Source organism: Macrotis lagotis, chromosome 2, assembly GCF_037893015.1.
Source record: "Macrotis lagotis isolate mMagLag1 chromosome 2, bilby.v1.9.chrom.fasta, whole genome shotgun sequence".
In the NCBI taxonomy this organism is placed as follows: Eukaryota; Metazoa; Chordata; class Mammalia; order Peramelemorphia; family Peramelidae; genus Macrotis; species Macrotis lagotis.
The window spans coordinates 262,022,706-262,166,884 of NC_133659.1; the positions used below are offsets into that span (position 1 = coordinate 262,022,706).

A 144,179-nucleotide genomic window follows, 5' to 3' on the forward strand; every position below is an offset into this window, starting at 1 on the left:
TTTCCATGAGAATTTCCAAGTCCTTGTCCTAAACTTCAAAGGAAAACTAGATCCATTTTAAGAGAGAGGTTGGTTTCCCTAGTTTAATTAGGACCTACCAACAACTGAGTCTCCAGGACTCAGGACCTGGTCTAGCTGGGATCCCTGCTTCTATTCCCAGTCTCATCACTTCCACTGCCCAGTCAATCCAGGTAGATGCTTGGGACACACCAACTTGCACAGCATGGTCCAAGTTCTAGTCTCAGTTGTCCCAAATTCAGACTCTGTCACTTGAGATAAAGACACAAATCACAGTAGCTGGAGACACATGACTCAGATGCCCTAGTCCATAGTGCTCCCCTCCATGAATTCACCTCTATATCCAGCACCCCAAGTGGCAAACTAGACGTCTTTTGAGGGTTAAAAGAATGAAAGGGAGAAATAGTAATTCTAGGTGCCAATATCCAGATCTCTTTCCCTTCCTCCCAAATGTATTCTTTTGTTCCAGAAAATATACAACACTTCACTGCTTCTCTGTTCTCTTTCATGATTTTATACCTACTACTCTAAAAATTTAATTTGAATGGGGACTTTTTTGGGTAGGTATGGGTAGAGTATTGGGTTGTTCTGAAAAAGTCCTTGAAAATTCTCCCCTGTCCTCATCTAAAGTAAATAAGAATAGACATTACAATCTGTAGAATCAATGTATGATTTTAGTAAGTGAGCCAGAATTAATGAATGAATGAATGAATGCAGTAGGGCCTTCTACAGGAGAGAGAGTAATTACTATTTTCTCACCTACATCCCCCCAGATATAGACATACCTTGCTGTGCTTTATTGCACTGTGGAGATATTGCAATTTTTTTTGCTGCTGTTGTTTTTACATATTGAAATTTTGTGACAAATCTCCATTGATCAAGTCTACTGGGACTACTCATTTCCAGCACTATGTATATGCTCACATGATTTCTCTTTGTCAAATTTTAGCAAGTTTCAAAATATTTCAAAATTTTATTATTATTATTATTATTATTATTATTATTATTATTATTATTACATCTGTTAGGGTGATCTGTGATGAATGATCATTGATATTACTCTTTTGATTCCTTTGGGGGAGCTAGAAACTGTACCATGTAAGAAGAAGATCATAATCAATAAATGTTGTGTGTCTCTAACTGCTCTATCAACTGGATGTTCTGTATCTCTCTTCTTTTCCTGAGGCATCCCTATTTTCTGAAACAAAACAATATTAAAATTACACCAGTTAGAAACTCTACAACGATCTCTAAATGTTCAAGGGAAAGAAAAAGTCTATCTCTGTGACAAACTTCATTCTAAAAGTTTTCAGAAACCACTACTCTGATTAGTTAGCAGCCATCAATATGGAGCCAAGTTTCTCCAAAAGAAAAAAAGAATACAATTTGCTGATGATTTAGATCACAGGCAACATTTTTACCAAAAAAGAATTTCTGAGAGACAACTAGGTGGATAAGTAGATAAGAGTGCCAAACATGGAGTCAGGAAGACTCATCCTAGGTATGGAACCAAAATGTAAAGTACTTGATCTTGTTTACCTCAGTTTCTTCATCTGTAAAATGCAATAGTGAAGAAAAAGGCAAACCATTCAAGTATCTTCCTCATGAAAATCCCAAATGGGAAGTCACTGAACAAGAAAACTGATAATTAAGGCATATACATTGATTTTCTTTATACTTAATACTATTGCAATGTAATATATAATGTAGTATATTTGTATAATAGATACATCATAATGTAAACAATAATTTTACATGCTCTGGGAAACAAAATAGTTCATGTGAGTCAATTTATTGTGATACTCAGAATATTTGGGGTTGTCTGCTACTAAGCCCACAATATGCCTCTGAACATCCCTTTCATTGAGGGGGGGTTGAAAGGCAATGAGGTTAAGTGACTTGCCCAGGGTCACACAGCTAGGTAAATATTAAGTGTCTGAGGTCAAATTTGAACCCCAGTCCTCCTGACTCCAGGGTGGGTGCTTTATTCACTGTGCCTCCTAGCTGCCCCTGAACACCCTTTTCCTACAAAAAAAATCAAACCTTTCCTGCTGCTTGGAACTCAGGTCCCAGAATGAGGCTTTTTATTAGAAGATATTAATTATACCAAAGTTTTAAACTTGACTTCATAATTGGACAAGATTCTACTACACTAGGTCCAGAAACAAAAGCCTCAGATGTACCTGCCTCACAAGTCCATGCAGAAACAGCCTCATAGACAGCAAAGGTCTCCCCAAAGACAACTTCAACTGCCCAACGGTCAACAAAAATGACCTTTGTAGGTGACATCCATGTTTGTCTCAAGCCAGGGTCCTTCATATATGGTTGGGGCCTATACACATTCACACATGGTCTCAGTGATAGGGGAGGAGAACAATAACATATCAGTTACCCTTTAATCTCTATTAACTTGTGTCTGGGGCTTGAGATGGAGAAAGAAGCATCATGTTCATTATAGGAAATCAATTTCTAAAGTCCATACATAATAATTGAGAGATAATGGGGAAGTCATCTAATTTCTCTGCAGCACAGTTTCCTTATATAAATAAAAGATTTGGGAGATCTACAATGATCTTTTTCATAAAGGGGTTCACACACTTTAAAGAGATTATGCTTCAGTGAACCTTCATTGAGGCATGGCATTGGGGAGAAATGTTTGGGCACTTCTCTCATGAATGAATGGGCAACTCTACTAAGAGCAGAAATTAATTCTCAGATCTAATAAATGTTGGTAATATTTGCCCAATATTTTTCCAAAATTGAAGAGATCGCATAAAAATTTTTTTCAATATGGGAATAAGTTTATACAATATTAGGTACAAGAATAAACCTTTGTATGATTCTCTTCCCAGGTTTGAAACCTCATTTCCATCCCCTAATATGAATCGTCCATTCTCCACACCTAAGCAAATGGTGCGAACCTATTTTGGAAAGTGAGGAGAGTGTAGCCTTTACTTTTTTGGACAGTGCATATCATTGAGTTTTCAGACATCCCCAGGGTGACCCTTAATTACCCACCATTAATTACAATGGGTCTTATATGTCAGGCACGGGACATACAATGAAAGAAGAAAGCAATCACCCAAACCACAATCCCTGTCCTTAGGAGTTTATATTCTAATGGAAAAAAACAACATATGAATAATATCTAGGATAATACAAAATATAGAAAAAGGCTCTATAAGAATCATCGGCAAAGGATAAGGACCTGGGGTGTTTAGGAAATCCCTCTGGTGGAGGAAGGATTTGAAATGAGTACAGTAGGAAGGCAAACAAGAGGGCAATACATTCTCTGCTTGGAAGGGCCAGTGCTGAGGCAGAGAGATGGGAGGTGGAAGAACATGGGGAGGAACTGTAGGCAGAGCAGGTCCCTTCCAGTTCTACAGTGATTCTGGAAATCTATTTCATTTCTTCAATTTAAGCTGCAAAACAGGAGGACATATCTCCTATCCCCGAGTATGACCAATCTCAGTCATGCTGGCAGCAGATCTAAGTCTCTGCACAATCTCCCTGTCACAGTGTGGTTGAGAAGGGGGTGGACCAAGAAAAAGGGAAGGTCTGGGTAGACCTGGGTGGCCCTATAGCTACTTCAGGTTCACATCAAAACCATGATCTGATTCGAGGTATCTTTTTTCAAGGTTTTTCTTCTTTTGTTTGGGCAGTAGATACAGCATTAGGTTTTCTTGACTAAGAGACAAGATGATATGAAACTGTAAGAACCAATCCTTAAAAGGATTCTTTAAGGGGAATCAACAAATTTATATCTGCATTTAACTAAGGCAAAAAAAATTTCTGTTTCTTCTGAAGGAACCACTGGGAGAGAGGACATGAACAGAAGATGAAGTTTGTATTTCTGGTATCCAGGGAGGGTAATTTCTAGCAAAATCCCTGTCCTTCCCCAATCTATTCAAATGCTGTCTAGAACCTCAGTTATCCAGCTCCTTCATAACCACACAAAGCACATCTATAATAGAACTCAAAACAAATGGAAAGAAATACATCTATGTGCTTAGAGAAGTTTTCAGGTAAACAAGAAAGCATCTAATATTAATATTTTTAAAAAAATATTCATTTAAGTCAATGGGGTTAAGTGACTTGCCCAAGATCACACATCTAGGAAATTATTAAGTGTCTGAGGCTGGATTTGAACTCAGGTTCTCCTGATTCCATTGTTGGTGCTCTATCTACTGTGCCACCTAGCTGCCTGGTTAGTTCGTCTAGAAAGCTTTCGCCCAAATTTCAAATCAAAAGTTTGCTTTTGTGGGAAGGAACCAAGGAATTTTCAGTGAGGAAAGAGAGAGAAAGAGAGAGAGAGAGAAAGAGAGAGAGAGAGAGAGAGAGAGAGAGAGAGAGAGAGAGAAATGGAAGGAAAGAGAGGGAGTGAAAGAGGAAAGGAAGGATGGAGAGGGAATGAGGGAGGAGAGAGATTAAGAACAAGAACAAGAAGAACAAGAAGAAGAAAAAGAACAAGAACAAGAACAAGAACAAGAACAAGAACAAGAACAAGAACAAGGACAAGGACAAGGACAAGGACAAGGACAAGGACAAGGACAAGGACAAGGACAAGGACAAGGACAAGGACAAGGACAAGAAAAAGAAGAGTGTGGAGAATGGTTGTGAGAAAGTCCTACAACTGTAGGTAGAACCTGTTACATCATTTAGATATAACAGTACATGATTGTCTAAAGATCAGGAATGTTACATTTTACCTTTTCCCCAGCAGGGTTGGCTCCAGTACCATTAGGAAGGTTAGGAATAGTTAAACTCTTTGAAAATGGCTCATATCATCTGAGATTTGGTATAACCCCCAAGTATATGGAGGGACTCTTTTGGGTCTCAGTTCCATTTAGTCACTAATAGTTAAATTAGTTTCTATAAAGGAATATTTACATCAAGAGCCATAATCACAAAAATTCAGACAGTCACAACAACATGAGGAAATGATACACACACACACACACACACACATGCAAATACACATACCCTTCCACTTTGTACCACTCCAGAGTTAGGGAAGGAAAGGGGATTAGATACACAGCCTTAAGTACATTCCTATAGAGACCCTGACCCAAATTCAAATCCCATACCCTCTCTGGAGTCATTCTCAGCATTTTAATTTTTCCTGGATTCCCTGCTGAACTGACTGGCTGCAACATCCCATCTAGAATATTGCTCTTAAGATCACCATGGCTTAAACCCCCAAGTCTGGTACAGATCACCTCTAGCATCTAAAACGCAGAAGGACAAATGCATTCATTCCCATTCCATTTTTTTCAAAGCTAGGATAAAAGAGGAACAACAGACAATGAAAGTCCTTTCTTACAGTTCAATTTATGGTTTCCATGCTCTAAGTAAATGGTGATCTTCATTCTAAGAACACGATAAGAATGAATAGATAGGACACAGCACGCAGGAAAAAGAAAGACTGTTTCAGTTTGGTCAATTTTAAAGTCAGACCTTTTTCTGACTTCCCAGTCAATCAAAGGAAGCTATGTCTATGCACAGTATACATGACAAAGGGTACCTCAATGTTAGAGGACCTGGGCATTCCCATACAACTCTCAATACACAATTCTCTCTGTTTGAAATGTGTCCTTCCTGCAAAAAGCTGGAAGTGTATATTTTTAATTATTCTTGTTACAGATTCAGAACAGCTCTCTGAGGTCTCTAGGGCAGGTTTCGCTAGCTTCTTGCAACATGAATTTTATACTGGTTTGAGTAGTTAAGGATAATAATCAAGTTAAAAATGTAGAAACAGGTTTGATTATCTGTAGAGTATTACACACCTCAAAATAATTGATAGGAATGTATGTCACAATTCAACTAGTAGTATTTATACATCATATAAAACAAAGAAAAAATGACTTTATGATATAATTATCTTTCCACATCACCACTTTCCTGTTATTTCATTGTATCACAGCTTGGCATAAGACATAAAATGAGAATAATTGATGAGTTTTGAAAAAGTTGCAGATAACACACAAAGGGCAATAGATAACATAAAGTCTATGATTAAATATTTTTTTAAAGCTTCACAAATATAATTTTATTGAATCCTCACAGCAACCCTGGGAGGTAGGGGCTATTACTATATCCATTTCCAGATGAGGAAATTGAGACAGTCTGGAGTTAACCGACTCATGCTGGGCTACAGTTAATAAGAATCTGAAGCTAGATACAAACTGGGATCTTCCTGACTTCAAGCTAGAAAGATCCCAATCATTTTTTGTTTTTTTTATTAAAGATTTTATTTATTTTGAGTTTTACAATTTTCCCCCAATCTTACTTCCCTCCCCCCATCCCTCCCACAGAAAGCAATTTGTCAGACTTTACATTGTTTCCATGTTGTACATTGATCTAAATTAAGTGTGATGAGAGAGAAATCATATCCTTAAAGGAAGAAACATAAAGTATAAGAGATAACAAGACCAGACAATAAGATATCAGTTTTTTCCTAAATTAGAGGGAATTGTCCTTGAACTTTGCTCAGACTCCACAGTTCTTTATCTGGATACAGATGGTATTCTCCATTGCAGTCAGCCCAAAATTGTCCCTGATTGTTGCACTGATGGAATGAGTAAGTCCATCAAGGTTGATCTTCACTCCCATGTTGCTGTTAGGGTGTACAGTATTTTTCTGGTTCTGTTCATAAGATTAAATATTTAAACCAAATTTTACAATTAAACCAAATTTTATAATAAGGTCTCTCATAAAAAGAAAAGAAATAAAATCAGAATTCTTCTCTGGTATGAATGGAGGGTCAAAAAATTTACATGGACTTTTCCGAGTCCAGGGTACACTTTACTTAGAAATCTCATGATGTAAAATGAATAACTGTGGTTCAATTGCTTATACAAAGAAAAAAGAAGTGGGCTGTTAAAGAGGATGTATATCACTAGGATTATATAGCAATGTTTCTTTCTCAATAGATCTGTTTTCAATATATCAAAATATATCTCTCCTTTTAGCAATTTATTATTTTTGTACCATTTAAAGAAACAAAGACACTAAAGGAAATCAGCTGCTGCAACTGGCTCATAGGAGAATCCTACAAAGTTAGATAGTTGTCCTTCACATTCAAAGTGGGACATGCCAATGGCATTACTTGTACTTTACATTTATTACAGTGAGGAGAATGTTGTGAAAAGATATTATTCACAAGAGCCTTTTCCAGAACTCATTCACTTCTAGTGAAGGTCTGGATGCTACAAATGTCCTTGGTCTTAAGGCTTTTGTTTTCCTTCAGGGCAAGAAATCAGTATGGTGATTTTTGGTGATAAAAACAAAATGTGTAGCTATTCCCAACCTATAAATAGTCAAAGGATATGAAAAGGAAGCTCTCCACTGAAGACATTAAAATTCTATAATTATATGAATAATGCTCTAAATCCTTATTGATTAGAGAAATGCAAATAAAACAAGTCTGAGATTTCACCTCACACCTATCAGATTGGCCACTATGACAAAAAAGGAAAATGATCAATACTGAAGGAGATTTCTTTGCATTGGCGAAGTTGTGAAGTGATCTAATCATTCCACGCACCAATTGAAACTATATTCAAAGGGCAATACAACTGTACATACTCTTTGTGCAATAACATTAATAGGTTTGTATTCCAAAGAGATCATAATAAAGGGGAAAGAAGACCTACATGTAAAAAAATATTTATAGCAACCCTTTTTGTAATAACAAATAACTTTGTAATAAAAAAGAACTGGAAATACTTGGGAATTACAGACCCTCCCACAGGAATGTCAGGTGCTTGCATTTCAAGCTATCTAGACTAGCTGTCTGACTGATGAAATGGGTGTCCTGGACAGTTGTGTTGGGGATCTACCACTTTGCCTACCACATTCAATGCAAAGGCTTCTACTTCTACCACTGAGGTTCTCAAGTTAGTCCACTCCCTCACTCTGCTGCCCATATCCTGGTCTCTACTCCTTGATCTGGGCAAGTCCACATCCCCTTGGTGATAGTCTTTACTGGAAGATGTTCCACTCAGTTTTTCTGTTGCTCCAAAATCTGTTAAGAGGCTTGATTCCTATCAGTTCTGAGGGAAAGCCAAGAGGGCTTAAAACAATGCCTGGCTTCTCTTCACTATCTTGATTGGAAGTCCAGTTACTAAGCCCTTCAAAGTTGATTATCTTTATTACATTATTGTTACTGTATAAATTATGTGGGGTAGGGGGAGTCAAGATGGTGGGGTAAAGGCAGTGACTCACCAAACTCTCCCCCCAAATCACTCCAAATATCTTTAAATAATGATTCTAAATAGATTCTCAATTATCAGTAATGCAGAAGAAAGATTAAGAAAATTGCAAATGTAAAAATTAGGTGGAGATGTAAATTGACTACCACCTACTTTTGAGATGTATATTGACTAGAAGTAGAGAATTATGATTATAAAGAAGGAATTTGTAATCTTAGAGGCTGCTTGGGTGGAGAGCTCCCTATTCTTGATTACCATTGAGTGTTTAATGTAAAATTGATTTTCACCCTCTACCTAATTACTGGCAGTAAGAAAAAGGGAGTTCACTTTTTGCCTTCTGGATAAGTGGAAGACATAAAAACCTGGTTTGGACTCCAGCTCTCTCTCTCTCTAGCTCTCTCTCTCTCTCTCTCTCTCTCTACCTTCTTATATCTTGTAACCTTTTGTAATATTTTTATTTTGTTTTATTTCCACACTTGCTTTCCCAAGTCTGAATAATGATTCCTCATAGGCAGAACCGAACTCAAGTAGCCAGTGGCTACAACAGAACTGACAAAAAGACTGAGTAAAACAATTTTCTAGCTCAAGACTGAAGAATTTAAAAGTATGTGGTAATGCTCCAAATCATTATTGATTAGAGAAATGCAAATTAAAACAACTCTGAGATATCACATCACACCTATCAGATTGGCTAAAATAACAGAAATAAAAGGGGAAAACATCAGTGCAGAGGAGGATGTGGAAAAATTGATCTAATCATTCTGGAGAGCAATTTGGAATCAATCAAAAAAGAGTAATAAACTTTTGTGTACCTTTTGATCTAGGAATGCCACTACTAGGTCTCTCTCTCTCTCTCAAAGAGATTATAAAAATGAGCACAGTCTCACCTGTTCAGATATATTTCTAGCAATTCTTTTTGCAATGACAAAGAACTGGAATTGAGGGGATGCCCTTCTATTGGGAATGATTAAACTAGTTATGGTATATGAATGCTTTGGTATCCTATTGTTCTATAAGATATCATGAGTGACCAGACTTTAGAGAAGCATGGAAAGACTTATATGAACTGATACCGACTGAAGTTAGCAGATCCCAGAGAATGTTGTTCACATTAACAACACTGAGAGATGATTCTCAGTAGTTCAGTTTCAAGGACAAACCTGGGAGACCATTATAGAAAATGCTATCCATATCCACTATGGAGTCTGAATTCAGAGTAAAGCACATTATGTTCAATTTTTAAAATTTTTTTGTTTTTTTCTTTCCTACTCATGTTTCTTCCCCTTAGTTCTAATTCATCTTTCACAATATGACTAATATAGAAATATATTCAACATGATTGTTCATATACATTTCTTACCAGATTGTCGCCAAGGGGAGGGTGGTAGAAAAATGTAGAAATCATAAACTTGCAAATGGAAGCATGTTGAAAACTGCATTTACATGTAATTGGAAAAATTAAATTAATTGTTAAAAATTCTATCAAGAAAACACTCAGAGGACCTGATACATAGCACCCCAAATTTCCTTTCACTTTTTTTTCTGTCAGCTCCCTGCTGCAATTCACAAGAGACTGTTGGTCCGATGAAGATTGTAGTTGGCCAGTGAGCAGAGAGGAAAGGAGAACTTTCTGTTAACATTCAAATCCAAATTCAAAATAATTTTAAATCTATAAGGATCACATTACAAATTTCTCAAAGAAAATCAGCGATTATTCTCACATCATCAATCTGTAATCAACAAGTATTTATTGAGGCTTGTTATAGACTGATCACTCTGTTAGGCATTAAATATACAAATATAATGAAACAGCTCTTATTCAGAAAGAGCTCTTATTAAATGGAATACATAATAAATATATATATATATATATGTGTGTATGGAATTTTAGAATAAATGGAAATAGATACAAAGTAGTAATTTGTAAGATAACTGACACTGAGTTGTAGGAAACAGGAAAAGCATCACCCACCATCAGCAGCAAGGTTTGACTTGGAGGAAGGGATATAAACATTCTAACCAAAAACTCCTCTCAAAATATCTCTTCCCAGTTCTGATGATCTTTCTAAACTCATTTCTCCAGTCAGAAGCACAGTCCCATTCCACCATTATCTCATTCCAATGATTTGAAATGGCCAGTTGTAAGTGACAACTCCTTAATACCTATCATCTTTGATGCAAATTTATTAATGTCTCATTCTAAAGTCAGTCATCTCTTTCACTGGACTCTCTAGACTGCTTGTTCTATAAGTAATAAATTTGATTTCATCTTAAACTTTTCCCCCTTTTTTATTATCTCCAACTTCTGGCCCTCCTTAAGATTGTTTTCTTCTTAAAAATATTTTATCACTGGCCTCCCTCTCTCTGGTTACATTTATTCTTGGCACTGGTTCATTGATCATGTGATCACAGAAAGAGGATTTGGAAGAGTAGGATATAGAACCTAAATTCTTCCAACTGTAGTGGGTTAGGCTTAAGTCAGACTAATGTCCAGTGAGTTTAAGTTCTTTACTGAAACAAAATGAGATCCATAGATATTTCTACAGGTAACAAAATGAGTTTTACTTAGCCACAGCGAGACAGGTATTCAATATACAAGCACAGGTTTTCAGAACACTTTGAGTTGATTTAACTCCATGAAGCTCCCATCTCAAGTTGATAACAGAGATTTGAGGACTTTCTTTAATTCCAGGTCATCTGAGTTTCTTTAAATTCAAGCTATGAGGAAGTGATGTTAATTTTCTAAGTCCTTTGCAAAAACAAGTCCAAAGGAAGTTCTCAATATTTTTAAAGTGCTCTAAAATGGTAAAAAAAAAAAATTAGCCTAATCTACATGGGAGGAAGAGTAAAGAAATTGTTATTTATGATTATATTAGGTTTTATTTTTATTTTTCTTAAACATTCAAACAAGCTGTGGGTTGCAAATATGATAGAATATTCTCGTACTATAAGAAATAACAGGTTGGGATGCTTTCAGAAAAAGTTGCAGATTTACATAAACTGATGCACAGTGAACTGAGCAGAACAAGGAGAATATTGTACAGAGAAATAGCAATATTGTATGATGAAGAAGTGTGATTAATCTGTTGCTGTTTGTCCTTGCTTCTCCAAGACCATGATATTAAGAAGGTGATGACATGACTTGCCAGTATATTGGATTTAAGTGAGTCAAATATGTGCAGTCACCAGCTTCCCAGCTTCAATCATTCCTGCAGCACCACCTGTGTCAAGATATAGATCAAGTGAACTGAGGAATTATGTACCAGACAATGTACTTTAATCCAGAGAATACTACAGGGAATATCATATGCTAGGAATGATGTCTAGGGCATGATTGTAAGCAGTTAAAGACATAGAGACTTCTCAGAGAGAACTACTCATAGCAAGAGAAGTGACAATGAATATAGAATGCTAGATCTGGAATCAGGAAGACCTGTGTTCAAATTCAGCCTCAAATACTTATCAGCTATTTGACTGGTCAAATTTCTTCAGCTCTGACAGTGTTACTTACCTCGACTCTTAGCTTGTCGAGGGCTGTAACGAGGCCCTGGTACCCTGCTTCTGCCACTGCAGTCACTGCTTGACCCACTGCCCATCATGCGTGAATGCATCTCTATCCATGTCGGCCAAACTGGTGTCCAGATTGGCAATGCCTGCTGGGAGTTGTACTGCCTGAAGCATGCTATCCAGCCTGATGGGCAGATGCCAAGTGACAAGACCATCGGAGGAGGAGATGACTCCTTCAACACCTTCTTCAGTGAAACTGGGGCTGGCAAACATGTCCCCAGAGCAGTGTTTGTAGATTTGGAACCAACTGTCATTGATGAAGTTCGGACTGGAACCTACTGCCAGCTTTTCCACCCTGAGCAGATCACCGGGAAGGAAGATGCTGCCAATAACTATGCCCGAGGACACTACACCATTGGCAAGGAAATCATCGACTTGGTTCTAGACAGGATTTGGAAGCTGGCTGATCAGTGCACAGGACTTCAAGGCTTCTTGGTTTTCCACAGCTTTGGTGGTGGAACTGGCTCTGGTTTCACCTCTCTGCTGATAGAACGGCTTTCCATGGATTATGGCAAGAAGTCCAAGCTGGAGTTCTCCATTTACCCAGCCCCTCAGGTTTCCACAGCTGTAGTTGAGCCCTACAATTCCATTCTGACCACTCACACCACCCTGGAGCAATCTGATTGTGCCTTCATGGTAGACAATGAGGCCATCTATGATATCTGTCACAGAAACCTTGATATCGAACGCCCCACCTACACTAATCTGAATCGCCTTATTAGCCAAATTGTGTCCTCCATTACTGCCTCTCTCCGATTTGATGGTGCCCTGAATGTTGATCTGACAGAATTCCAGACCAACCTGGTGCCCTATCCCCGTATCCACTTCCCTCTGGCCACATATGCTCCAGTCATCTCTTAATACTGCACAGTCTAGCCACCATCATTCTTCTTAAACTACCTTCTTCAAATTTCCCAGTGATTTCTTGCTTGTATATCCAAATGATCTCTTCTTCTTTCTTGATCTCCTAAACCCACTCTGAAACCTTTTTCCTAGTCAAATAATTTTTCATGAAAACTTTTTAATTCTCTGTGCTTTTGTGACACAGTTTTCTCTTGTTTCTTTTCCTACCTACAGGACACATCCTTCTTAGTTTCCTTTCCTGGTTCTTCATTCATGTCATGCCCACTACCTGTGACTATTCCCAAAGATTTTTGTGTTAACCTCTTCTCTTTTCCCCTAAACAATCTTACATGGTGATCATATCAACTCCTATGTGTTCAATGATCATCCATATAAAAATGATTTCCAGATCTATATAAAATTCTAACATTTCTCTTGAACATTAGTATTGTTTCATCAACTTCCTCAACTAACCACATCCAAAACAGAAATCAATATCATTCCTACCAATCTTATACTCTTTGCCACTTCTCAATTACCACCAAGGGTTCCCACTCTCCTCCCTGTCACCCAGTCTCACAAATTCATTGTCATTCTCAATTCTTCCTTTTCACTTACCCCACATGGCTAATCTCATCATTTGTTCTTGTTTCTATCTTCACCTTCTTCAGGGCAATTTCTCAGAATATGTACCATGGACTACTCCACCATAGTTTAAATAAGACCTTTCCAAACCATTTTTTTCCCCAAGACTGCTCCTAGACAGAGATAGAATATCATAAGTTTCTTTAGAGCTAAAACAAGAAGGGAGTCTCAACAGTCATTTAGTCAGGACCCTTCATTTTATAAGTGAACAGAGAATGTGTAAAATAAAGTGATTTGATCAGGTTATGCCCTTCAGAATGTGGATTTAAATTCAAGTCCTCTGACTCAAGAGTCAAAGATCTTCAGAATCAGAATTTTATACAGAGTAAGTACAACATTGTGAGATGATCAACTATGATTTCCTTAGCTATCCTCAGGAATATATTGACCCAAGACAACTCCACAAGATTCAAGTTGGAAAATGCCATCCATATTCAGAGAAAAAAAGTGGACAACACTTAATTTAAGTAAGACACATAGGGCATCTTCTTTTAAAAAAAATCACCACGGAAATAGACACTATCTCAACTCTTCACTATTCTGTGTCACCCTTCCTTATAAATTCCTATCAATCTATTTCCTTCGGGGAAAGTGGACTGTAAGCTTCATTGAATGATAGGAATCCTTATAACATCAACAGGGTCATATACAATTAAGATCGATAACACACATCTATACAGAAGATTAAGGTTTACAATGAAAAGAGTTGGAAAGTTGATATCCTACTGAAAATATTCCAAAACACTAACATTAAGGGAAATTGAAATCAAAATAACCCTGAGGTTTCTCTTTAAAATCTGAAACCTGGTAACAATGATTAAAAATGGTATTATTTGAAGTTTCTAGATAATCATGGAGAGGGTATTATGACTACAATAATAGAAAATGAGGAGGAGCTCTCTCTTTCCTCCATTTCCTTGGGCCTAGCTTCTCTGATCAACTCTTTCATGTCTGCTAGTTTTGAATGAAACAATAACTGAATATTAGGTGAAAAGAATGACATTTGTTAGCACTTATGATCATGAACTCCATGACAAAAGATTAGTGACCAAGCTTTATAGATTTAGCAAATGTCTCTACGCAGAAGTAAACAGGGGATTAGATCCCCTGCAGAGGAAGCAAGGTGCACTACATGTTCAACTTCCATTGGTCTTTGGTATCTTTATAAGGCCCTTGAAGAAACATGATTCCATCAGCACTTTGACCTTCTCAAGAAACCTCTCCATATTTTCTTATCAAAATGAAGTTTCCCCATACTTCTCCTTATGATCAGAACCCCTCAAACTGGAGTTTTGATGACAGGCAATGAATATGATCCCATTTCCAAGTTCCACTTTCAGCAATGGTCTAGGAACCCCAAGTGTGTCTGAGTCCTATTTTCCCCCACTCCCTCTCACAGAATAGAATAGTTAACATTCCTTGGCTCATGTTATCTTTCACAAAAACAAATATCTTTTCCATTGAATGTAAGATCTATATATTTTCAATCTTTTCCATTCACAGCTGTCTCTTCATGACTTAATCTGAGATGTTCTTTGCATAGATATTGAAGTGGTATGGCATTTTCTTTGTCAGATTATTTTACAGATGAGGAAACTGAGGCAAAAAGTGTTGAGTGACTTGTTTAATGTCACTAGTAAGTATCTGAGGCCAGTTTTTCACTCCAGGAGATGAATCTTCCTGACTTCAAAACTACCACTTTATCTATTGTGCCACTTTGTTGTCTAAAGAGCTCAGAGGGACCTTAATAAACCTGTTAGATTAGGTGGCAAGAACTAATGAAAGGCAAAGATCCATTTTGCATTGAAGTCTTAAAATATAAATTTTTTAGAACTGCTTTGCATTTCACAATGAAATATTTCACATAATTCATTAAAACCTAATTATATAATTACAAATAACTACTCTACCAAGCTGGAAAGAATAGTAACAAAATTTATCTGGAACAACAAAAGGGCAAGAATAGCAAGGCAACTAATAAAAAATGTAGGGGCAGCTAGGTGATATAGTGGATAGAACACCAGTCCTGGAGTTGGGAAGACTTGAGTTCCAATCTGGCCTCAGACACTTAGCTGTATGACCTTAGGCAAGTCACTTAACACCACTGTCTTGCAAAAAACAAACCAAAAAAATTGTAAAGGAAGGTGGCCTAACTCTACCATATCTAAAATTATACTATAAAGCAACAGTCATCAAAACTCCCTAGTACTGGTTAAGAAATAAGGAATAGATCAGTGGATTAAGACAGGTTCAAAAGAAGCTGCAGTGACTACAGCAATCTACTATTTGACAAACTCAAAGACATCAGCCTCAGGAATAAGAACTCACTATTTGACAAAAATTATTGGGAAAAGTGGGAAATAGTATGAAAAACTAGGCACTGATTCACATCTCACACCCTATAACAAAATAAGGCCAAAATGGGTACAATTAGACATGAAGAGCAATACCATAGATAAATTAATAGACAGAAAAAATACTCATCTATATGATCTATATAAAAGGGTTAAATTTATGACCAAATAAGAATTTGAGCACATTATAAACTGAAAAATTAATGACTTTGACTATATTAAATTATAAAGGTTTTGCTCTAATAAAAATCAGTCATGCCAAAATTAGAAGGAAAGCAGAAAGCTGGGAAGCAATCATCACAATCAGGAGTTCTGATAAAGGCCTCAATTCTAAAATCTGGGCTAATCTAATAGGTGTGACATTAGATTAGCTCAGATAAGAAATAGGGAAGGTGATCAATGTTGGAGAAGTTGTGGGGGGGGATTGGGATATGGATTCATGACTGGTGGAGTTGTCAATGGATTCAACCTTTCTGGAGAGCAATATGGAACTATGTCCAAAGAGTAATAAAACTGTTCATACTCTTTCAACCAGCAATTCCAATTCTAGAACTATATCCAGAAGAAATTGTAAAAAATGGGAAAAGTCCCACATGTTCCAAATATTCATAGCAGCTCTTTTTGTAGTGGTAAAGAATTGGGAACTGAGGGGATGTCCATCAACTGGGGAATAGCGAAACAAGTTATGGTACATGAATACTATGGAATATTATTTTTCTATAAGAAAACATAAATGGGTCTCTCTAGAGAAGCATGGAATGACTTACGGGATCCAGTGCTGAGTGAAGGGTGTAGGGTCAAGAGAACAATGTACATATCAACAACATTATGTGATGAACAACCAACTCCTCTCTACAGTCCAGATTGTTAAGACAACTGTATTAGACTCGTAATGGTCTATATAATCTCCAACCCGGGGAAAAAAACAAAATAAAACAAACCACACAGAAAAAAAAACCAAACACCCCTACCAAATCTGATGAACACTTTTAAAAAATCATCTCTTTTCCATATCTTTCCCTTAATCCTAATTCTTCATGATAAAAATGATTAATTTTCAAATATGTTTAAGGAAATATATATATGTAAAATGCTAACCTGACTATTCCCTACTGAGAGGAGGGGAGTGGGTAGGAAAGGTGGAGGGAAACCTATAACTTGGAAATATGCATGTATAAATAAATGAACATAAAAAATAAAAAAATCTAATTATATTTGATACTATAATATTCTGTAATATACATTTTAATTGATGCCAGAGAAATTTTATAACAACCTCCTTTCCACTGAATTATGTATGTCATGAGTTTATAGATTTACACAGTACTAATATAAAAAATGTTATTCCTTGTCTCCAGAAGGATGTCACATTCTATATCTAGTTCCTTCCATTATATTAGAAAAGGAATTTTTAGAGGAGTTGTAGTCCTGTTGAAAAACGATACCAAGTCTGGTCTTGAAAGAAAGAAATATTTGTAAAGAAGGGCACAAAGAGGAGAGAAGTAAGTAGGTAGAGATGTTGAAAGAATGAGCAAATAAATGAGAAGAGAACTACCAATTTCAGAATAGTGCTCACTTTGGCAGAGAAGAAGACAGAAGTCTATGAGACTATGACAGCTCCATCAAACCAGAGTAATCCCCTGCAAATCACTTAACCTCGCAATGCTCTACACAACACTAAGACTTTTTGATTTTCCTCCCCCAAAAGAAAGTGATGACTTACATTGAGAAAGAGAAAGCAATAAAGAGATAGAGATAGATAGATAGAGAGAGAGAGAGAGAGAGAGAGACAGACAGACAGACAGACAGACAGACAGACAGGCAGAAAAGGGGGAGAGGGAGATGGAGGGAGAGGAAAAGGAGAAAAAAGAGGACAGTAAGAAAGGAAGAGAGAAAGAATGGGAAAGAGAAGAAAGAAAGGGGAAGGAAGGGAAGTAAAAGAAAGATAAATTCAAAAAGAGGAGGAAAGAGGAAAAAAGAAAGAAAATAGAGAAGGGGAGAAAGACATAGAGAGAAAGAGAAAGAAAGAGACAGTTTTATCAATATGCATTTTTCTACATGAAGAGACACAAATCTAGAGATGGATCTCTATCCTCTAGCTTAACTAGAAAACACGAAATAAAACAATTTATCATACTTGTATGTGCTATTCCTTACTCTCTTAAAATTTGATGGCTTCTAAAACAACACAACTAAGAATATAATAGTATATGTTCTGATGCTTTTTTTCTCATGTATCCTCAGTGTTAACAGGAAAAATGTAATTCTCCAATATATGGGAAAGAGGACCATTTGTAACTTCCCTAATATTACCTTGAAAAGATATTTCCTTAAAAGAAAACCAATGGGATGTGGAAATGTCCTTTACTTTTGGGGATGTTTAATGTCTTGTTAGAAATTTAGTCTCTTTTTAAACTGGATAAGGTAATATTGACCAAGGTGGTGTTTATTTATTTTTAACTGCAGATTAAATTTATTTATTTTTTGGTTATTTATTCATTTATTTTAAATTTTACAATTTTCCCCCAATCTTGCTTTCCTCCTTCCACTCCCCACAGAAGGCAGTCTTTACATTGTTTCCATGGTAAACATCAATCTATTGTGATGAATGTGATTGAATGTGATGAGAAAGAAATCACATCCTTAAGGAAGAAAAATAAAGTATAACAGATAGCAAAATTAAATAAGGAAAAGTTTTTTTTTTTTTATTAAAAAACTTCAAACTCTACAATATGAAGAGCTGTTACTGTGTTTGTTCTGGGAAGAGGGTTCAACTGAAGAGAAGGTATGGAGTCTGAGGTCCTCCAGACTAGAGGAGCCCAGGAGATCAATGTCTGCAGCCCTCTGGCCCCGCCAGAGCACCCCAGACCATCAGTCCCACAGCCAATGCCTCTGTGCCCAGTTGGCTTCTGGACCATGGCTCCCACAGTCAATACCATCATGACTGATCTTAGGCTAGTTCATCTCTCACTCCTCCCAGCAGGCTATCTGCTCTCTGCTCTCCTTCCCAGATCGCCCATGATCCCCAAAGCCAGACCTTGAGGTAGATGTTCTTCTCCTAGCTTCTTTTTCTGGGTTTTGTTGATCAGATTTCTTTTAAGAGGTTTGTTTCATATTATTTCTGAGGGGGAAACCAGGAGACCTTAGCATACTGCCTATCTTGGCAGGAAGTCTGAAATTTAGTCTTAAAGAGCTTCCCAAAGCCATCAAGATCATTGGTGACACTGAGGATAGAATCTGGTGGATGGAGTCACCAAGACCTGAGTTTAAATCCAACCTCAGACACTCATTAATTATGTGAGTTTAGGCAAGTCACTTAATGTAATTTGCTTCAATTTCCTCATATGTGCAAAGAGTTGGAAAAGTAAATGGCAAACCTCTCCATTACCTTTGCCAAGAAACTCCAAATAGGCTCATCGAAGTATATGCAATTAAAATGACTGAACAACAATGTCCTCAAAAGTAAAGTAACTTTCCAACATCACACAGTTAGTATGTATCAGAGACAGGATTTGAATTTCCTTCTTTCCAACAATTAAGTTATCTCCCAAACATTTATGTGATGAAATCAAACCAGTTTTATTTGGGAATACTGAGAGACAGAAAATGGAGAATGCAACTTTGTATAGGCCCATTTCTAACTAATTATATCTTGAATCAACTGCAAGACTTGTTTACCTTCTGATCAAGATGACAAAGAGAAATAGACCCTGTAATTAAAGTCCCCTGGATTTCCCTCAAAACTGACATGAATGAAGCTTCTTAACATATTTGGCTCAACAGAAGTCAAAGTAGAACAGAGGAGAACATCTTCCAGCAAGGGGAAATGATGGGCACTTAATGAATAGATGACTTTCAATACTTCCTGATGAAAAGACCAGAGCTTAATAGACAATGTAATCTTCAAACAAGAGACTCAAGAAATACATGAAAAGGTAAATAAGATAAAAGAAAAAAACTGTTATCCAACTGGTTACATCCCAACCTGGGAGAAAGATTTTCATAATTCTTTAGAATTGTAACTCTGTTAGAGGGAATATACCTAGACTGAAGATATGGACATGTGTGGTATGTCCATGTCTTGGATGGAATGATTCAAAAAAAATATTTCATCAAAACTGGAGGTAGAGAAACAGTAAAGAGATGGAGGAAGGAGGAGGTTGAATGGAGTAAATTACATCTCATGAAGAAGTGCAAAGTACATATTGCAATAGAGGGGAACAAAGGAGGAGGTGAGATGTGCCTATTACTCTCATCAGATTTGGCTCAAAGAGGGATTAACACACAAACTCAGTTGAGTTTATAAATTTATCTTACCCTTCAAGCATTAGGAGGGGAAAAGGAAAAGGGGATTGATAGGAGAGAGTGAAAGGAAGAATGAAAAAAGGAAGCAGGAAAAAAAAAGGTTGGTGAATAGAAAAGGGGCAAACACTTTGAGGGAGGCAGAAGTAAAATAAAGGGGATGAGAGATAATATAAAAGAAGAGAAAAAATACAAATAAAGGAGAAATAGCATGGGAGGCAATAAAGAATTAGTAATTATAACTAATGAATGTGAATGAGATGAACTCCCTCATAAAATGAAAGTGGATAGCAGAGTGGATGAAAAACCAGAATCCCACAGATATATCTATATCTATATCATCTATATCTATAAGTAATCTATATCTATATCTATATCTATATCTATATCTATATCTATATCTATATCTATATCTATATCTAACTATAACTATAACTATATCTATATCTAATCTATCTCTATCTCTATCTACATCTATATCTATCTATTGATATAGATATACACACATATATATAGAAAGATAGACAGACAGACAGATAGATAGATAGATAGATAGATAGATAGATAGATAGATAGATACCCAGAGCAAAGAGATACACACAGAGGAAAAGCAAAAAGCTGGATCAGAATATATTATGCTTCATTTGAAGTGAAAAAAGCAGGGATAGCAATCCCTAAATTAGACAACACAATTGCAAAAAAAGAGATAATTGCATTAAAAGAGATAATGAAGGAAAATATATCCATCTGAAAGTACCATAGACAGTGAAATAATTTCAATACTAAATATGTATGCACCAATTTGTATAGCATCCAAATTCTTAGAGGAGATGGCAAAGGAGTTAACAAAAAGGCATAGGACCTCAACCTCCCTCACTCAGAATTGGATAAATCTAACCATAAAAGGAAGTTAGGGAGATGAAAAGAATGTTAGAAAATGTAGATATGATAGAACTGTGGAGAAAATTGAATGGAGATAGAAAAGAACATATATGTTTTCTCCCCCAGTGGTACATGGTACTTACAAAAAAAAACCTGAAAATGTATAAGGTCATAAAAACCTTACAATCAAATACAGAAAGACAGAAATATTGAATATATCCTTTTCTGATAATGATGCAATAAAAATCACATGAAATTAAGGACTATGGAGAGATAGATCTAAAACAAATTGGAAACTAAATACACTAATTTTAAAGAATGAGTGGATCAAGCAACAAATCATAGAAAGAATTAATGATTTTATCCAAGGCAATGGCAATGATGAGACTTCATACCAAAACTTATGGAATACTGTCAAAGCAATTATTAGGGGATATAGTACATATCTAAATGATTACATGAATAGAAAGAGGTGATTAATAAACTGAGTATGCAACTAAAAATGTTAGACAAAGAACAAATTAAAAATTTCCAATTAAATAGAAATTCTGAAAATTAAAGGAGAAATTAATAAAATTGAAAGTAATAAAACTATTAAAATAATAAATAAAACCAAGAGTTGTTTTTTTTCTGGGGGAAATCAATAAAATGGTTACATCTTTGCTTAATTTGATTTAAAAAAACCAAATTACTAGTATCAAAAGAGAAAAAGGGTGAATGCATTCCCAATGAGGAGGAAATTTAAGTAATAATTCAGAGCCATTTTGACAAACCACATGCCAATAAATTTGATCATCCAAGTGGAATGAATAATTATTTACAAAAAATATAAATTCCCAACAAAAAAGAAGAGGTAATTAAACGTTTAAATAACCCTATCTCAGAAAAAGAAATTCAATAAACTTTCAGTGAAGTCCCTAAGAAAAAATCTCCAGGACTGGTTGAATTCACAATTGAATTCTAGCAAACAATAAAGAACCAATTGTTTCCAGTTCTACAGAAACTATTTGAAAAAATAGATGAAAAAGCTCTGCAAAGCTTTATGAAAATAACTATAAAACACTTTTCACACAAATAAAATCAGATCAAAATACCTAGGAAAAGGTGTATAGCTCATGGACAGATCAAGCTAATATAATAAAATTGAAAATTCTACCAAAATTAAATTACTTATTTAATGCTGTGCCAATCAAACTTTCAACAATTAAAATGTACATTCCCTTTGATCTAGCAATGCCGCTACTGGGTCTGTAACCTGAAGAAGTCATGAAAAAATATAAAAATCATACATATACAAGAATAGTCATAGCAGTTGTTTTTGTAGTGACAAAGAATTGGGAATTGAGGGGATGCCCATCAATGGGGTATAACTGAACAAAGTGTGGTATATTTATGTGATGGAACACTATAGTTCTATAAGAAAACATGAGGGATGGGATTTCAGAAAAGTCTAGAAAGACTTTCATACATATACATATATAAAGAGTTCCTAATGTTTTTAGAGGCCTGGACCTCTTTGATAGTCTAGAAAAGACTCCAAGACCTTTTCTCTAAATGTGGCTTTGAAATTTTTTAAATGAAATATGTAAGACTATGAATATATTCAAGACTAAAAAAAGATGAAATTTAGCAATAAAAGTAAAAAATATAAATTTTTTTCCCCATTCAAATAATCAAATCACATGAAATCCATCCATGGATCACATTGGGGTCTCTAGGTTCCAGATAAATAACTTCTGATTTAGAGAAAACACTTCTCAATAGGTAAGGAAGGATTGCAACAAATCATCAGAAAGAATTTCATGGCAGGAAGATGCATGTGAAAGAAAGAATCCCAAGTGCTCTCTTTGTATTCATATAACTGGGTCTGAGACTTTTCCTTCCTTAATATAGAACTGCAGTCCATGTTGTGTCTGGGAAAATACTTTGCGAATTTATTTTGAGTATTCTAGGAATAATGATACTTACATTTCAATTCTTACAAAGTTGTTCCGAGACATGAGAGCTTGTGTTACTAATTTTCTCACCCAGTTCATCATGACTTTGATTTCAGCCATTTAAGTTCAAGTCTTTTCATTCTGTTTCATTTTACTGAGGACAGAAATGAGTGTGATTTTTTTTATATTTGAGAAAACTTTTATTTTCTCCCAGTAGAAATAAAATAGTAGATTTTTCATAAATATTTGCTTTACTACATGAATAGCCTGACTCTGTAGCTATCCTAGGTGATACAAGAGGCATTTTAGTAATGCAATGTGTCATTTTAATCATTCATCTATTATCAGGGATTTCTTATGGTCCTTCTTTGGGTGAGACAGTGACCCAGGAAGAGGAATTGACAAATAATAAAAATAAATTATCTCCTACAGATTCAGCCAGAGCTCATAGGAGGAATGCAATACCATTGCTGACACCAGGGGGCTCTGTACTCAAGCCACCAAGCAAGTGGGCTCCCTGAAGTCTACCTGGTAAGAGGGAGTTCCAGTGCTCTACCTGCTCAAGTTGTCAGGGATCTGTGTTTAGCTTAAGGGTGATAGATATATTAGTTAAAATTTTTATTTAATGTGCGTGTGTGTGTGTGTGTGTGTGTGTGTGTGTGTGTGTGAGAGAGAGAGAGAGAGAGAGAGAGAGAGAGAGAGAGAGAGAATTTCTACCTGTTCCTAGTCCCTAACCCTATTTTTAGGAGAGAGGTTAGTTTCCCTAGTTTACCAGACCAGTGGACCTTCCAGTAGCTGAAAGTTTCCAGCACTCAGGGCCTGGTCTTGCTGGATTCCTACTCCTGCTCCAAATTTCATCACATCAACTGCCCACTCACTTCAAGAAGATGCTCAATGCACACTGGCTTGCACAGTAAGGCCGCTGCTCTGACCCCAGCTTTCCCACAATTAGGTGCTGGCTGTAAGAGACTGTTGAGAGTAACAGAGAGGTCATTGCATGACTAGGAATGGCCTAGAGGTCCATTTGCCCAGGTTACCTTTGACCTAATTTTCTGGGTAGTCTCTCTGTATCTTCTTTTCTTCAGACACTTCCCAGAGCACTGTGTTAAACACTAAGCTAGTGATAGCATCATTGTGTGAAAAGTACTAGCCTGAGGAAGTAAAATTTACACCTGCTGTCCACCAATAAGGAGGCATTTGCTTGATTTGCTGATTTGGAGAACTCCACCTGAATTGGGAGTAAACCAGGGACTAGGAGGATATTTAAGCTCTGGCATTTCGTAAAATAAGCAGAGAACTTGTCATCTTTGTCTGCTGCCTCTTCAACATTCGAGTATTAATTATGAGGAACAGATAAGTTAACCAGCAAGGTATGCAACAGTTGTCACTAGAGGTAAAGACTCAGGTTATTATAGCTAGGAACATAGGACTCCAGACTCTGAGGGGTGTTGCTCCCCTCCATGGTAGACAGAGAACATCCTTATGAATGAAATGGTCCCTATATTCAGCACCCCAAGAGGCAGACTGGAAATCTCTCAATGATAAATAATAGTAAGGTTAAATAAATAATAGTAATTCTAGGTACTTGCATCCAGATCACCTTCCCCTACTCCTAAAGGCATTTTCTTTATCCTCCCTTCCTCTTTAATGATTTCTTTGCCTATACTTTAAAAACTTTTCAACTAGGAGAAAAATTTTGGGGTGTTGGGGTGGAGTACTTGGCAGTTACTAACAATTTATTGAAAGTTCTCCACTGTAAAGAAATTTCCACTCCAGAAATGGCAAAAAGAACAGAAAGCAGACTCTCCATCCAAACTTCTCCCATTTAGGGGAGTGGAGAAAAAAAAAGAATAGCTGCAACATAGAGATCACCAGCAACAGCTTGAAGGGGCAGGGAGAGAACTCTGCTGCACCTAGGTGATTGTGGAGTGAGGAGCACTGGTGGCAGAATCTGAAGCAAGAATCAGGAGAAAGCACCCCCAGAGAAGGTAAGGGAAGTCTGCAGAGCTTTCTCTGCTCTCCCTCAAGATAGGACTCTACTGTTTGCCTGTACTCAGATATTGCAGTTTGGGCATCCATACTAAGAAGGAAGGATCCCTCCCTATAGCCCTAGGGCAGAGGGAAGTATGGGGGCCATCTACATATCAAAGCACAGGCAAGAGAGCATAAGAACTTGGAGGAATAAAGTTCCCAGTGGAGTGTCCCCTCCAAAAACACCCAAAGCCTTGGAAGTGCTGTAAATTAGTCTTGGGCTAAGGAAAAGAGTAAACAGAAAAAGAAGAATCTGACCATAGAGAATTACTCTAGTCTCATGGAAGATCAAAACACATACTCACATGATGACAAAATAGAAGCTTCCCTATCCAAAACCTCCAAGAGAAATAGAAAATGGGCTCAGAATATGGATGAGCTCAAAAAGACTTTGAAAAACAATTAAGGGAGAATGAAGAAAAATTGGGAAGAGAAATGAGAGCGATGCAGAAAAATCATGAAAATAAAATCAAAAGCTTGGTGAAAGATATATAAAAAATACTGAAGAAAATAATATGTTAAAAACCAGTTTAGGCCTAATGGAAAAAGCAAAACAAAAGGCAAATGAGAAGAAGAATGTCTTAAAAAGCAGAATTGACCAACTGGAAAAGGAGATGAAAAAAAAGCTCTCTGAAGAAAATAACTCCTTCAAATGAAGAATGGAACAAAAGGAAGCTGATGACTTTACAAGAAATTCGGAAGAAATAAAACTCTTCCAAAAAAGTCAAAAATTAAAAGAAAATGTGAAATATCTCACTGGAAAAACAACCAACCTTAAAAACAGAACCAGAAGAAATAATTTAAAAATTATTGGGCTATCTGAAAGGTATGACCAGGAGAAGAGCCTAGACTTCATTTTTCAAGAAATAATACAGCAAAATTGCCCTGAGATCCTCAAAACAGAGGTTAAAATAGAAACGAAGAGACTTCACTGGTCACCTCTTGAAAGAGATCACAAAAGAAAAACTTCCAGGAATATTATAGCAAAATTCCAAAACTCCCAAATCAAAGAGAAAATTCTAAAATCTGCCAGAAACAAGCAGTTCAGCTACCAAAGCTCCATAGTCAGGATTACACAGTATCTGGCAGCATCTACATTAAGGGCTCATATGGATTGGAATATGATATTCTGGAAGGCAAAAGATCTTGGTTTACAACCAAGTATCAACTATTCAGCAAAATTGAACATCATCTTTCAGGGGAAAAGATGGACTTTCAATGAAACAGGGGACTTTCAAACTTTCTTATTGAAACAACCAGAGCTGAACAGAAAGGTTGATCTCCAAGTACAGGACTCTCTTGGACCATAGAGGAAGTGGAAGAGAATGACTAACTTTGAGGAACTTAATGATACTGAACTCTTTGTATTCCTGCACAGGAAGAAAATATTGATAACTTATATGAACTTTCTCATTTATAAGGGCTGTTAGAAGGAACATATATAGACAGAACATAGGAAGGAGTAGAATATAATGGTATAATATAGTAAAAAGATGGAGTCAATGGGTGATAAAGGAAAGGACTGGGAGGAAGGAAAAGGAGATCAAGACAAAGCTAAGAAATTTCACATAAGAGTCGAGAAAAAGCTTTTTCAATGAAGTGGACGGGGGAGGCAAGGGGGAATGAGTAAGCCTTCATTCTCATCAGAAATGACTCGGAGAGGAAATAATATACACACTTAATAGGGTGAGGAAATCTATCTTTTCCTAGAGAAAAATAAGAAGCAAGGAACAGGATAAGAGGGAATGGGGAAAGGGAAGGGGGAATAGGTGATAGAAGAGAGGGAAGATCGGGGGAGAGGGTACTCAGATTAAACACACTTTTGACAGGGCCAGGACAAAAGGAGAGAGAGAGAGAGAGAGAAGAGAGAGAGAGAGAGAGAGAGAGAGAGAGAGAGAGAGAGAGAGAGAGTAGAGAGAGAATAGAATAAATGAGAGTGGGGAGAAATAGAGTGGAGTTACAGCTAGTAATAGCAGCTGTGGGGAAAATATTGAAGCAACTTCTCTAGTGGACTTATGATAAAAAAAAAACCTCACCCTAGAGGCAGAGCCATTGAAATCTGAACATAGACTGAAGTACAATTTTTTTCCTCTCGTCTTGAGGTTTCTCATCTTCTTGGGGGCGATAAGGGGTTTATGTTTACTCTTATAATACCTTCAGTTTACATCAATGTATGGCATGAAAACAATGTAGGGAATATCAGACAGCTTTCTTGGGGGGGAGGGAAGGGGAGTAAAAATTGAAGAACTCAGAGCTTTGCAAAAAATGATGAATACATATTACTATTGTATATTATTGGGAAACAAATAAAATATTAAAATGTTAAAAAAAAGCAGTTCTCCACTGTTCTCAAAGTACAATTTCCCCAGGGTTTAAAGGAATTAAAAATAGAATAGAAAATGGTAGGGCTTACAATTTAAAGAAGCAATGTATAAATTCACTAAATTATTCAATAAATTAAGAATTGATTACAATGGGGCCTTCTAGGGAGGAGAGATAAATTCACTAGTATTTCTTCAAGATCCCCCTACAAACAGGCATAGCTAACTCACTTTATTTCACTTTGCAGGGAACAGTTGTATCAGTGACATGTTTTCTAACATTATCCACTTGCATCATGCCATGGTGCCACTTTTTGGTAAGTCACACGATATTTGCAATTTTTTCCTTATTTTTATCTCTCATGCTGATCTATGATTGCCATTATTTTAGAGAACAAAAATCTATACCTATAGAAGACAAGGAACTTATTCCACAATCATCATTGGGTATTTTGTATGCTCCACTAATTGACTCTTCCCCTTCTCTTTCCCTCTCTCTGGACCCTCCTATTCCTTGATGTACACGAATATTGAGAGTAGACCAATTAAAAACTCTGCAATTGCATCTTCATGGTTCTTGTCCATTATCGAAAAAGAACAAAAATGGCATCACTATGTTTCAGACAGATTGTATTGTGTCTTACTGTGGTTGATCAGACAAATTCAAGCTTGGAATGCTCTACCACACGTTGGGCACAAATAGTCCATGTGAACTCCTGGGGTGGGATCTTTAAACTTACAGATGTCACAGTTCCTTTGAACTGCTCTAAATCTGCCATCCTCCAAGAGTGTAGCACACTCACTGATGAGGGCATGATGCATTGGGTGGTTCTGTGACAGTGTCTCCCATTCTGTTGAATCAGTTCTAAAATTCTTCAGCATGACCTTCAAGGTGTCTCTGTTCTCATTTCTTCTTACCCCTGTGTAAGCACTTGCCCTGTGTGAGTTCTCCATAAAATAGTTGTTGGGGTTTATTTTAGGATTTTGCAAGGCAAATTGGGTTAAGTGGCTTGCCCAAGGCCACACAGCTAGGTAATTATTAAATGTCTGAGGCCAGATTTTTAACTCAGGTACTCCTGACTTCAGGGCTGGTGCTCTATCCACTGCACCACCTAGCCGCCCCAGTTGCTGTTTTTTGGCAAGGCAATGGGGTTAGGTGACTAGCCCAAGGCCACACCTAGGCAATTATTAAATGTCTGAGGCTGTATTTGAACTCAGGTCCGCCTGGCTCCAGGGCTGCTGCTCTATCCACTGCACCACCTAACTGCCCCCCCCCAAAATAGTTTTTTTTTGTCAATTTTACATCTGGAATTTTAATAACATGTTCAGTCCTTTGTAGTTGCACTCTGTATAGTAATGTTGGAATATTAGACAGTTTAGTTTGAGAAAGGAACTCAGTGTCTGGTATCTTCTCCTGTCAGGTGTTCTTCAGAATCTTCCTAAGACAAATTAAATGGAAATGATTCAGCTTCCAGACATAGTGCTGGTAGACTGTCCAGGTTTAACATTGCATGAAACAATGAGGCCAGCACAATGGCTTTGTAGACCTTCAGTTTGATAGTCTTATAGACTGTCAGGTCTCTTAGTGTTTAAGTGAAAGGAAGTTTCATTCCAAATAGCAAACTTCATAATTGTCTTTTTTTAAAATGATTTCTTCAAACTTCAGTCACCAATACTATACTTATCAATCAGAAACTACCAACATAGAGGCAAGACCCTTCACAAACAAAAACGATTACAACTTGATAAAGGTTCAGATTATGCTTGTCATTTTTTTTAACAAAATAGCATTTATTTTATGGGGCAGTGTGGCACAGAGGATCAAGTGCCAGATTTGGAATCTGAAGAACTTATCTTTCAGAGTTCAAATTTGACCTCAGACAGTGACTGGCTGTGGGATTCAAGGCAAGGCTTTAATTTTCATTCCCTCAGTTTTCTCATCTGTAAAATGAACTAGAGAAAAAAATGACAAACTCTAGTACTTTTGTCAAGAAAACAACAGATGGTTTGATAAGGGGTTAGATACGACTGAAAAGGGACTTAGCTATTAAATTGCTAATTATGATTGTACATGAATATGCAGCTAAAGAAGTTAAAGAACAAATTAAAATCTCCAATAAAATATCGAATTGGAAATTCTGAAAATTAAAGATGAAATTAATAAAAAAAGGAAGAAAACTATTAGACTAATAAATAAAGAGAAGAGGTGATTTTATGAAAAAAAGATAAACCTCTGGTTAATTTGATTAAGAAAACAAAAGAAGAAAACCAATCACTAATATCAAAAATGAAAAAGGTGAATTTGGTACCAATGAAGAGAAATTAAAGTAACATTTCAGATATATTTTCCCCAACTTTCTGCCAACAAATTTGATCATCTAAGTGAAAAAGACGAATATTTGCGAAAATATAAATTTCCCAGGTTAAAGGAAGAGGAAATAAAACACCTAAATGACCCTATGTCAGAAAAAGTAATTCACTGCTGTCCAATAATATGAAACTGGCTATATCCCCACCTGGGAGAAAGACTCTCATAACTCTGGAGAACTGTAACACTATTAGAGAGAATATAGTTAGCCCAAAATGATAGATGCTTGTGACTTAACCATGACTCTCTGATAGAATGACTTAAAAACAATATCTCCTTAAAAGGGGAGAGAGCAAAGAGACAGGAGGATGGAGGAAATTGAATGGGGATGAATCACATTACATAAAGAGGTACAAAGGACCTACTGCAATAGAGAGGAAGAAGGGAAGAGGTGAGAACCATCTGAATCTTACTCTCATCAGATTTGGCTTAAACATACACAAACTCGGTTAAGAAATTTTTCTTACCTTTCAAGTATTAAAAAGAGAAAGAGGGGGAGGAAAAGAGGAACTAACAGAAGGAAGGGAAGGAAGAAGGGGCAAAGGGAAAAGGGAAAGAAAGGGGAAGCAGTTAGATATGAGAGGGCAAACACACTGAAAGTGGAGATATTCAAAAACAATATACTGGGAAATTTGGATAAAGTGAAAAAAGGGGAAAATGCAAACAGAGGGAAGATAGCATGGAGGTCAATAAAGACTTAATATAACTTTGATTGTGAATGGGATGAGCTCTCCCATAAAACAATAATGAATAGTAGAATAGATTAAAAAGCAGAATCCTACAATATGCTGCTTACAAGAAATTCATTTTCAGTAGAGAGATACAGAGAGTAAAGGCAAAAGGTTGGAGCAAAATATATTTTTCTTCAACTGAACTGAAAAAAGCAGGGATATCAATCCTTATCTCAGATAAAGGAGCTGCAAAGAATAGATCTCATTAAAAGAGATAAGGAAGGAAACTATATCCTCCTAAAATACATAACATAGACATAGACAATGAAGCAATTTCAATACTAAATATGTATGCACCCAGAGGTATAGCATCCAGATTCATAGAGGAGGAGTTGAATGATTTACAGGAAGACATAGGCAGCAAAACTCTACTGGTGGGGGACCTCAACCTCCCACTCTCAGATTTAGATAAATCTAACCATAAAATAAACAAGAAGGAAGTTAAGAAGGTAAATAAGATTAATAGAAAACCTAGGCATGATAGACCTTTGGAGAAAATTGAATAGGGATAAAAAGGAATATACTTTTTTTTTGTGCAGGACATGGCACTTACACAAAAACTGACCATTTACTAGAGCATAAAAAGCTAAATACAGAAATACAGAAAGGCAGAAATAGTGAATACGTCCTTCTCGGTTCATAATGCAATAAAACTCTCATGCAATAATGGCCCAGGGAAAGAAAGAACTAAAACTAATTGGAAACTAAATAACCTCATTTTAAAGAACGAATGGGGAGCGGCCCCACGTGCGGGGCGGGGCCGCGGCAGTCAGCCGGAACCCCGTTCGCCAGTTGGCGCCACTGAGGCCGGGCCCCGCCGCGGCCCCCTCTACCCCGGGAGCCGGGCCTGGAGCCGGGCCGGGAGCCGGGCCGGGAGCCGGGCCGGGAGCCGGGCCGGGAGCCGGGCCGGGAGCCGGGCCCGGGGCTGGGCCCACTCGGACCGCGCTACCAGGGCTGAGCAGGGACAGCCCCAGGCCGCGCCGCCCCGCCCCTTCCCCGCGCGCCCGCGCCCGCGCCCGGGCTACCTCCCCTTCCTCCTGACATCAGACAGGCCCTGCCGCGCGGACCCGCCCACTCCCCTGGCCGCAGCACGGAGCCCGGGGCCGGCGCCCACACCCGGAAAGGCCCTGACAGGGATGGGCTCCGGAGCCCGGGCCGAGGCGGGCCATGGCGGCCCCCTCCCCGGCCCCGTGGGCCACGACGGGCGACAACTGCGGCGAGCTGAGCTCCGGGGAGGAGTCCGCGGACGCGGGGCACTGGCAGGCCGGCCTGAGCTCTTCGAGAAGGTGGCGGCGCGGCTGCAGGGCCTGGTCCAGGCCGCCAGCAGGGAGCAGCTCCTCTACCTGTACGCCAGGTACAAGCAGGTCAAAGTTGGAAATTGTAATACACCTAAACTAAACTTCTTTGATTTTGAGGGGAAACAGAAATGGGAAGCGTGGAAGGCACTTGGAGATTCAAGTCCTAGCCAAGCAATGCAGGAATATATTGCAATGGTTAAAAAATTGGATCCAAATTGGAATCCTCAGTGACATGCAAAGATGGTTTTCAACATTCATCTTTTTATGCCAGAGAAAAAAGGCAAAGAAGTAAATGCTGGGTTTGGTGGACCAGTTGTTAGTTCTTTGTATCAAGAAGAAACTATCAGAGAAGAAGACAAAAACATATTTGATTACTGCAGGGAAAACAACATTGACCACATAACCAAAGCCATCAGATCAAAAAAAGTGGATGTGAACATGAAGGATGAAGAGGCAGAGCGCTACTCCATTGGGCATGTGACCGAGGACATAAGGACCTAGTAACAGTCTTGCTGCAATATACAGCTGACATAAACTGTCAGGATGGTGAAGGCCAGACAGCCCTACATCATGCCTCTGCCTGTGAGTTCTTAGACATAGTGGAGCTGCTGCTGAAGTGTGGAGCTGACCCCACCCTGCCAGACCAGGACGGCTGTCTGCAGGAGGAGGTGACTGGCTGCAAGGCTGTCTCTTTAGTCCTACAGCAACACACAGCTGGCAAAGCTTAACTCTGCAACTGGGAAGCTGCAGCCTCTTCTAGCCCAGGGCTTCAATAATGAAAGAAAACTGCAATAGTAGTCTTTCTCTGCCACTCTTTTTTGTATGCATTGGCTAATGAAGACTAGGACACTCATGACTGGGGGGTTCAAAGCTTCAGCAGTTCCTTGTATCTGCACACATTGGGGAGATTAGCTAAACTTATATACAGAACATAATATGATCTCGTTCTTTGAACATACTCTGATACTTATCACTACTCGAGGGCATAGAAAGGTAGCAGATCATCTTTCACAACATTAAATATGGTTACTCTTTAAAATATAGATATGAGCAAAAAAATGACTGTGTTGCATAGAAAATGAGGACATCTATTCAAGAAATAACTGATTTGATGGTACCCAGATTGTCAGTGGCACTAATACAACTGGACCAAGTACATTCCAAGTATACTTCTCAGTTTACAAACAAATTTGAGAAGAGAAGAAGAGATAATGGTCAAAAACAGTGAGGAAAAAAATTTGTATTCTTTGAGGGATGTGGAAGACAAGGAAAACCAACTGTTTTATGGAAACCTTCAGATCTTGTGTATTTTAGAATAGAATTCAGTAAACTCAGAGGAAGAAATGTTGAAAATGGACAAAGCACTAGTTAAACCAGTATTCTAAACAACTTGGAAGAAGAGAGGGGAATTTTCTTAGTACCTAATCTTCTCCCTTCAGATAAAATGTTTGTCAGAAGAATGGCAGCATTATGTTAAAGTGAGAGTCTTTTAAAGTCTAATGTGAAATGATGCACGATTACCCAGTGCTTTTGAGAGTAGAGTAGACACCTAGGTAACCTCTATAAATGGGTGTGGATGCTTTTTTAAGCATTTTGCCAGTATCCATCTTGGGCTCTAAGATTGCCTTTTTATCCTGGCTCAACCTAATCCAGGAAATTTTTGAAAGCCATTATTGTACAAATTAAGTAGGAAGTTAGTTTGAGGTAATAATTGAACTCATCAAAATACTAGCAGGCCTAGAACTTTGGTTGTTGGCAAAACTTTCCATCAGCTTGTACCCCCTCCTGCAGGAGGGCTTCTCTGGCAGAAGTCAGACATGTTGATGAGGGCTTCTCATGTTGGATTGCTCTCAAGCTTTCCTGAAGACCTAGATCTTCTAGGATATTGACCAGCATCTTTCACCAGTATTCAGTTTTTTAAATGTTTGAAAATCTGGCACACATATATAGAAGCTCTTAAAATTTCACTGGCATTCTTAGAGAATTTTTTCAATATCTTAGAGCTCCTTTCTTAGCATTCAAACTACATCTTAGCTTACTTTGGCTTTATTCCACTGTGTACCCTTGTGTGTGTGTGTGAGAATCCATCTCTCCTAATTGCAGACAAGATGCAAAATTATTGCATGTCCTTTTAAAATTATTGTTATTTTGTGCATATTAGTAACAGAGCAAATTTAGTAAAGTTTTTGTTCTATACAGGATTAAAGGGCAGGTGCTTGAGCAATCATTCATCTAATTCTGTAAATATTAAGCACCTGCTCCATGTAAAACACTGTTGTCTTTTGTCAACATTTGACGATTTGACCTTGATATGTATTAGTCAAGCTTTTGTTTTTCTATTTTCATATCAAACCAAAATCAATGAGACTTAGTGGGAGATATAATTTTTTATTTATTTCACTTTAAGAATTTTTGAGTTTAGCTTTACAACTTTAGATCTTTCACTGAATATTACCATCACCTTAGAAGTATCAAATGCATTCTAAAGCCAGTCTCAAGATATTTAACTCTTTCTTCATTAAGTTACCAAGATATTTTCCAGAAGTAGTTAATATTATCATAACACAGCGAATTAACTCTGTATCATAAGGGCTGTGTTGGCATTATCCATTATACCAGTGGACAGCTGGTCTTGATTTCCCCTTAACTCTTACTGAGTGATTATAGAAATGATTATGCTCCGACCTTGATCATTTTAGATTAGAATTCCTTGAGTTTCTTTGCTGAAAGTGGAGGAACTACTCACAAGGAAAAAAAATGAGGCAAAAGGTCACCTAATCCTTTGAGAACCTTCTCAGTGAATACATGATGAACTACTGTTTCCATACTCTTAATTGGATTTTCCAAGTAGTTTGGCCTAGAAAGCACCTGGAAATGTAGGTTCAGATTCTGACCCTCATAATCTTTGTGACTCAGAACAAGTCTCTTTACCTCCCTAGGCTTCAGTTTCCTATATCAAATGAGGGGATTGGATTAGATAATTGTTCAGACCCCCTTTCAGCTCTAAATCCTGTGAACAAACTAATTGGATAGAAGAAATGTTTTACTGTGGGTTCAACTGTGAATACTGGATATATTAATCATATTCAAAAATATAATGTGAAATATTTTGAAGCAGTTATTTCTGGTTTTACTGTAAGAACAACAAAAAATGTTAAAAATCACTTTTTGGATATTACTGGTTTGGAAGGGAAGGGAAGAATGGTTTGAGTTTTTATTGGCTTGGATATCTTATTCCAGATCTTTCTTGTCTGATATTTCTAATGCAGCAGAGCATTGCAAAATTTATACTACAATCAGTTTCTGTGGGATTAGAACGTCTTTGAGTTAGAAGAATAAATCATCTGTGAGTGATGTAACTAAAAAGTTCTCAAAAAAAAAGAATGAATGGATCAAACAACAAATTACAGAAAGAATTAATGATTTCATCCTAAATAATGACAATAATGAAGCAACATATCAAAACTTATGGGATACAGTCAAGGCATTTTTCCAGGGGATATATTATATCTTTAAATGCTTACATGAAGAAATTAGAGAAAGAGGAAATCAGTGAACTAACATGCAACTAAAACAATTAGAGAAAGAACAAAATTAAAAACACCCAATTAAATATCAAATTAGAAATTCTAAAAATTAAAGAAATTGTAAATAAAACCAAGAGTTCGTTTTATGAAAAAAAACAATGAAATTGATAAACCTCTGGTTAATTTGATTTCAAAAAAAGAAGACAGAAGAAAACCAAATTGCTAGTATCATAGATGAAAAAGATGAACTCACCACCAATGAGGAGGAAATTAAATTAATAATTCAGAGCCCAACTGTATGCCAATAAATTATTTAATCTTAAGTGAAATAGATGAATATTTACAAAAATATATGGGGTCCAGGCTAAATGAAGTGGAAATTAAATACCTAAATAACCCTATCTCAGAAAAAGAAATTCAACAAGCCATCATTGAATTCCCTAAGAAAATATCTCCAGGGCCAGGTGGATTCACAAGTGAATTCTATCAAAACATTTAAGAAACAAATGGTTCCAATTCTATATAAACTCTATCAAAAAGTGGGTGAGGACAGAACTCTGCCTAAATCTTTCTATGACACCAATATGGTGCTGATACCTAAACCAGGAAGAGTCAAAACAGAGAAAGAGAATTATAGACCTATCTCTCTGATGAAAATAGATGCAAAAATCTTAAATAAAATCTTAGCAAAATGATTGCAGCAAGTTATCACAAGGATAATTCACTATGACCAAGTAAGATTTATCCCAGGAATGCAGGGTTTGTTGAATATTAGGAAAACTGTTAGTATAATTAACTTTATTAATACCAAATCTATCAGAAATCATATGATGATATCAATAAATCCTGAAACTACCTTTGACAAAATACAACACCCATTTCTACTAAAAACATTAGACAGAGTAGGAATAAATGGATTGTTCCTTAGAATAAAGAACAGTATCATTTGAAACCATCCATAAGCATTATATCCAATGGGGATAAGCTAAAGGCATTCCCAGTAAGATGAGGGATGAAACAAGGATGCCCATTATCACCACTACTTTTCAATATTGTGTTAGAAATGTTGGCTTCAGCAGAAAGAGAAAAAAAAGAAAGTGAAGGAATTAGAATTGGGAATATAAAATAAACCCTCATAAATCCTCAATATTATGTATGCATGTATATATATATATATATATATATATATATATATATATATATATCAAGATACAGTAGCAAGAGCTAGAAAGAGAAATTCCATTCAAAGCAACTTCAGCCAATTAAAAAATATTTGGGAGTCTACCTGACAAAGCAGACTCAGAAACTTTATGAAAACAATTCCAAAACACTCCTCACACAAGTAAAAACAGCTTTAAATAACTGGGTAAAAATCACCTGCTCATGGATAGGCCGAGCTAATATAATAAAAATTACAATTCTACCTAAATTAAACTATTTCTTGCCATAGCAATCAAAATTCCAAAAAAATTACTTTAATGACTTAGAAAAAATTGTAAGTAAATTCATATGGAAAATAAAAAATCAAAAATTTACAAGAATTCAATGAAAAAAGTGCAAAAGAAGGTGGCTTAACTCTGCTATATCTAAAATTATAGTATAAAGCATCAGTCATCAAAACTGTCTGGTGTTGGTTAAGAAATATAGTGGTGGATCAGTGGAATTGTGCAAAAGATAGCATGAAATGATTATAGTAATCTGCTGTTTGATAAACCCAAAGAGTCCAGGTTTTCGGATAAAAACACTCTCTTCAATAAAAATTGTCAGGAAAATAGAAAGTTAATGTGGCAAAAACTTGTATTAGACCAACACCTCACACCCTATACCAAGATAAGATCAAATGAATACAAGATTAAGACATAAAATACAATATTATATAACCAAATTAGGAGATCAAGGAATAGTTTAACTTATGGAAAGGGAAGGAGTTTATGACCAAGGAAGAGATGGAGAATATAATTAAAAACAAACTAGATAATTTTGATTGTATTAAATTAATAAGCTTTTGCACAGACAAATCCACTGTAACCAAGATCAAAAGAAATGTAGTAATTTAGGAAACAATTTTTACAACTGGTATTTCTGACTAAGGACTCATTTCTAAAATATATAGAGAACTGATAATTTATATAAACCAAACCATTTCTCAATTGACAAATCATCAGAGTATATGCAGAGACAATTTACAGATGAGAAAATCAAAGCAATCCATAGTCATATGAAAAATTGCTTTAAATCATTACTTATTAGAGAAATGCAAATTAAAGCATCTCCGAGGTATCACCTTATACCTCTCAGACTGGCCAATATGAACAGCAAGGATAATGATCAATGTTGGAAGGGGTGTGGGAACCCTAGGACAGTATTATATTGTTGGCAGAGCTGTCAACTCATCCAACCTTTCTGGAGAGCAATTAGGAATAATGTACAAAGGGCAATAAAAGTGTGCATATTTTGGGGGTCAGCTAGGTGGCATAGTGGATAAAGCACAGGCCCTGGAGTCAGGAGTACTTGGGTTCAAATCTGATCTCAGACAATAATTACCTAGCCCAAAATTGGGGGGATACCTGAAAGTCAAGATGAGGAAAAGAGCCCAAGATAATTTTTAAAGAATTCCCACAGGAAAATTGCCCAGATTTCCTAGAAGCAGCGGTCAAAATAGAAATTGAGAGTATCTGCCAATCTCCCCCAGACAGATATAAAAAAAAAAAAAAAACCAGGAATATTATAACCAAGTTCCAGAACTCCCAGGTCAAAGAGAAAATATTACAAGCAACCAGAAGGATACAATTCAAATACTGTGGAGCTGCAGTCAGGATCACACAGGACTTAGCAGCAACTACATTAATGGCTCGTCGGGCTTTGGAATATAATATTCCAGAAGGCAAAAGAGCTCAGAATGCAACTGACAATCGACTTCCCAGCAAAACTGAATGTCCTCTTCCAGGGAAAAAGTGGACTTTCAATGAAACAGGGGAATTTCAAATGTTCCTGCTGAAATAGACAGAGCTGAACAGAAAATTTTATCTTGAAATACAGGACTCAGGTGAAACATAGAGAGTGGAGTGGAAAGTGTAAAATAGGAGGGACTTAATGATGATGAACTACATGTATTCCTGCATAGAAAAATGATACTGATAATATACATGAGAAACTTCTCATTTAATAGAGCAGGTAGAAGGAGCTTTTATAGATGAAGCACAGGAGAGAGCTGAATCTGAAGGTATAATATAATGTAAAAAATGGAGTCAAAGGCTAAAAGGAAATGTAATGGGAGTAAGAGAAAAGAGAGGTGGAATATGCTAAGATAGTTCATATAATAAGATCTTTTTTAATTACAATGAGCTATTGCAATGATATGGAAGGGGGGAAAGCAAGGGAGAGAACGGGGTCAGGAGGAGGGGGGAATGTGAGTGATTGAGGAGATAGTGGACCAAAGAGAGTGGTCAGATGTAACAAATTTTCTTTTTTACTTCTTGCAAGGGACTGGGATGGGATGGCCTGTCTGGGACCACAGAGCCGTGTGGTTGCTGGGTCTAAGGGATGATATGTGGGATCAAGGCCTCTTGGCCTCAGGGCCGGTGATCTGTCTGCTTCTCTACAGCACATTTAAGAAACAGGACAGAATGACAGGAGAAAAAAAATATAGTATTTGGTAGTAGGGAAGTAGGAATAGAGGAAGTTGTGATCAGCAATGGCAACGGTGGAAAAATATGGAAGTAGCTTTTGTGATGGACTTATCCTAAAGAATGCGATCCACCCGGGACAGAGCTGAGAGTTTTGGAACACAGACTGAAGTATGTTATTATTATTATTATTATTATTATTATTGTTGTTGTTGTTGTTGTTGTTATTGTTGTTGTTATTATTATTATTATTATTATTATTATTATTATTATTATTATTTTGGAGGTACAGGGCAAATGGGGTTGGGTGGCTTGCCCAGGGCCCGCACAGCTAGGTGATTGTTGGGTGTCTGAAGCTGGATTTGGACCCAGGTGATTCAGGCTCCAGGCCTGGTGCTCTGTCCACTGCAACACCTGGCCACCATGGCTATTATTACTATTATTATTATTATTATTATTATTATTATTACTATTACTATTACTATTATTATTATTACTTTATATTATTTTGCTTTTTTGTTTTGTTTTTTGTGGGGCAATGGGGTTGGGGTGACTTGCCCAGGGTCAAACAGCTGGGTGATTGTTGGGTGTCTGAGGCCAGATTTGGGCTCCAGGGCCAGTGCTCCTTCCACTGCATCACCTGCCTGCCCTTATAATTAATATTATTATTTTAATTTTATTTTTATTTTTTTCTCTTTACTTTATTGTTCATAAGGGTCAGTATTTTTAGGGGGAGGGAGCATTATGTTTATTCAACAAGAATATTTTAGGAATGTATAAAATATCATTTGCAGAAAAATAAATAAATAAATAAAAGCAAAAAATAAGCAAAATCAAAAAAAGAAACAGTCGATTTATTCCTACACTCTCTATAGTATTTTGGTAGGAATGGGTACTATATTTTGTCAAAAGCTTTTAAAGCATCTATTGATATAATCGTGTAATTTCTGAAAGGTTTGTTTTTGATATAATTAATTATACTAACAGTTTTCCTAGTATTGAACCAACCCTGCAATGCTAGGATAAATCCTATTTTGTCAAAATGTATTATACTAGTAATAACTTGTAATCATTTAGCTAAGATTTTTGCATTTATATTCATTGGGGAGAAAGGTCTATAATTTTTGTTCTGTTTTAACTCTTCCTGGTTTAGGTATCAGCACAATATTGGTTTCATAGAAAGAGTTAGGCAGAATTCCATCTTCCCCTATTTTTCCAAAGAGTTTATATAGAATTGGAACCAGTTGTTCCTTGAATGGTTGGTAGAATTCAATTGTGAATCTCTCAGGCCCTGGAGATTTTTTATTAAGGAGTTCAATGATGGCTTGTGAAATTTCTTTTTCTGAGATAGGGTTGTTTAGGTATTTAATCTCCTCTTCATTTAACCTAGGAAACTTATTTTTGTAGTTATTCATCCATTTCACTAAGATTGTCAAATTTATTGAAATAGAGTTGGGCAAAATAATTCCCAAATTATTACTTTAATTTCCTCATCACTGGTGGTGAGTTAACTTTTCTCATTTATGATACTAGCAATTTGGTTTTCTTCTCACTTTTATTTAATCAAATTGACCAGAGATTTATCAATTGTATTGTTTTTTCAAGAAGTCAATTATTGGTTTTATTTATTAATTCAGTAGTTTTTTTGCTTTCAGTTTTCTTAATTTCTCCTTCAATATTTAGAATTTCTAATTTGGTATTTAATTGGGGGGTTTGAATTTGCTCTTTGTCTAATTTTTTTAGTTACATATTCAGTTCATTGATTTCTTCTTTCTCTAATTTATTGATGTAAACATTTCAAGATATAATATATCCCCTGAAAGCTGCTTTGAGTGAATCCCTTGGTTTTTGGTATGTTGCTTCATTATTGTCATTATCTAGGATAAAAATAATTTTTTTCTTTCTATAATTTGTTGCTTGATCCACTCATTCTTTAAAATGAGGTTATTCAGTTTCCAATTAGTTCTGGGTCTATATCTCCCTGGCCCAATATTGCATATGACCTTTATTGCATTGTGATCTGAGAAAGATGTATTCACTATTTCTGCATTTCTGCAGTTGATCATTAGGCTTTTACATCCTAGTACATGGTCAATTTTTCTATAAGTGCCATGTAATGCAGAGAAAAAGTTATATTCCTTTCTATCCCCATTCAATTTCCTCCATAAATCTATCATATCTAGGTGTTCTAACAATATATTTACCTCCTTAACTTCTTTCTTGTTTATATTATGATTCAGTTTATCTAAATCTGAAAGCATGAGGTTGAGGTTTCCTAATAGTAAAGTTTTGCTGTCTATGTCTTCCTATAGTTCTTTCATCTTCTCAGAATTTAGATGCTATCCCACTGGGTGCATTCATATTCAGCACTGAAAGCTCTTTATTGTCTATGGTACCTTTTAGGAGGATATAGTTTCCTTCCTTATCTCTTTTAAATCTATCTATTTTTGAAGCTGATTTGTTTGTGATAAGGATTGCTACCCCTGCTTTTTTCAGTTCAGCTGAAGCAAAATATATTTTACTCTAGCCTTTTACCTTACTCTATATTTATACCTTACTCTATATTTACCTTACTCTATATCTCTCTGCTTCTGAGTTTCTTGAAAGCAGCATATTGTAGGATTCTGGTTTTTAATCCAATATGCTATTTGCTTATGTTTTAAGGGAGAGTACATTCCATTCATATTCAAAATTATAATTACTAACTCTTTATTGCCCTGCATGTTATCTTTGCATCTGTTTGTATTTTCTCCCTTTTTTCCTTTATCCTTAATCCCCAGCATTTTGTTTCTGAATACAACCCATTTAGGTGTGTTTGCCCTCCTATATCCACCCCTCCCCTTTCTTTCCCTTTTCCCTTTCCTTCCTTCTGTAAGTTCCCTTTTTTCTCCCCTTCCCTGTCTCCATCCAATCTTCCTCCTCTTTCCCCCCCCTTTTAATACTTGAAAGGTAAGATGTGCCCTAAGTCAACTGAGTGTGTGTGTGTGTGTGTGTGTGTGTGTGTGTGTGTGTAAGTTAACTTTTACCCAATTCTGATGAGAGTAAAATTCGGGTGTTTCTCATCTTCTCCCTTCTTTCTCCCTATTACCATAGGTCTTTTGTACCTCTTATTGTAATGAGATTAAGACATTCAGTCTCCTCCCTCCTCCTATCTCCTTCTTGTCCCCTCCTCTTTTAAGGAGGAAGTGTTTTTAAATTATTTTGTCTGAGTCATAAAAAATTCTGAATATCCATCACATCTAGCTAATTATATTCTATCTAATACAATTACAATTCTTCAGAGTTATTAGAGTCTTTCTTTCAAGTAGGTTTATAGCCAGTTTCATCCCACTGGATAGCAGTTTCATGGATAAGTCATGAGTATGCATCACTTCTGGCTAGGTATATTCTCTCTGTTAGTGTTACAATTCCTAAGAGTTATGAGAATCTTTTTCCCATACTGGAATATTGACAGTTTCGTCTTATTGGATAGCAGTTTTTTTTTCTTTAATCCCATTTTTTTTATCTTTTCATGTGTCTCTTAAACTTCATGTTTTGTGTCCAAATTTTCTATTTAGCTCTGGTCTTTTCATCAGGAATTTTTGGAATTCTTCCATTTCATTAAATGTGCATCTTTTCCTCTGAAAAGGATTCCAAGTTCCCTTGCTCCTTGGAATATCTTGTTCCAGGCCCTTCCATCCCTTAATGTTGATAAAGCCAGGTCCTGCTTAATCCTTACCTTGGCTCCTTGGTATTTAAATTGTTTCTTTCTGGCTGCTTGCAGGATTTTCTCTTTTATCTCATAGTTCTGGAATTTGGCCACAACATTCCTTGGTGTTTTCACTTTAGGATCTCTTTCCAGGGGTGATCAATGCATTCTTTCAATAACTATTTTGCCTTCTGGCTCCATTATATAAAGGCAATTTTCCCTCACTAGATCCTGTAATATTAAGTCCAGGCTTTTTTTCTTTTCAGTGTTCTCAGGAAGACCAATAATTCTCAAGTGGTCCCTACTTGATCTATTATTGAGGTCAGTGGTTTTGCTGAGGTATTTTACCTTTTCTTCTATTTTTTTGTTTTTTGGTTTTGTTTACCAGGCTCTTGCTATCTCATGAAGTCATTAGTTTCCAAAGACTCCATTTTTTTTAGAATGGAATTTTCTTCCTTTACCCTTTGCAACTCTTTTTCCAATTGGTCAATTCTATTATTGAAAGAGCTTTCCATTTAACCAATTGAGGCTTTGAGAGAATTATTTTCTTTTTGTATTTGCCCAATTGAGGAACTGAAAGAATTAATCTCCTTTTTCATTTGTGCAATTGTATATTCCAATTATTTCTTTTCTGGTAGCAAGGTGTTAATCTTCTCTTGGGTCTCTTTTCCCAAATTTTCCAATTGATTTTTAAACTCATTCATTTTTTCTTCAAGGAAATATTTCTGTACTGGAGACCAGATCACATTCTCCTTAGATGTTCTAGATCTCTCTGAGTTAACGTTTTTTTCTTCCAAGAATTTATCTATGGATCCACTTTTCCACTGACCTTTCTTCCTTTTAATAAGACCTTGAGTTGGGGAGGGGCTGGTTCACAGAGGCTTGGTGTTGGGATCCCTAGAGGCTTTACTCACTGGTCTCCAGTTGGCCAGTAGGGGGTGCTGTTGCTTTCTCTGGAATGTCTGTGACCTAGATTGAGGCCCTCTCCCTTGGCCTGGAGGGAGAGATTGAACCTGCTAAATACTTTTGTCTTCAATCAGTGGTGGACTGTACCCTGGGGTGAGGTCATCACTCTCCCTGTTGTCAGCTAGGGTAGAAAACTGCTGCTCACACACCTATGCCTAGGGCAAAAAGTCTGTAATTATGTTTTTCTGGGAAGTGGCTTCAACTGAAATGGAAATGTGGACTTGGAGTTCATCTGGAGCAGGTGATGATGTCAGGGATGATATCCACAGCTCTCCTGTACTGGAACTCTCCCCGGCCCTGTCAGCAAGCTCCAGAAGGTCAGTGCCAACAACAATGCCTCTGCTCCATAGTTGACCCAAGCTCCCATGGTCGACCAGGCTCTAGCCCTGCTGCTGATCAAAGTGGTCCAGTGTTGGGCCTTCAAGCTCCTGGGCTCCAATGCTGCCACTAATCAGGTTGATTCGAAGCTGATCAGCCCTCTGTGCCTGGATTCACCCACTGCTGTGAAAAACAGATCCTGAGGTAGAAGTTCTTTCTCCTGGTTTTTCTTTCTGGGTTTTGTTGATTAGATTTCTTTTAAGAAGTTTGTTTCATATTATATATGGGGAACGATCAGGAGATTTTAGAACTGTGCCTGTCTTCTCTCCACCATCTTGCCCAGAAAACAGCTATGTATAGTTTTTATTTCCTCATCTGTAAATTGTCTTTACATATCATTTGATCATTTTTCAGTTGGGGAATAGCTTTTTTACATAAATTTGACTCACATCTCTATATATTTTGGAAATGAGTCCTTTGTCAGAAATGCTAGTTGTAAAAATTGTTTCCCAATTTACTACATTTCTTTTGATCTTGGTTGCAGTGGTTTTCTCCTTACAAAAGCTTTTTAATTTAATGTAATCAAAATTATCTTGTTTGTTTTAATGATGTTCTCCACCTGCTTCTGTTTCCATAGATCTGACAGGTAAATTGTTCCTACATTTCCTAGTTTGTTTATAATACTGTTTTTTATGTCTAAATCCTGTACCCATTTTGATCTTCTCTAGGTATAGGGTGTGAGATGTTGGTCTAATCCAAGTTTCTGCCATACTAACTTCCAATTTTCACAACAGTTTTTATCTTAACCCAGAAGCTGGGTTCTTTTGACTTCTCAAACAGCAGATTACAATAATACTTTCTTGCTATCTCTTTTGCACCAATCTATTCCACAGATCCACCAATCCATTTCTTAGCCAATATAAAACATTTTGATGATTGTTGATAATAGAGTTTTACATCTTCACTTTTAAAAATTAAATCCCTTGATATACTTGCTTCTTGTTTCTCCATATGAATTTAGTTACATTTTTTTTCTAAATCATTAAAGTCATTTTTTGGAAGTTTGAATGGTGAGGCACTAAATAAGTAGTTTGATTTAGGTAAAATTGTCATTTTTATTATATTAGCTCATGTTTCCATGAGCAGTTGATATTTGTCCAGCTTTTTAAATTTGATTTTATTTGTATGAAAAGTGTTTTATAGTAGTTTCCATAGAGTTTCTGCCTTCCTTGGCAGGTAGACTCCCAGGTAGTTTATATATTGTCTCAAGTTACTTTAACTGGGATTTCTCTTCTTAGATCTTAATGCTTTATCTTGCTACTAACATAAATACATATATATATATATATATATATATATATATATATATATATATATATATGAATGCTGAGGTTTTATGTGAGTTTATGTCCTGTGACATTGCTAAAGTTGCTAATTGTTTGTAGTAGTGTTTTGGATGATTTTTTAGTATTCTCTGGGTATACTCATGTCATCTGCCAAGAGTGAGAATTTTGTTTCTTCCTTCACAATTCTAATTCCTTCAATTTCTTTTTCTTCTCCTATTGATGAAGTTACCATTTCTGATAAAATACTGAATAGTGCTGGTGATAACGGGTACCTATTTTTCACCCCATCTTGTTGGAAATGCCTCTTGTTTAGCAACATTGCATATAATGCTTGTTGATGGTTTCAGATAAATACTGCTTTTCACCAAGGAACAATCCATTCATTCCTATGTTCTCTTCTGTTTTTAGTAGGAATGGGTTCTGTATTTTGTCAAATGCTTATTCAGCATCTATTGAGATAATTATATGATTTCCATTAGTTTTGTTAAAAATATAGCCAATTATGCTAACAGCTGTCTTAATATTGAACCAACCCTGCATTCCTGGGATAAATTCTACTTGATAATAGTCTATTATCCTAGTGATAACTTGCTGTAATTTCTTTGATAAGATTTTATTTAAGATTTTTGCATTCATATACAATAGTGAAATTGGTCTAAAGCACTTCATGCTTTAGGTATCAACACCATATTGGTGTCATAGAAGGAGTAAGGCAGAATTCTGTCTTCACCTATTTTCCAAAGAGTTATATAGAATTGAAACCAATTGTTCCTTTAATGTTTGATAGAATTCTCTTATGAAACCATCTGATTCTACAATTTTTTCTTAGGGAGCTCAATGATAGCTTGTTGAATTACTTTTTCTGACAGAGGGTTATTCAGATTTTTAATTTCCTCTTCATTTATCCTGGGCAACTTATATTTTTGTAAATATTCATCAATTTAGTTTAGATTATCAGTGTATTTGCCGCCTTATATCCAATCCCTCCCCTTTCTTTCCTCTTTCCCTTTGTCCTTTCTTCCTTCGTTTCCTTCTGTTCATTCCTTTCTTCCTCCCCATTCCCTCTTTCACCTCTTAATAATTGAAAGGTAAGATAAGTTTCTTAACTTAAATGAGTGTGTGAATCCTTCTATGAGTCAATCTGATGAGAGCAAAATTCATGCCATTCTCACTTCTTCCCTTCTTCCCCTCTATTGCAATAGGTCCTTTGTACCTCTTCATGTGATGTCATTTAACCCTTTCAATCTCTTCCATCCTCCTGTCTCTTTTCTGTCCCCTTTTGTAAGGAGATATTGTTTTTAAATCATACTCTCAGTCACAGACAAGTAATGAATGTCAGTTACTTCTGGCTAAGTATATTCTCTCTGATAGAGTTACAATTCTCAAGAATCATGAGAATCTTTTTCCTTGGTGGGGTTATAGCCAGTTTCATCTTATTGGATGGCAGGTTTTTTTTTCTTTTCCCTTTTTTATCTTTTCATATATCACTTCAGTCTGCTGTTTGATGTAAAAATTTTCTATTTCACTCTGGTCTTTTAATCAGGAAATGTTGGAAGACTCCTATTTTGTTAAATGTCCATCTTTTCTCCTGGAAGAGACAGCTCAGTTTTGCCATATAGTAAATTCTTGGCTGTATTCCAAGCTCCCTTGCTCTTTGGAATATTGCATTCCAGACCCTTCACTCCTGTGTAATTAGGTCCCATGTAATCCTTTCAGTGACTCTTTGGTATCTAAATTGTTTTTTTTTTTCTGACTGCTTGTAGTATTTTCTTTTTTATATAATAGTGCTGGAATTTTGCCACAATATCTGGGATCCTTTTTAGGAGGGCATCATTGTATTCTTCCAATAATCATTTCACCTTCTGGTTCCATGATATCAGGGCAATTTTCCATCACTAAATCCTGAAATATTGATCCAGGTTTTTTTTTCTCTTCAAGGTTTTCAGAAAGCCCCATGTTTATTAAGTTATCTCTCCTGGATCTATTATCTATGCCTGTCATTTTGTCCATGAGGCATTTTGTTTTTTCCTTCTAGTTTTTCAACTTTTTTGTTTAACAGATTCTTATTGTTTCATGAAGTCATCAGTTTCCACACATTGCCATCTTTTTTTTTAGAGAAGAATTTTCTTCATTTATTTTTTGCAACTCCTTTTCCAGTTGATCAGTTCTAGTTTTCAAAGAGTTTTCCATTTGTTCAATAGTATTTTCCAAGAATTTGTTTCCTTGTTGCAGGGTGTTAATTTTCTCTTGTATTTCTTTTACCAATTTTACCAATTGATTTTTCAAATCCTTCCATATTTCTTCTAAGAAGGCTTCCTGAAGTGGAGACCAATTCACATTCTTCTCAGAAGTTCTAGCTCTCTTTGCAATAAGATCTTTGTCTTTAAGATAGCTTTCAATGGATCCCCCCTTCCAATGACTTTTTTTCCATTTTCCTAGGATCTTGTGTTGGGGGGATGCTGGTTCACAAACCTTTGGAGTTGAAATCCCAGGAGGCTTTGCTCACTGGTCTTAGGAACTCCAAGTGGACCGGCCAGTAGGAAGTGTTAGATGCTTTCTCTTTAGTGTCTGTTACCTTGTTTTGTGGTCCACTCCCTAGGCCTGAGGGGGTGGGGGGGAGCAGCAGGGTATGAATTATCCTTGAAGAGTGTGTGCTGGTCCACAGGTTATACAGGTAATATCACTATTCACTCAGTTCTGAGAGTGATCTCCTGCCTGTACCTGGGCCTAGGAGGGAAGGGGGAAGTTGTTACTGTGCTTGTTCTGGGAAGAGTGGCTTTCTCCCATTGGGATGGGGGGGGACTAAATTGGAAAGATGGGAACTCCACTGAAAATATGGTACTGACAGCACTGGTCTTCCAGACCAGCTGAGCTGATAAGATAGATGTCTAGCCAAATTTCTGAAGCTCTCTTGCCCACTGTCCTGGAAGTTTCCCCCCAGGCCTGCTGGAGCTCTCCCACGCACTACTCACCCAGCCAATAGAGTTGTTCTCAGCTTAGTCCATCAGTCTTACCCTGCCACCCCTGCACTGGCTCTAGGCTTCCTGCTCTCTGCCCCCAGCTACCCACACTCTCCTGAGACAGACCTTGTTGATAGATGTTCTTCTCCTAGGTTGTTTTCCTGAGTATTATAGATCTAAATTGTGTTAAGGGACTTGATTCATATTAGTTATGGGACAAAGCTAGGAGACCTCAGCACAGTGCCTAGCTTCTCTCTGCCATTTTTTGGGGAAGTCAGAACAAAACTTTTTAATGAATAACAGCCTCCCCTTATTGTTTACACCTTGCCACAGGCTAAACTATCTAGTCCCAGGGTCCAGCCCACATTCCAGGACTGGTCAGATCCCGCCCCACCCCCCATCCTTGCTAGGGAGTGAGCTACTAATCAACAACACAGACAATCCAGAGAAAGATTCCTGCATCTCCTACAGGCCCACCCACTGAGTAACACCCTGAAGTTGGCAAAACCTTTAGAGATCTCAGTACCAAAGGTCTGAACCAGCCACTCCACCAGCACAAGACCTTAGGGAAAGGACCCAAAATGAAAAAAAAAAGGCCAGTGTCCATTGAATGTTACACAGAGGACAAGAAAATACTAGATCCTCAGAGAAGAATATGAAATGGTCTCCAGCAAAGAAAGACTTCTTAGAAGAGATCAGAAAGGAGTTTAAAAACCAAATAGAAAAAATTCAGAAAAGAAATGCAAGAGAAAATTAACCTCTTACAACAAGAAAACAATTCCTTTGAAAATATAATTGGACAAGTGCTAAAAAAAATAATTCTTTCAGAAACACAATTGGGCAAATGGAAAACTCCTTCAAAAATAGAATTTACCAATTAGAAAAGGAGATCTAAAAAGTAAATGAGGAAAACTCTTCTTTAAAAATATATTGGAATCTGTGGAAACTAGTGACTTCATGAGACACCAAGAATCTGTTAAACAAAAATAAAAAAATGAAAAAAGTAGAACACAAATTCAAAATAACTCATCAACAAAACAACAAACCTGGAAAATATACCCAGGAAAGGCAATTTAAGAATCATAGGACTTCCTGAAAACCCTGAAAAAAGCCTGAACTTCATACCTCAGTATATAATGAAAGAGGATTGACCAGATATCCTGGAATAAGAGGGCAGACCAGTCAGTCATTGAAAGAATACATCAACCCATTCCTGAAAGGGATCTCAAAATTAAAGCACCAAGGAATATTGTGATCAAACTCCAGTACCATCAGATGAAGGAGAAAATCCTGCAAGCTGCCAGAAAGAAACAATTTAAATGCCAAGGATCCACAAGCTGGGCTGCATCAACATTAAGTGTTTTGAAAAGCCTGGAATATGATATTGCAGAGAGCAAGGGAACTTGGAATGCAGTCTAGAATTCACTATCCAACAAAATTGAACCTTTTCTTCAGGGGGAAAAGATGGACATGTAATGAAATAAGGAGCTTTCTACTTTTCCTGATGAAAAGTCCAAAGCTGAACAGAAAATTTGGTCTTCAACCAGGAGGCTCAATAGATACATGAAAAGGTAAAAAGGGGAAAGGGAAAAAAAACGTTTATTCAATAAGATGAAACTGGCTATATCCTCACTTGGGAGAAAGATTCTCATAACTCTTGAGAATTGTAAATCTATTAGAGGGAATATACCTAGCCAAGTAATAGACATATATGATCTGTCCATGACTCTGATGGAATAATTTAAAAATAATATCTTCTTAAAAGGGAGACCATTAAAGAGATGGGAGGAAGGAGGAGATTAAATGGGGTAAATTGCATGACATGAAAAGATGCAAAAGACCTATTGCAGAAGAGGGGGAAAAAGGGAGGAGTTGAGAATGACTTGAATCTTACTCTCATCAGATTTGGCTAAAAGAGGGATTAACACACACACAAACTCAAATGAATTTAGAAACTTATTTTACCTTTTAAGTATTAAGAGGGGAAAGAAAGAAGGAGGAGAGGAAAAGAGGAACTAAGAGATAAAAAGGGAAGGAAGAAGGGGCAAGGGGAAAGGGGAAAGAATGGGGAAGTATGTTGGATAGAAGGGGGCAAACATGCTGCAGGAGGAGGTATTCAGAAGCAAAATACAGGGGTAAGGGGAAAAATACAATTAGAGAAAAGATAGCATAGAAGAAAAATAAAGTTAGTAATTATGACTTTGAATGTGGATGAGATGAACTCTCCCATGAAAGAGAAATGCATAGTAGAGTGGATTAATAACCAGAATCCTACACTATACTGCTTACAAGATATGCATTTGAAGCAGAGAGAGATAGCTACAGAGTAAAGGTAAAAGAATGTAGAAGAATATGTTATGCTTCAACTGAAAGGAAAAAGGCAGGGGTAGTAATTCTTATCTCAGACAAAACAACCACAAAAACAGAACTCATTATAAACAATAAGGAAGAAAATTACATCATCCTAAAAGGTACCACAGGCAATGAAACAATTTCAATACTAAACATATATGTGCAAAGTAATATAGCATCCATATTCTTAGACAAGATGATAGATGAGTTTCAAGAAAACATGGGCAGTAAAACCCTACTGATGCTCCCCCACTCAGAATTAGATGAATCTAACCATAAAATAAACAAAAATGAAGCTAAGGAAGTAAACAGACTGTTAGAAGACTTACACATGATAGACCTTTGGTGAAAATTGAAAGGAGACAGAAAGGAATATATCTTTTATTTTTCTTGCAGTACATGGCACCTACACAAAAACTAACCATGTATTATGATATAGAAACCTCATATTCAAATTCAGAAAGGCAGAAATATTGAATGCATCCTTTTCTGACCTTGATTCAAGAAAAATCTTTTGCAATAATGGGTCATGGAGAGACCTAAATCTAATTGGAAAGTAAATAACTTTATTTTAAGGAATGAGTGGATCAAACAACAAATTATAGTAAGAATTAGTGATTTTTATCCACAATAAAGACATATATAATGAGACAACATGCCAAAACTCATGGGCTACAGCTAAAGTAGTCAGTAAGTCATATTTCTAAATGTTTACATGAATAAAACAGAGAATAAGGAAAGCAATGAACTGAGCATACAAACTAGAAAAATTAGAGAACGGACACATAAAAAACCCACCATTTAAATACCAAATAAGAAACAATAATTAAAGAAGAAATTGATAAAATCAAAAAAAAGAAAAAAATATATAAAACCAGGAGCTAGATTTATGAAAAAATAATATAATAGATAAAATTGTGGTTAATTTGATTGAAAAAAGAATGAACAACAAATTATAAGTATCAAAAATGAAAAAGCTGATCTTAATACAAATGAGAAGGAAACTAAAGTAATAATTCAGAACTCTTTTGCTCAATTGTATGCAAATAAATTTGATAATCTAAGTGAAATGGATGAAAAATTACAAAAATATAAATTGCCCAGGTTAAATGAAGAGGAAATTAAATACATAAATAAGACACATTAAGAGAAAGAAATTCAACTAGCCATCAATGAACACCCTAAGAAAAAAAGAACTGCCAAGAAAAAACTCCAGGGCCTTATGGATACACAAGTGAATTCTATCAAATATTCAAGGAAAAATTGCTTCTAATTCTAAATAAACTCTTTGGGAAAATAGGTGAAGATAGAACTCTGCATAATTCATCCTATGACACCAATATGATGCTGAAACCCAGACCAGGAAGGGTCAAAACAGAGAAAGAAATTTTAGACCAATTTCCCTATTGAATATAGATGTAAAACCCTTAAATGAAATATTAGCAAAGTGATTAGAGCAAGTTATCACTAGGATAATACACTATGACCAATAAGATTTATTCCAGGAATGCAGGTCTGGATCAAAATTAGGATATTCATGCATTCCTAGAGGAACTGTGAATTGATCCAGTGTTTCTGGAGAGAAGTTTAAAATTCTGTCTAAAAGGCAATAAAACGTTGCATACCCTTTGATCTAGCAGTGTCATTACTAGATCTGTATCCTGAAGAGATCACTACAAAGGGTAAAAGCCACATATTTATGGCAACTCTGTAGTGGCAAAGAATTGGAAATCAAGTTGATGTCCATCAATTGAGGAATGGCTACTTCTATGTTTGCCCAGAATCTTCTCCTTTCCAAACTTTGTACTATGTTTCCCCTGCAAACCAGAGCTAGAAACCCTGAGCATACTGTACTAGAAAAGATCTTACTACCTGAGAACTTCCCAGTAGTTATACCCTTCACTTCTCCACTCCAGCCAATAATGAAGACCAAGAAATCACTTCTCTTGTAAGTGCTTACAGAGAGCAGCATCCCAGTGCCACCATGACTATAACTCATTAAACATATGCTGGTCCCTTCTCAATGAAAATCACATATTGGCAGCACAGCTGGGACTGGTATCCCTTATAAACTTCCCCCCTACCCCTCTTGACTCCCTACACTGTAAGAATTCCTGAGACTGAGGATACCTCCCAACCCAGCTGCCCAAAGAGATCATAGTGTGCTGAATCAGCTCAGCTAGTCTGGAGATGTTTATATTCTTCTGTTTTTGAACTTCCCTCCTGGATCTTTCTACACACATTATCTGATCGTCCCAGAATGACTACTTCTCTAACCCAAGTCTTGTTTATTTTTGCCACTCTAGGTTGAGTCTGTGTTTTTTTTAAATTTTGTTTGTGGAGGAAATGTGGGGAGCTTTGAATTTCATGACCTACTTCTATGTTGTCCCCCACCAAAGGGACAGAATTTAATAGCATTTTAGAAAGAGTTTTACATTACCAAAATGATTGAACTATCTCACAAGTTTTAGCAATGGTACATTAGTGTAGCTATTTTTTCACATTCAGTTTTTCCCATTTTCCTTTTTTTTTTGTCATATTACACAGTATGAAGTGTGGAAACTGCTACCTCAAATTTGGTTATTTACATTTCTCTAATTTAGACCACTTTTGACATGGTTTTTGATGGAATGGCTTTCTATACTTCATATCTTCATCATTTATATGCTCTGACCAATTTTCAGTTAAATAAATATTGTTTACCATATATTCTAGAAAAGAGACTTCTATTAGAGAAATTTGTGGCAATTAATGTGTTTCCAGTTACAAGCTGCTATTTTCATTTTAGCTGCCAAATGCAAAATCATTTTAATTTTAGGCAATCAAAAATATTCATTTTATCTACCATGAACTGTCTATCTCCTGTTTGGTCATAAACTGTTCCTTTCTCCATGAATGAAACAAGTAATTCTTTCCATGCTCCCCTAATTTGATTGTGATGGCATCCTTTATATTTAAATCATGTACATACTTCAAACTTACCTAGTAAAAAAGTGTAGGATCCTGTTCTGTTTGTCTAATGTCTATTTAGCCAACATTTTTAAATACTGATTTCTTGTCCAAATAGCTGGACTTGAAAGTTTCTCATATGCTAGGTGACTGAGTGCAATTCTTACCCAGCATCAAAATAGTTTTACAATTACAGTTTTTAAACAATAGTGTAAGATCTGGTATTGTTAGGCCCATTCACTTCCCTTTTCCTTTTCATTGACACTCATGATATGCTTGATTTTTAGAACCTCCAGATGATTGCTATTCATTTTTCTAGCTCTGTATTGTTATTCTTAAGGAATTTGTTTGGCATAGCACTGAATAATTAAATTAATTTAGGTTATGATGTTTGTTCATAGTATCCTAACTTTTTCATGAAAAATGATTAATCTTACATGGTATAAATGTAAGACTAAACTTAATTTTGCTATCATGCATATTTGATAATTCTGATCAATTAAGGAGTCCTTGCTTCAGGTATTTATCTTCTTAGGTTTTTCATGGTGTACTCTTTTATTAAATGTAATTCATATTTATTTAGTTTGCTCTACTGAAATTCCCTTCTAATTTTAACCAATATCATTTATGCTTAGTATTTTACAATATGATTAGAGTTCTTGCAATTCCCAAAGTATTTTCCTTAGTATTTTCATCAATATTCTAGATCTTTTGTTCCTGTAAATGATTTTTTCTGCATTATCTGGGTCTATAAAATAAGCCCTTAATATCTTCAGTGCTATAAAATTAAGTTTATAATATCTCAATTTTGACTACAAATTTGTACCACTTCACTTGCCTTCCTTTATGGGTCAAGAATTTTTTTCACTTATTTGCATAAATCACACACACACACACACACACATACACACACACACACACACAGATATACACACACATATATATATATGTGCACACACACACATATACATATACATATATATATATATATATATATATATATATATATATATATATATATATATATATGCAGGTTAAATCCAGAAATTTAATTATTTTAAGTACTTTGTACATTGATAGCTGAATTTCTTTTATGTCTTTTTTTCTTGATTTTTGTTAGTAATGTATAGGAAAGCCAATCATTGCTGTAGGTTTATTTTGAACCCAGCTACTTTATCTTGAAGCACTTTCCTCATTTTCAACTGGGATGAGTCACTTTTAATTCCTTTCAATACTTTTATTTGCTTTCAATCCTTGCCATCATTTTGTTTTTCTTGGCAAAGAAATTTATGACTCTCTTTATAGACAATGCTCCTATTCCAGTTCAAGCAGGATTTTTGAGTTTAACCAACTGACACGAACTCTCTTTTAATAGTCTTCCTCTTTAATAGCCTCACTTTTAATAGGACTTCAGGGAAGCTAAATAATGCAAGTGCTTAAGAAAAATTTTACCTATCTTCAGCCAGAAACTGAATCAATCAACACTTCCAAGAAAATTCCGTGACTACTGCTGCTAAATATTTCCTATCCCCCCTCTCAACACTGATAAGTAAATGAACCTCTTAAATTGATCCTAATTCTCACACCCCCTCACTTGGCTACATTCCAGAAAGATTAAAAAATAATAGTCCCATTCTATCTGAAAACAGTACTTTATTTTTATTTTTTTTAGGTTTTGCAAGGCAAATAGGGCTAAGTGGCTTGCTATTTTTTTCTATTTTTATTTTGTTTGATAGGCTCTTGCTTTTTCATGAAGTCATTAGTTTCTGCAGACTCCATTCTTATTTTAGGGAGGAGTTTTCTTCATTAACCTTTTGCAATTCCTTTTCCAATTGGTCAGTTCTACTTTTTAAAGAGCTTTCCATTTGATGAATTGAGGTTTTGAGAGAATTATTTTCTTTCTGCATTTGCCCAATTGAGGATCGGCAAGATTTATTCTCATTTTGTATTTGTCCAATTGTATTTTCTAAGAATTTGTTTTCTTTTTGCAAGGTATTAATTTTCTCTTGGGTTTCTTTTGCCAAATTTTCCAAATGATTTTTCAACTCCTTCCTTATTTCTTCAAGGGAGTCTTTCTGTACTCGAGACCAGATAATATTCTCCTTAAAGGTTCTAGGTCTCTCTCAGTTAGGGTCTTTTAATTCCAAGAATTTTTCTATGGATCCCCCTTTCCACTGACCCTTCTTCATTTTGCTAAGTCCTTGAGTTGGGGAGGGCCTGGTTCACAGGGGTTTGGTGTTGGGATAGCTGAGTGCAATTTTTCTGGCTGGCCAGTAGGAGGTGATGGTTTCTTTTTTTGGCATGTCTGTGACCTTGATTGAGTCCTTCTCCTATAGTTCCAAGAAAAGGGTTGAAGCTACTGAATCCTTTTGCCTTCAATCAATGGTGGGCTTTACCCTGGTGTGAGGTCATTCCTCTCCCTATTGTCAGCTGGGCTGGTTCTTCTGCTCACATACCTGTGCCTGAGGCAGAAGTAGTCTGCAATTGTTTGTTCTGGGAAGGGGCCTCAGCTGCAATGGAGGCCTGGACTCAGAGTTTCTCAGACCTGAGGATCCCAAGGATGGTGTCTATAGCTCTCCTGAACTGGAACTCTACCCCCAGCCCTGTCAGCAAACTCCAGAGGGTCAGTACCAACACCAGTGCCTCTGTTCCCTAGTTGACTCAAGCCCCCACTGTCTAGCCCTAGCCCTGTTCCACCAGGTCCATCTCTTGGGCCCTCAGACTCCCGGGCTCCAATTCAACCGCTAATCTGGCTGATTGGGGCTGATCTGCCCTTTGCGCCCAGCTCACCTATTGAACTCACCCAAAGCTGCAGAAGATAAATCCTGAGGTAGATGTCCTTTCTCCTGGCTTTTCTTTCTGGGTTTTGTGGGTCAGATTTCTGTTAAGAGGTTTGTTTCATATGATAGATGGGGAAAGATCAGGAGATTTTAGATCTATGTCTGTCTTCTCTCTGCCATCTTGGCTGGAAGTCCCGGTCTTTTTGTTTTAACATTCATACATTTGCATATGCATATTTTTAAGTTAGAAAATTTCCTTCCACCCTCCCTCCCCTCAGCATCATACAGTCAAGTTAACATTGCATATACATATTTTTGATAAACATGCTTACAGATTAATCATTTTCATTATGAGGAATTAGGATTAAGGGAAAGGGATACATAAGAGATAATTTTTATAAAATGTTCATTATATTCTGAAGGGTTTTTTTGTTTTTGTTTTGTTTTTCTTCCTCTGAATGGGGATAACATTGTCCATAGTCGGTCTAATATGGATGTCCTAGCTCTCAGAATTTCTAAGAGGAGTTTCTTCCTTTAAGGTTGATCATATTGCAGTGCTGTTGTTAATGCTTACATTGTTCACTTCATTCTACTCCCTTCACTCTCCATCAGATCCTGTAAGTCATTCCATGCTTCTCTAGAGTCTGACAATTTATGATTTCTTATAGAACAGTAATATTCCATAGTATTCATATACCATTCCCGAATTGATGGACATTCCTTCAATTTCCAATTCTTTGTTACTATAAAAAAGAACTGCTATGAATATTTTGGAACATGTGGATCTTTTCCAATTTTTTATGTTTTCTTCTGGATATAGGCCTAGAATTGGAATTGCTGGGTCAAAGGGAATGAACATTTTTATTCCTCTTTGGGTATAGTTCCATATTACTCTCCATGACTTCCTTTTAAGGATATTGAATCACTGACTTCCATCTCTGGTTGCATTGGTAAATGGTCCCTAATTTACTTATCATGATTGGGTAGGAGGAATATTCCTTATACCCCATTACCCCTTCCAGACTCTTCTTCTACAGTCATCTTCTTAGAGAGGTTCACTCAATCCTATTTTATCACTCAAACAAGGTTCAGAAAGTTAACCAAACCTAAAGACATTCTGCTTCTTGCTTCAGGAAATCCAGTCTATGCTCCTAGACTTTCTGTCATTGCCCTTGTGCTAGAGAGTTTCAACAAACATATTGATGCTCCCTCAAGGGCCCCAACTGAAGAGTTTCTCAGACTAAACAGTTCCCCTGGCCTATTCCTACAATTTTCTTCAGTTATGCACATAAACAATCATCTTGTTGATTGAGTCTTGTCACCAGCCATATTCTATCCCTGAAATGCTAACTCTCCTTACCTCTGATTCCTGATTTTTCTGAAATCTTTCAGGAGTGTTCAAACTTCAACCTCTATAGAACTTTCTGTCATTTCTTTCCTTCCCCTACCTTCCTCCTTTATTACCGTCCCTTTACTTTGTATATATGAACACAGTCATTTTCATGTTCCATGAATGGGTTGAATAGGGAGGCAAGATAGGCAGTTTAATTTTAGAAACCTTAAATTAGTTTATGAGGCAACCAGTCTGAGAATTCTATTAGTCATTTGGTTATGTGCTCTGGACCCAGCTCTGGACCTTGGCCACCTATGGGTTAGGAGACGCCTGGGGGTGTGAACCCGCCCACATGGGTGCTGGGAACGCCCCAGTAACAGGAGTGGCTCCGCCCATGAGGGAGGAACAGGGGAGGAGCTCGGGGGAGGAAGAGAAGACTAGATAAGGGAGGGGACTGGGGAAGAGGAGAGCTTTTTTCGCTGCTATGTAAGCAATAAAGACCTGCTTGTTAGACTGCAACTGGGTGTTCTGTCCAGTTATTGCCCTCCTTCCCCAAAGGAGGGTCCGTGCGTCCGAAGACCGACGGGTCCGTGACGTCCGAAGACCGGGGAAAGGTATGTATCCAAGCGAAGGCTCGGGATAGGTCCCCGAGCAGTTATGGGACACTGTATGTAAGGGGAGAGGTTAGGACTGCATGAATAGATTTGAGAGTCATCTGCTAAAAAGATGATAATTGAATCCTTGGCTGCTAATGAGATTGCCAAGTGAAATAGTATAGAAGGAAAAGAAAAGAGAAGAGGGCTTAGAACAGAGCCTTACAGGAGTCCCATAGTTAGTGGGTGTGACATGGGTGAAGATCTAGCAAAGAAGACAGAAATGTGTGGCCAGACAGATTTAACAAGAACCGGGAAAGATGAATGTCAGAAAACTTAGTCAAAAGAGAGTATGAGGAGAGACCAGTGATCAATATCAAGGACCATAGAGAGGAACTTAGGATGAGTGACAGGGCTTGATAAATCTCAGTATATGGAACCCAGTCTACACCACCTCGGGGTAAATTGGCTATGGCATTAACTAAGGAATAAAATCTAAGTGAGGAAATTAAAGTAGAGCTTCTAATACCCAGCACCTCAGATTAAGGGCAAGAAGACTCAGAACTAAAAGGCAGAGACAGGACCCACCTATTCCAAATTTTGAGGACTAGGGATTTGGTTGATAAGTCAGCAGAATAGATCCTGACAAAGATCATGAAAAATTCAGGCCTCATCTCTACTGCATAATCAGAAACCATACCATGTACCTAGGACTTTAGAGTAGGAAGAGGAAAAGGTACTTGGGTCTTTAAAGCCACCTATGGGAGCAGGCTGTGAAGCCTAGAAATGGAAATATCATCTGACCTCCTGGGAAGAAATGTTATACTTGGGGGGGTTTGATGTCTCATATAGGAACACACACACAGAAACACATACACACAGATATGTAAACACACACACACACACACACACATGCACACTCACTCATATAGAGACTTATTATTTTTAATTCTTTTCAGTCACATAGGTTAACCAGTTACACAGGTGCCCACACAGATTAATTTGGTGAAGAGAACCAAATTAACACAGATGCTGATCAAAATATCGGTAAACCAATGCTTACGTAACAGAGAATATGTAGGCATAAAGTGGGGATGAACCCAGAGAAGAGGAATTGAGGCCTCTATTCTATGAATAGCTCTAGCTAAGGGTCAGGGTGGTCACTCACAGATGGAAACCTTGAGCCATCTTTTTTTCCTATTAAGACAGCGCTACTGATCATTCCTCAGTGAAACTCTCCTTGAGAACTATTTGTCCATATTTTGCTGGAAATAAACCAGGAAAAATCATCTACATGCCTTTATTTGGACAATAGCATGAATGACTATATAGGGTTTGGAAACAATCATGACCTAAAGATAGTACCCCCTCAAAAACAAAAACCTAGAACATATGACAATTGATTTGTTCTAAACAGTTTATAAAAAAGGTTCTATTTTCACAGATACCATTCCATCTTAGAACTTTCTACTTTACTTGTTCTTCCTACTCTCATAACTGTATTAAGGATTAAGAAAATGAGAGGATTATTATTTCCTTTTTTTGTTTTGTTCATATATATATGTTTTATTTGTTTTCCAATTATATACAATATTAGTTTCTACCAATTTATAATGTTTTAAATTTTACATTTTCCCCTCCCTCCCTTCCCTCCCCCTTCCTCCCAATGGACGGCAATTTGATAATCTTTATGTTGTTTCTGTGATATGCATTGATCAAAATTGAATGAATTGAGAGAGAAAAACACATTCTTGAGGAAAAAAATATAATATTAGAGATAACAAAATTATATAGTACATAAGACAACTTCCTTTAAAAATTTGAAGGTAATAATCTTTGATATTTGTTTAAACTATACAATTCTTTCTCTGGATATAGATCCCCTAAAATTATTGCATTGATATCCCTGTATTGCTGTTAGGGTGTAAGACTATTCTTCAGGTTCTGCTCATCTCATTCAACATTAATTCATAGAAGTTTTTCCAAGTTTCCCTGAGATCCCATCCCTCTTGTTTCCTGACAGAACAATAATGTTCCATCACATACATTTTCCACAGTTTTTTCAACTATTCCCCATTCGATGAACATCACCTCAGTTTCCAATTCTTTGCCACCACAAACAGAGCTGCGATGAATATTCTTGTAAAAATGATGATTTTACCCTTTTTCATGATCTTTTCAGGGTATAGCCATTGCTTGATCAAAGGGTATGCACATTTTTATTGCCCTTTAGGCATAATTCCAAATTGCTCTCCAGAAAGTTTGGATCAGTTCACAATCCCACCAAGAATGCAATTCCCACATCCTCTCCCACATTGATCACTGTCCTTTCTGGTTGATTATTATTTCCAGGACAAATTCAAGTCCAGCAAGGGCAAGTGATGTTTCATAACTTAATGTCAGGGCCAGGGTCAGGAACTTTGATTGGTAAAAACCACACTGAGAGGAGGAAAAGGATGAAACAAAGATATATCAACAGGCACCATACAATATTGATACTATTGTTTGAGGGCTGGCAGTGTGTTTTCTTGAGTACATCTGCCTCTGAAAAAAAAAACTTGCTTACTTAGATAGACAAACAATTAATAAGGAAAGGTTTGGTAATCTTAGGACTCAAGCTTCCCAAATCTTTCTTCCACATCCCACACATCTTAGTTCTTCTTCATCAGCTTGCTTCTCATTGTTCCCCCTTCTTTATTTTGTTAGTGCTTCATGTTTATTATATATCATAACCACTTCTGCAAATACTAACATTTCCAAATAATACCACTCCTTATGAAGAGAAAGTACTTAAAACAGTAATTGCATTTAACAATATGTACAACATTCTTCCCTATCAATCTCCTGTCTCTCTGCCCTAGAGGAAAGAAGTATGTTTAATTATATGCTTTTTAAGATGATTATTGGCCAGCCAGGTACCCAGTTTTCAGATTTCTTTTATGATCTTCTTATTTAAATTGCTTTAGCCATTCTACACACTCTTCTTTTGCTACTACTTTTTTCACTGTATCACTGAATATGACTATTCCCCCAGATTGTCTGAATAAGATATTTTTTATTTAACAAGATATTGTTTTATTCACGTATCAAATTTTTCAATGAGGAATATTTTATTTTATTTTATTATTTTTATTTTAGATTTTTCAAGGCAATGGGCTAAGTGGCTTGCCCAAGGGCACATGGCTAGGTAATTATTAAGTGTCTGAGGCTGGATTTGAACCCAGTTACTCCTGACACCAGGGCCGATGCTATATCCACTGTGCCACCTAGCCGCCCCACATTTTATTTTTTCAATTAACAAGATTCATTTTTGCTCCTTGCCACCCCTCCCAATTAACAAAAAGAAACAAATTTCTTTATAACATATTTATAAATATAAATTAAGATAAATATTGGTTTATAAGTGAGCGAAGTAAATAAATTCTGGTGCTAACCATGTTTAAAAGTGTACACCTAAGGGGCTTCTAGGTGGCCCAGTGGATATAGCATCGGCCCTGGCGTCAGGAGTACCTGGGTTCAAATATGGTCTCAGACACTTAATAATAACCTAGCTGTGTGGCCTTGGGCAAGCCACTTAACCCCATTTGACTTGCAAAAACGTAAAACAAAGTGTACACTTAGTTCATCATGTCTCTAAAAAGAAGTGCATAGATGCTTTATTGGAAGGCCTCTGGAGTCATTGTCAATCATTGCATTGTTCAGAGTTTTTCAGTTTCTCAAATTTATTCATTTTGCAATATTGAAATTATGGCATATAGCTTGATCAGATTCTCCTTATATCAGGCCATAGATATCTAAATCCGTTCCTTTCATCATTTCTTAGAAATTATATTTGATTATTTGCATATGCCTCTTTTTGTTCCATTATTCTATTTCTCCTATTGATTGATACCTTCATAATTTCCAGTTGTTTGGCAATAAATGCTTGTGCAATAATTTCCTCTTTATTTGATTACTTTCAATACTGGACCTAATCAAATCTTGCAAAGTTTAGTGACTTTTGGGGGATAGTTACAAATCACTTTCCAGATTGACTGGACCAAGCCAAAGCTCCATAAAAAATAGAGTACTATGCTTATTATCCCTCAACTCTTCCACTTGATCTCATTTTGCTTTTTGTACAATTCTTGACAACCTGATGACTTTGAGGGGAAAGATCAGTTATAGTCATTTAAATTTCTCATTCACATGACTTTGGATACCTTGGATTTGTTCCACTGAAAACTTATTATCTATAAAATGTATCAATTTGAGAAATAGTTCTAATTATAACACATTTGAACCAATTCATAATATTTGTTTAATATGAGGCTTTTATCAGACACTTGCAGTAAAGATGATTTTCTCCAAGAAATTGTTTCTATTTTGATCTTTCCAACCTTGGTTTGTTTGTCCACAAAATTTTCAATTTCATATGATCAAAATCATTCATTATCTTTTATGATCTTCTCTTGTTTGTTCATAAAATATTATACTGTTCAAGGTGTGAAAGGTAATCCTCCTTGATCCTATAATTTGTTTACAACTAAATGATGTAATCATTTGGAGTTAATCTCAGGAACTGTTTAATTGAGTTATAGGCACCTTTTTTGTTTCCAGTTATTTCACCACCATAAAAACTGTTTTCAAATGATATTTTGGGATATATCAATCTTGGAATTAACTAACTGAAGGTAATTAGCAGTAAAATGCTTTTATAGTTCTAAACTCTTATCTAGAATGGTAGAGATAATTCACAACTTCCCCAGCAACATGCCCCTCAAATACTGACTGACACAATTTTTAAATTTAAGTTTCAACTTCTCTTTCTTCCTCCTTTACTTTTTCAGCAGACAAGATAAAGATAACCTGTTTCTTATACTTTTTCTTTTTAGAAGGCTTTAGCCAAATCTTTCTTTAGAACTACCCAATTACTAATAACAAAATTAGGGAAATATTTTATGATTCCATGTATTAATAGTAAACAGTTTATCCTTATTGAGTCCCTTGTAATTACTCTTTGATGTTTACCTTATATTTCTCTTGGTTATTATATATCAAAATTTCTGTTAAGTTCAGGTCTTTTTGCAACAAAAATCCTGTAAGTCTAACAGTTCATTTAATGTCCATCTTTCTTTTTTCTTTCAGGTTTATTGTTAACTTGACTACTTGTAATATTTTCAGACAAAAATCCCATTTTTTTTCCTTTTGCTATATAGTGTCCCAAAACCTGAAGTCTTTTATTGTAACTACTGTGAAGTCTTGGATAATTCAGTTATGACAATATCAAATTTGGATTGTTTTTATCTTGTTGGTCATAATATTTTTTCCTTAACTTTTAGATTTCAGATGTGAGGCATGATATTCCTTTAAGTCCTCAGTGAATTCTTTTACTTTTTAAATTTTATTTAATCTTTCTTCTTTGATTTTTAAAGACTTTACTTGGGAGGAGGGGTTTGCTCATTTTCAAGGACTTAGTAACTAAATTGAGAAAGATTCAATTCCTTTCAATCTACTGGGACATGTTTTTTTTCTTGGCAAAGAAAAATTTTCCTTGTCCACAGTGTTACAGTTCCATCCTGTTTTTTCTTTCCCAATGAGGCTTAACTCTCTTATGATAGCCTTCCAGGGAATCAGGAAATCTAAATTTGAATTTTCTTCTTATACTTCTTCCCAGGCAGGAATGTGCCTAAAGTCCTTTCTGACTTTTTGTTTCCTCCTAACCAGGCATGCCTGTTATTTGGAACCCTCCTGGCAGTAACTTCTGGTGTTAACTTCCCACTGCCTCTTTCTTCTTGTCTACTGTCTTCAGAGTCTCTGTCCAGAATAATATTTCAAGCAGGGTCCCAGTCATGCTACTTACTTTGCTCCCAACTCAAGTCACACTTTAAACAACTTCACCACCTCCTCCTCATCCCAACAGATATACTTCTGTTCCTCCTCCATGCTTCCCATGTATCTTGTATGCTTTTGCTTTCAATTTTAAAATGTAAGCTCCTTGAAAGTACAAAGTACTTCTTTTCTTGTCCTTGTCTTTCCAGGACTTATCACCATGCCTGCTATTTTGAAAGTTTTTAAGAAATATTTTACCTATCTTCTACTAGAAGCTGAATCAATCATCACTTCCAAGAAAGTTTCCTGACTATTGCCACTAAATATTTTCTATTCCCCATCACCACGTATAAATAAATGATGCTCTTGAAGTGATTCTGAGTATTCACACTCCCTCTTGGCTACATACCAGATTTTAGACATTAAGCGTTTTGACCACTTCACCTACACATTCAGTTAGTCTGCTATGACAAAAACATACTTCAGTTAACCTCCTGTCAACAAATCACCCAGAAGAGTCTGACAAGTGACACCTCACAACCCCTATTCTTCTCTCTGTTCTGTGGCTTCCCTCTGATATTCACAATAAACTGTTGATAGAGAGAAAATTGAGATTCACCAATGAGTAGAGAGGGAAGGATAGGTTTCAGTGTTAAAATGTAAATGTGAATACTAAAGCATTTATAATATATAAAGATGACATTGGAAACTTCTCCAAGAAAATTACCGATTGTTTCATGTTATCAATCAATCATTTGTCAAAAAGTATTTATCAATGGTTGCTATAGGTTTCTCTTGAGTCTAAACATTGGAAATACAAATAAAATAGAACAGTTTCTATTCATAAAGAACTCAATAATTGAGTATTATAAATTCTCACTGGCTAACTCTATTCCTTGATTGAGAATTAAATTAGGATTGAATAAACCTCTAAGGAGGAAAGATTATTGAGTAATGGTGGTAGAGGAACAATGGAAGGGGCAGTGGGAGGGCAGAGGTTTTTTTCTTTACCACCCTTATAGACTGGAGAGTGATACAGAAGACAAATGACCTATGCAGGGTCACATAGCTTGTAAGTGTTTGGAGAAAGATTTGAACTCAACCTTTTCTAATTTCAGTAATCTGTCCACTGTATACCTACATTAGGGATGGGCTCCTTACTGAGAAGGTCTTCATGAGAATCTCTAGCTCTAATTTCTATGGTTGGAATTTTTGTGGGGTTCTGGTAGATATATAAAGTAGGAATACAATTTGTGTTTGGGACAAAAGATAGGGAATTTCCAAAAGAGGAGTCACCCCCCTAAGAATGCCCAAGTCCACTTTGTGCCCAAGGAACAGAACTCAGGAGAACATTGAAGTCCTTTCCTATAAGGGTCAGATTATGTTAAAGCTGAGTATTTCCTGATCCTTAAATCTCCTCCTTATTTTTTCAGGAGTCTTTTTAGTTTATTTTAATTTATTTTTAATTTATGGAATAAAGCAAACATTTCTCTAACATCATACAATAAAATGATTGTTGCCCATGAAATTGCAAATCAATTATGTACAACATATTATTCTTTTTCAGTATATATTATGATCCTGTAATTTTTTTCAAAGTGTGACTTTTTTCTTCCTTCTCTTATCTACCTGTAAGAAGGTTATTATTAAATACAATTAGCTATCTATATATACATATTTATGTAAAATTATTCTTTAAATTCATCTCTGTCAGTCATTTCTCTGAGAGGCTTAGGAATATTTACTTTGGTCTTCCAAACTGGGAATCATCCTACTCAGATTCAGAGAGTAGAAGAAATTGAACTCCTATGAAAATCATGTCAAATAACTAGGAGCTCTCTACCCTCTAGTGGCCTTGAGCCTAACTGTTCAGGTTGGTCCTTCCCTGTGGCTAGATTTGTACAAAGCCATAATTGGATGTATGTTGAATAGGATGATAATTTGGGGCACTGCTGACCATGACTTCCCTACCAAAAATTAGATATCTACCCCATGCAGCCTTGTTGACTTAGCAAATGACATTAGGCAGTAGTAAGAGATAATCTGCTTTCCTGCAGAAGAAGAAGGGTATGCACTTCTCTCAGTTTCCATTGGTTTTTGGTCTCCTTAAAAGGAACCTAGCAGACATCTGTCTCCATCATTTCTCTCTTCTCCTCAAGAGATCTCTTCTCTTGATTACTCTGGTTGAATGGTCTGGTGAGTATGGCTCTATTGCCCAGTTTCTTGCTTAGTAAATATTTAGGACACAAAAGAGGACCTGAGTTCTATTTTTCCCAACTGCCTACTGACAAAATAGGCTAACTTGCAGTTAGCCTTCCTGGAGTCCTGATAATTTTCCTGAGGACCAGTTATTGATGAATAAAAAGTAGGATCTAAATGTTATTCAGTCACTTTTCACTCATGTCTTACTCTTTGTGATACCATTTGTGGTTTTCTGGAGATAGATATTGAAATAGTTTTCTATTTCCTTGCCCAGTTTATTTTACAGACAAGGAAATTGAGGCAAATAGAATTAAATGACTTCTTCAGAATTACACAACTAATAAATATCTTATGTCAATGTAACATTCCAGAAGATAAATAATTCAAAATGGAAGTTCTGTCTGCTGTGCCACTAGCTACCTAAAGAACTCAGTAGAACCTCAATATTCCTGTTAAGTAAGGTGGTAATCTAAAAGGAAACAAAACATTTTAGAAAGAGTCTGAGAATATAACTTTCCAAACAACTTTATTATATTTCATAATAAACCAATTGTTTAAATTATTTACTAGTTATTTATTGAACTTCAATTGAAACAGTATTATATACTGAATTATTCATTTCAATTGATGGTGGAGAGATTTTATACATTTCTGCTGGGTCAGTTATTGTATGAGCTTATATATTAACACATTTTTACTAGCCAAATCCCAAGCATGATTATTCCTTGTCTCCTGAAGTCCCTGGATGTGACATCCCATATGCAAATAAAGAGTTTATTAGTTAAATTTCTTATCCTTTTGAAAGAGATGCATAGTCAAGTTTTGAAAGGAAGAAATATTTGAAAAGAAGGGCATCAAGTGGAGAGAGATAGATGGATAAAGATGTTGATTGAGTGTGACAACCAGAGCAAAGAGTTAAGAAGAGATTCACCCCACTTCATAAGAGCTCTCTCCTTAGGGAGGAAGGAAGAGAAATGGTTCTGACTGTTCTAGACCTGGTTCTAGTTGACTGGTAGGCAAACTAGAAAGACTAGATCAAGTCACCTCAGGCTAGTCAATCATTCTCTCAATGCTTTAGGCAACAAGTCTCAGAGACTATATATTGTTCATCAGCCCACACACTTCCAAAAATGTTGACCTATATTGAGAAGAAGAGTGAATGAGAAAAAAAGGGAAATAAAAAGGGTTAAGTGAGCAAAAAGAGAGGGGGGAAAGAATGAGAGAAAAAGTGAGAGACAGAGAAAGAGAAAATGATATATATAGAGAAAAGAATGAGTTAAGGGTGAAAGGATGAGAAAAAAGGGAAAGAGAAATTAAAAAGAAAAAATTGGGAAAAGAGAGAAAAAGAAAGAAGAGAAAAATAAATAGAGAAACAGAGACAAAGAAGGAATTTCATCAAAGGGAGTATCCTGCATCAAAAGTTGCAAATCTAGAATGGGGTGCCTATATTCTAGAATAACCATGAATAAAATATATTAAGCAAAACGAGAATATTTCCAAGACCTTACTGGTATGTATTATCCTTTACTCTCTTACAATACAATGGATTTCAAAACATGACTGAACAAAGGATTGCATGAGCTCTGGTGTACATCTGCAAGGCTTTCAGGAGAAATCAAGATACTGCAATTAATGACAGTGAGTACCATTTGTAGCTAAGTTAATACTACCTTGAAAAGATAATGCCTGAAAGGAATCCCATTGATTGTGGAAATTTCCTATACCATTGAAAGATATTAGGGCTTTTCTGACACTTAGTCTTAAAGAGCAGCCCCAAATACATCAAGGGTGTCACAGGGCATAGAATTAATGTCTGAAAGCAGGAGAACCTGAGATCACATTTGATCTCAGACACTTATTAATTATGTGATCCAGGACAAGTCATTTAACCCTTTTTGTTACAGTTTCCCCATCTGTCTAATAAATTGGAGAAGGAAATGCAAATTGCTACAGTACCTTCTCTAAGAAATGGCAAATGTGGTTACAGAGTTGAATAGACCTGAAACAACTGAAGAAAAATTAAGCCCTCAAGAGATAAGTGAATTGCCCAAGATTGCATAGATAGTATATTACAGAGAAAGGATTTGAACCCAAACTTCCTGCATCTATTCAGCAATCCAGGCTATCTCTCATTCATTTATATCTTGGAATCAAATCAGGGCTGTTTTTGTATTATTATTGTTGTTGTTGCTGCTGCTGCTGCAATTGTTTGTTTATTTGTTTTTTCAGAGTAGGAACCAATAATAGGGGAGTGCAGCTTTCAATGTGGTCATCTCTAATTAACTATATCTTAGATAAGCTGCAAGAGTTCTTAATATTTTTTCTGTGTGTTCTGGACCCCTGTAGTAGTCTGGAGAAGCCTAAAAGTCCCTTCTGTAAATATAGTTTTGAAATATATGAAATAAAATATGCAAGACTACAATGAAAGTCAAAAATAAGTAAAAAAATTTCAAATTTATCCCATTCAAATTCATGTATTTGAAATTAATCCATAGGCCCCTTTCAGGATCTGGGAACCCCATGTAAAGAACATCAGTTTTAGGGAAAACATTTCTCAGTATAAAAGTATAAGGATAATAATTAGACACTAGGAATAACTTCATGTCAGAATGATATATCTGAAAGACAGAATCCTAGGAACTGCATCTACTTTCCTGGGTCTGAGACATTTCTATCCTTAGTTTGGAATTGCAGTCCAAGAAGGAGCTGTTAAAAATATCTTCTTTGTGAATTTGCTATGCATTCTCTAGGAATAACCATCCTGGCACTACCAATCTCAGAAGGTTGTCATGGTAGAATTCTGCAGATATGAGAGATAGAATTGTTAATTTTCTCAATCGTCTCATCATGCCCTTGATTTCAGTTATTTGACTTCAAGTCTCTTTACCCCTGTTAGCTTATAATCTTGTGGAAAGAAATGAGTCTGATGTGTTTCATTATATTTCAGGTAGCATTTATTCTCTCCTGGTAGAAATACAGTAGTAGATTTTTCCATGAATCCTAGTTTTTGTGTGTGGGTTGCTTATGATTTTTGTGGGTGCCCTATGTAACATAAGAAACACTTCAGTAATGTAATGGGTTGTCAGATTGTTCATCAATCATCAAACATTTATTACCTATATACTATCTATTAATTATCTACTATACTAACAAACTTTCCACAAATTCAGTCAGGGCTCACAGGAGGAATGTAGTACCATTGCTGCCACAAAAGGGCAAGCCATCAACCAGGTGACCTCTCTACAGTCTACCTGGACTGAGGGAGAGCCCTAGTGTTTTGTCTGCCAAGGCTGTATGGGCTCAGAATTTAGCTTAGGGGTTGATATGACATAAAGATTAAAAGTGTGTGTGTGTGTGTGTGTGTGTGTGTGTGTGTGTGTGTGTGATCTGTGGCTCCATCTCCATACTTCAATTTTTCCCTGTGTACAGGTCCTTGCTCTAAACCTCATACAAAACTAAAGAAGATCCATGTTTAGGAGAGAAGTTGGTTTTGTCTCATTACCTAGACTAGTGATTCTTCCAAGTAGCTGAGTGTCTCCAGCACTCAGGACCTGGTCTTGATGGGGTTCTTGCATCTGCAACCAATCTCATCACTTCCACTACCCAGTCACTCCAGACAGATGCTTAGGACACACCAGCTTGAATAGCATGCTCCTCCCCCACACACCCTATTCTGACCTCAGCTCTTCTATAGTCTGACCCTGTCAATAGAGATTAAAAACCCAGGTCACAGCAGCCGGAGACACAAGACTCAGATTCCCCAAGTCCTTGGTGCTCCCTGCCTTGGTAGACAGAGACTTTCTCTTGACTGAAATGACTTCTGTGTCAGAACCTTGAGTTACAGACTTGAAGACTCTCAAGATTAAACAAAGAAAAGGAAGAAATAGCAATTCAAGGTACCAGCATCCAGATTTCCTTTTTTAAAAATTTAATATTTATTTATTATCCTTTTGTACAATTTTTTTATACATTAATAAAATATTCTTGTTTAAGAGTAAACAAAACACCTCCTACCCCCAAAAAATATAGACTCACTTGAGCAATAAAGTAAAGGGGAGAGGAAAATTAAAATTAAAATTAAAAAAATAATAGTAATAATTGTAGGTATGGCCAGGTGGCACAGTGGACGGAGCACCAGCTCTGGAGCCAGGAGCATCCAAACCCATATCCGGCCCTGTACACCCAACAATCACCCAGCTGTGTGACATGCAAGCCTCCCCAACCCCACTGCTCTGCATAAACCAAAAAAAGAAAAAAAAAAGACCTAAATAAAATAAAATAGTAATAATAGTAGGGGTGGCTGTGCCACTCAGCTATCCTACAGCAGTCAGTGAAAGGAGAGAGAGAAAATATAGTACATGGTAGTGGAGAAACACAAAAGGAGAGAGTTGCGGTCAGCAATAGCAACGGTGGAAAAATATGGCAGTAACTTTTGTGATGGACTTATCATAAACAATGTGATCCACCTGTGACAGAGTTGATGGTGTTGGAACACAGATCTCCTTCTTGTCCTCCTACAGGCACTTTGTAGTTCCAGAAAATAACAAATACATCATAGCTTCCCTTACTTGGCCACTACTTTCAAATTTAAATGGGAGAGGGTCTGGGGTGTGGAACATTCAGTAGTCATCAATAATGTCCTGAAAGTTTTTCCTGTTCTCAAATTATCTTCACCCAAGATATTAAAATAAATAAGAATTCCAAATAGAAAAAAAGAGGCTACAATCAGTAGAATCAAATTTTGAATTAAAAAAATTCAATGAATAAATGAACAGAGCCTTCTGGAGGAGAGAAACTCATTCCTCCCCTTCCCACATAAATGCATGCCAAGTTTCACTTTATTGCAGATTTTGTTTTGGGGATTTTTGTTTGTTTTTAAAAATTGAAGGTTTTTGACAAGTCTCTATTGAGCAATTGCTTTGGATGTATTTTTGAAAATATTAATCACTCATATCATATATTTGTATCACATTTTGGTAGCTCTCATGATATTCAAAATTTTTAATTATCATTTAATTATTTGCAGTGATCTGTGATCAGTGATCTTTGGTGTTCCTGTTGTCATTGTTTTGGAGAGTCACAAATTGCATCCATATAAGACAGTGAACTCAATCCATAAATGTCATGAATGTTCTGACTCATGCACCAATTGACTATTCCCCATCCTTCTCCCACTCCCTGGGCTTCTGTATTCCCTTAGATGCAACAATATTGAAATAAGGCCAATTACTAGCCCCACAATGGCCTCTAAATATTCAAGTGAAACAATCTATGTGGCAAACTCCATTGCTGTATTATTCTAAAAGTTGCCACAATTCCCCAGTCTTTAGCAATCATTATGGTTATCAGTCAGCAGCCATGAGCATGGAGGCAAAACCCTCCACCAGTGAAAAAGAGTAAAACTTGCTGAAGGTTCAGATGATGCTTACAATGTTTTAGCAATAAAGTATTTTAATGGAGCAGCTAGATGGTTCAATGGATAGAGTCCTGAGCTTTTAAACAGGAAAATCTGATTTCAGATTTTTACTAGCTATGAGACCCTAGCCAATACACTTAAGCTTGTTTGACTCAATTTCCTCATCTGTAAAATGGACTAAAGAAGGAAAAGGCAAGCCTCTTCAATATCATTGCCAAGCAAAATCCAAATGGGTTCATAAGGAGTAAGATATGACTGAAAAATGTTCGAACCATAAAACTGATAATTAAGATATTTGCATTGGTTTTACTTAATATTATTACACTCTTAATAGACTACAGTATAGTGCAAATATCACTTTTTTCTGTTTATGTTTTATTTATTCATTTTCATATTATTACTATATTCTTGCTTTGAAAGTAAGCATAAACTCCCCTTCCCCCCAAAAAAGATAGTGAAGCCTCATGAGAAATGAAGTGAGAGGGGAAAAGTATATTTCAGCCTGTGTTCAAATTCCATTGGTTCTGTCTCTGGGATGATTTGCCTTCTTTATCATAAGTCCATCAGAGAAATTGCTTCAATATCTTTTCCCACAGTTGTTATTACTAGCTGTATTTCCTTCCATTCTATTCCTCCCTACTCCCATTTATTCTAGTCTCTATCTTTTCTCTGTCACTTCTCAGAAGTATACTGTATCTGAATACCCTCTCCCTTGATCTTCCCTCTCTTTTATCACCTAGGCCTGCCCAACTCTCACCCATTCCCCTAATCCCATCCCTTTCCTCTCATTTTTCTCTAGGCTAAGATAGATTTCTGTACCCTATTGACAAACTTCCCTTTTATATGCACGGGGAAACCAAAAGATTCATGTGATACACTACTGAGATGCTCATTTTATTGTGGTTTTCTGGAACCCAACTAACAGTATCATTGAGATATGCCTTCAGTTCCCTTTCCTATAAAGAACACAAGTCTTTCCTTGGAAGGACATACTGCTTCTCTGTCCAAGCTTTTCCCTCTCCTACTTGAGAAGGCCCCCAAAGCTCAGGCCCTAGAGAGAGAGAGAGAGACTGTTCTTTACCCTTATAACCTGACTATTCATGTCTTTCACTCCTTACCTCAAAGTATAGGTGTGTGTGTGTGTGTGGGGGGGTGGATTTCAGTTCCTCAAAGTTTTAAATTTGACTCTGCAAGTGAACAGGACTCAACTGCACCAGTCTGAGTTAGCAACCTCAGCAGTCAACTACTGGCCAGACAGTTGATCCATAGACAACTGCCCTACAATCCCTGCAGATAAGGCCTCATAGTTTGCCACAGTCTCTCCAAGGGCTACTTCAGTTGCCCAAGAATCAGCAAAATAAACCACTAACCACGAATATCCAGTTCTATTTGAAGTCACTGTTCTTCATGCATTTGCCTCCAGGGACAGTCCTACACAAACACAACCAAATGTGGTCACTGGGGGTGGGACAAAGGAGTAAAATATTTAGTTACTCCAAATAATTTGCTGGCTTCTCTCTGGGGCACGAGTTGAAACAAACAAACAGCATGTTCACTCCATTCAGAATCAGAAAATCTGTTTTTAAATTCCATGTTATAGTTGAGTAATACTGAGGTAGTTTTTTAAATTTCTCTCAACTGTTTCCTCATCTTAAAAATATATTTTCAAGTCTGTGGAGATCTATTGTGGTCATTGTCATTAAGGGCTTTGCACACTTAAGTCATTGTGCTTCAGTGGATCCTTATTTAAATGGGGTGTTGGTGAGAAAGGTTTGGGAACTTTTCTCTTTTAGAAATGGACAGTTATCAAACCCAGGAATTTTTGGAAAAATCATAATCAAAATTCACACAATTCTGAGTATGTCCAAAGGTAGATCACAAATTACCTCTACATGCTTCCCTCATCTCCATCCTCCAATATGAAAAGTACATTCTTCAAAATTAAGCAAAAGTTATTTTAGAGGGTGAGGAGAGCTGAGCCTTGCAGGGTTCACGAGTCAAGAAGGAATTTTAAGCAAGTCTTATATGTCAAGCACTAGACATACAATGAAAGCAAAAACAATCAATGGAACCACAATCCCTGTCCTTAAGGAACCTGTATTCTAAAAGGGGAAATAACATTTAAATATCTAAATAAATACATGATATAAAGTCTATATGATAATAAAAAAAAATTATATGAGAATGATCTGTAAAGAACAAGGACCTAAAAAGAGCCGGTGAGGACTCTACCCAGAAGTGGTACTGGAATTGAATCCAAAAGTAAGACAGAGAAGGCAAAACATTCTAGGCTTACAGGCCTAGTGTAGAGCCAGAGAGATGGGAGGTAAAGGAATATGGGAGAAACTGCAAGTAGACCCAAACCCTTCCAATTCTACAATGATTCTATGAATCCACTTCTTTTCAACAGTTTAAGCTGCTTATGTCCCTCCATCCCCCAAAATGTCCAACCTGCATCATTCTGGCAGCAATTGTAAGCCTCTGCCTTCTATTCCTGAGCTCACTGTGGTGCAAGAAGGTGGCTGGGTCCAGGGAAAAGTTTCCCCAGTTGGTCCTGGCTCCATCAGGGCCTTGATTTCATTGTATTTATCTTTATTCCACATGTAATTTAAGGTAAAATGGAATTTGTAAAAGCTCCTCATCCTGGTTCCATCATTCCTTTACCAATAATAGGACCTATAGGAATCATTCTTTAAAAGGATTCCTTAAAGGAAATAATTATAAATATATTTGTACAGGTCAGTCATGCAGAGCAGTACTTACTCCTGCTGCACAGACAAGGAGTTTGTCTACCTGTTGCTATTCCTGTTCTGTATCAGGGAACTCCCATGTGCATCAGAGGGGAGTCTGGGAGCTGAGAGGAGCTGTCAGTTGTACAACAAACCAATCAACACTGCTTTATAAGCTGTGGCTATTTCTGTGGCCTTGGGAGAAGTGGTTGACCCCAGGACCAAATTGACTTGTGCTGACAAAAACATGACTGCTTTTATGGGAAGACTGAAGATGCTGGCTGTAGCCACAGGACAGAAAACTCTCTTTGGAAATGCATAAATGAAAGTGTGGAATGTAATGCCAACCAGAACAAGTGCCAAGAAATTATATGGAAGTGTGACAAGGAATTTGTCCACTATGAGATAATAGTAAAATATAAGGAAAAGTATAACTATCCCAATGAAAAGTATAGCTAATCCTAATCTGGTGATGAGAAGTCAAAGTGTGACTGACAAAATTTGGAAATTTTCTTTTTGGCTGAAGGTATATAAAAATAATATCTAAGCAAAAAACAGTATCAGTACCTCAGTAAGGGCATAATAACAGTTCTTACTCCTCCCTCTTTATATTAAGACCTGAACCCCATCTTCTTCTGCCATGCTTCATCTCCACTGACCATTTTAATCATATCAATCCAAAAATTGAAAATTCACTAAACTAGTTATTCCACTGTGAAAATAGGAATTTAAGTCAACTACTCCAATTTTACATATATTTTAACTGTGGCCTTCCAGGGAGAGTGTTAAAATATCTACCTCACTAAAGATGCAGATTTTAATTCAAAGGAGACTGGCAACGGTGATAAGTAACTTAAGGGAAAATATATCTTATAAGTAAAACTTTTCAGAAGAGATGGTTTCTAACACATATTAATATCTGGCATGAATTCTGATATCTATAAAATGAAAAGTTAATAATTTGTTAAATTCAGTTTTTGCAATGACAAATTGGCCATATTCCCAAATATTTTTATGTGTATTTCTCTTACCTTAAGATATAAGGAATTAATGTTCATCATTAAAGACTTACACAACAGAAGATATTTTAACTGGTAAATCTGATTTGTGTCTACTCTATTCCTCCCATGTAGGTAGGTGGTGAGGTGGATGGTGCTGGTCCTACAACCTCTATCTGTTTGACCTTAGGCATGTTTTGTCAATCTATTTTCCAACTTTAAAATGAAGATAATCTACTTTCCAGGGTTGTTGAGAAACAAATAAGATGATATTTTAAAATGTCCATTGCATTGTAGCTGCTATTTAAATAATGCTCTGTAAAGGGTAGCTATTACAATTCAATTCTGAGTATGGATTCCTATTAGAAATGGAGACTCTGGGCCTTATAGATATAATTCCTTTTGATATAAGCAATGTACCATGACCATGGCACTCCAGCGACTCCAGGCAAGTGGCTGTATATAAATTTTCTTGCAAAAATTTACAATAATGTGGTATTTCCAAGCCTATCTCTCGATGGTCTAATTATCTGTGCTTTGATTTTATTTTGGCAGCCTTTCTACAATAAAACTAAGCTTACCTGTCAGAGGTTTATGCTGCTCAGCTCTCCAAATAGATGCTATATAGTGAATTCAAATGGTCTTAAGCCCACTGTACACACTGGAACTAAAATTCTTTCCATGGCATGGTTCCTCTCTTGAAGTGGACACATTACAGGATGAACTTGAACATCATTATATAATTATGAAAGAACCCTCATCAAATTGACATGGAGTTACCCTACTCCAAGGATTCAAATTTCATTCAGTAACTACCTTGAATGCAAAAACTCTTTGTAACTTATAGGGTTTTTTTGGTAATGTACAGAGAAATGAAGTATTTTATGAATTATATATCCTATGTATTGCTTCAATTAATAGCAAATGAATCTCTTTCTTTTCTAGAGATAACATCTTAAATAATGTCACTTAACCCTGTTTGTCTCAGTTTCCTTATAAGGAAAATGAGCAGGAAAAGGAAATGACAAACCACTTCATTATCTTTGCCATGAAAACCCAAATGCTGTCACAAATGATCAGAAATGACTGAAAAACTACTGAACAAAAGATATATCATAATACAATTTGTCAATAATTCTAAAACTGTTCCTCTTTACCTATGGGCATTATAAAAATTATTTTTTCCTTATTATTATATCTAGTATCTCTGGCTTTATTAAATAATAGCAGTGGTAGCTCAAATCCTTTCCTTACTCTTAAAGTTTTTAGAGAGATGTCTTTTGTTCTTTCAGTACTGATTTGCTAATATTTGGGTTTTGACAGAAGCTATTTGACATATTAAGTAACTGACTTTTATTGCTATGCTTTACGGTATTGTTAACATGAATTTTATATTTTATTAAAAAGTCATTCAGCTTTTATTTCTGCTAATAATGGGATTTTCAATTTTTGCCACTGTGAATCATCCCCATGTAACTGATAAAAATCCACCTTGTTCCCATTGGGAAATCTTTTGATTATGTTCAATACTTTTATAAGGTTATTCATTAGATATAGCTACGTACAGTTTTTTTCTCGGATTAATCTATCCCTTGTTTAAGTTACCAAGATCACATTTGATTCATAAGAGAAATTTTTTCTTGCATTTTTCTATATTTTTTCAACTAATATAGTATTATAATTATTTTTAAATTTTTATAGAATTCACTTGTCTCCCACATCTCTCCCATCTGACTGGGAAGACAAGGGAAGAGCCAAGATAGCAACATGAAGGAAAGAATTCCCAGAATTTCTTCCTCAGAAAACAAAAAATGCCATAAAATTGTGACTCAAAACAAATTCTAAAGTGGCAGAACCCACAGAAAGACTGGGTAAAACAATTTTCCAACTCATGACACCTTGGAAGATTTGCAAGAAAGATCCACCAGAACTGGGGTGGAAATGAGCTATAGCTATGCTCATGCCAGAATAAACCAGCTCCCGTCCTCCAGGAACAGTCCCTGGGGGTACTGGGATCTATGGCAGTGGGAGTTATTTCCAGACCTCTAAACCCAGAGATCACCAAGGAAACATGGAAGGTCAACAGAAAAGTTCTGCCCCACCAGAGTGAGCATGGAAGATCAGGGTATAATAACCTAAATTATGCCAACTTTATTGGGTTAGGTTTGATTCACTCCACCATCATCTGAGTTAAGATCAAGTCGACTGCTGAACTGTGTACCAGACAATGTACTTCAATCCTGAGAATACTAGAGGCAATGTCATCTGCTAAGAGAAATGTCCAAAGTATGACTTTTTATCAAAAATATGTTTGTACCTATTAGCCTGATTGTTTACTGCTGAGGAATGGTGGTGGGAAGGAATGGTGGAAGAAAATTTTGTAACTTAAAAATATACATATTTATATGTATGAATGTTGAAAAAATTCATAATATTAATTTCAAAAAATAAAATATCAATAAAAAGACTTGCATGAAATAATGAAGATAGAAATTAATAGAAACAAAAGAACATTATCCAGTTATGGGAATATTGTTTTAAGATTGAGTTTTAGCAAATAAATCATTTTGACTATCATAAATAACCAAAATAAATATGAATGACATAAAAAGATGCCACCTACATCCAGTAAATGAACTGATAAATTCAACCTTATATAGAATGTTACATATGTACATATATAGATTTGTATACACACACATTTATATACATATAGATAGATAGATATAGATATACACACATATTTCTTTTTAATGATAACTATCTCTAGGGCAAGAGTGGGAAAAACAATACATTTAAAGAATAATATTACTATGTATTTAAGGGTATTATCAAGTTGTATATAATAATCCATATTAAATACAATGCATACTGTGCATTTCCTACATGTTATCTTATTAAATTTACAGTAGGAGCCTTCTTTTCAGAATTTCTGACATTGGAATTTTTCCCATCTGAACTTCTCAATCCAGGCTTCTACCAGAAGTCAAATATTCAATTCCAAAGTCCTACAGTTCTGCTCTAGTCAAGCTGATCCACAAATGTGAATCCAGTATTGATTCCTTTTCAACCTGTGCCCTCCCCTGTCAAATACATTTTCATGTGTCTACCCATCTTTCACAGGTGGTCATAAGGAACTAGTCATGTTGAAATTAATGATAATCTCAAAGAGTCTCATTACTCCTTTGTAATTCCCAAACTGTTATCCTTCAATCACATCACACTAAATTTTTTCTCAAGAATTCTTTCTCTGATAAAGAGCTCATCTCTTCCTACAATTTATGCATGATGATTCATAGGATTTGGAGTCTCTTAAATCTAAGTAACTTATTTTGCCTGAAATTTGTCACTTTAAATTTTTCTCCCCACATCTCTTTATATTAAACTTCTCTTTTTGTATCATTAGTGATATTTGTCTTTCCCTTCATCAAATTGCAAAGCCTTTGATAGCAGCATTAGATCCTATCTATTTAGTCCAAATTCCAGAGACAATAAATGACAATTGATCCTGGGGGCTTATGGATGTTATAGAACCATTTTTGTCCTTTCTTATGGCACCTGGATCAAGCATTATGAATCATTTATTCCAATTTATTGCAAGACATATTTAGTTAAAAAGTCAAACTGAAGAGAAGGTAGTGGGGTGAAAAAGGAGAAATGGTAAGTCTAAGGCCACTGGGAATCTGTAGTTGGGGATGCAGTCACCTTGAGAATGGAGTAGAGAGTAGACCAGAATATGGTCTGGGAGAACTTCAGGAGGGAATTGATCACTCCTGGTATGTGGACAAAGAAACTCACAATTTCATAACTTTCTAAGTTGTTCTGATGTTAACAAAGTACTTGAATCAAAGTTCTGGCTTCCAGAATATTCTTAAGGGATTTTCCCAACTGAACCCCTGCTTACAAGGCAGATAAAGGAAGGTACAAACCATTTTCAATTTCCATTGATCTTTGGTATCTTTTTAAGGGTCCTGCAGAAAGATTATTCCATCATCATGTATATCTTCTTCTCAAGAAACTTCTTCATATTTCCTCAGCAAAATGAAATGTCCCCTCACTTCTCCTAATTAATGACTCAGGCTTGAGTTCTGATGGTAGCCAGTGAATAGTCCCATTCCCAAGTTCCACTCAGCAGTGGTCTAGGACCCACAAGTGGGTCTCAGTCCTAATTTTCCCCACTCCCTCTTATAGAATAGAACAGGTAACCTATGTGGGGTCATAATAACCTTTGTCAAGACTAGTAAATGACTCACAGAATGTAAGACCTAAATATTTTTAAGTATTTGTTCAGTCACATCTGACTCTTCATGATCTCTTGAAGTGATTTGCCATTTTCTCTTTCAGGACATCTTACAGATGAGGAAAGTAAGGCATATATATATGGTTAAGTGACTTGTTCAGGAGCAAACAGCAAGTAAATATCTGAGGACAATTTTTCACTCCAGAAAATGAATCTTCCTGACTTCAAAACTACCATTCTATCCACTGTGCCACCTAGCTCTCTAAAGAACTCAGTGGGACTTTAATAAACCTGTTAGGGTAGAAGACAGGAACCAATAAAAGGATAAAATTTAATTTAGAAAAAAACCTCAGAACATAAATTTTTAAGAGCTGATTTCATTTCAAAGAATAATATTTTTAATTATATTCATATAATTTATTGAAATCTATAATTGATTCTTTGATATACTTAAATATACATTTTAATTGATGTCAGAGAAATTTTATGCCCACCTCCATTCTGCTGAATTATACATGTTATAAGTTTATATACATATATATTAACAGAGTACTAATGTAAAAAACAAAATTATTCTTTGTCACCAGAAAGCCCTTGTTGCACATTCCTATATCTAAACTCTTAATTACATTAGAAAAAGTAATGTGCTAGAGCCAATGTCCTGTTGAAAAAAGATGCCAAGCCTATCTTTGAAATAAATAAATACTTGTAAAGAAGGGCATCAAGAGGAGACAGGTAGGTAGATAGAGATGTTGAAAGAGTGTAATAAGTGGAACAAAGAATTGAGAAGAGAACCACTAATTTCAGAAGAGTGCTCACCTTGGCAGAGAGGAAGAGTTAAGACTATGAGCCTATGACAATTCCAGTTCTGATTGAGATCTCCTGGTGCTAGATGGTTGATAGGGAAGTCACCAAGACCAGGGCAAGCAAACCCAGGCAAGTAACTTAACCTCTCAATACTCTAGGCAACACTCTAAGACTATATATTGTCCCTTACTGCAAAGAAAGTGATGACCTACATTGAAAAAGAGAAAGCAACAAAAAAAGAGAGAAAGAAAAGGGGGAGAGGGATAGGGAGAGGGAGGGAGAGGAAGAGGGGAAAGGCAGGGGACAGAGTGAGAAAGGAAGGGAGAAAGAAAGAGAAAAAGAAAAAAGGAAGAGAGAAGAAAAAAGAGAAAACAAAAGAAGGAGAAGAGATAAAGAAAGTGAGAAAAAACAATGAAAGGAAGAAACAAACAGAAAACATCAAAACAAGGTAGAGAGAGAAAAAAGAACGAGAAAGGAAAGAGAGAAGGAAAGAAAGACATAGGGAGAAAGTGAAAGAAAGAGAGAAAGAGACAGAATTTCCTCAAAATGTATTTTCCAACATGAAGAGTCATAGATATAGAGAAGGGTCTCTAGCCTCTAGCATCAATATGACTTAACTGGACAAGTAAGAAAAAAAAATTTAACCAATTCCATATGTTCTATCCTTTACTCTCTTAAAATCTGATGATTCCCAAGACAACACAACTAAACATATGATTGCATATATTCTGTTGTTAAACTTCTGGATGCATCCTCAATGCTAGTAGGAAAAATCCAGATTCTCCAATAAATAGTAAAGAGCACCACTTGCAGTCTTCCCAATATGGCAATAAAAAGGCTTTGTATGAAAGGAAACACACTGAAGGTGGAAATGCTCTATATTTATGAGAATGTCTAGCACCCTTTCTGAAATTTGATCTTAAAGAGTTTCCCAAAAGCTGCTGGTGGCACCAGGGATATAATCTGGGGCCGGGAGTCAGGAAGACCTGAGTTTAAATCTTATTTATGTTACCAATTAGCTATGTGACTCTGGGCAAGTCACTCAATACTGTCTGCTTCACTTTGCTCAAATGGGCAAAAAGTTGGAAAAGGATAAAAGGAATATACCTTTTTTCAATACTACATGGCACCAACAAAAAAATTGGCCAAATATTAGGGCAAGACTATCCAAAATTTGGCCCATGGACTTCATGCAGCCTGCAAGGTGATTTTATGCAGCTCACCTGTGGACTTTCTAAATGTTTCAGTAAAGGAAGCCCCAGAGCTCTTGCAAAAATGGCAAATCAAAATATATTGTCTATTGTTTCAATAAACACTTTTAAAAATAAGATTGGACAGTCTTATATTTGGCATAAAAACCTCATAATGAAACGCATAAAGGCAAAAATATTGAATATATTCTTTTCAGATCAAGATGTAATACAAATCATGAGCAATAAAAGACCATGGAAAGATAGACCTAAAGTTACTGTTTATTCAACATCATTGAAAAAGACCATCAGAGAGGTAATGTGATGACAAGAACATGAATTGAATTTGAGTGAGGGTATACTGTGCTAAATCACTGACCTCACTTTCTCCATCAGAGCCATCTGGGTCCAATGTGGCCATATCTGAATCAGGACAACTACAGATGGCCCAGAATGTGGGGCAATCAAGGTTAAGTGAATGGTCCAAGGTCCCAAAACTAGTAACAGTAAGTGTTTGAGGCTAAATTTGAACTCCCACCTCCTGACTCCAAGGCTTAGTGCTCTGTCTACTGGGCCACCTAGATGCCCTAAAGGTAATTAGACCTAAAGTTAAGTGGAAACCAAGTAACCTAATTTTGAAGAATGAATGGATCAAACAACAAATCATAGAAAGAATTAATGATTTTATTACAATAACAATAAAGAGACAACATACCAAAACACATGGGATATATTTTTTCTCTAAATGCTTACATGAATAAACATATAAAGAGATCAATGAAGTGAGCATCCAACTTAAAAAGTTTGAGAAAGAAAAATTAAAAATCCATAATTGAATACTAAATTAGAAATTCAGAAAATTAAAGGAGAAATTAGTAAAATTGAAAGATAGAAAACTACTAAACTAATAAATAACACCGAGTGGCTTTTTATGAAAAAAAAAAGACCATTGGTTAATTTGATTTAGAAAAAAGAAAGAAGAAAAACAAATTACTAGTATCAAAAATGAAAAAGTTGAATTCACCACTGATGAGGAAGAAACTGAAGTAATAATTCAGAAGTATTTTTCCAAACTGTTTAATATCATCCAAGTGAAATGGATGAATATTTACAAAAAATTTAATTTGTCCAGGTTAAAAGAAGAGGAAATTAAATATTTAAATAACCTTATCTAAGAAAAAGAAATTCAACAAGCCATCAAATGAACTCCCTAATGTAAAAATTCTCTAGGGACAAATGGATTTACAAGTGATTTCTACCACATATTCAACAAACAATTGGTTCCAATTCTATATAAAGTATCTGTAAAAATAGGTGAATTAGGAGGTCTGCTGAATATTATGAAAACCACAATTAAACAATTTTCTCACAAATAAAATAATATTTAAATAACTGGGAAAATGTAAATTACTCATGGGTAGATTGAGCTAATAAAATAAAAATGACAATTCTACATAAATTGAAATACTTGTTTAGTGTTGTACCATTCAAATTTCCAAATAATTACTTTAGCAAGATAGAAAAAATTATAACTAATTTCATATGGGGGTCATAAAAGGTCAAGAATATCAAAGGAATTAATGAGAAAAAATGCAAAGGAAAGTGGCCCAGTCATAGCAAAACTAAAATTATATCATAAAGCATCAGTCATCAAAACTGATTGGTATCAGGGGTGGGTCAGTGGAATAGATTTGGTGCAAAGGTGCAGTAAATGACCAGAGTAATCTACTATTTGATATAACCAAAGATTCCAGTTTTGGGGATAAAGAACTCATTGTTCAATAAAAACTGTTGGGAAAACTGGAAGATAGTTTGGCAGAAGCTAAGAATAGATCAATATCTCATACCCTATATCAAGATAAAGTTGAAATTGGTGCAGGATTTAAACATATAACATAATATTATGAGCCAATTAGGAGAACAAGAAATGGTTTACCTTTCAGATCAGATCAGAAATATTTAAATCAGATTATGATCAGAAAGAGGTGTAGTTTATGACCAAATAAGAGATAATTTAGATTACATTAAATTAAAAAGTTTTTGCAAAAAACAAAACCACTGCAAGCAAGATTGAAAAGAATGTTGTAAATTGGGAACCAAATTTTACAGTTGGTGTTTTTGAAAAAGGACTTCTTCATTTCTTAAAATATATAGAGACTTGAGTCCAACTGATAAAAAAAGTTATTAAAATATAGAGAGAATTGAGTGCAATTGATGAAATAGTTATTCACCAATTAATAAATGGTCAAAGGATATGTAAAGACAGTTCTTAGACAACGAAATCAAAGCTATCTATAGACATATGAAAAACTGCTCTAAATCATTATTGATTAGAGAAATGCAAGTTAAAGCTTCTCTTGTCCAACTGTAAATTGTTCAATATAACTAGAAAGGAAATTTATCAGTGTTGAAGGTGAAGTGGGAAAACTGGGACACTAATGCATTTTTGGTGAAATTGTGAGCTGATCCAACCTTTCTGGAGAGGAATTTGAAATTATGCCCCAAGGACAATACAAATGTGCATACTCTTTGATCCAGCAAAGCCACTACTGGGTTTTTATCCCAAAGAGATAATGAAAAAGAGCAAAAATTACACATGTAAAAAATTATCATAGCATTTCCTTTTTTAGTGACAAAGAATTGGAAATTGAGGGGACTCCCATCAATTTGGAAATGGCTGAACAAATTGTGATATATGTATGTAATGGGATACTATTTTTATATAAGAAATCATGAGGGATGGGATTTCAGAAAAGACTGGAAAGACTTTCATGAATCAATGCTGAGTGAAATGAGCAAAACCAGAATATAAAAGTGTTCTTAACTTTTTTAGAGGCCTAGACTTCTTTGGTAGTCCAGAGACACCAATAGGCCCCCTTCTCTTAATGTGGTTTTTAATGTTTTTTAATGAAATATATAGGAATACAAAGGAAAAACAAGATATAGCCAAAAAAAGTAAAGACATAAAATATTTTTCCCTTCCAAATTATTTAATCACATGAAATTCAACAATGGACTGCCTTGGGGCCTATGGGTTCCAGATAAAGAACTCCTGATTGAGAGAAAACACTTCTCCATAAGTAAGGAATGATTGCAACAAAACATCAGAAAGAATTTCATGACAAAAAGATGCATATGAAAGACAGAATCCTAGGTGCTCTCTCTGCATCCAGAGAACTAGGTCTTTTCCTTCCTCAGTATAGAACTGCATTTCATGTTGGGTCTGGTAAAACACTTTCTTTGTGAATTTACTTTGGATTCTCTAGGAATAATGATACTTGCACTTCAAGTCTCAGAAGGTTGACCCGAAACATGAGTGTTGATGGTGTAAATTCTCTCAACCAGCTTATCATGACTTTGATTTCAGTTATTTATATTCAAATCCTGTTTCACTCTATTGAGCAGAGAAATGAGCCTGATTATTTGTCCTATTTGAGAGAATTTTTATTCTCTACTGGCAAAAATAGAGTAGTAGATTTTCCATGAATATTTTTTGGCCAGTGTATATTATCTGTTACTTTCTTTGGATTTGGAGGCATTTCAGTAATGTAATATGTTATCATATCATATCATATCATTCATCAATCATCAGTCATTTATTAAGTTCTTACTACCCTACCCCAGGAACTGGAATTAATAAATCACAAAAAAAGAAACAGCCCCTACAGATACAGTCAGTGCACACAGGAGCGCAATATCATTGTTGCCACCAGGAGGGAGCTGTACTCAAACCACCAAATAGGTAACCACCCCACAGTCTATCTGGTCTGAGGGAGAAACTTGGTGCTATTCCTGTCCAGACTGTAAGGGCTCTAACTTTAGCTTAAGGGGTGATGGAATAGATGGGTTTAAAATTGTTTTCTGTGTGTGTGTGTGTGTGTATGCGTGCGTGTGTAGAGAACCTGTTCTCAGACTCTAGTGTTCTTTTTAGGCGAGAAGTTGGTTTCCACAGTTTGCCAGACCAGTGGATCTTCCAGTACTGTAGAGTCTCCAGCATTCAGGACTTTTTCTTACTGAGGTCCCTGCTTCTGCTCCTAGTTTCATCACTTTATCACTGCCCAGTAATTCCAGGAAGATGCTCATGCAGTCTTACACAGTATGGCCCCCATTCTATCCTCAGTTCTCCTCAGACTCTGACACTAGAAATAAAGACCTAGATCACATCAACTGTTATCACAGGACTCAGAATCTCCAAGTCCATGATGCTCCCCTCCATGGGAGGCAGAGACCCTCAGCATGACTGAAATGGACTCTGTGCCCAGCATTTCAAGAGGCAGAATGAAAAATCTCTCAAGATTAAAAGGAGGAAATGGAAAAATACTAAATCTAGGTGCCGGCATCCAGATTGCTTCCTGTCCTCTTACAGGCATTTTTTTGTTCTTCCTAGACCCTTTTCATGATTTCTTTGCCACTACTTTAAAAACTTTTCAATTGAGAGGGAACTTTTTGGAATGTGGGGGTGGAGCATTTGGTAGTCATCAATAATTCCCTGAAAGTTCTCCTCCATTATGAAATTACTATTACCCCAGGGTCTAAACGGAAAAATAACTTAGGACAGAAAATGGTATCGAGTACAATCTGTAGAATCAATATGTGAATTTACTAAATTATTCAATAAATTAATAAATGAATACCCTGGATCCTTCTAGAGCAGGCTCGCTACTCTTCCATCAAGTCCCTCCCACATTCAGGCATATCTAGGTTCACTTTAATGCACTTTGCCAAGAATGTCCAATTTTGTTTCAATTTTGATTTTGTTTATCTTTTTTACAAATTGAAGGTTTGTAGCAATTCTGCATTGAACAAGTGTATCAGTGACATTTTTTCTATTGCTATGTGCTTTCATCATGACTTGGTTTCACTCTTTAATAATTCACACAAGATTTAAAAATTCTTTAATTATTCTTATTTCTATCATGTTACTCTGTGATCAATGTTCTTTGATGTTACTATTGTTTTAGAAAGCAGCAAACTATATCTGAAGAATACAGAGAACTTAGTACATTAGCAGTGTGAGTGATCTATTAGCTCCACTATTTGGCTCTTTCCCTTCTCTTTCCCACTCCCTGGACATCCCCTCCCATTCCTTGAGATACATCATGAAAGTAAGTCAATCAAAAGCACTACAATCGCCTCTAAGTGTTTAAGTGAAACTAAGAGGCAATCTACGAGGCAAACATCATAGGTTTTTTTTTAAATGGCTTCCCCAATCTTCAGTAACCACTACTACACTGATCAATCAAAAACTATCAATACAGAGGTAAGACCCTTCACCAACAAAAAACATTACAACTTGCTAAAGGTTCAGATGATGGTTAGCCTTTATAAAGTTACCCAGCTCCATCACACCCATGCCAAAGACACACATAGAGTAGACACAGGCATAAATAATATGGGGTAGTTGTGTGGCACAGATGATCACATGCCAGACTGGAGTCCAGAAGGCTTCCTGAGTTCAAATCTGACCTAAGATAGTAAGTAGCTGTGGAACCCTAAGCAAGGCATTTGAACTTGTTTGCCTCAATTTCTTAATCTGTAAAATGGGTTAGGGAAGAAAATGACAAACAACTCTAGTATCTTTATCAAGAAAACCACAGATGTATTTACAAATGGTCAAATATAACTGAAAAATGACTTAAAAGCTAAATTGTTAATTAAAATATCTACATTGGGTTTTTTTTACTTAATGCTATTACACATATAATAGATTACAGTATGGTGCAAATACAACTTTTATAGTAGGTCCCAAATGATCCCCCACATCATTCCTTTTGCAGACTCATTGTCCACATCTCTATCCCAAACTGTGAATAGTCTATTCACCAAAGCTAAGCAGAAGAAATGAGGATGAAGATAACTAAACTTTTTCTTTTTTATGATAATGCATAGCACTGAGCTTTCAGAACTAGTCAGGGTCAGTCAATCAGTTGACAAGCATTAATTAAACAGGCCTTATGTGTCAATTGTTCATAAAATGGAAGGTAAAAATAGTCACCAAAAGCATAGTCCATATCCTTAGTTTCTTTATTCTAAAGGGGTAAACAACATAAAAATATCAAGATAAATACAAAACGTAGAGGAAAACTCTGTGAAAGTAATCTGAAAAGGAGGGGCAACTGGGAAGACCAGGTAAGTCATTCTACAGAGGTGGGATGGATCTGAGTCCACAATGAGGGCAGGGAAAAGGGCAGAACATTCCAGACAGGGAGGGACCAGTGAAGAGGCAGAGATGGGAAGGGGAGTAGTATGGTGAGGAGCTGAAAGTAGATCAGATTTTTCCAAATCTAAATGATTCTGTGATTCTATGTACTTTCTGCAATTTAAGCACACAACTGGAGGGTTATGTCTCTCATCCCCCAAGAAGTACAACCTGCATCATCTTGGCAGCAGCTCCTAGCCTCTATTCCAATTTCCTGGTACAGGAGGGTGGTTGGGTCCAGGGAAAGAGAAGGCATGGGTTGGTCTGGATGACTCTAACTACCTCAGGTTCACATCAAAGTGATGACCTCATTCAATTTTTCTTTCTTCCAGAACAATCACATAAGCAATAACAAAGAGAATTGGTGTTTTTCCTCATAGTGGCTGAGAGTCAGAAAAATAGAAAGATATCAGAAATATTTCTAGGTTAATGAAGGAAATAATTAAAAATTTATTTGTACTAATCTAAATTATTAAATAGACCAATAAATCTTTCTGAAAAAAATCACTTAAAGGGAAGGACAATGGACATTCCTAGTATCCAAAGAGGGAAATTTCCTGAGAAATCCCTATCCTTCCTCAACATATTCAAATGCTAATCTAAGTTACCCAACTCCATCACTCTCATGCAAAAGACACATAGAGTAGACACAGGCAGAAATAAATGGAAAAAAATACATCAATGTGTTTCAATAAGGTTACATGTAAACAAAAAGAAGATATCCAATATTTCTAATTTAGTTTGAGAAGGCAAAACATTCTAAAGTCTTCAGAGATTCTACTCCCATAAAAAAAATTTCAAAAAGAAAGTTTGCTGCTGGGGAAGTAAACAAGAATATTTTGGTCAGCGTCCTGGTGGGGGGAGAAAGAGAAAGAGAGAGAGAGAAAGAGAGAGAGAGAGAGAGAGAGAGAGAGAGAGAGAGAGAGAGAGACTGAAAACAAAGGGGATGATTTTCAGAAAGTTTTGATGTAACACAGACTACCCTTAGCCTAACTTTCTAAAGGTCATGCATGTTACATTATATCCTTCTCCCTAGGTTTCTTCAGTACCATAAATAAGTTTATGAATGGGGGGGGGGGGGCAGAGACAAGATGGCAGGATCAGAACAAGCTTTCCCAGGAACTCTCTCCAAAATATTTCAAAAATCATAAAATCATGACTCTAGGCTTTTAAGATTCAGAACCCACAGAAAGACCCAGAGAGGAAATTCTCCAGTCAAGGATTACCTGGAAGATCATGGGAAGGCTCTGTTCCATGGGGTTGGAGGGGGTGGCAGTGCAACTAGGATCACTACACTGGAGAGAAGGAGTTTCAACATGCTGGAAACAGCCTGAAGTGGGCCTGGGTACCTGGGAAAACTGGCTCCTGGCAGCAGAAGCAGTTTCCTGACCTGCCAACTGAGAGAAGACCAAGCACAACTTGAAAGATCAGTGGGGGGACCTCTGCCAGAGTTAGCATGAAGCCCATGTCAGCTTGACCCTCAAGGCAGCCATGGCCCTCAGCACAACCATAGCTATCAATGAAGCTCAGATCCCAGGAAATGGAAGCAGACCCACAGATTGCCCAGCAGGGAACCACCCGGCAACTGCTCCCAGAACACTCAGTATATGGAAGGTAACGAGGTTTGGAGAGACTGTTGAGGTCTCTCCTCTGTCCCTGGGACAGGACTCTGGGGCTTTCTCCATATTCATACCCTGGTCACAGTCTGGGCCCCCATACTATCATAGCAGAGCAGGGGCCTTCCTCACAGCTCCAGGGCAGAGGGATGTCCTTGCGGTCACCCACAGACCAAAGCACAAGCCAGGAAAGCTGTCAGGATTTCTCGTAAGACCTTGAAGGAACTGAGATCCTTGCAGGAGTGTCCCAATAATCAAAAGCTCAGGAAGCATCCCAAAACCAGGACACAGGCTAGGGAAATGAGTAAGCAGAACAAAGAAACCTGATCATAGACAATTACTTTTGCCCAATGGAGGATTAAAAAATACACTCAGAAGAAGACAAAGTCCAAGATTCTGCATCTAAAACCTCCAAGAAAAATAGGAGTTGGACTCAGAATATGGTAAAGCTCATAAAAGATTTTGAAAACAAATAAGTGAGGTAGAGGAAAAAAATGGGAAGAAAAATGAAAGAGACACAGGAAAATCATGAATCATGTCAGTAGCTTAGTCAAGGACAAACAAAATAAAATGCTGAAGAAAACAACATGTTAAAAACCAGTTTAGGTCAAATGGAAAAAGCAGTCCAAAAAGTTAATGAGGAGAAGAATACCTTAAAAAACAAAATTGGGCAGATGAAAAAGGATATAAGAAAACTCTCTGAAGAAAACAACTCCTTCAAAAGTAGAATGGAGCTAAAGGAAGCATTTGACTTTTAAAGGAATCAAGAAACAATAAATCAATACCAAAAGAATGAATAACTAGGAGAAAAAATGAAATATCTTATTAAAAATAAAAATCAATTGACCTGGTAAAACAGATCCAGAAAATACAATTTAAGAATTGCTGGACTCCTTGAAAATCATGATCAGGAGAACAGCCTTGACTTCAATTTTAAAGAATTTCTACAGGAAAATTGCCCTGATATCCTAGAAGCAGAGGGCAAAATAGAAATTGAGAGAATTCACCAATCTTCCCTGGAAAGAGATCCTAAAAAGTAACCCCAAGGTATATTATAGTTAAGTTCCAGAACTCCCAAGTCAAAGGTAGAATAATTCATATGAACTTTATCATTTATTAGAGCAATTAGAAGGTACATATTTAGACAAGGCACAGGAAGGGGCTGCATCTGAAGGTATAATATATTGTAAAAATGGAGTCAATGGGTGAAAAGGAAAAGTACTGGGAGAAAGGGAATGAGAGGTAGAATAGATTAAGATATTTAATGTAGAAGAGTCAAGAAATAGCTTTTGCAATGGGATGGAAGGGGAGAAGTTGAGGGGAGAATGTGGGAGCCTTCATTCTCAAAGGAAATGGTTCAGAGTGGAAACAACACAGATTTTTAATAGGGTATGGGAATCTATAGTAAAAAGGAAAGGAAAGGGGATGAGAGAAAGGGGATGGGGGATGGGGGATATAGGTAATAGAGGAGAGGGTAGATCATGGGAGAGGATAGTCATATTTAACACTTTCTTTTTTAGTTTTTTGAATGGTGGGTGACCTGTCTAGGACCATGGGGCTGGGTGGTTGCTGGGTCTCTAGGATTGGATGTAGGCTAGGGGCCTCTGGTCCCAGGACCAGTGTTCTGTCTGCTGCACCATTTGGTTGCCTCACAGGACACTTTTGAAGAGGTACAGAATGAAAGGAGAAGGAAAATATAGTAAATATAGTGGCAAGGAATGTATTGAGGGAATTATAATTGGAAACAACCACTGTGGAAAAATATGGAAGTTTCTTCTCTGATGGACTTATGATGAAGAATGTGATCCAGCACACAGAGAGAGAGCTGATGGTATCTGAACAGAGACTGAAAGAAATTTTGTTTTCTTTTTTTTTCACTTCACTTCTCATGATTTTTTTTTTATTTTTTGTGGGGGGGAGGGAGAATAATGTTTACTCTTACAAGACTATTTTAGTAAAGTGAAAATAAATAAAAAGGTAAATTAAAATTAAAAAGAGATTAGGGATATCTTGAGTATTTGGACATGGCTCTTACCATTTGGAATCTCATGCTCCCTTATACTCCAGTTCCATTTAGTCTCTAAATGTTAAATTAGTTTTTATAAATTAATATTAAGATCCAAAGATATAATCTCAGATATTCAGAGAAGTAGCCCCAACATGAGAAACATGATCTTCCCAATCATAAACACAAATATGTACACACAGACACACAAATACAGACACACATACACCTTTCTACTTCAAAACTAGAGAACAGAAGGGGATTGGATATATACCTTAGGGGCAGCTAGGTGGTACAGTGAATAGAACACCAGCCCTGGAGTCAGGAGTACCTGAGTTCAAATCTGGCCTCAGACACTTAATAATTGCCTAGCTGTGTGGCCTCGGGCAAGCAACTTAACAACATTGCCTAGCAAAAAAAAAAATAATATATATACCTTAGATCCTTTCTTATAGAGTCCTTGGTCCAATATTCAAGTCCCATCCCCACTTGGAGCTTAGTCCCAGATACTCTGCTTTTTGGTAGATTCATTGCTGACCTGGGTGCTTGTACACTCCACTGGAATCCTGCCTCTAAGATCATCTTGACTCAAATTTCCACGTCCAGTGGAGATCCCCTGTAGCACATAAGACTAAGGACAAATGAAACATTAGAAATAAACACTTCTGTGGTTTATCTTATTTGTCTAAGATATGGTAAAAGAGGGACATCAGCCAATGAAAATCCTCTGCCTCTCACAGTTCAGTTCATGACATTCATGTTGTAGGTAAACATGTCTTTTCACTCTCTGGACAATAGTAACAAGAATGGGTAAATAACAGTTTACAGGAAATAAAAGAGTGTTTCAGTCTGGGCATTTTTAAAGATAGAGTTTTTTTCAGTTGCCCAGTCAGACAAAGGAGGCTTTCCCTATTAACACTGCAGATGACAATGAATACCTCATATTAGGGGATCTTGAAATTCTCAAATGAGACTTCTGTTTTAAATTTGTCAGCTGGAGTGTATTTTTAACATAATCCTTGTTCCAGATTCAGAACAGTTCTCTGGACCATAAGCAATGTCCTTTCACTTGCTTCCCTTAACATGAATTTTGAACTTAGGTCCTCCTTACTTCAGGGCCAGCCTCTATCCATTGTGCCACCTAGCTGCCCCTACTGGTTATGTCTTTGATTCATTCAAACATGTTCTTATCTCTCTCATCCCTTAAAAAAGATAGTTTGATTTCTACAGCTCCATAGCCATTTAGATCCCAAATTCTGTGAACCTCCCATGCTGATATTATCCTCAAACTCTCACCCCTTTCTCAGTTATATTAATTAAGAAAGATGACTGTTGAAAGGGGGAGCTAATTGACTCAGTTGGTAAAGTACTGGGACTGGAGTAATAAAGATCTGCCTTCAAATCAGATCATAGACACTTGCTAAGTGACCCTACCCTTGGCAAGTTACCAGATCTCTTTTAACCTACATCCACTGGAGAAGGAAATAATAAAGCACTCCAAGATTTTTGTCAAAAAAAACCATGAATGATATGATGCTCAGTGTCACAAATTATTGAACAAAATTAAACAACAACCATCTATTCGAGGCTGCTCTTCAACCTAATTTCTCACTCTCTTTTAACTCTCTGTAATCTGACCTCCTTATTCAACTAAAACTGCCTTTCATGAAGTTTCCCAGCTAAGTCATCCTAACAATCTTTCCATAATGCTAAACCTTCTTAACCTCTCTGAAACTTTTAACTCTGTTAATAATTGCTTCCTACAAAACACTTGCTTCTCTAGGCTTTCGTAATGCATCTTTCTTCTAATTCTCCTCCTCCCTGACAGGTCCTTCTTAGTCACCTTTGCTGGATTTTCATACATGCCATTCCTATTATCTTTAAGTTTCCCCAAAACTTTGTTTTGTACCCTCTTCTCCTCTATCCTCATATTATCTCAAGTGATCATCTCATCAGCTCCTTTGTGTACAATAATCATAACTAAGCAAACAATTCCCAGTTCTACATATTCAGCCTTAATATTTTTCCTGAGCACCAGCTTTGCATCATCAACTCCCTCAACTCACCATGTCCAAAACTGAACTTATCCCTCAAATCCTCCACTTTTCAATACTCCTTGATTACCATTATTATTCTCTCCAACACCCAGGCTTACAGGTTCAGTGTTCCCCTCACATTTACTCCACATATCTAAGCTATTATTGTCTTATTTTTTTATATTTACCTTCCTCAGTGTATTTCCCCAGAATGTGCCTCTTGAACAATTCCACCATATTTGAAATGAAACACATTCAAACCTTATACTAAGAGTATTTGGAGAACTCCTCTCCTGCCGGATGGGGTCAGAAAATCCTAGGATATTGGAATTAGAACATGAAGGGACCACAAAATCAGGTACTCCAAATCCCTTACTTTATAATGAAACTGAGATCCCATAAGGTAAAGTGATTTGGATAAAATCAGAGTAGGAATTTGAACTCAAATCTTCTGAGTCAAGAGGCCAAGCTCTTTAGAACCAGAAATTTTCCCATAGTACCAGCAATTTAGTACTGTGTCAATTATGATTGACTAAGATTTTTCTCAGAAATAAATTGAGCCTGGACAATTCCAAGAGACTGAATTTGGAGAATGCCATATACATACAAAGAAAGAATTGATGAACTCTGAATGATGCAGATTAAAGCATGCAATTTCCACATGGGGGTAGGGAGAGTCATGTTTTATTCCTTTTATTTTATTTTTTCATTCACAACATGACTTATAAGGAAATATATTTTAGAAGAATACATAATAGTGTATTAGATTACTTCTTAAGGAGGGGGAAGAGGAGGGAGAAAAATTTCTATCTCAAATTGTTCCAAAAAATAAATGATGAAAACTGTTATATGTAATTTAAAAACCAAAATGCAAATTTTAATGAGTCAATGCTCTTGACTCTGTGGGACAGAACATGGATTGTGGAAGGTAGAATTAATGAGATGGATGAACATTCATTCCCCTGGTGGGGAGAAAGATCAGTACAAGATTATACACCCAGGATTCAAGAGATGAAGATAGAACTAACATGGTGCTGATAAGTAAACCAGGAAGAGTCAATTCAGAGAAAGAAAATTATAGACCAATTTCCCTAATGGATATGGATAGAAATCATAAATAAAATCTTAACAAAGTGATTACAGCAAGTTATCACTAGGATAATACATTATGACCAAGCAGGATTTATTCCAAGAATGTAGGGCTGGTTCAATATTAGGAAAACTGTTGGTATAATTAACTATATCAATAGTAAACCTATCAAAAATCATATGATTAAATTAATAGATGCTGAAAAAGCCTTTGTCAAAATATAGCACCCATTCCTACTAAAAGCACTAGAGAGCAAAGGAATAAATGGATTGTTCCTTAAAATGATAAGTAGTATCAGTATGAAACTATCAACAAGTATTATATGCATTGGAGCTAAGCTAGAAACATTCCTAATAAGATAAGGGGTGAAACTATGATGCCTGTTATCACCATCACTATTCAATATTGTATTAGATACATTAACTTCAGCAATAAGAAAAGAAAAAGAAACTGAAGGAATTAGAATTGGTAATGAAGAAACAAAACTCTCACATTTTTCAGATGAGATTATGGTAACCTCGAGAATCCCCAAAAATAATCTACTGGAAACAAATGGCAACTCTAACAAAGCTTCAGTACATAAAATAAACCTACATAAATCCTCAGCATTCCTATATATATAAATATATATATATGCATAATACTAACAAGGTACAGTAGAAAGAGTAAGAGAAATATTATTTAAAATTACTTCAAATAACATAAAATACTTGGTAGTCTACCTGCCAAGACAGACACATTTCACACAAACATAATCAGAACTAAATAACTAGGAAAATATCAACTGCTCATGGATAGGCTAAGCCAATAAGAAAAAATGCCAATTCTACCTAAATTAAACCACTTTTTAAGTAACATATCAATCAAGTTTCCAAAATGTATTTAGTGAGTTAAAAAAAATAACTAAATTCATATTGAGAAAAAAATTCAAGAATATCTAGCGATTTAATGAAAAAAATGCAAAAGAAGGTGGCTTAGCATTACCAGGTCTAAAATTATATTATAAAGCATCAGTCATCAAAACTGTCTGGTACTAGCGAAGAAATAGAGTAATGAATCAGTGGAATAGATTAGGTGCAAAAGAGACAGCAGAAAGTAATTATAGTAATCTGCTGCTTGATAAACTCAGAGTCCAGTTTCTGGGATAAGAACTTACTCTTGGATGAAAACTGCTGGGAAACTGGAAGATAGTATGGCAGAAATTAGAATTAAACCAATATCTCACACCCTACCCTAAAATAAGATCAAAACAGGTGCAGGATTTAGACAGAAAAGACAATATTATAAGCAAATTTGGAAAACAAGGAATAGCTTACCTGTCAGATCTGTGGAAAAGGGAGCAGTTTATGAAAAAGCAAGAGAAGCGAAAATTATGACAAACCAACTGGATAATTTTGCTTACAGTAAATTAAAAATGCTTTTGCACAAACACAACCACGCTAATCAAGATAAAAAATGTAGTTAATTGGGAAACAACTTTTACTAGTGTTTCTGACAAAGGACTCATTTCTAACATATATAGTAATCTGAGTTAAATTTGTAAAAAAAAATGAAGCCATTGGAAATGTCAAAAGATATGCAAAGGCAATTTTCAGACAAGGAAATCAAAGCCATCTTTAGAAAAACTGCTCTAAATCATTATTATTTAGAGAAATGCAAATCAAAGAATCTCTGATGTACCATTTCACTACTCTCAGATTGGTTAATATGACCAGAAAGGATAATGATCAATGTTGGAAAAGATGTGGGAAATCTGGGATACTAATGCATTGCTGACTGAACTGTGAACTGATCCAACCTTTCTAGAGAGCAATTTGTAATTATTTCCAAAAAGGCAATAAAAATGTGCATACCTTTTGATCCAGCAATGCCTCTATTGGGTCTATATCCTGAAGAGATCATGAAAAAGGATAAAAACCTCACATGTACAAAAATATTCATAGCAACTCTTTTTGTAATATCAAAGAACTGGAAATTGAGGGGATGTTATTCAATTGAGGGATGACTAAAGAAATTGTGGTATATGTATGCAATGGAATACTACTGTTCTATTAGAAACCAAGAGGAATGGGATGTCAGGAAGGCTTGGAAAGACTTCAATGAATTGATGCTGAGTGAGAAGAGCAGAACCAGTAGAACATTGTACATCTTAACATGAAGTGATGATCAAACTTGATGAATTTGCTCACTCCATCAGTGCAAATAATCAGGGACAATTGTGGAAGATCTGATGGAGAATACCATCATTATCCAGACACATAACTGTGGAGTTTAAATGAAGACCAAAGATTATAATCCTCAATTTTTAAAAAAATAATTGTCTCAAGTATTACATACTTTTGCTGTTCCTAATATTTTCTTCCTTTCTAAAGAATAATTTTTTCTGGGGTGGCTAGGAAGCACAGTGGATAGAGCACTAGCCCCGGAGTCAAGAGAATCTGAGTTCAAATCTGGTCTCAAACACTTAATAATTAACTAACTGTGTAACCTTGGGCAAGTCACTTAACCCCATTGCTTTGTAAAATACAAACAAAAAAAGAAGCAAAGGGAATTTTTTTTTCCTCTGAGCACATTCAGTATTGATCCATGGATATCAGACAAACAATGTAAAGACCATCAGTTTGCCTTCTGTCTTGGGGGGTAGGGAAGGGAGGGATGGAGAAAAAGTGCAGACTTCACAAACTTGCAAAAATTATTTGAATGTATGGAATTGGAAAACAAATGCAGTATTTATATAAAAAAGAAAACATTAGAGATAACAAAATTATATTCATGACAACTTTTAAAAATTGATGGTAATATGCTTTGGTCTTCATTTAATTTCCACTAGATCCTTCTCTGGATACATAAGGTATTTCCCATCACAAGTTCCTTAAAATTTTCTTTGAATATTATGCTTGCTGCTGAAATGAACAAGTCTATCATGGTTGATCATCACCCCATATTGTTATTGGTGTGTTACAATGTCCTTCAGGTTCTGCTCATTTCACTCAGCATCAATTCATGAAGTCCTTCCTGGTTTTTCTGAAATCCTGTCCCTCACGATTTCATATTGAACAATAGTGTTCCATCACATACTCATACCAGAATTTATTTATTCTTTCCCCTGTTGATGGGCATTCCCTTAAATTCCAATTCCAATATGTAAAGAGCTGCAATGAATATTTTTGTAACTGGGTGATTTTTAAACTCTTTCCTGATCTATTCAGGATACAGACCTAGTAGTGGTATTGCTGGATCAAAGGATATATTCACATTTTTCTTGTCCTTTGGGCATAATTGCAAATTGCTCTCCAGAAAGGTTGGATCAGTTCACAACTCCACCAACAATGTATTAGTGTCTTAGTTTTCTGACATCCTCTTCAACAGTGAGCATTACCTTTTCTAGTCATAATAATGAATCTGAGAGATGTGAAGTGCCACCCCAGAGATACTACAATTTCCATTTGCCTTATCAGAATTGCCTTTGCATATTCTTTGACCATTCATCAGTTGGGGAATGTTTGATTTTTATTTTTATTTTATAAATTTGACTCAGTTTTCCATATAATATAGAAATGAGTCCTTTGTCAGAAAAAAAAAACTAGTTGAAAAAGTTATTTCCCAATTTACTACATTCCTTTTAATCTTGATTGGAGTGGAGTTTTTGGTATGAAACCTTTTTAATTTAAAGTAATTTAATTTATTTAGAATTATCTTTTTATTATTTTATCTTGGTCTACCCATTCAATTGATATTTGCTCAGTTATTTAGATGTGATATTATTTGTGGAAAAGCATTTTTTAGTTGTTTTCATAGTTTCTGAGTCTGCCTGAGCAGGTAGACTTCCATCTATTTTATACTGTCTGTTGTTATTTTAAATGGGATTGCTTTTTCTCTCTTTTGTTGCAGTATCTTATTAATACACATACATGCTGAGAATTTATGTGGGTGTATTTTATATACTGTAATGTTGCTAAAACTATTGTTTCCTGTAGTTTTTTTAGATGATTTTCTAGAGTTATCTAAGTATATCCTTATATCATCAGTAAAAAGTGAAAGTTTTGTTTCTTCATTACTGATTCTAATTCTTTTCATTTCTTTTACTTCTCTTATTGCTAAAGCTGACATTTCTAATAAAATATTGAATAATAGTGGTGATAGCAGGCATCCATGTTTTACTCCTGATCGAGTCTGTATCCAGAATAGGTCAGGAATAAAGGTTAAAAATCACACGGCTACAAAAATATTCATTGCAACTCTTTACCTAGTGACAAATCTTATTCCTATTACATCTAATGCTCGCCAATGGTTTTAAATGGATACTGCATATCAATTTAAGGAAAAATTAATTTACTCCCATGCTTTCTACTATTTTTAGATGGAATGAGTGCTGTATTTTTTTTCAGAAGCTTCTTTGGCATCTATTGAAATAATCATATAATTTCTATTAGAATTTTGCTTATATGGTCAATTATGCTGATAGTTTTCCTAATATTGAACCAACCTTCCATTTCTGTTATACATTCTTCTTCGTCATGGTGTATTATCCATAACTTGCTATAATCACTTTGCTAATATTATATCTAAAATGTTTTTTGTAAGCATATTCATTAGGGAAATTGGTCTATAATTTTCCTTCTCTGTTTTGACTCTTACTGGTGTAAATATCAGCACCATATTGGTATCAGAGAAGGAATTAAGAAGAGTTTCATCTTTACTTCTTTGTCCAAATAGTTATGTAAAATTGGAACCAAATATTCCTTGAATTCTTGAAAGAATTCATTTGTGAATCCATCTGGCCCTGGAGATTTATTCCTAGGGAGTTCATTGATGGTTTATTGAATTACTTTTTAGGCAATATTCCTACTTAAGTATATAATCTCCTCTTCTTTTAACCTGGGCAATTTGTAGTTTTGTAAATATTCATACTTTTCCCTTAGATGGTCAAATTTATTTGCATACAGTTTGGCAAAATGGTTTTGAATTATTATTTTAATTTACTCCTCTTTCTTAGTGAATTCACCTTTTACATTTTTGATATTAGTAATTTTGTTTTCTTTCTTTTTTAAATCTAATTAATCATAGTTTCATCTATTTTTTCACAAGACCAACTCTTGTTTTTTTATTAATTCATAGTTTTATTGCTTTAAATTTAAATTAAGTTCAACTTTAATTTACAGAATTTCTAATTTAATATTTAATAGGGTATTTTTAATTGTGTTTTCTCTAACTTGCTTAGTTGCAAGCTCAGTTCCTTTAAATCTTTATTTTATTTATGTAAGCATTTAGAGATATAACAGATCCTTTAATAATTACTTTGGTTGTATCTCATTATTTTTGGTATGTTGTCTCGTTACTGTCATTTTATTGTATGAAATCATTAATTCTATTACTTGTTTGATCTACTCAATCTTTAAAATTAGATTGCTTAGTTTCCAATTAGTTTTAGACCTATCTCTCCATGGCCATTTATTGCACAGGATTTTTATTGCCTCATGGTTCTGAAAAGGATGAATTCAATATTTCTGTCTTTCTGCATTAGATTATGAAGTTTTTATGCTCTAATACATGGTAAATGTTTGTGTAGGTGACATATATCACAGGGAGAAAAAGTGTATTCCTTTCTACCTCCATTCAATTTTCTCCAAAGTCTATTAGATTTATGTTTTCTAACATTCTATTCAATTCCTTAATTTCCTTCATGTTTATTTTTATGGTTATCATTAGATAAATATAACCTTCCTTATCTTATAAATATAACCTATAAATATTACCTTCCTTATCTCTTTTAATGAGATCTATTTTTGCAGCTGCTTTTTCTGACATAAAGATTGCTACCCCTACTTTTTCCACTCCAGATGAAGCATAATATATTCTGCTGGAGTCTTTTAAATTTACTCTGTATGTATCTGTCTGCTACAAATGTGTTTCTTATAAGCACCATATTGTGGGATTTTTGGTATTTTAATTCACTCTGCTATACATTTTATGGGAGAGTTAATCCCATTCACATTCAAAACTATAATTACTAACACATTATTGTCCTTCATGTTAGTTCTCCTCCATTTGAATTTTTCCCCTTCTCCCAGTATTTTTCTTCTGAATTCCATCTCCCTCAATGTGTTTACCCCCTTCTATCCCACTCCTGCTTTTTTCTTTAGCCTGTCCCTTTTTTCCATCTTCCTTCCCTCCTTTCTATCAGTCCCTACTTCTATTCCCTCCTTCCCCCCCTTCCTTATACTTGAAGGGTAAGAATAATAAATAAAAATAAGTTATAAAAATAAATAATAAGTTGCAATTCTCAAGAATTGTAAGAATCATCCTCCCAAGTGGGGATGTAACCAGTTTAATTGTATTGGATAACATTTTTTTCTTTTCCCCATTGACTTTTTCATATTTCTCTTGTGTCTCCTGTATGAAGATTAAATTTTCTGTTTAGCTCTGGTCTTTTCATTGGGAAACACTGTAAGTCACCCATTCGTTTAAATGTCCATTTTTTTCAGGACAACTAGAGCAGCAACCTTGGGGTCAGGAGGACTGAGTCCAGATTTGAATTCAGACACTTTAGTAATTATCTAGCTGTGTGACCTTGGGCAAGTTACAACCCCATTGACTTGGGGGGAAAAAGGTCCATCATTTCCTCTGAAAGAGAAGACTGCCTGAATAGTGGATTCTTTGTTATAATCCAAGCTTGCTTGCTTTCCAGATTATCATAATCTAGGGCCTTTGATCTCCTAATGTTGATGCTGCCAGGTCCTGTTTCTAATTAGGGATCCTTATCAGGAGGAGATTGATGAATTGCTTCAGTGATTATTTTGCCCTCTGGTTCAATGATATCAAGGAAATTCTCTTTAACTACAGTCTGAAGTATGAAGTCCCAGCTTTTTGTTGTTGTTGTTGTTGTTTTTCAAGGTTTTCAATTAATCCTATGATTTCCAAATTTTCTCTATTGTAAACAATTTCCAGATCAGTTGTTTTACTGAAGAGATATTTTACATTTTGCTCCTACTTTTCATTTTAAAAAATTTAATTTAACAGATTCTTTCTGTCTCGTGAAGAAAGATTCCAATCTTCTTTTAGAGAAGAATTTTCTTCATTTACCTTTTACATCCCTTTTTCCAATTGGCCAATTCTAATTTTAAAGGAGTTATTATGCTTTTCCATTTACCAAATTGTGTTTTTACAGGAATCATTTTTTAATGCATTTGTCCAATTGTGTTTTAAAAGAATTTGTTTTCTTCTGTCTTTTTTTTTGCTATAAGATGCTAATTTTCTCTTGCATAGTCTTAATTTTCTCATGAATTTCTTTTATCAATTTTTCCATTTAGTTTTTAAATATCTTTCTGATCTCTTACATGGAATCTTTCTGGGCTTGAGATCAATTCTTATTCTTCTCTGAAGCTTCATCTTTTCTGCCCTTTTCTTGTCTCCTTGTATTCTTATGTCTAAGGTAAAATTCAATAGACCCTGCTTTGCACTGGTCTTTCTTCAGTTTGGGATGCTAACTTTTTCTAGGGACTTATGTTGGGGGAAGTGCTGGTTTGTAGACCTTCAGTGTTGAGATTCCTACAGACTTTGTTTGCTGAAGTTAGGAACCCCCAGGGGTTACTCTATGAATCCTCTTCTAAAGAACCAGAAACATTCTCTGTATTTTCTGTATTGAAGGTGTCAGCAACCTACTCCCTAGACCTGGAGTCTGAGATTTCCTTAAACAATTTGGCCTAGATATGACAGAGGCACTCTCCTGCTGGGGAAGTCCACACCTATAACTGGGCTTTGAGGCAAGGTGCAAACACCTGGACTGATTCTGTGCTTGTGCTTGACAAAGTCCGACTCTCCCACATTAATACTTTGGACTCTGGTTGGAAACTGAAGGGTTTCCCTGGAAACATGAGAGCTAACAGCCCAGGGTTTCCAGACCAGCCAAGCTGGCCAGATAAGGGACTGGGAAGCTGAGCTAGAGCTAGAGTTCTCCCCATCCACCCATTTTGCACACAGCAAAGGTTTCCCCCAAGGGTACTCAGATTAGTCCCCAGAATCACCTGATGACCCCTGAACTGGGTCTCTGCTCTCTGCCCTGGGCATGACTACACTCCCCCATGACAAATAGTGCTGGAAGATGTACCTCTCCATTTTTCTGTGAGTGATGTCAATCCAAAATCTGTTAAGAGGCTTATTTCATGTCATTTCTCAGGGAAAGCCAGGAGAGCTTAAAACTTCTTGCCTTCCTCTCCACCATCTAGGCTAAAAGGGTAGTATAAATATTATTGTTCAAATTACATAAATGAGAAAACTTAGTGTGAAGTGATCCTTCATTCTAATCCCATGTAGACAACCTAGAAATAAAAGTTGAGGATGAGAACTAGAGAGAGGTCTGTGATAAATGACTATACAGTCCTTGGAGACCTAAGATTAAATTCCTTTAGGAAATAAAACATCAAAAACAATGTAAATAGAAATGTTGATTTTATTATTTTTCTAACATTCTGTTTGTTTTGTCCAGGATTATGCTGGATGAGATCCAGCATAAGGGTCAGTTCTTTATAGAAATAGAAACAAGAATGGTTCCAGGTTTTAGCCTCCTCTTCTCATACAAAGTTTTGCTTCCTTTCTTTTCTCTCTATTCAACTCTTTCAGCATTCTTTTAACATTCCCATTCCTACTGTTTGAACAAGATCAAGAATCTAACTCCCATTGCAGTATTAGAGACTAACTTTTTTCTGCTTTCCAAAGAGATCTAGTTTTAAAGCAGTCAAAACAACAAAACAACAAAAATTTAGTGTAAATAATAATACTGTTGATTTTGTTGTTTTTTTTAACATTCAGTTTTTTGTCGAGGACTGAGTGGAATGAGATCCAGGAGAAGTTCCAGGATGGTGGTAATAGGAGAAATGAGATTTTGAAAACAATTTCCAAATGGCGGTGGGGATATGGAATCAATTGTGACACTTAAAATGAAACTTTTATAACTGGTATGATGGTGGCACCCTTGATAGTAATAGGAAAATTTGGAAAAGAAGGGAATTGAATGGTTAGAATGAGGAGACAAGATAAAGAGTTTAATTTTAGATACTTTGAGTTTATGGGGCAACCTGTTTGAGAATTCCATTAGGCAATTGGTTATGAGACACTCTAAGCCAGGAAAGAGAGTAGGATTGCATGAAAAGATTTGAGAATAATCTTCATGGAGATGATAACTGAATCTTTGGTGGTTTATTAGATTTATAAGTGAAATAGTATAAAGGGAAGAGAAAAATAGAAAAGAGTACAGTCCAGAGCTTGCAGGACCCCTCCAAGTAAGTGGGTTTTACATGGGTAAATAGCCAGTAAAAGAGACAGAGAAGGAGTAGTCAGACAGGTTTAATAAGAACCAGGAGAGAAGAATATTAGAAAACTTAGGCAAAAGTGAGCGTTAGAAGAGGAGAGTGATCAAAAGTGTAAAGGTCCACAGAGCAGAAGTTAGGAGGAGTGACAAGGCTTCACATATCTCAGTTCATGGAAGCCAATCTACACTGTCTAGGTGTAAAATGATTATCATGTAAATTGAGGAACCAAATCTAAGGGAAGAAATTAAGGTAGAACTTTTTTTTTGCAAGGCAAATGGGGTTAAGTGGCTTGCCCAAGGCCACACAGCTAGGTAATTATTAAGTGTCTGAGGTCAGATTTGAACTCAGGTACTCTTGACTCCAGGGCCAATTCCACTGCACCACCTAGCTGCCCCAAAGTAGAATTTCTAATCCCCAGCAACTCAGATTAAGAAAAGTAAGACTCAGAATTAAAAGACAGAGAGAAAACCTGCCCATTCCAAAGGTTGAAGACTAAGGATATGGTTGAGAACTTAGTAGCTACTTTAATTCTAATTGTGACTCTACCACATTTGAATTTTTTCTTGTTGGTCATAATATTTTTCTCTATATCCTGGGAGTTTCAGAATTTGCCTATAATATTCCTTTGATTTTTCCTTGCTGAATCCTTTTCCTTTCTACTTTTTTTCTTTTTTATTCAATCTTTCTTCAGTAACTGTCTAAGATTCTATTCTTTCTCCATTGCTTGAACATTTTAAAAAATTATTTTTAGAAGTCTTTTGTTATATTCACATCTAGTTATATGGTAAGAGGGACTGTGCCTCTAGCTTCAAGTCATTTTTACTGGGGGTTTTTTGAACATTGCACTGTTTCCAATTTCTGTAGTCTTTTCCCCTCCAAGTCAAAGCTAGATAACATCAGCATACTGTTGCTAGAAATTATCCTACTGAATACCACCTGTATCCAGAGAAAGAACTGGGGAGTTTGAACAAAGACCAAGGACTATTAACTTTAATTTAGAAAAAAAACTAATATCTTATTGTCTGATTTTGCTATCTCTTATACTTTATGTTTCTTGCTTAAGGATAAGATTTCTATCTCATCACATTCAATTTGGATCAAAATTGCTTTCTGTGTAGGGGAGGGAAGAAAGATTAGGGGAAAAATTGTATCCTACTACCTAAGAATCATCCTGTGGTTATCACCTTCACTCCTCTCCTCCAGTCTATAATGAAAACCAAGAACTCAGTTCTACTGAAAGTGCCTACACACAGCAATACCCCAGTGCCACTATTTCTGTACTCACTGAATGTGTGCTGGTTCCTTCTCAATGGAAGCTACATACAGGCAGCACAAGTTCAGCTTGGTATGCTTTATCAGCTTCCCCCACCTAAGCTGTGAGAAATCCTGTGGTTGAGACTGAGACCACCTCTCAAACCAGCTTCCCAAAGAGGTCATAGCTTGCTGAATCATTTCAGCCAACCTGCAGATGTTAATATTCTTCTCTGATTGAACTTCCCTCTAGGATCTTTCTACAGATATTCTCTGGTTTTCCGACAAGGTCTACTTCTCATCCTAAGTCTTGTTATTTTTGCCAATCTAGGTTGAGCCTATGACATCTTTTATTTTGTTTGTGGAGGAAATGTGAGGTGCTTTGAATTTTCTGATCTACTTTTACATAATTCCAGAATCATCTCTAAAGGGTCATAATTTAATAGCATTTTGGATAGTTCAGTAGTGTAACTATTGTTTCTCACTCCATTTTTTCACATTTTCCATTTTTGACATATTAGTATGAAGGGTGTGAATTGCTTTCTCAAAATTAATTACATTTACATTTCACTAATTAGACCACTTTTGATATGGGTACTGATAGAATGGCTTTATATACTTCATATCCTCCCTATTTATATCCTCTGGGCAATTTTCAACTGAATCAATATTCAGTTCACTGTTTTAGAAATGAGAATTTTATTAGAGTAATCTGTTGCAATGAATGTGTTCCCTTTTACATGCTGTTCTTTTTTTAGCTGTATTAGTTTTATCTGTGTAAAAACATTTTAATTTTATGCTATCAAAAATATTCATTTTCCCTACCTCTTTAATGCAAGTCTTTATTTTGGCTGTATATACAATTGAAGCTATTAAAATTTGTACAATATTTACAAATTTAAAAAAATGCACAAAATGCTTAAATATCTGAGACGTAGTTATATGGTAAGATGTATGTAAAATTCAGGCAAACAAGTGAAAAAATACTCTTGATACATAAATGAAGGCAAATGAAGCAGTAAAAACTATATTAAAATTGAGATACTATAGGCTTAATGTAATAGAATGAGTTAATACAGAAAATTAATTTTCAGGAACTAAAGAGAACTTGTCTACCTCTTGTTCAGTCATGAACTGGTTCTTTCTCAATGAATAAGACAAGTAATTATTTCCATGTTCCACTAATATGATTATGATAGTATCTTTTATGTCTAAATCATGTACACATTTTAAGTTTATCTAGTATATTTTGGTGAGATGTTGACCTCTGTTATCCTAATGTTAATTTACTCAACAATTTTTTTAATACTGATTTCTTGTCCAAATAGCTGGGCTTTGGAACTTTCTCATATATTTGGTGACTGTGCTCAATTTTTACCCAGTATCAAAATACTTTTATAATTACAGCTTTTTTAGTAAAATGTAAAATCTAGTATGTTAGACCCACTCAATTCCCTTTTCTTTTTCATTGCTTCCTATGATATGTTTGCTCTTAAACTCTTCCAGATGAATTTTGTGATAAATTTTTTCTAGCTCTGTAATGCAATTCTTTTTTTTTTTAATTTAAGCTAATGGGGTTAAATGACTTGCCCAAGGTCACACAGCTAGGCAATTAAGTATCTGAAGGCAGATTTGAACTCAGGTACTCCTGACTCCAGGGCCAGTGCTCTAGCCATTGCACCACCTAGCTATATCCTGTAATGTAATTCTTAAGGAGTTTGTTTAGTATAGTATTGAATAAGTAAATTAATTTAGGTTGTAATTATTTCATCATGGTACCCATACCTGTTTATGAGAAATGAACAATCTTATATGGTATAAAATATGAACCTAAGCCAAATTTATGCCACCCTGTATATCTGATATTTCTTATCAAATAGGGAGTCCTTGCTTCAGGTAATGTCCTTGGGTTTTTCACAGGTCTCCTTTAATATATTTGATTCCTATTGAATAAATACTCTACTGAAATTCTATTCTAATTTTAACCAGTATCATATGTTTTAATTATTATTTATATATCATTAGAGTTCTAGCCATTCCCAAAACTTTTTCCCCTGTATTTTCATCAGTACTCCAGATCTTTAGTTCCTGAAAATTAATTTTCTGTATTAACTCATTCTATTACATTAAGCCTATAGTATCTCAATTTTAATATAGTTTTTACTGCTTCATTTGCCTTCATTTATGTATCAAGAGTATTTTTTCACTTGTTTGCCTGAATTTTACATACATCTTACCATATAACTACGTCTCAGATATTTAAGCATTTTGTGCATTTTTTTAAATTTGTAAATATTGTACAAATTTTAATAACTTCAATTGTATATACGGCCAAAATAAAGACTTGCATTAAAGCTGGTGCCAGGCTATGACGTGGTACCCCTCCCCCTGGGCATCAGTGATGTTTTGTCATCTTTGCTTTATGCCCAGCTTGTCTTAATGATATCTACTGGATCAGGGTCTGAGTCCAGGAGCCAGGTCCATGGCCACCCTGGCCCTCCAACTGGGGGCTGGGGATTTAGAGTAATTCTGACAACCCTCCCCCCTTTCCCCAAGTCCAGTGGAGACTTCCATTCACAAATGGGGAACAAGAGGGATGTACAGGGCCTGGCAACGGAGTCTGCCCGGGGGCCACTCCAGGTGGGGGCAAGTCTCTGGGCCTGGGACATCCTCAGGCCCTTCTCAGAAGCCCTTCTCCTGGAGCCAGGCCTTGAGCTGACGGTCGAAGTAGCCCTTGATACGCAGGGTCCCGGTTACCTCATTGACCTGTGTCACAGGGGTCTTCCCCAACAGTGGGGTTAGGAATTCTTCTACATCTTTCTGCAGGGCCCAAATGTCCCCCTCCACCTTTCGGATCAGAGTCATCTGACGGTTTCCACGTGTGAGCTCCGTGTAGATGGGGACTTTGTGCATCCGAGAGCGAGGAATGAAGTAGGGGAGGTTGGGCGGTGGGTCTTTCAGAGGCTGCCAGCCGCAGGGTGTGGGGTAAGTCTGGTGTTTGGGGGGCTCTGGGACCCTAGTGGGAGGGATGAGGCGCTCCACGAACACATACTCTTCTGTGGACTCCACGACTCCGGGGTAGGCGGGCGGCTCCCAGGTCCGGCTCTGGGACAGACACATCAGATTCCCCAGTGCCCGCCCGATGCCTACCTCCATGACCCCAAGGCACGGCGGTCAGTTCGGACGCTGAAGGCCCCGTGCTGGGTGCCCCCTGGCCTTTTCTGGCCCCTGCCCTGGGTGTGCTCCTAGGGCCCCCCAGCACCACGTTCCAGGGCTCCCTGCAGCGGGGCGACAGGCACTGGGGGCTCGCCACCCGCACGCGGGGCGGGCCAGCCCCCGGCCGGCCGAGCACGGCCTGTTCCTGCCGCCGCCCAGCAGGCGCGAGCGGCGAGTCTGCCCACCTGCGGCCGGGCCGCTGCCCGCCGGGACGGGCAGGCCGGGGTCTTCTGCGCCTCCGACCTCTGACCTCTGACCTCCAGGCTCGTCCCTGGTGGCCCCCATTTTGTACATTTTTAACAGAATTTCTTTTTTGTCTTTTTTTCGTGGATTTTGTTAGTAATGTATAGGAAGATTAATCAATTATAAAGGTTTATTTTGCACCCAAGTTACTTCAAATTGAAGCATGTTGCTCATTTTCAAGCATCCCAGTAACTTGGATGAGTCACAGTCAATTCCTTTCAGTCTTCTAAAGCATCATTTTCTTTTTCTTGGGAAAGAAATTTCTGGTTCTACTTGTCCACAATGTTCCAGTTTCAGCCTAAGCAGGGCTTATGTATTTTACCAACTAGCCTGAATTCTCTTATTATAAGACTTCAGAGAAGCTAAATAATTAAAGTGCTTAAAAAATATTTTGCCCATCTTCAGCCAGAAGCTGAATCAATCACTACTTCCAAGAAGGTTTCCTAACTACTGCCACTAAATATTTCCAATCCCCTCTTTCAACATTGGTAAGTAAATGAACCTCTTGAAGTGATCCTAAGTACCCACACTCCCACTCTTGGATACATTCCAAAGGGCTTCAAAAATTACAGCCCATCCTACCTGAAAATAGTACTTTAGAATTTAAGACTTTTGACCATTTCACCTACATAGTCAGAATTTATCAAGGATTGCTATAAGTTATTCATGAGGCTGGCTACTGGAAATACAAATAAAATGAAACAGCTCCCATTCACAAAGAATTTTTATTAACTGAGAGATACATATATATTATATATACACAAATATATATATATTATAACATATACAAGAAGAAATTATACAATAAATACAAAGTAGTTATCTTTAAGACCTTTAAGTATCAAGAAACACATCACCAACTACTTGCTTTGAGGAGGTATCTAGAAGAAAGAGCATGAAAAATCTAAGCAAAAAGTTCCTCTCAAAATAACTCTTCCTCATATCGATGCTCTATCTGAACTCATATATAATTGCCTAATACACCATGTCAATATGCTCTCTCGTCTCAGTGATTTTAAATGTATAGTTTCAATTACTTAAGCCCCTTTCTTCATTTTCAATTGACCATTCTCTTAACTCCAATCCTGCAGGATTCAAACCCAACAATCAGCAATTCTATTGTAAACCATCTCTCCCACTAAGCCCCCTAGAAAGCTTGTTCAATAGATAATAAACTTGCTTTCACCTTAAACTATTTTTTCTTTTTCATTCCCTAATACTTCTGATCCTCCCTGATTCTGATTTCCTCTTAAGGATATTGTATCACTAACCTCCCTCTCATATTACATTCAGGAATGGTCCCTAATTCACCTATCATGATACAGCAAGAGAAATACCCAAGCAATGTTCAGAATTATCAACACTAAAGACATTTTGCTTCCTGCTTCAATAAATCCAGTCTATGGCTCCTAGTCTTTCTATTACTATTCCTGTCCTTATGTTAGAGGACTTCAACAAACATCTTAACACTTCCACAAGGTACCACCTCAAGAGTTTCTCAATCTAAACAGACCCCTAAGCCAGGCAGATAGAAAATCACATCATGATAGAGGTAGATTCATAATCTAGCCTTGTCAATAGCCAACTCCTATCCCTGAAATGCTAGCCCTCCACTCAGCCTCCTTATTTTTCTGAATTCTTCCAGAAGAGTGCAAACCCCACACTTTGCAGAACTTTTCCTCTTTCTGCCTTCCCCTTGCTTTCCTCTTATTACTGTTTCTTTACCCTGTCCTTTTCACATTCCACCTTTAGAACGTGAGCTGCTGGAGCAATCCCTGGGTTTTATTCATTTTATCCCTGGAACTTAGAGCATAATAAAAACTTGCTGACAGTTGGCTGACTGACTGTTTCCACTGGACTAGATCATTTGAAGTAATCTGTGTGTTCTCAACATCTCAGACATTACTGACCCCTACAGGTGTGCATCACCTTCCTATTTCATCTTTTTTTTTTTGCAAGGCAGTGCCCAAGTGTGCCCAAGGCCACACAGCTAGATAACTATTAAGGGTCTGAGGCCAGATTTGAACTGAGGTACTTCTGACTCCAGGGCCAAGTGCTCTACCCACTGCAAAACTTAACCACACCACCCCCATTTCATCTTCTAAGGATTCCACATCAAACTAACTTTCAATTATGTACTTTTTGAAGGCACAATAGCAAATGGTGAATCAGGTTTCTGTCAGTCCTCTGGGATATTCACCTTCCTTAAGCTTCTTCCCAAAAAGAATGCAAATAGGGACTCCTAAAGACCAAAGATAGAAGGGCCTTAGAAATAATCTGGTGGGGCGGCTAGGTTGTGCGGTGGATAGAGCACGGACCCTGAAGTCAGGAGTACCTGAGTTCAAATCCGGCCTCAGACCCTTAATAGTTACTAGCTGTGTGGCCTTGGGCAAGCCACTTAACCCCATTGCTTTGCAAAAAATAAAAAAAAAAAAGCAATCTGGTCCAAATCCTTGTTTCAAAGATGAAGAAACTGAAGTCCAGGGAAACAAAAAAACACTCATTATCTTAAACCTGCTGTTGATACAGTCAGAACTGACAGGACTCCTTAACATCCCATGACATTGCCCTGCTTCACGTGCCACTTAAAATGATTAAACAAGGTCTTAAGGGGCAGAACAAGGAATGATCTGAATTTCCTCCTCAAAGATCCAATCCTTTATGGAGGACCTAACTGGGCAAAATTTGGTTAAAATGTTCCAAAAACATGTGTGATTTTATGAACTTATGTAAAACTTATAGTTAATACTGATACAGAATTTTAAGGGTAGCAAAGCATTTTACAAACAAGATTTCCTATTGTTCTCACTTTTACCTTGACTGAGTGAAAAATTAGGGTTGAATGAATCTCTAAGTACAATAGATTACTGAGTGATATAGACAGAGGACTAGTCTAGAAGGGTCAAAGAGAGGGAGGAGCTATTTTTAAACTTACTTTCTAGAAAAGAAGAGTGATGTAGACAGAGAGCAAATGACTTACTCAGGGTCACAAAGCTAGTAAGTGTCTTAATCCAGATTTCAACCACTTCTTCCTGATTCCAGAGATTCTATCATGTACATTTATATGTAGATGGGAACTTTGGTGAGCTCATCTTTGTTAGAAAGTATGACTCCAAGGCAGCTAGGTGGCAAAGTGGATAAAGTACCAGCCCTGGAGTTAGAAGGACCTGAGTTCAAATCCAGCCTTAGACACTTAATAATTGCCTAGCTGTGTGACCTTGGGCAAGTCACTCCACTGCCTTTCAAAAATAAACAAAATCTGACTCTAATGATTACATTTGAATTGCTTTGGGTGTATCCTGAAAGATACATAAAGTAGTAATTCAATTTGTATATGGGATACAAGAGAAGGCAATTCCAAAACAGGAATCAGACCCCCAAAGAATACACAGGTCCTTTTTGTGCCCAAGTAATAGAGCTAGGGTAAGCATTAAGGGTAAGTATAGAATAGCTGAGCATCTCCTGATTCTTAAATAGCATCCTTATTTCTTGAAAGTCTTTTTATTTTTTAAATCATGGATCAAAACAAGCATTTCCACAACATTGATTAATAAAAATGATTGTAACCCATGAAATTACTAATCTGTTGTGTTCAATTTGTTATTCCTTTTCTATATATAAATTATCCTGAATTTTCCCCCTTTTTTAAACTTTTTCTCTTCCTTCCTCTCACTCACTCTAGAGATAATTAGTAATAGAAATAAAATAAAAGTTCCAAGTCAGAGCAAAGATGATGGTATGAAGTTAGCATACTCCCAAAGCATTTAATAAAGCCTCTATAGAGACTATAAAGCTAAAGAAACCACAAAAAAAGATCAAAACATGTTTTCAATTGTGTACATCACAGAGATTCTACAGGGAAGGTATCTGTCTTGGGTGGGGGAGGGGAAGTAAAGACCAGCTAGACAGGAGAACAGGACAGCCAGCATGAGACTTCTAGCCACATTGTAGCCAAGGTCTCAGTAGCCAGACCTTAATCCAGGTCTAGTAGCTACTCAGCAGGCCACCAGGGAAGATCCTAATTCCAGACATAATCAATGTAACCCTGGGAACACTGGGACAAAAGATAGGGCTGGGTTGCAAACAAACCATTGCATAGACAGATCCCAGGCATAAAGGAAGAAATAAACCCCTGCTTAGGTAATGGTTGGGCTGCATAGGCTACACCTTAGATAGCAATGAACAAGGGATTAGAACCCAGACCCAGCACAAAAAACGCAAAACAAGCAAAAAAAACCCCATTAAACATAGAAAGCTACTATGTGGATAGAGATGACAAAAATGTCATAGCAGAAGAATGAAGCTGATACAAAATACTTATGTGGGAAATCTCAGCAGAGTTTACGCTTTGACCTCAAATACAAAACCTCATATAAGAGCTTATAAAGATTCAAAAAATACAAAGTAGAGAGGAAGCAGAAAAATGGGGATAAAAGAAATGAGAGATATGCAGAAAACTCAGGGAAAACTGACCAAAGAAATCATCTCATTTAAAAGCATAAATAATGAACTGGAAAAAAAATGCAGCTCATCAAAAATAAATATAGATCAACTGGAAAGTAAATGTACCTAAGCAAAAAGTAAAATTAACAAATTGGAAAAGGACACAAAGTTCACTGAAGAAAATAAAATCATAATTATTAGAATTAAACAAATAGAAACTAATGAATGTATGAGACAACAAGATTCCATTAAAGAAAACCAAAAGGCTGAAAAATTTGTAGATAATATAATGCATCTTTTAGGAAAAGCAAACGACTTGGAAAAAAGATTGAGGAGAGGATTTATGACTTATTGGTCTACCTGAAAGTCTAGATCAAAAGAACAGTCAGAAAAATATACTTCAAGAAATTATCATACAAAATTGTCCTAATATAGTAGGATCAAGAAGACAACATAATCCCTATAAGAATACACAGAACACCTCCAGAGAGATATCCAAGAATAAAAATCTCAAGAACTATCAAAGCCAAATAAAGAAAAATATACAGCAAGCAACCAAAGAAAAGCAATTTAAATACAAGATAGATGAGAATAAAATAGGACTTTTCAGGTTTAACATTCCTGGATTGGAGGACTTGGAATATATTATTTTGAATGACAAAGAACCATGGATTACAACCAAGAATTTACTACCATTTTTTTTGGTTTATTTTTTAAAATAATTTACTACCTTGTAAAATTCTATATATATATATATATATATATATATATATATATTCTGTCAGTGGAATGATAGAAATATGAAATATGGGATTTCCATAATTTTCTGGTAAAAAGGTCAGAACTGAACAAAAATTTTATCTTCAAACACAAGATTCAAGAGATACATAAAAAGCTAAATTAAAAGGGGGGAATGCTAATCAAGAACATTAAACTGGATAAATTTCTACAAGGGAAAAATAACACTTATAATTTTGAGAACTGAGTTTTTTCTTAATATAGTCTAATGGTTGAATATATTTGAAGGAAATGTGCTTTAGAGGTTATGGATATAAATGAGACATGAATGCAATGATGTTTATGCATGTTGTATTTCTTATAGAGATAGAGGGAGGGATTATACTTAGAGGCTCTTTACATAATTCAATCACAAAGTGACTTCTTTACTAGATACCTTAAGGAGAGTGATAGTATAATAGGGGTAGAGGGAGGGAATCCTACTTAGAAGGCTTGGACATAAATAGATTAAGAAGTTAATTGGCTTTAATCCTTACTTTTTTTTAGGTTTATTTTGTTTTGCAAGGCAAATGGTGTTAAGTAGCTTGCCCAAGGCCACACAGCTAGGTGATTATTAAGTGCTGATTTGAACCCAGGTACTCCTGACTCCAGGCATGGTGCTTTATCCACTGTGTTACCTAGCTGCCCCAATCCTTACTTTAATTAACAAGGGTTAAGTATCATGGTTGGGGTGTTAAAGGGATGGAGGAACAGATTATATTTGATATTTTGCTTGGGAAGGTTTGTAGAACTATGGTAGGAATAAAATAGAGACAGAGAGAATATACTTAGAGGGACTGGACATGAAATAATCTACAATTAGAAGAAGTGTGTTTATGGGGGGCAGGAAGTAGCAATAGTACATGAAATGAATTGATATTGCATAATACTTTGACTCATGAGAATTGTGCATCCATAGAGAGTACTTGAATAGATGGGGCAGTATAAATCAATTATAATTTGATGTGATTTATGATACTTGAGAAGTGTAATCTCAATGGAGCAGAAGAGGGTAGATGACTTAGTGTCAACTAAGTCAATGCTGCTTATCAGTCAATTCAGCAATGATTTAATATATCTTTGAGAATGGTATTTCTATGTGAACTGTTCCAGTCATTCTGAAGAGTAATATGGATCTATGCCCAAAGAGCAATAAAATTGTTTCTACACTTTGATCCAGCAATTCCAATTCTATATCCAGAAGAAATCATAAAAAAATGGGATAAGATCCACATGTTCCAAAATATTCATACTTCTTCTTTTTTGCAGTGGCAAAGGGTTGAAAATTGAAAGAATGTTCATCAATTCAGGAATGGCTAAATAGTACATGAATATTATGGTATACTATTGTTCTATTAAAAAACCAAAAGCATGGAATGAATTACAGAATCTGAAGCTGAGTGAAATGAGCAGAACCAAGGGAACAATGTACACAAAGACAACAATATTGTGAGATGATCAACCCTGATGAATGCAGTGCTCTCAGCAATTCAAAGAGCTAGGACAACCCTATGTACAAATGCTATCTCCATCCAGAGGAAGAAAATCAAAACAAAAACAAAATCTTTAAGAGTCTGGTGAACAGGGGCGGCTAGGTGGTGCAGTGCATAAAGCACCAGCCCTGGAGTCAGGAGTACCTGGGTTCAAATCCGGTCTCAGACACTTAATAATTACCTAGCTATGTGTCCTTCGGCAAACCACTTAACCCCATTTGCCTTGCAAAAACCTAAAAAATAAAAAGAAGTCTGTTGAACATTATATTCATTTAAAAAAAAATATATCTCATATATATTTCTTTCTCTTAATTCCTCATATCAAAAATGACTAACCTGCAAAATATTTAATACAAATGTGTCTGTCAAATATTAATCTAACTATTTGCTACTGAAGGGAGGAGGTTGGTAAGGGAGGGTAGAAAGAAATTCTGTAACTTAAAAACAGGCATAGGCATGAATGTTGAAAAACTTTCATAACATGTAGTTGGAAAAATAAAATATCAATAAAAAAGAAGAGAATGATATTTCTATCAGGACAAAGAAAAGAAATGTATTTTGACAAAGGGGTTGTAGGTACAAGACAGGTTTATAACAATGGAGACATAAAAAGAAGCACTAAACTAGGAAACAGCTAGTCATTAGTGAATAAATACCACCAAGTGAAGAGGCACAAAGACATAGGAAGGGTATGAACACAGTGTAAATCCTACACATATTAGCTTTGACCCAGAGAGGGAATAACATAAATTCCTAGTTGGGTTTCAAAAATCTATCCTACTCTACAGGGAGGTAATGGGGGAAAGAGAAAGACAGGGAATGAAGGGACTGATAAATGTGAAAATGAAGGTAAAAGTGAAAGTAAAGTTAAAGAAAAAATTTAAAAGAAAAGTTAATGGGGAAAGGTTGCAAAACATTGGTTGGGTAGCATCATAGGAAAAGAAAAAGAAAAGTATAAATTGGAAAACATAGCATTGACAGAAATACAGAATTAGTCATCTCTACTACAAAAACGAATGGGATGAATTTCCAATAAAATAAATAAAATAAAAAAAAATTTCCAATAAAAAGAAGAATCCTAAATTACATTTTGTATAATTGTTTATAATAATCCTACATTATATGGTTTATAAGAAACACATTTTTAGGAGAGAGATACACACAGGATAAAGGTAAAAGGCTGGAGATAAATATATTATGCCTAAGCAGGAGTAAAAAGTCAGAAATAGCAATTCTGATCTAAGACAAAGCAAAAGCAAAAATAGAACTCATTAAAAAAGCTAAGGAAGGAAACTACATCTTTTCAAAAGGCATGATAAACAATGGAAGTATATAATTATTAAACATATATGCACCAAGTAGTATAGCATCAAATGGCTTAGAGAAACTGAATGAATTCAAGGAAACAAAGACAAAACTATAATAATGGTGGACCTCAACCTTCTTCTCTTAGAATTAGATAAATGTAATACAAAAAAAAAGAATGAAGTTAAAAAGGTGAATAAAATTTTAGAAAACTTTAATATGATAGGTCTCAGGAGAAAACTGAATATGGATAGGAAAGAAAATTTTTCTCTGAGGTACATGGAACCGATATCAAAACTACCTGTATTCTAGCACATAAAATCTTACAATCAAATGCAGAAAGGCAGACATAATAAATGCATGCTTTTCAGATCATGATTCAATAAAAAATACATGAAATAATGCATCATGGAAAGTTAAAGCAAAAATTATTTGGACACTAAATAGCAATTTTAAAGAACAAATGGATCCAATAACAAATCATAGGAATAACCAACCATTTCATCCAAGAAAATGATATCAATGAGACAACACAACAAAATTTATGAGATGCAGTAAAACAAATTTAGGGGAAATTTTTTATAAATAAAATATATTAAATAAAAATATATTAAAATTTTATAAAAAATAAAATCAAGAAAAGGAGATCAATGATTTGGACATTTGACTAGAATAAGCTAGGAAATGAACAAATTAAAGATTCCCAATTAAATTCCAAATTAGGAGTTCTGAAAAAGAAAAGGAGAAATTTATATAATTGAAATCAAGGATACCTGGACCTAATAAAGAAAACTAATGGAAAAAACCCAATAAAATAGATGAATCTTTGGTCAAAGTGATTTAAAAACAGAATACCAAATTACCAGTATTTAAAATGAAAAAATTTAATTCACCACCAATGAAGAGTAAATTAAAAAGGTAATTCAGAGCTATGTCACCCATCTGTATGAGAAAAAAATTTGACAACTTCAGTGAAATGGATAGATATTTACAAAAATGAAAACTACCTAGATTAACAGAAGATGAAAAAAATAATCCCATTTTGGAAAAAGAAATTGAAGAAATCATCAATAAACTCCCTAAGAAAAGGGTTCAGATGGATTTAAAAATGAATTCTGCCAAACATTTAAGTAACAATTAATAGCAATTCTATGCAAACAATATTTAAAAATTTAAAGCAAATGAAGTTCTGCCAAATTCCTTTTATGACAACAATATGCTGATACCTTAACCAGAAGGAGTCAAGAGAGACAAAGACAGTTGTAGGGCAATCATCATAATGAACATTGTTGCAAAAATCTTTTATAAAATTTAAGCAAAGAAAATATAACATTATTACAATAACAATATGTCATGATTAAGTAATATTTATAGGAGAAAGACAGGGATATTTCAATATTAGGAAAACACACAACATAATTTAACAATAGCAAACCAACAGTAATCCAATGATTATGTCAATAGATGCTGAAAAAGTCTTTATAAACTGCAACATCCATTCCTATTTATAAAACTATAGGAATAAGTGGACTTTTCCTTAAATTATAAGCAGTATCTTTCTAAAATCATTAACAATTCTTATCAATAAAGGGGATAAATGAGGAGCCTTTCCAATTAATGAAATAAGGATGTCCATTATCATCATTTCTATTCAATAGTTTTAGAAATGTTAGGTTTAGACTTCTGGCCAAGATGGCAGAGAGAAGACAGGCACAGTTCTAAAGTCTCCTGATCTTTGACCCATCTATCATATGAAATAAACCTCTTTAACAGAAATCTGACCCACAAAACCCAGAAAGAAAAGCCAGGAGAAAGAACATCTACCTCAAGATTTGTTGCCAGCAGCAGCATTGGCTGAATTCGGGTGGGTGAGTCTGGTCTCAGAGGGAGGATCAGCCCCAGATCAGCCAGATTAACAGCTGAATTCTCTCAAAACCTCAATTGGACAAATGGAAAGTTCTTTCAAAAGTAGAATTGACCAATTGGAAAAGGAGTTGCAAAAGGTTAATGAAGAAAACTCTTCTGCCCCTAAAAGAATGGAGTCTACAGAAACTAATGACTCCATGAGACAGCAAGAGTCAGTTAAACAAAATCAAAAAACAGAAAAAATAGAAGAAAATGTAAAATACCTCATCAACAAAACCACTGACCTTGAGAATATATTGAGGAGGGGCAACCTGAAAATTATAGGACTTCCTGAAAACATTGAAGAGAAAAAAAGCTTGGATTTAATATTACAGGATCTAGGGATGGAAAAGTGCCCTGATATCATGGAATTAGAGGGCAAAGTAGTTATTGTAAGAATACATAGAGCCCCTCCAGAAAAAAGATCCTAAAATGAAAACACCAAGGAATGTTGTGGCCAACATCCAAAACTATCAGATAAAAGAGAAAATCCTGCAAGAAACAATTTAAATAGCAAGGAGCCACAATATCACAGATTATGCAGGACTTGTCTGCATCAACATTAAGGGATTGAAGGGCCTGTAACAAGATATTTCAAAGAGCAAGGGATCTTAGAATGTAGCCAAGGATCTACTTTCCCGCAAAGCTGATCCTTTTCTTCCAGGGAAAAAGATGAACATTTAACTAAATGTAAGAATTACAAAAATTTCTGATGAAAGGAACAGAGGTAAACAGAAAATTTGGACATCCAACAGGAGGTTCAAGAGACACATGAAAAGGTAAAAAAGGGGGGGGCAGTAAAAGGAAAAAAAAATGCTATCCAGTAAGTTGAAATTGGCATGGGGAAAAAAGAAAAAAGATTCTCATAAATATAGAGAATTGTAACTCTAACAGAGAGAATATACCTAGCCAGAAATGATGGACATTCATGACCGATCCATGAGACTGCTATCCAAAGAGATGTAACTGATTTTAACCACACTTGGAAGAAAGACTCTAATAACTTTCATGTATTTTGACACTATTTGATAGAATATACTGAACTAGAAGGGACACACACTCAGAATTTTCTATCACTTAGATAGAATGATCTAAAAAACACTACCTCCTTAAAAAGGGGGACAGGAAAGAGATGGGAGGAGGGAGGGATTGAATGGCGTAAAACTCATTACAGTAAGAGGTACAATAAACCTATGGTAATAGAGGGGAAGAAGGGAGCAGATGAGAAACACCTGAATGTTCTTCTCATCAGACTTGGCTTAAAGTCAACCTACACATATACAGTTAACTTATAAAACATCTAACCTTTCAAATATTGATAGGGGAAAAGGGGAGGGGGGGGGACAGAAAAAGGGAAGAGGTGTGGGGTGAAAAAGGGGAACTAACAAAAGGAAGGGAAGTGAAAAGGGAAAAAGGGAAAGGGGAAAGAAAGGAGAGGGAGTGATATAGGAGGGCAAACACACCAAAAGGGGGGTGATATTCAGAAACAAAATACTGGGGAATATGGATAAAGGGGGGAAGGGGGAAAATACAAACAGAGGGAAGATAGCATGGAGGACAATAAAGAATTACTAATCATAACTTTGAGTGTGAATGGGATGAACTCTCCCTTAAAACGAAAGCAAAAAGCAGAGTGGATTAAAAACCAGAATCCTACAATATGCTGCTTACAAGAAACTCATTAGAAGCAGAGAGATACATATAAAGTAATGGTAAAAGGTTGGAGCAAAATATATTTTGCTTCAGCTGAAGTAAAAAAAAAGCAGGGGTAGCAATCCTTATCTCAGACAAAGCAGCAGCAAAAATAGATAGTGTTAAAAGAGATAAGGAAGGAAACTTTATCCTCCTAAAACGTACCATAGACAAAAAAGCCATTTCAATACTGAATATATATGCACCCAGGGGGACAGCACCCAAATTCTTAGAGGAGAAGCTAAAAGAACTACAGGAAGACATAGACAACAAAACTCTACTAGTGGGAGACTTCAACCTCTCACTCTCAGATCTAGATAAATTGAATCATAAAATAAACAAGAAAGAAGTTAAGGAGGTAAATAGATTGTTAGAAAAAGTAGCTATGGTAGACTTATGGAGGAAACTGAATGGGGATAGAAAGGAATATACCTTTTTCTCTGCAGTACATGGAACTTATACAAAAATTGACCATGTACTAGGACAAAAAAAAAACCTAATGATCAACTGCAGAAAGGCAGAAATAGTGAATATATCTTTCCTAGATCACAATGCAATAAAAGTCATATACAATACTGGGCCAAGGAGATATAGACCCAGAACAAATTGGAAAATGAATAACTTAATTTTTAAAAATGAATGGACCAAAAACAAATTAAAGAAAGAATTAAACATTTTATCCTAGATAATGATAATAATGAAACAACATACCAAAACCTATGGGATTCATTCAAAGTGACTCTCAGGGGATATATTATAGCTCTAAATGCTTACATGAATAAATTGGAGAAAGAGGAAATCAATGATTTAAACATGCAACTAAAAAAATTAGAGAAAGAACAAATCAAAAATCGCCAATTAAACACCAAATTAGAAAATCTAAAAATTAAAGGAGAAATTAATAAAATCAAAAGCAAAAATACCTATTGAATTAATAAATAAAACCAAAAGTTGGTATCATGAAAAAACCAATAAAATTGATAAAAATCTGGTCAATTTGATTAAAAAAAAGAAAGAATAAAACCAAATGGCTAGTATCATAAATGAAAAAGGTAAACTCACCACCAATGAGGAAGAAATTAAAGCAATAATTCGAAATTATTTTGCCCAACTCTATGCCAATAAATTTGATAATCTAAGTGAAATGGATGAGTATTTACAAAAATATAAGTTGCTCAGGTTAAATGAAGAAGAGATTAAATACCTAAACAAGCCTATCTCACAAAAAGAAATTCAACAAGCCATCATTGAACTCCCTAAAAAAAATCTCCTGGGCCTGATGGATTCACAAGTGAATTCTACCAAACATTGAAGGAACAATTGGTTCCAATTGTATATAAACTCTTTGGAAAAATAGGGAAAGATGGAACTCTGCCTAACTCTTTCTCTGAAACCAATATGGTGCTGTTACCTTAACCAGGAAGAGTTAAAACAGAGAAAGAAAATTATAGACCTATTTCCCTGATGAATATAGATGCAAAAATCCTAAATAAAATCTTAGCAAAACAATTACAACAAGTTATCACCATGATAATACATTATGATCAAGTAGGATTTATTCCAGGAATGCAGGGTTGGTTTAATATTAGGAAAACTGTTAGTATACTCAATTATATCAACAACAAACCTATCAGAAATCATATGATCATATCAGTAGATGCTGAAAAAGCTTTTGAAAAAATACAGCATCCATTCCTATTAAAAACACTAGAGTGTAGGATTAAATGGACTGTTCCTTAAAATAATTAGCAGTATCTATCTGCAACCATCAACAAGCATTATATTCAATGGAGAGAGGCTAGAGGCATTCCCAATAAGATCAGGGGTGAAAGAAGGGTGCTAATTATTACCACTACTATTCAATATTATATTAGAAATGTTAGCATCAGCAGTTAGAGAAGAAAAAGCAATTGAAGGAATTAGAATTGGGAAGGAAGAGACAAAAGCAGATGACATGATGGTCTACCTAGAGTATCCCAAGAAATTATCCAAAAAACTACTGGAAATAATTAGCAATTTTAGCAAAGTTGCAGGTTATAAAATAAAGTCTCCTAAATCCTAAAATTTTCTATATATGTCTAGCAAGATACAGCAGGAAGAGCTAGAAAGAGAAATACCATTCAAAGTAAACTCAGACAATATAAAATACTTTTTTTGTCATGTACCCAGTCTGGTGAAGCCAGTAGAAACCTCTCAAAATAATATCTCTTTCTTTTCTTTACTTTTTTTCCTCAGTCACATGCAAAAGCAAGTTTCAACATTCACTTTTCAAATCTTGAGTTCTGACTTCTCTTCCTCCCTTCCACCCAAGCCCTCATTGAGAAAGCAAGTTATTTGATATAGGTTACAAACGTGTAGTAATGAAAAAAATTTCTCAATAGTCATGTTGTAAAAGGAAGCAAAGCCCCCTTTCCACCAAAAAATAGAAACTTCAAGAAAAATGAAGATAAATGAAAGGATTTTTCAATCTGTAGTCAGACAGCATCAGTTCTGTCTTTGGGACATAGAGTAGAACAATATTTTTAAATGCGTAAAATAAAATACACAATATTGTAAAGGAAAGTAATTATATTTAAATAAAGTTATCAAAATATTTAAAAAAAACTAAATTAATAACCCCAGGTTACAAACTTCTGTTTAATAGACTCCAGGAAAGTCAAAATGTAAAAAAAAGTGTTGGAGGAGCAGAGATTTCAGAGCCTGAAAGCCGTTGCCTCACTGTAATTTTTTTTTGCAAGCCAGAGGGATTAAGTGTCTGATACTGGATTTGAATTCAGATCTCCCTGACTCCAGGGACCATGCTCTAACCATTGTGCCACCTTGTTGCCCCCCACTATAATTTTTAACACTGTAAATTTTACTTTCAATCTCTCTTCTGAAAAATCTCTACTTGAATGAATAATTCTTTTTCATCACTTCAAAGAGGGGAAATGAGATAGGGGTGGGGGTGGGGTGGAGGCAGAAATGAATTAAATGAATTGTGAATTATAAGAAGAAAGTTTATGCTCCTAGATTCTAGAAAGAAACCTGGGAAGAGACACAACTGGAGGCTTGTCACAAGTAGAGTAAATAGGATCAAGAGTCGGGTTTTAGAATTGCTAATCTTGACTTGTACATGCACTTTAGCTCTAAGTTCTTTTGCCTGGTAGTTCACCCACAAATATAAAAAACTTTTAAAAATAAGAACTGACAAACCATCATTCATTTTTTTCAAAATAGTGAGGGAAGCTTTGAAGTGAAATGAACAAAACTGAAATGGAGAAGGGGAAAATCATAACAAATGAAGGGGAAATAAAGAAAATTAAAACTTATGGAAAGCTAAATTTTTTTCTTTGCAAAATTTAATATAAGTGTAATAGTATATAATAATATATTACATATAAATACACATGTATAGGTATATATCTATTTTTTAAAGATTTTATTTTGAGTTTAACAATTTTTCCCCATCTTACTTTCCTCCCCCATCCCCCACAGAAAGCAATTTGTCAGTCTTTACATTGTGTCCATGATCCAAACTGAACGTGATGAGAGAAGGAAGAAACATAAAGTATAAGAGATAGCAAGATCAGACAATAAGAAATCAGTTTGTTTTTTTCTTCTAAACTAAAGGTAATAATCCTTGGTGTTTGTTCAAATTCCACGGTATTCTCCATTGCAGAGAGCCCCAAATTGACCCCGATTGTTGTACTGATGGAATGAGCGAGTCCATCAAGGTTGATCATCACTCCCATGTTGCTGTTGGAGTGTATAGTGTTTTTCTGGTTCTGCTTATCTCACTCAGCATCAGTTCATGCAAATTCCTCCAGGCTTCCCTGAATTCCCATCCCTCTAGGTTTCTAATAGAACAATAGTGTTCCATGACATACATATGCCACAGTTTGCTAAGCCATTTCCCAATCGAAGGACATTTAATTTATTTCCAATTCTTTGCCACCACAAACAGGGCTGCTAAGAATATTTTTGTACAAGTGATGTTTTTACCCTTTTTCCTCATCTCTTCAGGGTATAGACCCAGTAGTGGTATTGCTGGATCAAAGGGTATGCACATTTTTGTTGCCCTTTGCGAGTAGTTCCAAATTTCTCTCCAGAAAGGTTGGATGAGTTCACAGTTCCACCAGCAATGTAATAGTGTCCCAGATTTCCCACAGCCCTTCCAACAATGATCTTTATCTTTTCTGGTCATATTGGCCTGTCTGCTAGGGGTGAGATGGTACCTCAGAGAAGCTTTAATTTGCATTTCTCTAATAAGTAATGATTTAGAGCATTTTTTCATATGACTATGGATTGCTTTGATCTCTTCATCTGTAAATTGCCTTTGCATATCCTTTGACCATTTGTCAATTGGGGAATGGCTTGTCTTTATTTTTTTTTAATTTGACTCAGTGCTCTGTATATTTTAGAAATGAGTCCTTTGTCAGAAATATTAGTCATAAAAATTGTTCCCCAATTCAGTACATTTCTTTTGATCTTGGTTAAAGTGTTTTTGTCTGTGCAAAAGCTTTTTAATTTAATATAATCAAAATTGTCCAGTTTATTTTTAATGGTGTTCTCCATCTCTTCCTTGGTCATAAACTGCTTTCCTTTCCATAGATCTGACAGTAAACTGTTCCTTGATCTCCTAGCTTGCTTATAATATTGTTTTGTATGGCTAGATCCTGTATCCATTTTGAAGTTATCTTGGTATAGGGTGTGAGGTGTTGGTCTAATCCAAGTTTCTGCCTACTAACTTTGAATTTTCCTTACAGTTTTTACCAAAGAGAGAGTTTTTATCCAGTTGCTGGATTCTCTGGATCACTTTCCTCTTTCTATGAAACAAGTGTGATCCTGAGCTTGATTCAGGGTGGATAAGGCAAAGTAAAAGAAAAATAACAGATAAGGATTGATTAAAAAATACTATTAAAGATAAATTACTTTAACCAAAATATATTTATTCTAGTAATATAAAAATAGTAAGTTTACTTGTGAATGTTTCATCAATTATAAATAAATAATGAAAACATTCATGTGATTATATCAATAAAGAAAAATCTCAATAAAATATTCACTTATATTAAAAATACCAAAAAGTATAAGAATGGAAGGATTTTTCTTAACATAGATAAAAAACATTTATCTAAAAACAAAGGCTAGTTTTGTTTGTCATGAAAAAATATTAGACATTTCCTCAAAAAAATCAAAGGTGACAGGTAGAAACTGCTACTGGAAAACAATTGGAAAACAAATAAAATCCATGATATAAAAATAAAAAAGATCAAAGTTTATCCACTCTCACCATTGTTATTGCACATAACTCTAGAAATGTTATCTCCAACTATGTCAATAAAAGAAAAAAGAAATTATATGAATAAATACTGGGAAAGAAAAAATGGAAATATCTATTCAGATAAGAGGGCAATTTATATGGAAAAACCAAGAGAATCATCAGAAAGTCTAACTACAAAAATAAAGCTGCAACATCTTTTCAGGCAGTCATTTAGTCAAAAAAAGCATTTATTAATCACCTGATATATGTTAGGCTCTATATTAAGATACAATATATAATTGAATATGTGGAAATTAATTAACAGAGAGCAAAAAGTCTTATAAAAATAGTATTAAAATTTTTTTTACAAAAATGAAGCCAATGCTAAACAACTGAAGACGTATTCGGTGTAAATAGATTGACTAGGATATTATAATAAATATTGCAAAATTTAATTAGCATAATATGAACCCAAATAAATGTCATATTTTATAGAAATAGACCAAATAGTAGTAAAATTCATATGTCAAATGTCAAAGATCTCAAGGGAATTAATGAAAAATTTATGAAAAAGGTAGAATAGAAATGACATCTCAAATTACACAAGAAAGTAGCAATTATCAAAACATTCTAGTATTAAATTAAAAATAGGATACTGGTCAGAAGAGTAGATTAAATGAAGAATTAGAATCAAATGTACAGAAAAATTATTTTACCCCCCAACATTTTACTAGGGGAAAAAACTTTATTATTCAACAAAAATGGATGGAAAAATTGGGTTACAGTTTTATGGAAAATGAAATTAAACCAACATCTGGTGCTATATGGTCTGGTTTTATGCAACCCTGGTTCTTCTTTACCAGGTAGATGTAGTCCAGAGAAAAGACAAACCCAGTGTTTTGATTAGTGGTTCTTTAAATTGCTTACTAGGTCTAGGACTGGTTCCACTATGCTCATCTTTACAGCCTGTAAATGATAGTGAGGAGAAAGTGATTTCTGCAACATCTTTTCAGGCAGTCATTCAGTCAAAAAAAGCATTTATTAAGCACCTGATATTTGTTAGCCTCTGATATAAAAAATGTCAAAAGAAAGTCCCTGCCTTCAAGGAGTTCAGATCTTATGGAAGAGATAATATGCAAACAGGTATGTACAAATGAGATGTATACAGGATAAATTTAAGATAATCAACAGAGGGGGTAAGTATTGGAATTTAAGGAGAACCAGGAAAGGGAGATTAAGAAAATCTTTTCTGTAGAATTTGGGATTTTAGCTGAGACTTGAAGATAGGAGTCAGAGATGGAGAGGAAGAGAATTATAGACATAAGGGATAGTCAGGGAAAATGCCATTTATTGGAAGGGGGACTGCTTAGGATGTTCACTATGTCAAAGAAGAGAAGGGGTTCATAGAAGAGATATTTCTTTTTTTTCTAATTTATTTTTTTAAAGATATTATTTGAGTTTTACAATTTCCCCCCCCTATCTTGCTTCGCTCCCCCCCACCTACCCACAGGAAGCACTTTGTCAGTCTTTGCTTTGTTTCCATATTGTACCTTGATCCAAATTGGATGTGATGAGAGAGAAATCATATCCTTAAAGAGGAGAAGAGAAGTCTAAGAGGTAACAAGATCAGACAATAAGATATCTGTTTGTTTCAAAATTAAAGGGAATAGTCCTTGAACTTTGTTCAAACTCCACAGCTCCTCATCTGGATAAAGACGGCACTCTCCTTTGCAGACAGCCCAAAATTGCTCCCAATTGTTGCACTGATGGAATGAGCGAGTCCTTCAAGGTTGAACATCACTCCCATGTTGCTGTTAGGGTGTACAGTGTTTTTCTGTTTCTGCTAATCTCACTCAGCATCAGTCCATGCAAAAACCTCCAGGCTTCCCTGAAATCCCTTCCCTCCTGGTTTCTAATAGAAAAATAGTGTTCCACGACATACACATAGCATAGTTTGCTAAGCCACGCCCCAACTGAAGGACATTTACTTGATTTCCAATTCTTTGCCACCACAAACAGGGCTGCTATAAATATTTTTGTACAAGTAATGCTTTTACCCTTTTCCCTCATCTCTTCAGGGTATAGCCCCAGTAGTGGTATTGCTGGGTCAAAGGGTATGCACATTTTTGATGCCCTTTGGGCATAGTTCCAACTAGCTCTCCAGAAGGGTTGGATGAGTTCACAGCTCCACCAACAGTGTAATAGTGTTACAGATTTCCCACAACCCTTCCAACAATGATCATTATCCTTTCTGGTCATATTGGCCAGTCTGAGAGGTGTGAGGTGGTACCTCAGAGAAGCTTTAATTTGCACTTCTCTAATAAATAATTATTTAGAGCATTTTTCATATGCCTATGGATTGTTTAGATCTCATCTGTATATTACCTTTGCATATCCTTTGACCATTTGTCAATTGGGGAATGGCTTTTTGTTATAAAAATATGACTCATTTCTCTGTATATTTTAGAAATGAGTCCTTTGTCAGAATCATTAGTTGTAAAGATTGTTTCCCAGTTTAGTATATTTCTTTTGATCCTGGTTAAATTAGTTTTATCTGTGCAAAAGCTTATTAATTTAATGTAAATGGAAATCATCTAGTTGGTTTTTGTTGATGTTCTCCAACTCTTCCTTAGTCATAAACTGCTCCCCTTTCCAAAGATTTGACAGGTAAACTAGTTCTTGATCTTTTCCTTTGCTTATAGTATTGTTTTTTATGTCTAAGTCCTGTCACCATTTGGATCTTATCTTGGTAAAGGGTGTTATGTGTTGGTCTAATCTAAGTTTTTTCCATGCTAACTTCTAATTATCCCAGCAGTTTTTATCAAAGAGGTAGTTGGTTTTTTTTTTTCCCAATGGCTGGACTCTTTGGGCTTATCTAACAGCAGATTACTATAATCATCTCCTGCTTTTACACCTAGTCTATTCCACTGGTCCAGCACTCTATTTCTTAGCCAATACCAAACAATTTTGATGACTGCTGTTTTATAATATAATTTTAGATCAGATAGGTCTAAGCCAACTTCTTTTGCACTTTTTTTCATTAAGCTCCTGGCAATTCTTGATATTTTATTTCTCCATATGAATTTGCTTACAATTTTTTCAAACACATTAAAGTAATTTTTTGGAATTTTGATCAGTAGGGCACTAAACCGATAGTTAGTTTTGGTAGAACTGTCATTTTTATTATATTAGCTCTACCTATCCATGAGCAGTTGATATTTGTACAGTTATTTAAATCTAATTTAATTTGAGTGAGAAGTGTTTTATAATTGTTTTCAAAAAAGATTCTGAGTCTGTCTTGGCAAATAGACTCCCAAATATTTTATATTGGCTGAGGTTACTTTGGGATTTCTCTTTCTAGTTCTTCCTGCTGTTTCTTGCTAAACATATATAGAAAAGTTGAGGATTTATGAGGGTTTATTTTATAACCTGCAACTTTGCTAAAATTGCTAATTGTTTCCAGTAGTTTTTTTGGATGATTTCTGGGGGTTCTCTAGATAGACCATCATGTCATCTGCAAAGAGTGAGAGTTTTGTCTCTTCCTTCCCTATTCTAATTCCTTCAATTTCTTTTTCTTCTCTAATTGTTGATGCTAACATTTTTAATACAATATTGAATAGTAGTGGTGATAATGGGCATTCTTGTTTCACCCCTGGTCTTATTGGGAATGCCTCTAGCCTCTCCCCATTGAATATAATGCTTGTTGATGGTTTCAGATAGATACTGCTAATTATTTTAAGGAACAATCCATTTATTCCTATACTCTCTAGTGTTTTTCAGAGGAATGGCTGGTGTATTTTGTCAAAAGCTGTCTCAACATCTATTGATATGATCATATGATTTCTGATAGGTTTGTTGTTGATACAATTGAGTATACTAACAGTTTTCCTAATATTGAACCAACCCTGCATTCCTGGAATAAGTCCTACTTGATCATAATGTATTATCCTAGTGATGACTTGTAATTGTTTTGCAAGATTTTATTTAGGATTTTCACATCTATATTCATCAGGGAAAAAGGTCTATAATTTTCTTTCTCTGTTTTAAGTCTTCCTGGTTTAGGTAACAGCACCATATTGGTTTCATAGAAAGAGTTAGGCAGAGTTCCACCTTTCCCTATTTTTCCAAAGAGTTTATATAGGATTGGAACCAATTGTTCCTTAATTGTTTGGTAGAATTCACTTGTGAATCCATCAGGCCCTGGAGATTTTTCTTAGGGAGTTCAATAATGGCTTGTTGAATTTCTTTTTGTGAGATAGGCTTGTTTAGGTATTTAATTTCTTCTACATTTAACCTACACAACTTATATTTTTGTAAATATTCAGCAATTTCACTTAGATTATCGAATTTATTGGCATAAAGTTGGGCAAAATAATTTCAAATTTTTCCTTTAATTTCCTCCTCATTGGTGGTGAGTTTACCTTTTTCATTCATGATAATAGAAATTTGGTTTTCTTCTTTCTTTTTTTAATCAAATTGATGAGAGGTTTATCAATTTTATTGGTTTTTCATAATACCAACTTTTGGTTTTATTTATTAATTCAATAGTTTTTTTGCTTTCCACTGAATTTACAGCTATAATATATCCCCTGAGAGTCACTTTGAATGAATCCCATAGGTTTTGGTATGTTGTTTCATTATTATCATTATGTAGGACAAAATGGTTAATTGTTTCTATAATTTGTTTTTTGGTCCACTCATTTTTTAAAATGAGATAATTCAGTTTCCAGTTTGTTCAGGGTCTATATCTCCTTGGCCCAGTATTGCATATGACTTTGATTGCATTGTGATCTGAGAAAGATGTATTCACTATTTCTGCCTTTCTGCAGTTGATCATTAGGTTTTAGTGTCCTAGTACATGGACAATTTTTGTATAAGTTCCATGTACTGCAGAGAAAAAGGTATATTCCTTTCTATCCCCATTCAGTTTCCTCCGTAAGTCTACCATATCTAATTTTTCTAACAATCTATTTACTTCCCTAATTTCTTTCTTGTTTGTTTTATGATTTGATTTATCTAGATCTCATAATGGGAGGTTGAGGTCTCCTACTAGTAGAGTTTTGCTGTCTATGTCTTCTTGTAATTATTTCAGCTTCTCCTCTAAGAATTTGGGTGCTGTCGCACTGGGTGCACACATATTCAATATTGAAATGACTTTATTGTCTATGGTACCTTTAAGGAGGATAAAGTTTCCTTCCTTATCTTTTTTAATGCTATCTATTTTTGCTGCTGCTTTGTCTGAGATAAGGATTGTTACCCCTGCTTTTTTTACTTCAGCTGAAGCAAAATATATTTTGCTCCAACCTTATACCTTTTCTCCATATGTATCTCTCTGCTTCAAATGAGTTTCTTGTAAGCAGCCTACTGTAGGATTCTGGTTTTCAATCCACTCTGCTATTTACTTACCTTTTAAGGGAGAGTTCACCCCATTCACATTCAAGGTTGTGATTACTAATTCTTTATTGCCCTCTGTGCTATCTTCCCTCTTTTTGTATTTTCCCCTTCCCCCCCCTTTTATACATATTCCCCAGTATTTTGTTTTTGACTACCACCCCCTTCAGTGTGTTTGCCCTCTTATATCACACCCTCCCCTTTCTTTCCCCTTTCCCTTTTTCCCTTTTCCCTTCCCTTCCTTTTGTTATACCGCCTTATTTCCCCCACTCCCATTCCCTTTCTCCATTCCCCCCTCCCCTTTTCCCCTTTTAATAGTTGAAAGGTTAGATGTTTTATAAGTTAACTGACTATGTGTAGGTTGACTTTAAGCCATGTCTGATGAGAAGATTCAGGTGTTTCTCCTCAGCTCCCTTCTTCCTCTCTATTACCACAGGTTTTTTGTACCTCTTAGTGTAATGAGATTTGTCCCATTCAATCCCCTCCCTCCTCCCGTCTCTTTCCTGTCCCCCTTTTTAGGGAGGTAGTGTATTTTTTTAGATCATTCTATCTAGGTCATAGAAAATTCTGCGTGTCTGTCCCTTCTAGTTCAGTATATTCTATTGAATAGAGTCAAAACTCCTGAGAGTTATTAGAGTCTTTCTCCCAAGTGGGGTTAAAGCCAGTTACATCCCATTAGATAGCAGTCTCATGGATAGGTCATGGATGTCCATCATTTCTGGCTAGGTATATTCTCTCTGTTAGAGTTACATTTCTCAGGATTTATGAGAGTCTCTTCCCCCACCCCCCATGCTGGGATATAACCAGTTTCAACTTACTGGATTGCATTTTTTTTCCTTTTACCACCCCCCCCCCCTTTTTTACCTTTTCATGTGTCTCTTGAACCTACTGTTTGATGTCCAAATTTTCTGTTTAGCTCTGGTCTTTTCATCAGAAATTTTTGGAATTCTTCCATTTCGTTAAATGTCCATCTTTTTCCCCTGGAAGAGAAGGCTCAGCTTTGCAGGAAAGTAGATTCTTGGCTGCACTCCAAGCTCCCATGCTCTTCAAAACATCTCATTCCAAGCCCTTTGATCCCTTAAAGTTGATGCAGTTAGGTCCTGCGTGATCCTTACTGTGGCTCCTTGATATTTAAATTGTTTCTTTCTGACTGCTTGAAGGATTTTCTCTTTTATCTGATAGTTCTGCAGTTTGGCCACAACATTCCTTGGTGTTTTCATTTCATGATCTTTTTCTGGTGGGGATCGATGTACTCTTTCAATAACTACTTTGCCCTCTGATTCCATGATCTCAGGGCAGTTTTCCATGACTAGATCCTGTAATATTAAGTCCAGGCTTTTTTTCTCTTCAATGTTTTCAGGAAGTCCTATAATTTTCAGGTTGCCCCTCCTCGATCTATCCTCGAGGTCAGTGGTTTTGTTGATAAGGTATTTTATATTTGCTTCTATTTTTTCTATTTTTTGATTTTGTTTAACTGACTCTTGCTGTCTCATGGAGTCATTAGTTTCTGTAGACTCCATTCTTTATTTGGGGGGGGGGGGAGGAGTTTTCTTCATTAACCTTTTGCAACTCCTTTTCCAATTGGTCAATTCTACTTTTGAAAGAGCTTTCCATTTGACCAATTGTGGTTTTGAGAGAATTAATTTTTTTTTGCATATGCTCATTTGAGGATCTGAGAGATTAATTCTCCTTTTGTGTTTGTCCAATTGTAATTTGTCAGGTTTTGTTTTCTTGTTGCAAGGTATTAATTGTCTCTCCCAAATTTTTAATCTCCTTCCTTATTTCTTCAAGGAAGTCTTTCTGTGCTGGAGACCAGATTGTATTCTCCTCAGAGGTTCCAGGTCTCTCTGAGTTGGGGTTTTTCCCCTTCCAGGAATTTTTCTATGGATGCACCTTTATGCTGACCCTTCTTCATTATGCTAAGACCTTGAGTTGGAGGGGGCTGGTTCACCTGGGCTTGGGATCTCTAAAGGCTTTACTGAGTGCAGTTTCTCTGGATGGCCAGTAGGAGGTGCTGGTTGCTTTCTCTGGAGTTTCTGTGACCTTAGTTGAGAGGCTTTCTCCCTTTGGTTGAGGGAAGGAATTGGAGCTATTGAGTTCTTTTGCCTTCAGTCCATGGTGGGCTTTATCCTGGCCTGAGGTCTTTCTTCAGCTGGGCTGGTTCTTTTGCTCACACACCTGGGCCTGAGGCAGAAGTAGTTTTCAATTGTTTGTTTTGGAGGATGCTTCAGCGCAATGGAGGCGTGGACTCAGAGTTTCTCAGTCCTGAGGAGGTCAGGCATGGTGTCCGTATCTCTCCTGCACCAGACCTCTCCCTGCAGCCCCTTCCCCAAGCTCCAGGGCGACAGCACAAACACCAGTGTCTCTGCTCCCCCACGGACCCAAGCTGCCTTCGTATAGCCCTACTGCTGATCCAGCAGGTCTGCTCTCGGTTCCTCAGACTCCTGGTTCCAATTCAGCTGTTAATCTGGCTGATCCCGGGCTGATCTTCCCTCGGATCCTAAACTCACCTGCCGGTACTCAGCCAAGGCTGCTGCGGGAGACAAATCCTGAGGTAGATTTTCCTCTCCTGGCTTTTCTTTCTGGGTTTCCTGGTTCGGATTTCTTTTAAGAGGTTTGTTTCATGTGATAGATGGGGAAGAGATCAGGAGACTTTAGAACTATGCCTGTCTTCTCTACGCCATCTTGGCCATTTCCCATATCCTCTTTATTTGTTTTTTCTCCCTTTTCAAGGCAATGGGATTAAGTGACTAGCCCAATGACACACAGCTAGGCAATTATTAAGTGTCTGAGGCTGGATTTGAACTCAGATTCTCCTGACTCCAGAGCTGGTGCTCTATCTACTGTACCACCTAGCTGCCCCTACCATATCCTCTTGAATTCTCACTATCTCTTCTCATGTTTTCGTAAAGGATAGCCAAACCTGTGAGGCAGTGTGTAGCCAGTGCAGATATTCTTATTCAAATTTGACAAATGAGGAAACCATTTTAAACCAAACAGTATGGAGAAATGGTATTATTTTAAAGCAGTGATTCATGCTATTTTCTATTGAGCTAGAGTACACAACTGGAGGATGCAAAGAAATGAATCTGACACAGCTAGTAAATTGTTGTATTTGGATTAAAGGACATCAAACATTTTCAGTAACTATGAACCAAGAAAGAAGCAGCATTATTGTTGTGGATAGTCAATCAGTGAACAAGCATTTATTAAGCAATTATTATATGCTGGGTATTGTGCTTACTCATTAATATAGCAAAAGAAAGGTAAAAATATGGCTCCTGCTATCAAGCAGCTCACATTTTATCAAATAAGAGAGAGAATACAATACAATTTCAAATTAGATGGTAATACATTAGGAAGAGCTGAGTTCAAGTCCTATCTGACACTTATTAGCTATGTGAATATAAGTAGATAATGTAATTCCTCTAAGCCTCAGGCAAACCTCAATAAAATATGTATGGGTTATAATCTGGTTCCATGTGGGGTCTCATACAAATAACATCTGATAAATGAATCAGAGGTATCTAAATGTCAATTACTTTATGGAGGAAAATTTTTAAAAATTCATGTACTTTCTTCTCAAATCTAAGCCTGCATATATTTCAATCTACCTTTTTTTGGCCACATTATTAAGGGTATGATGCTCTACCTGATCTGTTATCTTCTGTTATTTATTATTATTATTATTATTATTTATTATTATTTTATTTGAGACATTTGAAAAATTGAAGATTACAATTTGATGCCACAGCCAACAATTCTTTAACATTTTCTTCTTTTTCTGCCTGCATCTTATTCTAGCTCATTAGAAAATAGTATGAATCATTGCTTTCCATGTATATCAGTTCTACATGCTATTTGGTATAAAATTGTCAATAATCTAGGACCATGAGAAAATTATGATTCTCTCAAAGAGCATGATTATACCTCCTCACTTTTAACATAAAGTGGAAGTCAGACCTAATAACATTAAAAGAAATAAGATGTCAAAAATTAGTCCTTGCATCAAGATAGATGAAGATCAGGGTGGTTTACTGTTCTGACATGGAAAGAGGCTATATGACTTCATGGTGCCAATTTCCCAATCCTCTCTGCTCATTTCAGCAGCTATGTAGAACTATCTCAACTGTAGGAAAGGGCTTGTTCGTATAATATGATAAGGCAGGTACAATGCCTTATTAGAAAGTCTGCTATATTTAATAGGGGTTTCTTGCTTGGAAGAAAATGGAAATTGTTTGCAGAAGGTTCAATTAGAAACTTATTGACTATTATGGTTATGAATAGAACTGTTCCATTTATATGTCTTCTCATCCAAGCATCTAAGTTTGTGGACATAATGGGATAGAAAGGGGTAAGAACTACTCTATTTATTTATTTTTTGTTTGTTTTACTCAGTAAATATATAAATGCATCTAGTAGGGCATTCTATGCTTCAGTACAGATTGTCACCCATTCATGCTTTCTGGGTCCTGTGCAATTTTCATCTTTGTCTTCTAATGTATCCTCCTAAGATGATGCACCCCAACATACTGGAGACCTTCCTCTAAGATTTTTTTCCTATATTTTATGGATGAAAGCATAACACTCTGTTGTACATTTGTTATTCTTTCCTCTTTGGCAGGGCAGGCCCATCTCTTTCTCCAATTTTACATTTATTTCCAAGGGAAAATAACTTAAACCCAGTTCTTGCCTCGATGGAATTATTCTGCAGGCAATCTATATCTTTGCATTGGTTTGGGGTTAGCAGAAGCTTTGAATCTTTGGAGGCTGTAGTGCTTTAAGATTCCATTTCATACAATGTGAGAAAAATCTGTGTGTGTGTGTGTGTGTGTGTGTGTGTGTGTGTGTGTGTGTGTATGAGAGAGAGAGATGGAGACAGAGAGATAAATCACTTAGAATCATTAAAAGCACTGTGATGTTTTTCTTTTTCTTCTTTTAAGGATTGAGACCCCTCAACCTTACCAGGGCTGCAAATTCAATTTCCTCTCAAGAGCCTGATCATGCTGGGATCTTTGACTGCTCTATTTCCAACCTGGACAGTTTCCCTTCTCTCTAGGCAACTTGGAGCTTTCCTCCCCTCATAGGTAGGTCAGCAGGTTGATTTGTGTAGATAGAGTACTGGATCTGGAATCAGGAAGATCTAAATGCAATTTATCTTCAGATACTTATTAGCCCTGTGATCCTGGGTAAATCACTTTCACCTCTTTTAATAGCACATTCCTCCTAGGGATATAAGTGAGGATAAAATGGGATAATATTTATGAAGTGCTGAACACAGTATCTGGCAGTAGATCTTGGCCCACTAGAGCTCAAGACTCAGCTCAGGCAATCTTTCAACCTTAACATCTGTAAAAGTAGGTATTCTAAGCACCATTTTGTAGTTTCCTAATTTCCTAAGGAATGTTTTACTTTCCTTCCTGCCTTATATTCATTTAATAAAATTCATTGAGCATCTGCTAAGAGTGCTGTGAGAGATAAAGGCATAAACACAAGATATGGATACTGGGCTCTTGGAGCTCACAATAGAGTTGGGAAGTGAAGTCATCCGCATACCTTCCCCTAAACATAATGTGTGGCAGTGTCATGTAAGTACTACAGGAGTTCAGAGGAGAACAGTGCTTCTGGATGGGGTGGGCAGGCTTCATAGAGATTTGGTATTTGAGATGGGCAGTTTTCAGGATAGACAGGGGTTGGAGTGGAACAGAGCAGGGGATTGAGAGAAAGAGACACTGTCCAGAGGGAGAAATGAAAATGTGCTAGTCTAGAGGAGATACAAAATTGAATAAAATAGGGTCCTTGTGCTCAGGAAACTTCCATTCTGGCAGGTGAAATGAAACATGTCTATAAATAACTACAATACAAAATGGAATTATGACAATTACATCAGAGAAGTACAAACAAAGGGCAATGTATGGGAGATTGAAGGAGAGGAGAGATCAATTCTGACCAGGAGGATGAGGAAAAGTTTCATGGAGAACTGGTATCTGAACTAGACCTTAAAGAATAGGCAGGATTTTAGCAGCCCTGAAGGCAACTCTGATCCCTGAGTAAGACTGGAAATGGGGTAGAGGAAGTGGGGGAGAAATTGTAACTTATTCATTTCATTTTGCTTAGAATATTGTGCCAGAAGGGAGGAAAACTCATGTCCCTACGTTCAAATCTGACTTCAAACTTGTACTAGGTAAGTGGCCCTGGACAAGTCACCTAAACCTCAGTTTCTTCAACTATAAAATGAGCAGGAAAAGGAGATGGCAAACCACTACAGTATTTTTTCCGAGAAAGTTCCAAATAAAATTTGGATAGGACTCAAAATTTAAACATCAAACAAAAATCGTCAAACAACTTGGAAAATACCTGAAGCATAAGATGACCAGTTTGGAGTGAATGAAGGATTAATAAAGGGGTGTCCCAAAAGTTTAAAACTACACTGAAACATTTGAAACACTGGATAAAGAAAGAGTGTGAGAACTACAATGTGGAGAGATTTGAAAGCCAGTCTTGAGATTAGACATCATTCTTTAGGTACTAGGAAGACATCTCATGGCTTGAAAATATCAAAACAGGTAAAATATAGTTTAACATTTTAAAGTCAAGCAGTTTAAATGACTACTCATTAAATTTTTTCAATTCTTCTTGTCATAAAGAGCAGTTTGGTGTAGTAACTCTAATAAATTGAATGCTTGACTTGGAGTTGAGAAGACCACAGTTCAAATCCCCCATTTAAATCTTTGTGCCTGAGATAGCCAGGAGTTCCTGGATAAGAAATCACACATGTTTTCCTGTGTTTGAAGGTATCTGTCTCAAGGTCTTAAAACGTATTGAAACCTTACTCTAACTGTCATCCACATTTATGAACTGGAGGCTTGACCTTACTCTTTTCTCTCTTTTAATCAAGTAATGAAATCAGTTGTTTTATTAAAAATTTCTTTTGGAAGAAATGAATGCTATTGCCACGACATCTTTTAATTGTGAGGGACTAATCAGAGAAGTCATTTATCAGTGTACTGGGAAGGGTAAGAGTCATGGGTTCTAGTTGTTGATCCTTCATTTTGGAAGAAGACCAGTAACATCATGGGGTGATGTCTTGACTCGCAAGTGAATTGGTTTTAGGAGAGTCAGAGCTGCACAAAATCGTTCCCTTACTCTCTCTTCCAGAGTCATCACAATCCACTGGCAAATCAAAAGTTAGGACAACTGGTGATGGCCTGGGGGGTACAGTGGATGACTGCGATTTACTCAGTGTCTGACCAAATTCTAAGTCTCCACAACACCTGATTCAGTCAATTGAATTTATAGAATTTAGACCTTTGGAACAAATTGTTTTAATCTACCTATCCTGCCAGGAGGGAAGGGGAGGGAGGAGAGAGGGGAAAGTCTTCACAAGATTGGGAAAGACATCCCCTAACTCACTGACCAGTTTGAAGGCTGTCAATTTTCTTCCTCCTGGTTTTACTCATCTTTCTAGATGGTTTTACAAGAGTGTGGTCAATTTGCATGCCACTACTTCTTGGAGACACTACACACTAAAAGTGGATGAGCAGTCTTGAAAAGGGTTCGGCAAGCTATCACACCAGCGGTGCTAGTTCTTCCTGAACACCCTATACACTTCTGCCTTATACCACGTTTGTGCTCTTGGGTCAACTTACTTGTCCTTTCTGAATCTTAATAAAATGAAGGTATTACATTAGTACATCTCTAGCTTCTTAGTCAGTCTTATTTTTTTTTGGCAAGGCAATGGGATTAAGTGCCCATGGTCATACAAGTAGGTAATTATTAGTGTCTGAGGCTGGATTTGAATCCAGATCCTCCTAATTTCAAAGTCAGTGTTCTTTCCACTATACCATCTAGCTACCCCTCTTCTAGCTTCTTGTAACTCTATTTGATTTTTTGAATCAGTCAACAAAGGTCCCAAAGGTCTGACATACTCCTTCCTTGGCAATTCTAACAATAGCAGATAGGAACCATAACAAATTCAGGACAAATGGAGGTTGGTCCTATGATACTGAAAGCTGGAAGTTTGTGGAGAACACTTAAGAAGCAACAGATCAAGCAGAAACAACTAAACTTAGAACCTGGTTAACAAGGATTATGTGGAAGCATATGTGTTCAATGTGGAGCTGAGAGTGGTTTTTTTTTTTACCCTTGGAATGAGGAAAATATCTCTAGACATACCATCCTACAATCTTGGGTCATCTAGAAAAAAGTATCTGTCTCCACCCAAAGTTGGATAGAATACAAAGGGCTTCTTCACCTTAGATTAAATTACTTGTAAAATTGGGTGGGGTCTGACCAAAATGGAGGAGAGTTAATTCAATCTCATTGTCTGTACTGTTCTTTCAGAGACTGTAATTAAAATCAGAGACTTTGGAAGAATGGGAGAGCTTTGAATATTGGTGATTAGGATATTGATTATTAATAATCATTTCTTTCTGTCTCAAGAGATTTTAACAGACTGGAGCTCTCCTTTCTCCTGTTACCCACTTTGCCCTGTGCCTCACACAAGTAGGTGACATTGATCTCCACCAATGAGGAGAGAGTCCCATACCAATGAGCTTTGGAACTTGGGTTATATTCATCAAAATAGGAAGCTACCAGATAGTAGGCTTCTAGTTGTCATACATAGGGTGATCTCCTCCCATCCTGGTCCTGGCTCCTTCCTGCCTTTATTGGCAGCCTCCTTAGTAGTTAGTTTGTGGTATGGTTTGTCCCACAATCTGAGATTTCTCTCCTTCCTCATAATCAAACATGTTTATAAAATTAATTTGAGACTGCTTTTCAACTCCATCCTCTTGGTTCTCTTAGTGGTTTTGTTCTTGATTGCTAATTAAGGTTCTATGCTATGGTGGCCTACAATTATGATGATGATGATGATAATGATGATGATGATGATGGCTAGCATTACATGAGGCTTTAAGGTTTTCAAAATTCTCTACAAATATTTTCTCACTGGAAAGATCAATAGTACTAGAGCTGGAACACATGGGTTTGACTCATGGGCTTGCTATTTCTTTTCTGACTTAAACTAAATCACTTACTTTCTTTGGGTCTCAAGTTTTTCATCTCCAAGGTGAAGATTTTAAAGATCTCTTCCAGGTTTAAAAGTCTAAACAAATAGTCCTAACCACTCTTTGTAGAATGGTATTAACTGTCGTAGAGTTTAATGCCACAGTGAAGGAAGGTGAAGATAGAGACATTTCAGGAATTACCATTTTCCTTTGAGCAATAGGGTGAATCAAAAAGATGTGTGCTTTCATTGTCTCTTGTTTAATGTTTCCTGGACTGAGTTTTTCACAGTTTCTTAAACAGATTTTGTGACTCTTTGAGGGGTTTAAACAAAGAATAGTCTGTTCTCACCCATGGGACACATTTTGAGAATAAAACCAAACCAAACCAAACTCCTCAAATCCACAGCACCCAGGGAGCTGCCCTACCTAGAAAAACCCTAGCCTGGGGACTCTGACCAGGTCACAGAATAGACCTTACTCATAGATGGGAAAGGCAGCAGTCCACCAGCTTAGTTTAGTAGCTTGTACATATTAGAAACTGAATAAATATTTGCTAATGACTGGTCTGGCTTTAAAGGAATTTATTTCTCTTTCTCTGTTCTCCAGCTTCCAGCTCAGTTTTGGAATTTTATTACCAGAGCTTTTTCCTTTTGATCATAAGACTTCCATTCATATTGAAATGTAAAAATCACTGGTTTGGGTAACCACCAAAGTTGCTGTCTGTCAGTCTTTATACTGTCTTATATTTTAATTGTCTTTTGTTTTCCAAGAGGACTAGTGATATCATGTCTTGACTTGAGCATGTATTGGATTTAATTGAGGCAGAGTTGCACAAATCATTGCTCCTCTCTTCCAGAGTCATCACAGTCCAGTAGCAAGATGAAAGTCAGGACAACCAACAAAGACCTAGGGAATGCAATGGATGACTTTGGCATCTTTGATGCACTCCAAAGCATCCAGTTTAGCCACCATTAGAACAAATTGTTTTCACCTTTCCATTATATTAGGAGAAGTCTTCACAAACTTTGGGTAGACATCTCCCTAACTCACTGATGGATTGAGGCTTGTTGGCTACTCTCAACCTGGTTTAGCCTGTCTGTCCAGACAGTTTATCAGGGAGTAGCCTCTATGCATTCTTGAAGCCACAAGTGAGAGTTGAGTGCCAGGTGGACACCAAAGGTAGATGAGCAGCCTTGAAAAGGGCTCAACAAGCCCATATGCCAGAAGTTCCAGTCCTCTTCAAACACCCTTACATCCCTAAAGGTCTATGTACCAACCTTCTGAAATAAGTAGGGCAAGGTTATAATTTCCATTTAAAAAATAGAGAAAGGTGGTAGATAAGAAAGATAAAGTAGTTGGAAGATTAGATCACCTTAGCTGCTCAGTTGTAAACCTGAGTTTTTAAATTCCATTCATTAATTAATTCATTCAGTATTGATCTGCATTTAGAGAATTCAGAGGAAACTCTATGTGAATCTTCTTAAATTGAGATTTATAATCTTTTATTCTAATGATTTGGGATGAGGGGAGTCATAGGTGAAGTAGATGATTAGAAAGGACCTAGTTGCTGACATGGTTTTCCTTCTGGCATGGTAGAACATTCAGGGGTTTATGTGGAGGGAAGGTCCCTTTGTTCTTCCCATCTCCCTCCACCCCCCAAAAAAAATCTCACTTATGTGCCAGATTGTAGAAAACTAAGGACTTTAAAACAACTTTGAGATATTATGCTTTTGGATTAAAATATTATTTCTCCTATCTCCTAAATTCACTGAGCAATTCCCATTTCTTTGAGTTCTTTAACCTCCATGTCTTTCCTGTTTCTCTGATTTTAAGTCTTATTTCCCCACTACTAGATCTAGAGGGAAGGGACTGATGTTAGTCATTGTGGTTCCCATAGGTCTAGGCACAAGTTCTTGTACATAATAGACATCCATATACATTTGTTGAATTGATTTAAAAAACCAAAACATTTGTGTGTCCAGCTTTTTAGCTTCCAAATGAATTTTATATATCTCCTTTGATCATTGAATAACCATTGTGAAGCCTGGGAGGTAGATATTATCTCTATTATACAGACAGTCTCAGAGAGTTCTGATGCCTTGTCCAGGGTCACACAACTGCTAAGTGATGAAGCCAGGGCTCCTGCTTCATTGCTCAGATAGCTCCCTGAAATTGGGTACCTGAAATAATGTAATTTTGAGTGGGCAGAGATGGAAGAGAGAACAGTTTTGGAGTTTGTGTGGGGTGCAGGTGAGCACTGGACACTTGGAGCCATCAGGCAGAATCAAATAGATGGCAAAGGGAAAGGTAGGGTGTGGAAGCCAATATTTGACTTTCACCCTGGATATTGTCATTTGTAAATGCGATCAAGCCCATTGCAAATTTGGCAGTCCCTGTAGATTGTTTCTCTCAGCTTAAAACTTTTTAAAGACTTATTTGCAAGGTTAGGCAAGGCCTCTCTGTGTTACAATTGTGTTTACAGATTGATCTGACCCTTAGAACAGGCCTAGAAAGCATCCCCATTTTTTTAAAATATCTTTAAGTTGCCATATTTTAAAAATTAATTTTTATTTATGGAATAAGACAAGCATTTCCAAAACATAAAAAGATTGTGTATCATCTGATTCTCTTGGAGAATGATGGCCTACTACACATAGTGATATCCTTGGACGAAATGTCAAATTTGTGGTTATAGGGTAGGATTGTTTTCACTCCCCATCTTCTTTTCTGTAACCAGAGATAATCTTTCCAGGGAAATACTTCATAGGATTTAGATGTAGAGGGGATCTTAAACCCAATACCCTCATTTTCCAATTTAAGGAAACAGGCTTATAGAGGACCAATGACTTGCTCAAGTTCATGCAGCTGGAATTTGAATCCAATTTTCTTACTTCAAATCTGGTTTTCTTTCCATTACACTTTTGTTTTCTGATTTTGTTCATAATAATTATTATATTTAAAAAAGTAATATATACTAGTTTATATTTACATACAATGTGCTTTATATACTAATAAGTGTTATATTTATTCATCGTGTTAAGACTTTATGAAGCAGAGCATGTCAAGTATTATTTACATTTTACAGAAAAGAAAATTGAGACTCAAATATTAATGAACTTGTTTCCAGGTCCCATAGCTAGTGAGTGATATAGTCATAAATTGAAGCCAGGTCTTGACTAACTAGTGCTCTTTCTACTATATGACATTTCATAGAAGGGCATTGATCAGGTGCCAGCATGCTCAACCCATTCTTTTGAACCTGTGCTCACAGGAGTGCTATGGGAACACAAGGGAAAAGGCAGCTATAAAGGGGCAGGTGATTTGTTAATGGACTTATATTTAGACAAATTTGAGAGTTGCCCATTGCCTGGGATATGCTATGTTCCCTCCCCCAACCAAGGAACCCACTAGGTTCCTTGCATTACTTCCCCACATTCTTTCTGGGCCACTTAGGACTTGGCAATCTCCTTGTCTTTAAATTTATGAAGAAACATGGCTAGAACAAGTTTAGACTTTTGTGAACTATATCTTAGATTATTAGAACTAGATTGCCTCTTGATGCTCTTTAAAAAAATTAGGCCCCAAAACCCAATTCATGTTAATGATGCCTTTGACTAAGTTACTCAATAAACCCGAGTTATTATTTTGTGTCTCTCCCTGTCCACTTCCACCCTCACTTCCATTATCTTAATTCAGATCCTCATTATCATTTATTTCTCCCTGCCTCTGCTCTGTGTCTTCTGTAAGCTAGAATATGAATATATATATATATATATATATATATACACACAATGATATATAGATATATATATATATATGTATATAGAACACATACATATGTGTGTGTTTGTATGTATATGTCCCTTAGCAAGAGTGTGCTGGAAAATATTTAACAATAGGCTCTCAAAGAAAAACAATGCACAGAACATACTTTTAAGTTTAATTTTCATTATTAACATTTTTTCATAAGTTTTCTAAGTCTAGTAGACAGCCAACAGAACAACAATCAAGCCCTGTTTTGTAGCATTTACTGATTTCTAAGGTGAAAATGCTAAAAATTTAACTGTCCAATTTAAACTGTCTTCAACACATTGATGAAACTCTCTCACCCTCTAGAAAAATTATATTTATAGATTGCTTTAAGTTTTACAAAAGACTTTCTTCGTAACAACCCTATGAGGTAGGTAATATAAGAATGATTTCCATTTTATAGATGAGGAAATTGAGACCTTCAGAGAATAGGTTATTGTTCAGTTATTTCAGATTCATTGTGATACCTTTTTGGGTTTTCATGGTAAAGTTACTGGAAGCATTTGCCAGGTCTTTTGACTCCAGATCTAGAATTCTTTCTACTATATCACATAGCCTTTCAAAACAAACAAACAAAAAATGGCTAACTTTTGTTATTAACAAATTTAAATCTCCTAGCCTTATCACTGAAGATCCTCCATCCACTGGTTCCAACTTATCTTTATAGGGTTATGTTACTCTAAAACAGACTACTCTTTGCCAAATACTCTTATGCCAAGTACCCTTTCTTTGCCTGACTCAGTATCCTTGGAATGCCTGCATCCTCCTTTCTTCATCTATTCAAATTCTATAAGATCCTTCAAGT

At 36.1% G+C, this 144,179-nt stretch overlaps 1 long non-coding RNA gene and 2 pseudogenes across 1 annotated transcript; all 3 read left to right on the plus strand.

Moving 5' to 3' along the window:
• Positions 1-11,825: 11,825 nt before the first annotated feature.
• LOC141511673 (tubulin alpha-1C chain pseudogene) lies at positions 11,826-12,659 on the plus strand (annotated as a pseudogene).
• Positions 12,660-31,379: 18,720 nt separating this feature from the next.
• LOC141511674 (acyl-CoA-binding domain-containing protein 6-like) lies at positions 31,380-32,312 on the plus strand (annotated as a pseudogene).
• Positions 32,313-57,803: 25,491 nt separating this feature from the next.
• On the plus strand, positions 57,804-79,682 carry LOC141514897 (uncharacterized). The gene is made up of 3 exons (XR_012476138.1): positions 57,804-57,969; positions 67,532-67,599; positions 76,806-79,682. It is a non-coding gene; the product is annotated as an uncharacterized LOC141514897 (long non-coding RNA).
• The last annotated feature ends 64,497 nt before the right edge of the window (positions 79,683-144,179 follow it).